The 144,179-nt window shown below is 39.3% G+C and overlaps 1 protein-coding gene across 4 annotated transcripts; it reads right to left on the bottom strand.

Moving 5' to 3' along the window:
• Positions 1–65,122: 65,122 nt before the first annotated feature.
• On the bottom strand, positions 65,123–129,208 carry PLPP4 (phospholipid phosphatase 4). Of its 4 annotated transcripts, XR_010375015.1 has the most exons (8): positions 128,654–129,208; positions 109,254–109,362; positions 104,770–104,860; positions 101,332–101,395; positions 99,730–99,854; positions 73,663–73,833; positions 71,300–71,463; positions 68,038–68,114 (listed from the first exon to the last, which is right to left on the bottom strand). XR_010375015.1 is itself a non-coding variant. In XM_064464286.1 (7 exons), exons 1-7 carry the CDS (start codon positions 128,707–128,709, stop codon positions 67,915–67,917), a joined length of 816 nt encoding a protein of 271 aa, XP_064320356.1. In that variant the 5' UTR covers positions 128,710–129,200; the 3' UTR covers positions 65,123–67,914. The 4 variants fall into 4 exon arrangements, 3 of the variants coding, with proteins under 3 accessions (XP_064320356.1, XP_064320357.1, XP_064320358.1); XM_064464286.1 differs by lacking the exon at positions 71,300–71,463 and having other exon boundaries at positions 65,123–68,114; positions 128,654–129,200; XM_064464287.1 differs by lacking the exons at positions 71,300–71,463; positions 73,663–73,833 and having other exon boundaries at positions 65,123–68,114; positions 128,654–129,205.
• Between the last annotated feature and the right edge of the window lie 14,971 nt (positions 129,209–144,179).

Below are 144,179 nucleotides of genomic sequence, written 5' to 3'. Positions count from 1 at the left end.
GTTAAGCTTTAAAATGTAGATTTAATTTTGAAAAAGAACAATATAAAAAAAAATCAACCCCACAGCCTTTATAAAGATAATGATTGCACCAGTGAGATGACCTGTCTCATCAACTCACTTACAAGGAAAGTGGGTTTTGTCAGTGTATTTTCATGCAATACTCCGCCATATTTACTGTAGCCTTTCCCAAAGGCAGTTGCACATACATTTGCATTTCCTATCCATCTCTGATTAAACAATTGAACCACTTGTAGCTTTTCTATTTTTACAGATTTTGATCCAGTTGGTCACTGTAGGGATTAGTTTTCAAAGCTGTTCAGAGTGTGCAAAGACTTCCGGAATTTTGATTGTACCACCTGGAGTCCTCAAAGGCAACAACATCTTCTAATTAACAAACAGCTCCAGGTATATTAAAAATGTGTCCCCAGAAGTTCATGGTTGAGAAAAAAGAGATTTAGAAATTAGCTTGACTTGTTTTTTGTTACATTTTATTGCTCTTGTGTCTTTATATAGTAAGTCTTTTCCAAAAGTCAAAGAATAGGGAAAAAAAGATGAGAAACAGGGTGCAAAGTAGAAACGGGAAGAAAAAGAACAGAGAAAGGATGGGAGAATGGGATTTCAGTCATATCTCGTAGTGATAAATCAAAGGTTTCCATAAACCCAGGTCAAATATGTCTATTGTTTTCCCCTGCTCTGTTTTACTGATATAGGCAGCAAGTGGCTGACTATTTTTCTGTGTAATCAGCATAAATCATTTGGGTAACAGTCCTGTTTTGTGGACTAGCCATCTGTTACTATTTCTTAATACTTTAGCATTAAGAAGTTTGGATATTAGAAATCTCTTCTTTTTGTTGAGTTTAAATATATATTCTGCAACACATCTTGCAAAATGTTCGTTTTGTATTAATGATTTTTAATTCATTTTCTGTGTTCCATAGATAACTTTTTTAGTAATGTCCCTTTTCACTTAGTCTTTGAAAGAGTTGCTTTTTTAAAGTGCAAGAAGCAGATTACCCAAATTTCTTCTGTTTCTAGCCAAATTTAAGGTCCATGAGGGGTGAGGGGATCTGCTTTGTCACACTCTCAAGCCATGGGACTCCATAGCCCTAAGGCTAAAGACTGGATGAAGTCACAAGTCAGAATGATGCAGACTCCAGAGTGTTCTGAATGCAAACTAGACGTCTCTTTTAGCACCTTGGAAGGGAGTTACCTTTGAAATAATGGAAAAGTAGCCAGGATAGCCTTCAGGGCACAAACTATTTTAGAAAGTCTCATTCTAATATTTCCCAAACCACTAATGGTAAAAGCTCTCCTCTGGATTAAAGTGCACTTTTGGTTAATTTTAACCAATTTCTCCATTTCACTACACTGAAAAATATAGCATTTAGATTAATACCCATCATTATCATAACTTTCCCAAAAAGGCAGAAATTGTGCCAGTAATTTCAAACTTCTGACACTTAACTTTATGTTTGAGATGAATATAAAAGGTTTAATAAAAAATTCTAGTCCAGCTGTAAAAGGAGGATGGAATCAGCATGAAGCATGACTTTATGTTCTTTTTGGCTTAGCATGATTTCATGTATTTACTGGGATGCATGAAGGACAATAACCAAAACATGACCTACTTGTTTCTAGTGGAATGTAATCAATGACCTAATGGTAGGTCTCTGGCAGTTCTCAGGTGACTCCATGGACTTCAGGGGCAGAGGAGCTCAAGATCCTGATCCATAGTGCAGCAAATATGCATTCATTTATTGACCCATCCATATATATATCCTGCTATTGCCTAATACAGGGACAGTATTTCCATAAAGAGCTTGTGAGAAGGAATTATTCAATGATACTGTGGGGATGACACACGCAACTAAACTCATCGAGAGTACAGAGCTATAACTGACAGGATTAAGCAAAGGACAGTCAATCTTTCAGATCATAGGCAGGTTACATAGTAACATATTGCACATTCCAGAGGTTTTCTGAGTAGTTTTGTTCTCTGTCAGTTTAGACTAATAAAACCTATATTTATTTAAGGAGAGTGAGGAAAATATATTACTTATAATACTATATTATGAAAAAAATACAGAACATACTTATTCTTACTGTCAGTAAAAGTAAGTGCCTTCATTCTACAGATCCCAAAGGGTGCAATAAATGACATTGTAGGAAGAAATTACTGTCTTCTCACCAAAATGATCAGGCAGAGGAAACAACCTGCAGCTCATTGTAACAGTTCCCTGCAATTTTTAAATTAATAGTACTGCTGTAATAATAATGTATACAAGTCTTTTCAGCCAGAGAGAATTTGATGAACTGATGCTTACATACTGTAAAATGTTGCTCCTCTACTGAAGTGAATGCAGCTGTACTGAGTCATATGTGAAGTATAAATTAGGTGATTGTTGAGAAAGTGGGAAATGGGAAACGGTGACGTTTTGGGCAGACAGAAATTGCTCAGATTTGAGGGTTGTAAAGTTTAACATTCCAGCATGTGCAAAAAGTGAAAACCAATCTTTCTTAACCACAGCCCCCCATGAACTTGACTGATGCCTCACACAAATGAAGACACTTGCTAGATCATGTTAAATCATTCCCTCAGAGCGGGAAGGAGAGGGAAGGGTGCTGCCCAAGACCTGACCCCAGTATTAATTACAGTATATTTCCCCAGAATTCACCCATCACATTTGCACTTCAGAAAGTGGCTGCAAATGCCTCACTGCCAGGCAAATAGCACTTTTGGGGTTGAGATGGTCTTTAAGTAGGAGTGTTTATAGCCTTCTCGGTTAGGGACCACTAGGCACTACTGAAAAGCTATCAGAAATAGAAGCTTAGGATATCTTTAAAAAGAGAGCTTTTTTGCCTAGAAAGCAAATCCCTCTCAAGGACTTTTGCTCAGTGAGACATCCTCTCTGCCTGCATCCTCTTCTCCTCTGCAGGCAGAGCTCATGGTGCTAATGAGGACTACAACAAACCCTCTAACCCCCTGTAGGTAAAAACCTGAATTTCCCACTGTTGTGAGACACAGCAGAAACTTGTACCATTCACCTCTTGACTGGAACAGAAGTAAATCTTCCTTTTGCTTTCCAAGTGTTCCCAAACTTCCTTATTTGCCTTAAAGAATCCCTCTGAAATGGCGGTCTGTACACTCACGCTTGTATTTGTCATTTCTTACACAGCTGCAGTGAGGATAGACAACAACTGGATCATATTTATATATACAGATATATATACTAATAGCTCTGTTTAGTTACAGATTAGTTCATTAAAACATCATTGCTTAGTGGCTCTCTTAAGGTGTACAAGTGTGTTCACCAGTGCAAACACTGCCATTATCTTCATTTATGTTGTACAAAATACTTTCACCACAGTGCTGAAAAATAACTCAACGAGTCTGTCTGGCATATGCAGCTGAAACATCCCAGTTTCCTTCCAAGAACCCAGTTCTCTCCTCAGATTGCTAAGGTGGGAATAAATTATAGAAAGCGCTAAGAACTGCCAACAGCCAGCAACAAACCTTGCAAGCCCTTTCTCTTACAGATGAAGATCTGAAACTCCTTCAAAACAATAACTAAAAACAGGATTCCCACTGCAGATTTTAATAATCTCAGAAAACTAAGTAATTTCTAGATTTTTGGAGATGTTTTGTGCGGCATTTGCATTTATTATTATTCCTGAGGAGTAATTGCTCCCCAGTTGCAATCCACCAATAAAAATCCACTCAGAAACACTGTTGGTAGAATACAGAATTTTGGTTAAGAAAATAAGTTGACCTAAAATCAAAATGCATTGCTATAGCACATTGAGTTTGTTTTAATATGCTAATAGAAATTCAGCTGGCGCACAATGTATTTTTGTTGTTGTGATTTTCAGACAAAATCAGGTGTAAACGTTATAACAACATATTAGTTCCTATCCCATGTAACTTGCTGAACTTAAAACTTGAGTGAAGAAACTATATTCAGAACTGCTGCTTTTCATTTCAACAAAGGCCCCTGTAAGACCTTTATCATTTTGTACAGCTCAGGACTGTCAGCCCTGACACTGATTACAGCATGAACAAACCTTGCAAGTGAGGATGACCATGTTCCCACTGACTGCTGTGCTGCTGCAGCACACACCCAGGTGATTTTTCTCCTGTTTTATCTTTTCCTCTGCCCTTTGCTACCAGCTGAAACAGCAGCTGTTCAGACTGTTTTGCTCAAATTAAGTGCTCAAATCCACACCTGATTCCTGAGTTCAAATGACCTGATTTTCCCACACATTAAAAGATACTGAGTTTGCTTAGTGCCTTTGGAAGACAGACCATCCTGATATGGTGTGTATTTATAGGTCTTCAGTACACAAGTCTGAAAAACGTTGGCTTCCTTCAGCTGAAAACTGGGTAATTATGAGAAGAATCTGCCAGTTGCAAGAGCATGAGTCTTGGCCATGTGGCAAGCATGTCATTAAAGACACAAAATCCAACCATTTAAATTAGGAAGAACATTAGGAAAAAGCTATTTAATTATAACAAGGCTTTCAAGAAAAATCCTGTCTTTTTCTTTCTGAGATTAACTACTGATAGTCTCAGAACATTATTTGCAAGACACAGAAGGTAATTCAGGTGAGCTGGCTGAGATTTCCTCTCTTTGCCACTACCAGACCACAGATTCCCAGGCAGTAGGTAGGATGAATGACCACCACTCTTGGCTGGCTGCCTCTGCAGTGTGCCTTCTGCCACTTCTGATGATGAAAGAAATCAGTGGCCTCACTCTCCAGAGCCCCACTCCTGCACCGAGGGCAGAAAATACAGAGACGGCAACAGCACAGGTAACAGCAACATACTACAGTTTCCCTTACTCAAGGTCTGTGCAAACAGGGAACATATGAGGAAGAGAAGATGCTGATAAATTATCTGTGAACAGTAACACACACTCCTCACAGGGGTGGGCATTTGAAGCCCCCGTCTCTGTTTTCTCTCCTACAAATTGATAGCACAATTCAGGGAACAACTTAAACTGACAACTCCAAAAACCTGGCATTTTGTTTTATAAGAGATGAAAAACAATGTACAAATAAACCTTTGAAGTTGTTTCAAAATGCTTCATAAACTTTCAGTGAAAGAACAGCAATACCTCCCCATGGAGCACAGGCTTCTTCATTAAATTGCTTGGTTGAAGTTTTTTAAAAAAAAAAAAATCAATCTATTCCTTCTGAAAGATACTGTGGTGACATTTTGGCCGATGACCTTGTGAGCTTCTCTGCTCTGTCCTGTCTCAGCTTTCTGCTGGAAGCACTGGTAGAGATGGGATAAACCTGATTAATCTCAGCAAGCTGAAAACAACACATATTCAGTGTGTATGGTGGTAGTTTTTTGCTAAACAATCATCAAGGATTCAGGTTTAAAATAGTGACTCAGAATATTTTACATATAAAGAGTATGAATTTAAAACCTGTAATTTCATTCCATGATGTCCAGCAGGTCTTAAAAGTTTCTCCAGGAAACTTATTTTCTGAAAACAATTGCAAATTCTTTTAAAAGGTAGAATGACCTATTTGTCATCCATAAACATGAATGCAAAATCATGAACGTCTATTTGCAGAAGGGACTACATCAGGAAAAAGATTAAATGGTGAAAATATCATTCAAAATATTGGCTAAAACCCATGGGCCACGTACAGATATCCTGAATTTGTATCCACTGTAATTTCATCTCAGTCTGAATATTCAAGAGAAGTCCATTTTGAAAAGCAAACAGCAGATTTAGATTTCTGAAACAATTCAGATTCAAACTGAGTTACAACTTTTTCTTGTTTAAGCATATTTTTATTCTACTAGCTAGACAGGAATTCAAGAGGTGGGCAGGAAAGCAGGGGTGACAAGGGGGTTTTACTACAGCTATTATTTCTTTATACAGTTGGCCTCAGGAGATTTCACGGTGCCTGGAATGGTAGCAGACATGTAGAAGTTGCAGCTCAGTACAATATTTTCTGGGCACACTGTAGCAGTGCCATACGGTGCTATTAGCAAGTAGAATAGATGTTATACAGTTCATTGGGATTACCCTTTCTTTAAATGAAGAAAGGAGCTCTTTTATATCTACTGAAGCAGTCCCAAGGAGCGAATACAGACAGCTCTGTTTAATTAATTCTTATCTTTTTCACTATGAGTCTTAGCCTCCCTGTAATAAAATGTAATAAGATTAAACTATGCCTTAATTCTTTTCTGAAAGATATAGTTTTGGTAGAAAGATGCTAAATCTGTATTTTGCAGAAGCGATTCAGCTGCTATTGAAATAAATTGCAGTCCCAAGAGTTTACAAAGTAAAAAAAATCCAGAAATATTAGCATCATAATTTTGCTAGAGAGCTATCATCATTTAGGTGCTTATTCCTTTTCTATCCATTTTGTTTCCTCCTTCTTAGTGACTTTTGTTAAACATACACCCTCCTGAAATGTGGAAGGAGGCTGGGGCAGGCACGAGCAGTGGAACTGCAACAGTAAACCATTTATGACAGAACAGTTCCTTGCTTCATGCTATGGGCAAAATTATGATTGGTGGGAAACAAACATCCGTATGGGTAAAATTAAAACTATTTTCCGCCACCAAAAAAATATATGCTGTTGGAGCACTGACAGACACTGGCAAAGCTTTGTTTCAGAGATTATTATTTTGGCAGTATTTTAATTGCATCCATTACCTGGAGGGGTGTGTAGCCTAACAAACCATATGCACTAGCTGCACGGATGTTTCCTGAAAGTCTTCGTTAATTGAAGACCTTAAGCTAATTATAAAATAATGGCCTGTGCAGGACTAATGTTTTTTTCTGTAATTTAATAACACAAGAATATTTTGGATCACTTCATTTCCTTTAAATAATTTCTAAAAAACTCATTTTTGCTAGATTATTTTCTTCTCTCAGAATGTCCAGTGAAAGCAAATAGCATGTTGCCTTTCCAATGTGCAATGTACTGTGCTTTGATAAATAGCTGGTTGTGATGACATTTATGGCAGTAAACCTCATCCATTTCTCAAAAGCCTGAGGCTTGAATGGGCCTTCCCACTCCCATTACATGTGGACTTTACAAGCTGCAGTAGAACTGGACCCTGTGAGATGCTGAGTGTCAGCAGTTTCCTGAGTGTTTAGAGACGCACCAGTGTGACACAAAGCTTTTACAGCATCCTGAGACCATGGGCAGGTATGGGAAAACCCTAGTATACTCCAGAAAGATGAGAAATCATAGTATCATAGAATAGAATCATAGAATCATTAAGGTTGGAGAAGACCTCCAGAATCATCAAGTCCAACCGTCAACCCAACAATACCGTGTCTCCTAAACCACACCCTGAAGTGCCACATCTATGTGTTTTTTTAACAACTACCTACAATTCACCCTGCCATAATATTTAGCTTTCCTCAGCCCTTCCAGAGGCTGCAGGTGCCCCACTGATGCTGAGCTTAAGTCTCCCCTGACTCCCTCTGAAGTGAAGGAGAGGCAAGAAGCAAAGTGACCTGAGCAGTGGAGACTGAGACAAGGCAACTTCCCCAAATCTCCACCAAGCCTGCAGGTGGGCAAGGAGTAACCATCCTCATCTTCAGCATCTGCAAGTCTCCCATTTATCAACCTCCTCATACTCTCTGCCAATGCTTCCTTTAAGCTTTTATCATCTTCCTAATCCAAGAATCCTCCATCTGTCTCTTCTTTATCAAAATAGACAAAATGTTAGCTAGACAGTGTCACTGTAACTCCCTCCCATCATTTTCTCATCCCACTAGCTACCCACCTAGCAGAACTGTCTGGCCCAGGCTGAACCTTTTCACACTGTTTCAGGGCAATTTTTATAGAAAATACTTCATTTACAGACTTAAGTAAAGCTCCCTGCCTTGGATGTCCTTACTGTGAGCTGTAGATAACAGTTAGTTAGAGCTAGATAGAATAAAACAAGTAAAATATTTTCCATGATTCAAGGCATATGCAACAATGAATTATTCATATACCCTTCACAAGGGTCACAGGACACTGAACATAGCAAATACTTAAGAACACTTGAAAATAGTAACTGCATTATTTCAGGTAGGCTGAGTACTTTGAATGCATTCGCTGTTTGAAGAGAGTCCTTAATTGTACAAACTAACTTATATATTAAAAAGTAATTGAGTAATCCAGATGTGAAAATTCTGTGGCAGTTCAAGGAAAGGATGAACATAAATATAAACATTTAAGACAGTCAAAGTTATTCATGCAATATAAGCCAATTTTAGCTTTTAGTCAGGTTTTACTGACTCAGTGTGTTCAGAGCGCCAAAGGATGCTCTCAGCTGCCATATGGCGAAGTTGTTAAACTCCACATTTCCAACAAAGAAGAAGAGGTTATTGCCACTGACTCCTGTGGGTAGTTTCTCTAATTATATGTCAGAGGAATATGCAATAATGACCTAGAATTTGGTAGCAGGTATTTCTCTTCCATAGCCTGTACAGAAACTAACTAAACTCAGCAGGAAGAAGAACTTCTGTAAAGTAATAGGCTCTATATTAGGATTTTCATATGCTCATTATCTAAATGTACTGTTTGGAAAAATGGTTTATGGCAGGTCAGCATTTGCAGCATGATTTGTTACTTCCATACTGAAGTGAGACATATCATCATGCAACTCTACTGATTTCTTACAGAAACATTACCTTGTCCCAGCAGACCCTGAATATATTGGAAAAGGAAGCTCATTCCCTATGCTTCACATCACAGGGGTGAATGAAGAACATGAACTACTTTACATTTTGTCTCAGGAGAGTTATAAATAATGAATCCTCTAACATGGGGTCACTGCTATTTCTGTTTTTCACTCTAGGATTATGGCAAAAAAAGGTTTTTCTTCCTACGTATTCTCTCTCTCACACCACCATCACAAATTCAGCTTTTGCCTAAATAACAGCAATCATCCTTCCTTATATATAATTCTTTTTTTCTCCACACAGAAGATTTTTCTCCACAGTTTGGTGGTGACTGACTGGATCTTTGGTTCCTAACTCTTTGTTAATCCCTAAAGGCATTCTCTGGTTTTCTTTCATCTGCTACCACCTCTTTGATCTTGGGGACTTTTTCGCTATCTGTCTTGAAGCTTATAAGCCAAAATTTTCAGAATTAAAGCTGAAACTGCAAAGGACAGCATGGAATGAAAGATGTATATTGTTAGCTCTGACTATGCTGGGATATAAAATAAAATAACAAAACAAAAATACACTGCAGAACAGGACAACAGAAAATAACCTAAGTAGCTGAAAACACCTATTACTCTAAACACTGGGTTTTCTCTGCTGTGAGCCATACTAAACAGGAGCCCTTGCTGCCTGGGTATTTTTTCCAGATAGCCCCTCTTTAATGGTATCCAGCTATGACAGGAAGCTGAGTCCTTAATTCTCTCAACAAAAATGCATCTTAAAGATGAATATCTCTGTAGTAAATAAAAGGTGCTAAGAACTTTCCTTGATGAGGAGTTTTTTTAAGTTAGTTGCAGTTTGTCATATGATTCAAAGTCTGCCCTGGGAGCTGGTGACTGGCATTGGAAATGTAAATGCTGTTGGAAGTGTGATCCAGTTAATGGAAAGTTTTATACCCCTTGTTATTGATCAGGAGACAATCAATTGCTGTTCGTCAATGGCCTTTTGCTCTTCATTTCTACAGATGACAGAGTCAAGAGAAGAGGTGTGGAGGAACGGAAGTATCACAAGTAAAGACATACAGAAGAGTTGCAGAAAGACTTGCATATGGAGGAGAACCCCCTGGAGCAACAGCAACTACAGGAGAAGAGTTGTAGGGCTGGTAAAGTGCCGAAGATTTACACATCTGTGATGTGTGGAGGCAATACTGTTTTTCCTTTTCCAGCCCAGAAATCCAGAACACAGATCTGTTCATTTACTCTTGTAAAGACTCAGGGCATGGCCTATACCCAGGCTCTCCAAATTGCTAATGACATTTCTGATTATCCAGCCTGAAGTCACTTAAAAAGCCTGATTTTCAGAGGATGCATTTTTTGCATCCTCAGGCCCCTCTAATGTCTGTCTCTGTGCAAAAAGCTGAGGCATCCAAACCAGCTGATATACTCTTGGCCAGTTGTCTTTCCTGTTGCTTGCAACAGGGGCAGGGACCTCTAAATAGGTGACAGGACAAATGGCAGGAAATCCAGCAACTGAGGAGAAGACAGACCTTATCAGAGCCCCAAGGAGATAAGGAAGGTGGAGCTCTGTCCCCGAGAAGCAGGGAGGCAGCTGGGCAAAGGTGCAGCTCTAAACCAGCCAAGCAGGCTGGTCTCAGAAAAGGGAGGGAAGTGGCGATATTAGGGAGCAGGGAGAGGTATCTGAAGAAGTGGGAAGAAGGTGGGCACTTTCCTGCAGTACAGTCCAAAAAGGAGAGATTAGCATGAAGTAAAATTGAGACAGCTTTTGGAAAAGAAGAAGCTAGCAAGCTTTGTTCACTATTTAGTGGAAAAACCATATGCATATCTATATGCTCTGTTAGTCTGTCCTCTCACCTTTTTCAGAAATACCAGGCTTGATGTCCTTTTTCCTTCCTCTGTTCAGAAGAAAAGTCATGCAGAGAGAAACACACAGCAGAACAACACGGTAAAGCTGAACCTGGTGTCTACACGACTGCCTGGGCACCTCTTGATGTGTGCCCTTTGCTCCCCAGTTTTTTGAATGCTTCCAAACCGGCTGCCTTTTTATACAATCTGAAAACCTGTATTTATAGTTACTCAGAAAAGTTGGTTGCTTCTTAGACTACATAATAAATTGCCTTAGTTAATAACGTTTTTCACAAGAATTATAGCCTCCAATTTAATAAAGTTATAAAAGCATACCTTGAACTGTTGATTTCATTGCAAAGCAGAGAGATTTAGAAAGATTTAATAATTGATAAGACTTTTTGGACTGTAATAAACAAGGGGTTTTTTAATCAACTTTTTATGCTTGGCAGATGAAAAAGTGTTCTTCAGATGCATATTTCTGAGTATGCATGGACTGCAAAACAGTAACGGAACGGAACAGTAACGGAAAAAAAAAAGTGATAAACTAGACAGAGACAGTGAAAATATAGGTTAATAATAACCATAGTATTACATTTTGTAGTAGGATGAACAACCTAAAATGAGACATTATAGCAAAATCAATGCTCACTGCTCGGTATGCAAGTGAGAAGTAAAACCTGTGAACATCCTAACTGGTTCTTAGCAATATCCATGTGACTCTGTCGTGGTTTAGCGGCAGCTCAGCCCCACACAGCCGCTCGCTCACTGCCCCACCGGTAGATGGGGGAGAGAATCAGAAGGGTAACGCTCGTGGGTTGGGATAAGAACAGTTTAATAATTAAAAGAAACAACAACAGAAATGCAATGTAAAGGAGAACAAAGGGAGGCGCAAAGCCCCAGGGGAGGGGGAAGGGAGGGGAGGGGAGAGGGGGAACGAACCGCCCGCGCCGCCGCCGCCGCCGCCGCCGCCGCCGCCGCCGCCGCCGCCGCCGCCGCCGCCGCCGCCGCCGCCGCCGCCGCCGCCGCCGCCGCCGCCGCCGCGCCACTCCCGACCCGCAAACTGCCCCCCCACCCCCCACCCCAATATACTGGTCATGGTGTCACGTGGTATGGAATGAACCTGCCATTGGCCAGTCGGGGTCAGCCGCCCCCACCATGGCCCTGCCCCTCCCAGCCCCCCCCTCGCCACGCGGCAGAGCGCGGGAAGCTGGAAAGGCAGCCGACCCCCACAGTGAGGAGAATTAACCCCTTCTCAGCCAAAACCAAAACAGAACAGCTACTACTAATGAAACCCATCCCATTTTTCCTCTGATACACCTCAGCTGTCATGTAGAAAGACTAAATAAAATGAGCAAGTAATTCTGCTCCCAGTCCTGGCTTCTCTGTGGCAGTTGCTCCAGAGTTCTGCTGGTTTATTTTATCTGTGTCTGTGCATGGGTGTAGTAATGAAGGGTTAGAAGCTATGCTTTGGTTAGCTAGCACAGCTCAAGCCCACAAAAGGTCTGCTTTAGTTTATCCATGTTACAGTGGTATCATTAACTTTGCTACATTGAACTTTGTGAAGGTAAGAAGTGGTCTGTGGCAGGTTTTGATGAAACAGTAAGCGATCTGTGCTTTCTCACCAGTGGCAGTTTGTGACGCTCCACAAACAAGCAGGAATCTGGAAGCTCACTGTCCCCTTTCAAAGCATTTTGCTCTGGACTAGATACCTCCATGCTCAGCACCAGTTTCTTTTTAAAGCTTGGAAGCCAAGGACAGCCTGCAGTGTGCTGGCCTTTCTGGCATGACAACCACACTGTGGCAAGAGACACCTTTGGGAAATGCTGCAGGAGAATGAAGATCAAGCAAGTGCAGGTCATGCAATGGACAAACCTACGAGTGAGGTAGGTGGATCTGCACAACTTCAATTTTACAGCAGGACAAAGCCTGCAGGGATAAAACCATGATACTGCAGCAGAACCATTTTTATGGTAGGACTAATGCTAACCACCGGCAGTCTATAGTCACCTGAGAAGATTATCTACCCACTTTTCTTCTACTCATTTATTTTTTCACATAGTTTTAGTTAAATTTTAAAAGTTACCCTGATGTGAGTTACAGCCGCAGCTGGTTAAAGAGAAAGAAGAGAACATCCATGACATGTTGGGATTTCTGGGCATTATTCCCAGGCCTGTCTGTTTGGACAAAATTTGAAAGTTAAATGTTCAGAATATTCTGAAATAATTTCATGTTCTGTTACCTAAGAACCTTGCTCACAGCCTTCCTTGGTCAGACTTTCTCCTCAAAGGCTTGCTTTATTTGCTGTCATTTTTACAAGGCTAGCGCCAGCACAATTCTCTGTATCAACACTGATTGCTTCCTCTCTCAGGCCAATTATTCAAATCATTAACTGTTAGTACTTAATGAAATTTCTTGCTTCCAACCACATTAGAAGTCAATATCATTTGTCAGCCAGGTCAACGTTCAATGCATTTTCTAATTAACAAAGCCCATGCCAATAATATCTTTGGTGGAATTCTGCTTAACAGAAATATTGAATACATATTCACTGCAGAGGTAAACCTGACCAAAACATTTCTTTTCCCACAGAGAGGGAAGAAATTCTGACACTTCCAAAATAATCAAACTTTAAAGACATAAAAAAGTTTGGTTTTTCAGGGTTGCTGCAGACAGCAAGGACTGAGCAAATGACATCTGAGAAGTGGCAGAAATTGAATATTGAATTACGTAGCAGAAAGGGAGAAAACATACATTTCTACCCTTCCTCAGACTAATGTAATGTCTATTAGCATAATGCTTAACTGAGACAATTAACCTTGTCCTTGCAGCTATACCTTTTCACAAAAGTGTTTTCATGTCTGCTGGGTTGTCAATGTCAATAACACTATACTCATGAGTGGGCTTAAAAGCACTCATAAAGCAGAGGGTGCTCTGCAGTTCATCTGCTTCCTGACTGCAGAGCTGAATTTTTTTTTTTTACACAGCTTTGACAGCACCAGTAGGTATGGTAGTGCCAAATATCTAAAAGCTTATTAAGTTGCTGATGTATGAACACTTGGGAGCCCATACTCTATGTGAGAGCAGCCGTCAGCTGTGCCTGGAGCCAGCCTTGCTGGCTGTATGGACAGCCTTGTGGGTGCCCTCCTCAGGCAATGCAAGTGTATAGCGTTGGACTTTCAAGTGTCACTTGAGAGGTAAGCAGTCAGTGTTTTAAATGAGGCTGATTTCCTGAACATGGCTTGCCGAGTAAGCCCCTCTAAGAATCAAATGCCCAAATGTATTAGACTTTCATTCCTGAAAGACACCAGCTGGGGACCCACCTCAAGTGAGTCTCACCTGATGCCTAATGAGCACTTCCATTCACTCTAGAGCACATTAGATCAGCTTGTAAATATATGTAAAAGAGCTGAGAAATCCTTATTTGGTAAACAGGAGAGAAATTAAAAATAAGCATATGCATCCAGAAATCAGGACCACAAAATAGAACGCTGGCTACAAGCATCCTTACTCCGCCAGTCTCAAGCCAGATCCAAACAGTGTGAGTGTTATAATATTTTAACATCTACAGCTCTTTTACATACAAGATTTATAATAAATACCACCGGTTATTCATGAATGATATATCTTTGTCATTTCCTCTAGGGAAATTTTATTATAACAATGTATTCTTTCAACCTTAAAACATTGTCTTGTTCTTTAGGCTGATGTATTACCTTGTAATTTCAGACTCACATGACCTTTACTGCTAGTTTCCTTTAATCCCTATTATTGTTATTATTTATGCAGTTCCCAATAGCTCGCAAAACATTTGTTAATATTCTGTGCTTAAGCTTCCTATTTCATTCTATCATTATGAAATCCAGTATTTTTGTAATACAATTCCCTGAATTACAGATTCACAGGGGATTAAGTGGCTCTAAAGCCGTTTCCAGATAGAATGGCTTTTTCAGGTCTCTTAAACCTCTTAAACTCTTAAACCTCCAGAACTACTGTGATGAGAACTTAAAGGTACCAACCCATCCACAACGTCAAAGCCCTGTACATGGTGCTGTTTTGGTCAGGATTGCAAAGCTATGGCCAATTCCCAGTGGCCAGCCGACCATCCTGGCAGCGGGGCTCAGAGACAGAAGAGGCCCAGTGGAGAGGTTTGTTGTAGTTTGCTGTGGAAGGGCAAGCAGATGGCCCCACCAGTTCTTCTCACCGAACTCCTGTAGATACATTGGTTTAGTTTTTCGAAGATACAGCCCAAAGGACAAATACTGATTTATAGAAGTGTCAAAATCATACCTGTAGGCTCCTCCATTTGTTTCTTCTGTGGATCAAAATATTTCTTGTGTTCCAACTTTAGTTAATGGCTTCACTGGAGAGTGTTTAGTAAGAGAGTGTCTGCAATCATTTAAATAGAAGCTTGAGGACTTTTTTGAGCCAAATACTACTTATTACCCACATTGCATATAGTAAGTACACAGGACAGACTGCTTGAGCCTTCAAGCTTATTAGAAGGGAAATGTTTGAGGTCTCTTGGGGCAGCTCCATACTCTTTCACACAACCTGGACAGTCCAGATGAAGAACAGGCATGAAACCTATTAGGCACAGCCTAATAGATATCCTGAGCTGACTTCTTAACACAGTGTGGAGACTTCAAGCCCAACCTATGACTGTTTTCAGCCACTATGCTGTACAGAAAAATGTGTTGCTCAGGAAATAGCTTCCGCTGGGAACTGCTCTTTACATCACTGTCTACGCAGCTCAAGAAGCTCTGTAAGACATTGGTCATGTTCAAGTTCAGATCAGACCAAACTAGGAAGCCTGAAGAACACCATTTACTTGTAAACTCCATATGTGATTCAGGTCGGGTGCTTTCTTATTGCACAGAGTCTGTAGTATCACAAAGCAGGAGACAATCAGCAGAGCAGAACATTTGGTCTGAAAGTCTGGTGTACTCACTCTACGTACTCCACCATGTGTTTTGGGCTGGGCTGGTCCAATGGACTGGACATCCATAGGAATACATCTTCTGATTTAGTTTCTTCAAAAAGGATTTGACTGTGAACTCCAAGACCACTCCACACAAACTTAAAAGTGGTGAGGGGTGATAAGTCTGAGTCACTCCAAAAGCTCACTCCTGAACTGAACTAATATGATAATGTTGACCTGCCTGTAGAAAAAGTGAGCAGCAACTATAGAGAGTTTGCCTTTTGCTGGTGCAGATTCTTCCACTGTTACTAATTTTCTGGACTATTTACCCTACAAACTCTCTGAATTGGGAAGTGTTGAAGTATTATGATCTGAGTTGGGGAGAATTGGTTTAACAGAAGGTCAGCCTCAAAGGGTAACTGCCAGCTTTCAGTGAGTGATACCATTAGTGGCCTTTCCCGTAGGGGCTGAATGGCAGGAGTGGTGCTGCAGATTTGTGATTTTAACAGGACTATAACTCCAGCTGGAGTGATTTTTTTCCCTTAAGATCTCTTAAGCACTTTCCCACCCCACCCCCCGTGCTCACTTTCTCCCTGACCTTGAAGAAATCAGCACTGACTCTATCTTTACTATCTCCTTTTTAAAAAGTGGTAATAATACTTATCTAACTACAGCCTTAGGTTTCTGCTAAAAGGCTTAACAAGCAGATATCATAGGGATATGAATATTAAAGAAGAATAACAAGGTAATATAAAAGTTACACATCCACTATTGACACAGAAGAGTAAGTATCAGAAGTGCTAAAACACTCGCTATGTAGCAAAGAATAATCAAAGAAGAAATCCCTGTTCAGAAGAGCTTCATAGACTGATTAGGATGGAGGACATTCAGATCCCAGTATATTTCATTTACAGAACCAGACGATTTTAAAAGTTTGTGCAAGGTAAATTCCAAAATTTTGTTTCTGAAGATGTTTTCAGTAATTTTCACTGAACTAGTAAAAAAAGCAGAAGACTTCATCTTAATGTTTACGTGATTATAAATGGACTTTTATGCAAAAAAAAAATACTCTCAATCCTCATTTCAGCCCCATGACATTCACTATGACACTGAACCTCCTATGGGGAAGTACAACTCTGCATTGTTCAGCTCTGACTGAAATCAGGAACATCGACTCCAACTATACAGTGATGAGAACTGCCATATTTACTCTCCTTGACAAATATCCTGGTTCTGTACAGTGCACAACAAACCAACGCGGATTGCCTGTCTACCAGCAGACAAGAATCCTTCCTTTACTGATAATTAAAGTAAAAAATGTGGGTATTGCCCTTCCTGTGTTAAAAAAGTTGGAGCTACTTCTGTTACACTACACCCCCAGTCTCAAATCTTTCGGAAAGGGGATACTTTCCACTTGGATGGTTATTCAGTAGGGAGCAGCATAGACAATTTACCATTCTTTTACTTTTGATCATGAAAATGTTCCTGAGGAACTTCAAATAGTTTCGGGGTTTTTATTTTATCATGAGAAGTCCCCACAGAAAATATAACCTGATGATGCTTGTGATAGTGTGGCTTAATTGGACCTTCCAGTGCAGAAGATGTAAAGATGTTCGAGACTAAAGATTGCCAGGCAAATAGCCACAAGCTTAGGATCTCATCAACCTCTGTATGTGTAAGATCTAGGTTCACCTGTGGGCTAAGCAGGGAATATCTGTGGCAGCTTGTCAAACACCCCAATCTGGCCACATCGGTAAAGACACGACCATGCCACATTCCAGATAACACAGTTAAGGATGAGCTGACTGATGCCCAAATTACATATATTAAAAAGAACAAGGTGAAATGGCTTTTCTAATCACATAGGTATATCCACATAAGGTAACTAAGGAACATCGATCACCGTAGACATCTCACAGCCTAAGGTGACATTTCTAAAGCAGATAGAGCAAACTAAATGAAGAATCTGATCACAACATTTTCAGACAAAAACCAATCAAACAAAAAACAAACCAGCATACACCACAAAACTGTTTAGTGTGATATGAGCCCTGGCATCTACTACATGCCGTGTACTCACATCACTGGCTCATGCCATATAACAAGGAACTAGTCCTGAAATGCTCCATCTTGGAAACTTGCTCAGAGACAGTTTTCCATTGTTTTCAGTAAAGCCATGATCAGAACTTTGGTCAGATGTTGATAATTGAATGAAAACCAAAATAATCACGTCATCACTTCTTAGAGATCAGACCACAACAGTTTCTTTGATTTTAGGGTATCAAGTCTGCATCTGGATCCTTAAGCTCCCTTTGTTACATGTCAAACCACCCTTATTCATCAGCCCCATTTTACAACAGCCAGGAGAAACCTGGATCTAGTGCCAAGACAGACACACTGTTCTTTTCACAATTCAGACCAACATATTGAATGCAACAGATTTCTTCTCCCAACACTCTGCAGCATTACACCTCAGGCTGCTAGCTAACCAGTCCTTACTGACTTACAGAAGACAAAAACAACTGTCATTTGTCTACAACTTCCGGTTTGGTTTTGCTTTTTTTCCTTCCCTCCAGGGTAATTTAGAGTCTCAAAATCCTTAATCTCACGAATGGCCTGAACTAGGTGCCACACAAGTTCCTCTCCATGATTGGCTCCGAGACAGAAATGAAGAGTGCTTTGGATTATAAGGACACCAAAGATCCTTTATCTAGTAAATAGTTGTCTTCCTTGTTGATCATAGCATAGGGCAGGGGGTAGAAAAAGGAGGTGGAATTCAAAATAATTTTTAGGTTATTGAATGCAGTTGCTATCCAAGATGACCATGAACATGGGAGTTGCCCGAGTGCAGTGAAAGGAGATAAATTAGATGTAGACAAAACAAAATTAAACACATGGCAGGGGAGAAAAGGACAGAAGGGAGATGCTAGAGTTTGGGGGTGAGAGAAGTGTAAGTTACACAGACAAAGGCACGCTTAGTAGAGTGCAGAGGGAGGGGTGCTCAACTGGAAGCCTAAAAATGACCATTAAAAGAAAAAGTCATTAAAGAAGGAAATACTTGAAAGGAAAAATAGCTGCTAAAAGGAGATTAAAATCACAAGAGGAATCATATGTACTTGAAAGATTGTGGAAACAGAAATAACAGAATGTACACAGGACCAAAAATAGCCTGAGGGAGAAATTAGAATGAAAAAGACAATTGGAAAGTAAAACAACAGGAAGTGTTCAAGCAGAGAGAAAAGATCAAAAACACAGACAAGGAGAAGAAGAGTGCTTTGTACTATATTTTATGAAAGGATGGAGCATACTTACCACTTGCAAGGTTTACCAATTCCTTAGTCTGTAAATATTTGAACTAAACTCGATATAAGCAGTTTCCCGGAGCCTGATCATGGGCTCCTGTTTTACAGGGATGTAATTCCTCCTACTTGTTTTTCTGTTTTCAGATGTTGCCACTTTCCATTACCTTAAAACCAGCTCGCAGTCCCAAAGCAGCTGACATCCTAACACCAGCTCCTGCTCACAGCATCTGTCTTTGTGGGCAACAGTGAAGACAAAATATGGCCCAAATAGTGGTGTTCGCAAAACATCCATTTCTTGCCTGACTCCCAGCACCACTTGATGCAAATTTCACTTTACTACCTTCAATTAGGTTTCTGCTTTTTAAGCACTAAAGTGTATGCACAATTTTATTTTCAAATTAATGTGTAGAGTCATTATAATTAAGCAATAAAGAAAATTAACACCCCATGCCAAGTTTCAGCCTTCACTGGGGCTAATAAGGATCAGGTGTAGCTGCAGTGGTGTTATTCCAATATAAGCTAGCAACTGAAAGCAAAAGTCACATGTAATTTGTTCTTGATTACCACACACAGTGCAAAGGACATATGACAATAATTTGCCTTCAGGTTTAGAAAGATGCTTTGTTTTTTAATAAATACCTTTGCTTATTTAAAATATTTTCTTTCGCTATTTACTTCTGTTCTTCAGGAAAATATAAAGAGCAGTCTGTTCTTTCACAGATCATCAGTGTGCAGAGATATTAAACCTGAAGTGATCAAACAGTAGAAGAGTCATAGAAATACCAAGACAGGGAGAAGCTGTGTTTTAATTAGCAATTATTGTTAAACTCATAATGACCAATTGTATTTCCTGAAATAGAGATTTTCAGCATATCTTGAATTCAACATGTTGAAGTCTGATAGAAGACAAAATTGACACAAGCAGGTATAGGAGTGCTCTGCTGAGGGATTTTATAATCTGGTATACATAGATCCAGGACTGTGAACATAATTAGTTAACACATTTACTTCTTAAAATTGATAGCAAAAGAATGCATGAGTTGCTTTATAGCTGCAACATGCACTGGATCCAATAAGTGATATAAACCAGAGCCATATTTTATGTTCAAGCTTGCATAACATCCTGCCTCAAAGAAGTTGTTTGCCATCATCACGGTCCTCAGGCATACCCACACACCTCTGCAAGGAGATATTTTGGACTACTAAATAAATGGAACCATTAGCAACACACACAAAAATAACCCATAGATGGTTGTAGGCTCATTATGAATAGTCTTTATGGTTTTTGTTTGTTTTACTTAGTTTAAGTCCTTTAAAGCCAATAAACTGATGGATGTGTCTAAAGCATTGTACATAGGAAATATGATTTACTTGATTCTTTATCAGGAAAAATAAGAGAGGAGCAGTGATAATAGGGTTTAATGATGGAGTTAAAGATTTTACTCTCCTGAATCTCCTGCAGGCATCCATTTAAAAAAAAACAAAGTATTTTAAGATCTGTGATTAGGGCTTTGGTTTATTTATTCTCTAGGTATCACAGATTTTCCTGTGATGGCTCATTTACCTTAGGAGAATTGTCTTCTGGACTTCAGAGATTCCAACCCAATGGTCACAGCACACAAGAAGGAGTTCAATGGTAAAGCATTTTTAGCAGTGCACTGTTCTGTAATCTTAACTACTTCTACAATTTAAAATGGGTAAGAAGCAACATTTCCTCTGTACTATAACCCCACACTTCCAGGAAGACAGGACAGATTAGTAAATACCCCCTCCCTGACTTTTGGCCATCAGTACCCCATGGAAATATTGGGGGTGAGAGTACAATGGTTGCCGTTGCTTCATTCATGAGAAGGATGCCATCACAGACATTTTTCAAAGTCCATGTAAAACTACTTTCTCCGATGTAGCTACCAGTGCCTTACTAGCCTGAAGTCTTCATTGCCCTCCTCTGCTTCAAACAGCCACAGTTCCCCTATTTAGATGCAACACAGCAAAGTTTAATCATATCCTGTCCCTGCTGTCCCCTAGTTATTTGGCTCTGTAAAACTATAAACTCACACTAAGTAACTGATATTTTAATTGCATTTGGAATATTTCCATTCCAATGTGCTCTGACTGTGGCAATGAAGCCATTCCAATGGCTCATTAATGCATTTACATATCCTTTGCAGTAGAAATATGCTTTTCAGAAAAGGCACGTTCATGTTGGATTACTGGGAATCACTGACAAAGAGCTTTTCCCTTTTTGAACAACACCAAACAAGCCAAATTCAGTGTTTCATACACCTGGGCGATTTTCAGAGCGTTGTTCAATTAGTCCTCATAAGAATATGTATTTCTGTGGTTCATTTATTCTGAGATAAAGCTTTTGCTTTAAACAAAGTGAGGGTTTCACTTTTTAGGTACCAAGGCAATTCATTACGACCTGCCTATAACAGCAAGCAAATGCTGAGGTTGTGCATGGATGAAATCCAACAGCACACACCTATCTACTACAAAAAGAAAAATGCTTCAAACAAAAAGCCTCATCTCATTGTATCAGCCTGTGTTTGTTTGAACAGCCATTCACATATCACTACCTGGGGCTCTTGTGTCATCATTTTGTAACCCTCTGACAAGGGCAGTTTGGATTTTTAATGTCTTCCCTATGGAAAGTAATTAAGTCAGATGAAGAACTTTGTGCTGCAGTGGTTTGGGTCTTTTCTTTTGCTACTAATTATTTTGATTGGAAAGGAAACCTTTCTTGCAGCTCTTGGTACAGTAAGCTGCTTTATAGCTTTTCCTCTACAGCTGCTCTGAACATTCACATTTGCTGGACTAAGTCCCACAGTTGACGATTGCCATTACACTGCAGGAGAAGCTCTTCAGCAGTGAAGGAAAGCTTCCCTGACATTCCCTTCTTTTTGTCTTGCCTGCCTATACCTCCTACCACAGCTCGTGGCTATCTTAGGCAACGTTACTGGAACCTTTTGGCAAGTTGGAGAGGTCAAAAAACAGAACAGATTTTTTTCAAATATTTCATTGCCCTTTTAACTCACGTGGTTGTCCTTAATATACTGATATTGGAATATTAAGTTTTCTAATCAGGGCCTTTCTGTACAGGTATCGGGCTCTAGTTTCCATCCAGCAGCCAGTTAGAAGTAGTTGTTTTATCTGACAAAAAAATAACATGCTTTCCAGAAGGTTCTGGAAGGAAACAATTAACAGATGAACTTCCATGACTGGTCTTGACAACAATATATATTTCATTATTGTTTGTCATCTCTTGTCTTCAGTACATAAGCAGACAAACATTTTCCCAGGGGTACGTCTATGTCAACATGCGGTGCTATACTGACAAGTTCAAATTAGTAGTTGACATGAATTACCATAAAAATTGGCATCTTTCCTCTTCATCACTGAAAATGAAATTTAACTGAGGAAAGCAACAGCATGTGGAATTAAAGCTTGCCCATTTAGGGCTCCAGTGATAAATACCAGAGGTTTAGAAAATTAATACTGAGTTTAGAAGTGAGCTGGTGTAGAAGAAGAAAATATAGGAACTGTAGTTGGAGAACAGAAGACTCCGCTGTTGTAGAGATGGATATGAGACAACAGCAGCCAAAGTGCTTTAGATGAAAGGTAGAGAAGAGTTTTTGGCATGGTGAAAAAGGATTGAAGAAAGATTTGACATGAAAATGGAGAAGAATGAGGAAGGGTAAAATGGTTTAGGCAAAAATAGCTGATGAAAAACATTGACCAACACTTGGCTGACAAAATAAAGGATATAAATAGTTTGGGTACAAACCATTCATTTTTATTTTGAGAGGGGAAGGATTTTCTACCCTGAAAGCAGGAACCAAAGTGCATGGAAATCTGTGCTCATTTCCCTCTCTGTCATGAATTTTTATGTGCCCTTGAGCCATTCACTTGTGCCAACATTTTCAAATGCAACTGTCCTAATTGGACCATGACTTTTAGATGGTCTATTGAGCATCCGCAACATCTACAGCAATAGAGACACTTGTAGCAATGGGAAAAAAACTCGTCAAACACAGAAAACCACTGAAGAAATCTACTTTTCTGAGCTATCTGTTAATTAAGAAGATTACATGTAAAGCTGTAAAAAACTCTGCATCTTTTTTTTAGGTTTGTTTCAGTTTGCATGGATGTTAAATCCCTGAAGTTTTCCTGAACTTATGCATGCGAACTGAAGAGTAAAACTTCAAAAGAAGTTCAAATAGGATTACCGAGGCTAAATCTCATTCTTTAATATTCAGCTTTTTCTTGATACATGTAGAACACTGTCTGTTCATAATGGCTGGGCAGATGGTCTGCAAACCCTTAGTCTCAAAAATATCATGTTAACACAGCTTCATTTAAGTGGCTAGAACTGTTTGGTCTGCATTTTCATACCCTAAAACTTAATCTCTTTAGCATGGGAAAAAAATAATATTTTCCCCTCTGCATTCAGAATACCTTTCTACAACAACACTGCCTAAAAGGTTTCCATAAGTCATGAAGAGCTGGGTTGGTTTTTTTCTCTCTCCTCCCTTCTTTCCGCCTTTCTATTTTCATATTCTACCAAGCACCTCTGCTACAGAGGTCCCAGGTTAAGCTAGGCAAATCATACATGCATTTTCACTGTCCACACTTCGGTTTTTTGTTTCTCAGCTTGAGTGATATTTGCAGAGATGCCATCACTTGCTCTGTACAAAGGTTCCTGGAGGATTTGTGGGAATCGAACATGAGTCACAGCTAGTGCTGCTTAATCTGCTCCACTGACAAGCAATATCTACTGCAAGAGGAATACATAACAGTAAAGCTTTTCTGTTTATTTCTTGTAGCGAAAATACAGTAAAATGCAGCAAATCTACTTATTGTCATGTGTACTTAATACTATCAATTAAACAAATATCCTCCTATTTTCACAGGAAGACTGAAACACTGTTGCCAAAGTCAGATATTTCTCCTTAATGTAAAACATAAGCCACTTTCTGCTTTTCCCTTATTTTTAATTTTGTGTTAAAAAGAGCAACCCAGGCCAATATTGATGAAGATATCAAAGTGCCACTTAGGTTCTCAGTTTATTCTGCTTACAACCTACATAGTGAAGTCCTTCACATCACTTGACTTTTAACCCATTTCAGTATTGTTACGGTGGCTCTGTTTTCAGTATCCAGCAGAAGAAGCAGTTGGTTAAGGTGCCAAGGCATTCCAGTGGCAGAGCAAGAATTCAGATCTGCAGTTCCTGTATTGTATTCCCAGGTCTCTCTGATGTGCCCTAAAGACACTGGCAGGACAGTCAGGTGACTCCATGCCATGTTACACAGACACACAGTCTTCCTGCTGTTTGGACCCAAGTGGCCTGTGGGTTCAACCATCATTGCATTAGATAATTCTCAACAGGAAAGGCACATAGATTGAAGTTCCCATGCAATGCAGCACAGGCATTGCAGCCACGCATTGTCCACAATAACTGAAGAAAGTCAAGTTGTGTAATGCCCTTGTATTTTACCCAAAATCTGCTTTTTAGGTATTAATGGCCTATATACTTGTCTCAGAGGTGACTAATGAGAATTAGATAGCTGCCAGTGGTGGCTGAGTTGATGAAATAGTTCACATCTGAGTCACTATACCATGAGATCAGTCGGCCTCAGGCTGACATTGCATGCCTCTTAAGTAGCCTGGTGGATTGCTGGATTATACAGTCAGCATGCACAATGAAGAAACTTTCCAATAAGCGAGAAAATGGAAATGTCTGGTAGGACAACACTGAAAATGGGCACAAGAAGGAAGCTGGTGGGAATGTCTGCTGAATCAGCAAGCAGGTTCAAAAGGAGACGGGGGAGCAGATCAATGGCAGCACAAAGTATTTTCCATCCTTCATTTCAGTTTTTACCTAAACCAGTCTACTTGCCATTACAAAGGTTTCAGATACTTTTGTTGATAAACCAGCTCTGTAAATCACAGTAAAAAGCTTGGTATAAGTCAGTGCCATTTTTATGCTTGTAAACTACCTTCTAAGAATTTACTTTTTTTGTGGGCAAACTAAAATGAGGACATCAGTGTGGTGAGTTTTATGCTTCCAAAAGGGAATGCATTGTGAAAAAAGGGTGGATCCTTTTTGTAGCCTACTTATGTCATTTTATTTTCCTATCCAGCCATTATCTGCTGCCTTTCAGGTAGGGGCTCCCCAGCCCTCCTGTGCCAGTGACTCTGGCCAGACCATTAGCAGCCAAACTCGTAGTGTGCTTCTCTAACTGATTCTAGGCCTTACACCAGAGGAATCCTTATGCCCAATCATGAGTAGCACACATAATATCAGAAAGCTTTAACTTACTTTCTTTCTAATGCATTAAGTCCAAAGATGGAAGCCAATTCTGTGTTTTCTTAGCCCACTATTTCCCTTTCATTTTTTTCATTTCATCTATCTGTGCTAATATTTTTATTAGCATCAAGACAACTATGTAATAGAAATAATTATTTGAGAAAATGTAATAATAGCTGACTGCCACAGCCAGGATTCAGGATTTTGGTGTCCAAGACACCATGAACTATGCTCAGATGGTATAATTTCTGTAGAAGCCCCTAAGCCTACAGTTTTATACAAGTTAAGAGACACTGAAGAGCTGGGAGAGGCCAACAGGGCGGGAAATCATAGGGTCAGTGTTGACGGTCCTAGAAGAAAACTCTAGAAAGCATGGAGGAAAGAGGAAGAAGAGAAAAAGCAAATTGAAGACATTAACCATGAGCCTCCTTCTGACCAGCCTGAGCTGGCTGACAGCTTTACAAGAGGTTGGGATCACTGCCTCTACCCCGCCACAACACTACTCACATATTGATTCTTTATATCCAAATCTACGGCAGCTATAAAATCATGCATTTCCACCAAGGTCAACACAGCAATCCTTTGGACTTGACCAGCTTCTCGGCTCCATTAATTTACCTGCACTCAAGGCAAATACACTCACTGCTACTATAATAGCATGTACAATAATGAAAAACAGGCCTTGGTTTGTTTTTTTTAATCAAATAAGGCTGGCCCAATTAAGCTAAATTGTTAGTATTTCAGTAAAATCCTTTCTTTTTACTTTAACATTTCTCCCAGTTAAGAAAATTTTACAGATTTAGTTTTCCATTTATTTTCAGTTCCTTAATATTTTCCCTTGCTTAGTGAACGGGAATTATCGCAGAAGCCTGTAATGTCTTAGGTTCTTCCAGCAACGCTCATTTACAGGGTACACAAACACTTCCACACATATATATTTTGAAATACGGAGTAATTACTTAATTATTCAAACAGGCATATCAAGAATAAAGCAAGAACAGGCTGGATTTCTTGGTGTACTGCCTGAAGATGCGCATTAAAAACAAATAGCCAGCCTTTTTTATTATTTTCCTCTTCAGGTGTCCTTGGAATACTAAAACAAAGCACAGGTTTTCTGAAAATGCAATAACTTATAACATCAACTGGTACATCCAAAGGAAACACACTCTCGGTCACATAACACTGAGCTTGGCAGCTGAAGACCAGGTAGGTATTTGCCTAGCTGAGGCTGATTGGCCTCTGTCAAGGGCAGCATGGATATCCTCAGATATGCTCCCAGGCACTGGTTCCCCTGCTAACAGAGAGGCATCCTACAGGGGACAGCAGTAGAGTCCTTCCACAAGGACATAGCATGTATTTCAGAAAGAATCTCTTCATAGGTACACGTACTAATATGACCAAAGATTTGGGATTGCCAGTGCTGTCTTTTCTAAGCACCTTTTTTTCTCCCCTCCATTTTATAATCAGAACAAGTGTTCTCCAATGAAGCCACACACCTCTCTGCTTATTTCTAGAAGATTGCCAAACCCATTTATAAAAAGGTGTGAAATGCAGCAAAATGTTTCCTGGTCATATTAAAAATCAGACAAATCTGCCACCAATCTGAGCTCACAAGCTTCTAATAGTCTCATCATACTTAGTGGAAGCTATGGCTTTAAGCACACATTAAATAGCAACAGTTACACAGATGGTATATGTCAAGAACTTTAAACAGCTACACACAGAACAGTTATGGTTAAATTTACACAAACCTTTGAAACATGAAGCACCTGCAACAACATACTAACTCTACTTCAAGGAAAAATATGCAGAGAAACAAAAATAACTTTCAAAAATGCTTAACTAAGGCTAGTTTTCAAGTAAAAAATTAATTTTTCTACTGCTTTCCATTCCTTAGGATTCTTAGAAGTGCTTCATTCATCATCGAGCAAGCTTGGGTTTTCACTTTAGCTTTTCCCCATTTTGCTCCACAGCTTCTGATCTTGTCAGTTGCAAGACTTAAATCATGTTCAGTAGCTGCTGACACCAGTATACATAATGAGAAAACCAAAAGTCAGACGACAAGTCAGAATTTCTTGATCTGAAGAAAATAGAAACTCAGTGGCTGTGGGAGATAGAAGCGGTGAGGTGAAGTGTGTGGAAAAGCAGCATAAGCTTATTTCTTCACAAGTCCATAGAATTTATATGTAGAAAAATAGAAAATATTTCCTTTTTTTCAGTTCTTACACAAGTCACAAGTGTATCATATAAAAATTAATCACCAGCTTATAAAATTTAATTCCCTTTGCCCCTGACAGAACCTTTCTTTCTTCCAGAAGATTCACAAGCGTCTGTAAAAGGAGTTGCAGAAAGGCTGTATTTTTTTAAGTTTGCATCAACATACGCAATAGCAAAATCACTAGGACTTTTTGTTTTTGATATAGAAAAAGAGTTAATTTTTTAACACAAGCAAGGCTCAGTAGAAAAACAAGTACATCCCTGTTGCTTTCAGATTATGTATATATGGAATTAAAATTAACTTACATTTTTCCTACAGCTGCATCAAAGTTGTGTTGTTAGACACAGTCATAAAGGAAGCAGGAGGATGTCGTACTGTGCTGGTTTCAACACAATCAAGAATAGTACTAAGGCTATTGAAAAGAACACATAAAACAAACACACAAACAAAAATAAAAACACAAAATAAAACCCAAACCACCAAACAAACCAATCCTAAAATGTTCTAATTAGTAGAAAAAATAGACATTCACAAAAAACAGAGACAAATAAACAGAGAACTTTCTCTGTGTGAACCATATCTTTGAAGAAACAGCAACACCTCCTAAAGAGCTCTCCATATACTCATTTGCATGCTCTTGGCACAGGTGGGTTCCTATTGACTTCAGCTGCCCGTTTTACAAGAGCTGTTTCCTGCTCTCTACACTGCAAGTGAGCCTCTGCTTTGGGGGTTTGAGATGTGTGGGATCGGCCATTGAGAGTGGTGTAAGGCTAAGGTGCCAGGGTCTGCAGTAAGGAAAAAGGGTAGGTGACAAAACACCATACAGAAACACTCAATGGCAAAGCATTAACAGTAAAACACTGAAGATGGGGTTTAAATCAGGCATTGACCTTAAGCATTGCACAGTCAGTGGTCTGCAGCTGAAACCCTGCTTTTGCTGCACCAAGAAGCAATTTCCTACTGATGTCCTCCTCAAAACAGTGGTATGAGGACCCCGCCAAAGACTGCAAAGAGACTGCTATTTCAGGATTAAGCACTGTAGTGCGAAAATGTTTGTTTATGGTAAATAGAGAGATATTTGTTAGAAATTAAGAGGGAAAAAAGAGTAAATCCTAAATGTAGATTTTTGTGCCCTTGCTACCCTGTGTATTCATGACACAAAATACAGAAAACTTTCAGCTTTCATAAATATGGATATAAGTTATCTGTGTGCTTTCTGCTTTTCTGAAGGAATGAGAAGCATTGAGTTTGGACGTGTTAGCAGACCAAGCAGCAATGTTACACTATTTAGAAAAGAAATCTGGCAAAGCTATATGCATTCAATGTAGATTAGCAGATTACCTGGAGCTCTCCAGAATGTGTCTGGGTCACAGGGCATTCACTTTTGTACTTAGATTAGATTTGGTTTAGTAAAAATTTGCTATTAAGGTTAATGAAAAGGTGTAGTGCTCTTACCACAATTTTTGTGTCTATTTATTTAATAACATGCCAAGATTGGCAGGTGTTTACTGATGGAAATATGTGGGTCAATGAACAAGTTTCTCTACAAAGTACCAACTCTGTGATTAACTAAAATTGATTTTGAAGCTAATTGCCCTGAGGACCTTCCACTGAACATGGTAAAATTTTCATCTCCATAAAAAAATCACTGCCTGTTGTCAACGTGTATGGCTTCTGTGCTCAACACAGGTATGACTACTCCTCCAGGGCACAGACAGCATCTCTAGAAGGCTTTTGTATTTAACGAATATCCCCTCTCAAACACTGCTATCATCTGATGCAATTTTCTTTTCACTGTCTGCCTCTGGGACTTTTTAATCTTCTAGGATGTGATTTTTGTCTTTCAGCACGCAACCACTCATCACAGAGAGCTGCAGTCTTACCTTTGTGTGCAACAAACCTTTTGGGCAGAAGAGGAAAAGCATACAGCTTCCTCTGTGACACTTCATCAGCTCTGCCAGATCTTTAAATTTCCAGATTATCTAGCTCATATTCATACAGTCCTTCCAGCTCATTAAGAGTCTGTGATTTCCTCCGAACCCAGCAGAAAGAATACGTTCTTTGAAAGATATACTTTCCTCAGTTCTCTGCTGGGTAAGAATAGTTTCCAGCAGCTTTCTCAGCTTCTCATGCAATTCCCCTGCCCTATTAGGTGAACTATTGCTGTGAGCTGTGGTTCCAGGCTAAAAGTCCTTCCTCTCACTTTCACCATAAACAGAGATGTTTTTACATCAGTGGTAGTTTGAAAAAGATTAAGGGGAGAAACGGCTTCTGAAAGGATTGTGCTTCCATTATATTTGTTTGCTTCCAGTCTCTTTTGTAGCCTGCCTGGAATGAAAGTCACATGCTGAAAGTACTATTTTGTTGTTAATGCATGTTTTGCTACTGGCTCTGTCAACACTTTTAGAATATTCTGTTTTTCTCCCGATGGAGGGCTCTGGTCCCCACTAGTGCAGACTGATCTCTATCAGCCAGCTCAATAGCGGACCTTAAGTCATGCTTGAAATTTTTTAATTGTTTGTTCCTGCTTATGCCCACAGCAGACACCTCCAAAGTTGTACTATTTTGTTTCATTTTTGTTAACTGATTTAGGACAAGAGGAAATGGCCTCAAGTGCACTAGGGAAGAGTAGGTTGACATTAGGAAAAACGTCTTCACTGAAAGGGCTGCCCTGGTGGGTGGTTGACTCTCCATCCCTGGAGGTATTTAAAAGAAGGGCAGCTGTGGTGCTTGAGGATATGGTTTAGTGGTATACTTGGCAGTGATAAGTTAGCAGTTGGACTTGACGATCTTAAGAGTCTTAATGATTCTGTGATTCTCCTAAGATCCGGTGATGTATTCAAGAAAAATGTGCCACATTTTCCTCTGAATTGCAGGAGGCAGGTGTTGCGGTTCAGCCCCAGTCAGCAACTAAAAACAATGCAGCCACTCACTCACTCCCCCCACCGCTGTGGGGTGGGGGCGAAGCGAAAGAGCACAAGCAAAAAAACTTGTGGGTTGACATAAGAACAGTGTAATAATTAAAAAAAATTCTAAAACTGATTATGATAATAAGAACAATAACGATAATGTAATAAAAAGGAAAAAACAAAACCACAAACAATACAAGCACTCACCACCCGCCAACCGACAATCTCTGTCCCCAACCAGCTCCTCCCAGTAAACATGCTGGGCATGATGTTACATGATATGGAATATCCCTTTGGCCAGTATGGATCAGCTGTCCTGGCTGTGCCCCCTCCCCTCTCGGCTTCTTGTGCACCCGCCCAGCAGAGCATGGGAAGCTGGAGAAGTCCTTGGCTAGTACAAGCGCTACCCAGCAACAACAAAACCATAGGTGTAGCAACATTGTTTTCACACAAAGGCCAACGCACAGCACTATGCCAGCTGAAGTGAAGAAAATTAACTCTATCCCAGCTAAAACCATGACAGCAGGGAATTAAACAACCTGCTCTCACCAGATTTCTGTATTCTTACAGCTGTAAAAACTTAATGCTGCTTGCTCCAGCGCAACTCCCTTTCGATCTTTCAGAGTTTGAAGGCGATGAATCCCCATTTCTTCTGAAATAAATATAGACGCATGGGGAATATACTCACGGCTATTGCCTTTGCTTTTTAGTAATGATAAAACTTTGGCAGATGTTCCCATGGGAGTCACGTTGCCACTGGCTGCACGGGGCTACCTAAGGTACAAGCTGGCTTCTGAGATGTCTCCAGCTACAACGGTTTGAACATCATGTCTTCTGTTTTGCTGCTTCAGACAGCTCCAGATTGCCATCAAGTATCTTTTTCACTGATACAGATGATGAATGATTTCTACTTGGAAAAGCAAACAGTGACAAATAGTTTTGGATTTTGTCACATTTTGCAGTAAATGAAAGCAAAAGGTAAAACCATCTGACATCAGAAAAGTCAATATTATTGATTCATGGTCAATCAGAATTTAACTGTTAACATACACAAAACCCTAATAAACAGGACCAAAGCACCTGCTTTGCTTTAAACCACAACTTTTTAAAGCATTATATGCTGTCGGAAACTGATGTAACAAGATTAGGTGCAAAAACCTATGAAAGTGAAGGTAATATTTAGTTTAATTCCAACTTTGTTACCACACTCCTTTTGTATGCATGTATTCACAAGCACCAAAAAGTGCGCATCAAAATTGTCTGCCCAGGGTCACTGGTATGTGATACAAGAGAGCAAGTTGTACCCATACTTACCAGTCTTTTAAACCCACTTTATGTTTCTTCTGGAGCTCTTGGACATGGACATTTCCATTCATAGTTTTATCCAGACCAATTTTAACATTCCTTATCTAAAGCTGCGCAATGCCATGGTTCTCTTTGTTAGTCAGGGTGAAATCATGACGAATGAGCGAGTCACCTCTTCCTTCCTGTAACTACTATAGAAAATTGAGAAACTCAACTTTTTCCTGATTTTAACGAAAGACCAAGTGTTCTGTGGCCATAAGTCATGGCCAGAATATCTTAGTCCTGCTTGTTTGCTTGGGATGAATTTTCCTAAACCTGAATGTATTTAAAAATTAATTTCTGTTTTTAAGGCACTGTTTTCTTCAGAGCAATTAAGAATATTTTCCCATTGTACAATTGTATTAATAATTTTTTACTTCTTGTAACACATACAGTATTGTGGCATTTTTCTGCCTAAATTGAAACGCAATGCAATGTAAGTTTAAGCAATTTTTCTCCCCTTCACAAAGTCCTCTGACCTCAGAGTAGGAACCAAAATCCTACCTTAAAAACCCTGAGGCACTCCAGTAAGTTTGGTATCAGGCGACCAACCTCCCACTTGCCATACTGTGTCAGCTGCATCACTAACTGCTCTGCCAGCTGCACCCAGTACTTGATCTCTCAGATGAAGAACAGAGCGTGTTCTCACATATCTTATGATTGCAACTATGTTGGGTGAGGAAAATAGCTGCCATGACCTCTCTTCTGACACTAGTCAGTACGTAGTTTGGTCGGTCAGGCCCTGTGTGATTACTTCATGCCTATTTTGACAAACACAAATTTGACGTGTCAATAGCCAACATTGAGCTCTGATACACTCTTGCAAACCACAGCTGGTTTTTTACAGAATGGGCCTTGATTGCTCCTTACTCGGTTATAACAAACTGACACCAATGAATTTTCTTTGTAATGTTTACTGTCAGGTGAGCAAAATTATGGTAATTTTGCACTACGTGTTCAACAGAAGATATTAAAAATAATGCAGCCTTTTGCAAAATCTCACAACCCATGATTCATTTTTGAGAAGACTAAAAACACTCCTCATGCAAGAAACATCTGCTCGTTTAATGAGCATGGAGGCAAAAGTAAAGTTTTAGGTATGAAAGAGGACAGAGAGGAAAAACCGAAACAAAAACCTACTTGCAAACTTCACCAGAGAGAACTAGTTAATATCACCCAATGCGAAATACAAATAGGCAATTTTGTCTTCCATTTTTAAGACCCGAATAAAGCTAAAGCTACACAACATCCCAAGAGCTCATAACTACACTCTGATGAATAAAAAATCCCCTAAACTCAAAGATGTAAAGACTGCATTTATTTTGAGGGATAAAAGTACAGAGAAAGTTAACAAAAGTAATATTTTTATAAGTTTATGGAATTGCTGATAAATAGCTGATTCTAGCCGGGAGTTCAGTGACTGTGTAGTGGTACACTCCACCTTTCTTCAGCAGGGCAAAAGCAACAGCAAGTAATCAACCCCACTGATTAGGTCGTATTGATATAGACCTGTGAAGACCTCCTTCATGACAGGCTGAAGGCCTAGTTTGTCTGTCTGTGACTTTCAGTCTTTTGGCACCTAATGCTAAGTCTAAAAGTGAGCGTGACTATTGTAATAGAAGCACGCAGCTCCTATGAACAGCAGTAAGGTAATTTCCAACCTGGTACGTCTGTGCCCTGACAGGCTATATGGGCTCTCTGTGACTTGAGAGGACATTGTATCAGGCTGTTAGTCAACAATCATCATCTGGAGATATCTTCTGCACAAACTGACCTGAAGCTGCTTTTCCAAGTCCTTGAGCCTGGCTGAACAGAGCTATAGTTTAGCCTAACATAGTGCTTTCCAAGTGAGTCCTACCTTAAAAATAAGTTAATTTTCAGATATAAGCATTTTGGCATAACACAGACAGAACGTAAAAGAGTCCTACTTGGGCTTCCTTAAAGAGTTATTTAGATGCTTTATTCACCTTGCGCATTAGAATATAGGAAACTGTTTCCAAAAAAAATCATTCTGCCTCCTTTTTAGGTTATTGATCGTACCTTTTAACACTACAGTGTATCAAACAGTGACATTTTGCACTTGCTCGGGTTTGACACTAGCATGAGAATGATGACAAAAACATTAAAAATATTCTGGACATTAAAACCCAAAAGAGCTCGCTCTCATTCGTGAAGACAGCGCAAAATCTACCCCGCGAGCAAAAGAAAAGTGATAATATTTTAGAGTTAGATTATTCTTCTGATGACCTTGGCTAGAGGAAGTTAGTACAGTTCAGCTGTCGTGAATAGGCTATGCCACTTCATTGTAATACCTTTAAATAAAAAGAACAAATTCAGATTCCTCATTTAATAACACAAATGAAAGTTTACAGTAAAATTTATTGTGTTCGGCTGAAACAGCTTGAATATGTACTCAAGTCGAAGCAGACAATAGGAGTTTCACCCTTATATAGCATTCCTCATAAATCCTTTCTGTGCTCATCGGTTTAAAGAGAAAAGCTCACAATGTCCACAGACAGCAGAGCCTTTATATCTAGAAGTAATAAAAGTGGATAACTTGACTTTTTTTAGACCTTTGACTGCTACAAGATATTTGGGAAATAAAATGCAAAACAAGTTCAAACTGCTTAGAATAGGTGGTTATCAGTGAAGCGAGATACAATTTTTCTTGCATGTTCGTTTTCTCCTTTATTTTGGTCTGCTATTTAGATACAGACATGCTAAAATAAGTTCTCATTACACAAGAGGTAAAAAAGAGTATTACCATATTCAATTTCCCAGAAATGTCTATTGTAGCAGTAAAAGCAGACGGCACCAGAAACAAATGAACATCAACTATTTTTGAAGAGAAGTCTGTCTAATTAGAGCAGGTTGGTTTTGATGAGGATAATGACTTTTGAAAAGTCATCAATTTTTATGCAGTAAAGAGAAATTGCAGGAAATATTTTCAATAGCCTGTACTACTTGCATCCAGGCAGAGAGTTAATTTAATTGGTCTGCCAAGGGTTGATCTTGCAAAGGTCTGAGCAATTTTTATTTTCTGCTGAACTGACGGAGAGATAAAGGCACTTGAAACTTTTTCAGGAGTTTGCTGACAATATACACACCCAACTGAACATAGCTCAATTTGTTCAAAGGGATGGCTGTAACACTGCAGTGCCAAATGCTTTTTTGACCTACTAACTGGGCATTTATTACGTATCATTCTGAAGGACGCATACCTACCCTGAATTATCGTCTGCCCTGGAACTACTATATTTATGCTGAAAATGTAATACAAGACTGCAGATGCTGTAGTCATGGATGCAAGTGATTTCCAGCAATTTGCATTTCAAATAACAATTTATATATCTCTTCTCACCTATATGCAGCCAAGACCTACAGAGTCCGTTACCACACAGTTCTGAAAGGGAAAGTGGTAGGTATAAAGCAGGACGCTAAAACATCACACGTGGACAGGCTGGAAGGGGTCCAGAGAAGGTCCACCAGGATGATAGAATGACAGGGACAGGCCATATGAGGATAGGCTGGGACAGATGAGTTTGTTCAGCCTTGAGAAAAGAAGGCTCGGGGGAGCTCATCACCATGTACCAGTACTTAATGAGCAGCTACAGAGAAGATGGAGACTTTCTTTTTACAAGGAGTCCCATGGAGAGGACAAGGGGGAATGGACACAGGTTGCTATAGGGGAGATGCCAAATGGACACGAGAGGAAAATTTTTCACTGTGAGGACAGTCACCACTGGAATAATCTCCCCAGGGAAAAGTAGTTAACTTGGCCACCTTCAAGAGTCGGCTGGACAGGTTGCTGGGCCATCTTGTCTACTCTGTGCTCTTCCTGGAAATGTTCGACTAAGTGATCCCTGAGGTCCTGTGATTCTGTGATTATTACACCTGCATTATGTATGGAATAGCTGTAAACAGTTTCTCCCCATCTGGTTAGAGCTCTTGTAGAGATTTCCAGAAGATAACTAATATAGACATTAATACTTTTTTAGATCCCAAAATCTATCCTATAAAATAGTAGGCTTTTTTCTTCTACAAACATTAAAAATCAGGCACCTGGAGAAAAGAGATAACATGAATATTCTGTGGAAGAGTCTCCTCCTCTGACTCACTTCTGAGAATATGCAGTTCACATCAAACCCAAGCAGTCTTGCAGAGCCCTCAAGTGTTATCATAGATGTTAAAGAGTAGGTGAATATGGACATTAGCGAGTAAGCTCAGGTTACTATGCCCACTCTTTTTCATTTAAAATTAAGAGAAAATCACACCACTCTCCCTCCAAAATGGGCCGATATCATTGACTTGACAAAGTTTAACATGATTTGGCAGGTAAGATGAAGAAACAAGCACTCGATAAATTGAAGAATGTGCAGCTCCACAGCTCTAAACTACTCATTACTTCTGATTACTACTGATTACTTCTGTTTATCCAATAAGTAAAATTTTGTAAATTAAATTCATTTGTTTCTAAGACAGCAGGAAAACCAAGTACAAATGTATTTAACTACAAATAAAATAGTAACTATTTTCATGTATGCCAAAAGCCTAAGAACTGTTTTGCAAGGGCTGGTCTCCATACCTCAGAAAAGTGTAAAAATGTTATTTACGAATGGAACATATTGATACAATTCGACATTTAGAACACTCGCAACCTGAGATCTTGGACTGAAACTGACAAAGATATATTTTCAAGGTGATTTTTTTAACTACACACTAATTACTATTCTTGACAAAGGGATAACTCAATGAAAGACAGGAATTTATTAAAAACCTATCTCTAACATAAGTTGACATTTGTTAGCTTTAGAGCTTTTATAATAATGAGCCCAGAATTTATCGTCAGGAATAGGGTTCTGTCAGTATGACTAGCAAAAGAAAGGAAACACGCCTGAAAACATGGCGTTACTAGAACATTGCCATGTAATACGAGTATATTAATGTACATCAATGAATTTTTGTCTAGGTGAAGCGTACTCTTTTCCATATCACTTACAGGAGATAATTACTTCACATTTTAGTTAACATTCAATGTTAATTACACAGGCTGACAGGAGAGACGTGGCTCAACATCTTTTGCCTCTCCTCTCACTTTTATTAAAGCACCTCTGGCCTCAGGACAGTAAAGGATTTTGCTACTTAATAACATCATTAGGTATACTAAGCATCATCTCATCAAAGGGACGCGAACTTTCAAATGGTTTTCTATGACGTTTCCTCAGTGTGCTCCCTATGTACTGTAAGTTATTTAATTAATACTTCACTGGAGAGAATAGTATCCATCAGGTTACATTCCAATATATTAGAAAGATTCAGCCAAAAAAGGTTCTTTGATTTTGGTCCCCAGCTTTGGTTTGGGGGAGGGTTATTCTTATTGAGTTGAGTTTTTTGGGGGTGTGTTTTTAGTTGCTTTTCTCTTACAAGAATTTATTAAGCCTTAAAATACGTCACTGATTCCCTAGGCTTACAAAAGTCTGGCTGTTTTGTAATTTCTGACAGCTGCAATTGGCAGCGCCTTTGGATTTAATTAACCTGAAAAAATATCTGCTGGTCCTCTCCCTCTAGAAGACATTTTGTTCACTGAAGAAGACCCAAATATTAGGAGAGGCCTGTGAATTGTGAAGGCTGAAGTTAACTGACAGAGCCATGTCCGTATCTACAAAAAATAAGATACCTGATTTGCCTAACTGAGAAGAGTAGGACCTAGACAGCTTAACCTCATGCGCAACATGGTTTATATAAGTATGGCAGCTAATCACACATCATCCTGCCTACTTTGGATTCTCTCTATTAAGCTAAGTAGTAACATGCTTCTCAGTAGCCTAGCAGGCATCACTGAAATATTATATGGTTGGTGGAGACTTTTCACTTTCAGAATACTTGACTAGGTCATAACGCTTCCGCAAAACTGTTTGGGAGCCTCTCAGGGACCCCTTGTGTGCTGCTGCTCCATTCACTTTTTCTCTGGATTTGCACAATTTCTTTCTCACTTTCTCACTGAAGCAATATGGGAGAGCTACTGTCATGTTTTAACCCCAGCAGACAACTAAGCACTGCACAGCCACTCACTCCTTCCTTCGTAGTGAGAAGGAGCAGAAAATTGGAAGGGTAAAAGTGAGAAAACTTGTGGGTTGAGATAAAGGCAGTGTAACAGGTAAAGCAAAGCTGTGCACACAAGCAAAGCAAAACAAGGCATTAATTCCCTCCTCCCCACAGGCAGGTGCAGAGCCATCTCCGGGAAAGTAAGGCTCCATCAGGCTTAATTGCTACTTTGGGAGACAAACACCGTCGCTCTGACCATTCCCTCTTTCCTCCTCCTTTCCCCAGCTTTATACACTGAGCATGACATCATATGGAATGGAATATCCCTTTTGTCAGGTGTACCAGCTGTGTCCCCTCCCAACCTCTTGTGCACTCCCAGCCCTCTCGCTGGTGGGGCGTAAGCGCTGCTTGGAAATAACTAAAGCATCCCTGTACTATCACCACTCTCTTCAGCAGAAATTGAGAACACAGCCCTATGCTAGCTACTATGAGGCAATTTAAATCTATCCTAGCCAAAACCGGGACAGCTACGTAGGCTTTCCCAAAATACATTGCTAAAAGGATATGTAAGTGCAGAAGCAGACATGACTTGCCACACAAGCATGGCCATAAAGGTAGCACAGCATCATAAAATCATAGAATAGTTTGGGTTGGAAGGGACCTTCGAAAGCCATCTAGTCCAAGCTGCCCTTCAAAAAGCAGGGACATCAACTACATCAGGTTCCTCATAGCCCCACTCTACCTGGCCTTGAACGTTTCCAGGGACGGGGCATCTCCGACCTACCTGGGCAATCGGTTCCAGCACTCCATCATCCTCATTGTAAAAATTCTCTCCGTTATATCTAGTATAAATCTTCCTTGTTTTGGTTTTAAATCATTACCTCTTGTCCTGTTGCATAAGGTTCTGCTAAAAGTACTGTCCCCACCTTTCTTATAAGCTCCCTTTAGCAAAAAGTTCTCCCCAGAGCCTTCTCTTCTCCAGTCTGAACACCAACTGTCTCAGCCGATCCTCACAGCAGAGAGGATCTAGCCCTTGGATCATTTTTGTGGCCTCCTCTGGACCCACTCCAACAGCTGCGTGTCTGTCCTGTGCTGAGTGCTCCAGAGCTGGATGCAGCACTGCGGTGGGTCTCACCAGAGTGGAGGAGACGGGCAGAATCACATCCCTGGACCTGCTGGCCATGCTGCTGGGGATGCAGCCTAGGATATGGTGGGCCTTCTGGGCTGCAAGCACCCATTGCCAGCTCCTGTCCAGCTTTTTGCCCTCCAATGCCCCCAGGTCTTCTGCAGGGCTCTCACTCCCTGCATCCGCCAGCCTATATTGACACCGGGGATTACCCCAAGCCCAGGTGCAGGACATGTCCTTTTTCAACCGCATGACGTTCATACAGGCCCACTTGTCAACCTTGTCCAGGTCCATCTGGATGACATCCTGTCCCTCAGGCATGTCAGATTCACCGCTCAGCTTGGTGTCATCTGCAAAGTTGCTGAGGGTGCACTGTCTCTGTCACTGATGAAGACTTGATAGATGATGAGGAATAGAGATGTTGTCTTGCTAAGTGTTATTTCTCCTCCAGTCCCTGTAATGATTACTTTGATCTCTGAAAGCACACTAACAGGAATAGGCATGTAACAGTAAATGGGATATGACAGCATCTTCCTTCTCACAACAGGATTCTCATGCTTATGATCGTTCTCATCCCTTCTTCTAGGCTCTTTTCTAACAAAGATCTGCAGCTGCAACGTTCAACGTTTTTATCCCCATAGCTTCAAATTGCAGCTCTCTGGAGCCATGGCTTTTAACTGAAAAACTCCTGTATGACAACCCAGATCTCTGCTCAAGATTAGAACTAGTGCCTCTCAGCAGCACAAGGTACGACATGACAGAGCTGCCAAATCCCATTCCTGGAGAAGCAGCTTCCACCACCAGCCGTCTCTGTGCCAGTGTCTCCTTTTAGCTGCACAAGTTATGGTCCCTACTGGAAAGGGTGCTTGAAAACATTCATAGCGTTGCAGTCCCTTAGCTTCAGGAATTCTTGTTAATGAGCTAGTCCCATGCCTTCTGTACTGTTGTCTTCCTACCTATGTGTGCTTAGAGTGCGGAGCTGGTTTCGCTCACAAAAATAGTTTTGTTATGCTCAAAAGTGAAAGCTCTTCTAAGCTTCCCCGTAAATCAAGCTTCTTAGTCCTGCTCTTATTCCAACTCACATTCATCTTCCTCGGCACATTTGTGTGCCAGCTAAGGCTTCACAACTGCCTGCCACAAGAATCTCCTCATTTCTGCACTTCATGTGCCTGGAAACATGCAGGTTTATTCGTGAGCTGAAAAAATCATGAAGTGCCCATTGCAATCTAGATCATGGACAGCTGCAGAAACGGGAAGAGGGAGTGCCACAGCCTTGTGTTTTTCCTTCGGCAATTGCAGAGCATGTCCTCTACCTCATAGGAGCCAGACCATTTGAAAGGTGGGGTTATAGTACTCTTCCAGTTATCCCCAGCTGCTACCATGCACTACGAAATCTAGTTTGAACTGAGAGCTGAGCTGGGAAAGAAAGTAGCTGTCGATGGTGGAGTACCTCTATTGAGACCGTGCATAGTGCCACAGAAAGACTGGGAGAATTGGAACGGATATAAAGTGATGATCTAGTTTCTTCCTTATGTAACCACTAGATCTTTGCCTTTTTATAACACATATATTTAAATATCTGTGGGAAACACAGAAAAGAAGCTGTTTGCGACCAGTAATAGAAGACAGTGCAGCTATAAATTTAAAAAGGAAATTTTTTATTATTTCCACTAGTTTTGATTTTTAACTGATTATTTCACAAGATTTTGAGAAGAGAGTTTTAAAAGCCCAAGTCATTCGCACTGCTCATAGAAGAGCAGGACATTAACCAAGAATTAAACTAATATAACAACACGTTCATTTATTACTATCATATCCCGTGAGCAAAGCTTTCCTTGCCAATGATCAATCATTTCCTGTCACAGGCAGCGCAACCAGCACCGACTTTACAAGCACAGCTGAATAAACTGACACCATATAGAGCAGCTGTCAAGATAATTTTCTTCTCTGAGCAGCAGCTGTTCTTTTCCTGATGTACATGTATGTGCTCCAGCCAGCAGCTAGGGTGATCTCTGTGCTGGCCACAATGCCACGGTCTCTCTGATGCTGATCACGCAATGTCACCGAGCAGGTCCTCCACACTTTAGGCTTTTCCATTTCTAGCTTCACAAGGTTCCTCAAAATAATTACGTGCTTGAAATGGATTAGAGAATTTCTATACTGGGACTGCCAGAAGTAAATGCAAAAAAATCTGTTGGCGCACCTACTTCACTTGCCCAAGAAATTAAAACACCAACTAGTCCTTGTCCTTTGTCTGAAAGATAAGGACATAACATTGTACGAAAGCTGAGGAAAAATATGTTGCTTTAGTTTAGAGAGACTCTCTAAACCCTCTTAATTTATTCTGTTATATTTCTTGATTTAAGATTAAAACATGTAATGGATATCTCCCTTTTCATATTTTGCTAAAGCTACTGTCTGCACTAGACCTGAATTTACGACAAATACCTGTCACAGAAATATCATATTTTCCAAAAATAATCTATGTAGTAAAGTTACTTTGCTGTGTCTGTTTTATTCCCTGGATATAAGCTGTCTCAGCTCTTTCTGCCCCGTTTCAAAGGACAACTGGGAAATGACTCTACAAGGACAGTAAGACCTAAACAGGTTCTCACAGCCCAACGAGAAATATATCACAATCCTGTGATATCAGTGTCATTTTATGTTACCGAATCTCCCCTCCAAACCTGGCTCTTTTCTGCAACATTATTGTATTTGGATTCATCACCCTCCTGGGCCAGCTGTATTGACTTGTGTGAGTCCAGGCTGTTCAAAGCTGGCACCTTCTAAGGCAAGCTATATTTACTATTCCTGAATTGGAAACAGATTAAAAATAAGGTGTTCAGTTCTGGAGCCTAATTAAAATCAGTCTTCCTCCAGTGGCTGAAATAAAGAAAGAATGGGAGTATTGATTTATCTGTAAAAAATGCTTTTGAATTCGTTTTTTAAAATTCTGTCCGCATTGTAGTTTCTTCCTTTGAATTCGATTGAGTGGAAAATGTAGGCTACTGAGCAAGAGATGCATACCTAGAAGACACGGTGAGCTTTTATCTGAATAAAATATCAAGAGCAAGTGCACTGCCAAAAAACACGTAAACAGCTAAGATTTTGAGAAAGAAAGATCAGAGAACGTGCTGATGGAGCCCTTCACAAGGAACGTTTTTAATTAGGTAAGCAGGTTGCGAAGACATATAATCACTCCAAATGTGACAATGTAAAATACCGCAGCTTGGTAGTGAAAACAAATATTGCACATGTAATGGAAACTCATCTATCAAAGAGACAAAAGGATTAGTGGCTCTCTAACTGAATAAATTCAGGGTTCACCAGTGAAGGTCAAATAAAATGCATATACAAGGGTGGATGGGGACTAAAGGAGGTCTGCCTATCACATCCCACTCATCTTCAACGCTAGAAGAAAAGGTAACATACAGAACGTAGTATAAATGATGGTACGAGGGGAAAAGACGGGGAAGTGATGAGCATGAGCTGACGGTACACTTTGGTCTGGAAAATGGTGTTCCATGACGTCCTTTAGCCGAGCACAGTAGAGCCTTGTTTAAACTAGGCATCCGATGATAACAGCACATATCCATAACAAAAAATAAGGGTGAATGCACAAAGTTCTTTGGAGCCTCTGTCTCCTCCTTACCCTCATTTAAACATTGAAAAGCACTCCTTGCCCGAAGAATTGCTTTGTTTAGGAAAACTATTAATATAGTGAGGAACTCTTCTATTTTAGCAATTTATACAGGGATTTCCTAACGTCAAAATGTACATTCCCATTTTCTGTTTGATTTTTATTTCTCATGTGAAATAAATCTTACTTGTTACAATTCTTGGACTTGACAGACATAGTTGGAAAATTCTTGTCTGCTGCTTAATTGCGAAATAAGCAAAAACCAATTATTTTTGTAGCTTACCTGTGGGAGGAACAATCCAGGACCTGCTTTTTTCTGGGGTGAAGAAGAGACGTTCCAGGTTCCTGGTAGCTGTTTCTTTTTGCTTGTCATAAGGTTAGAATCAGGATGAAGCATCTCTCCGTAGCCTTAACAACCCGGCTGAGCCACTGGCATTACAAAGGACGCAGTGAAGCAACTGTACAGGGCTGATACAAGAGAGATGTCAAAACACTGGGCCACAAAGATAACGGGAAGGACGGTGGTTGCAGATCAGTAGATGGTTTACTTTGTGTTAGGGCCATACAGTTCATGCAAACCTAGAGAAATAAGTCATGTCTTATACTGAGAAAAAAACAAAAGAGTCATTCTTAAAGAATTCAATTTGAGAGTAAGAAGGTTCTAAAAACCCAGGGAGTCTTTTGCTCCCAGGCCACACTTCCAATATCAAGGGTCAAATAAAACCTCAAAATCCTTTTCAAATACATCTTGTCCTAGAGAAGAAGCGTCCAACCCACCAGTAACCATCAGACATATGCAAGGCCTAAGCAGGAAGAAAAACATATAGGATGGAAGAATGCAGCAGCTCTGGCCACAACATTATTTTGGTGGTTGTATTACAGTACATTTGAATGTTAATTCTGTTGAATTAATTCAACCTCTGTGTCTAATTTATTTGTTAATAAACCAGAAACCTAGTTTCACATGGTGTTAAAAAACAGCCTCCAGACATCACTAATGAGAAGTAAACCTGAGAATTGCAGATATAATTCACCAAATAGGAAGAAAAGTCATGCTTACCTTTATAAATGCATGATTTTCAACAATTTTTTGAAATTTGTGGTTAATCAGTCATAGAGAATAACATTACGAAATGATCAATTAACAAGTAGCTTTGCGTAAGAAGAAATCAAGTGTTCATTTCCTTCCGAAGAGCATTCCCCATCAGGTTTTGGTAAAGCAGAGCTCTGAAACGGCAAGAGAAGCACCATGGCTGTGAAGATGATTATAACTTATAAAAGTTGCTGAAATTTCGAAAACATACATAATTGACAACACACAAAGATATTGGAAGTTATATTCTAATGACTAAGTATAAAAAGCAGATAAATTTTTTTATGCATATGTAATTTGGATTTCTTCAGGTTTTGATGCAAAGAACCCTTGCTGTTGCTTTTTATGTCTTTTTTCCTGATTCTCAGCTTTGCAGATAGTATCACGGATGGTGCTAACATTTTACGTATCATTAATGAAAGATTTTGTACTATGACCTTAGTTGTCACTTTTACGGACGCTATACAGGTCAGGAGAAAAGCAAGCCTCTCTTTGCATAAACGTTTAGGCTTTGCAAGGATAACGTACAACAGAAACTTCTACCCAATGATCTAAAGTATGCAGTTTCTTATGTGTTTCATAACGCTCTAAGTTGTGCGTTTGGATATTGTACTATTAATTTAAGAATGCAAATAAATTTCACCTTTGCGTATTATTACTTTACAATTCCAATTAGCCTTATTTGACCGATGTAGACAAGCTGTGTGATGGTTTCCCGTATACAAAAGGCTTGCAATTGTGATGTTATGTGATCTGAAAATAAAATCACCACCAAGAAGAAGGGCAAGTTCGCCAAGATAAATCACATACTGCGTGTGACTCTGCTGAAAAACGTGATATTGACATGAACTAATGAACAACTCTGCGTCAGCTTGGACCAGTGGTACTTTTTTGCTAAGTGAAACTTTGTGTAGTATTGCATTTGCTCAGAAAGTCTTCTCACCACTCCCTGCCTTCTTGTCTTGTAAATTATTGCTGCTATTAAGCGCTTCCGCTTAATGGCTTCAAGTTAGAAATTCAGACTGCATTCTGTCAACTCCACGATTAAGTAAACGCTGAACTGTCAAGCAAAGAGCTCAGGGAAACAGTAAAGGAATGGCGTGAGGGACCAGTGATTAATCAGAAACTATTTACCTACGCTGCCTATACTCACCCTGCACATCTCCTGAAAACACATATAAAGACTTATTTTTGAACAAAACTCATTGTAAGTGCAGTTATAAGCTGTTCTGCGCAATACGCCAAATCACAGACCATACTTGGAAGTTAGTTTGCTGCGCTTAAAGAATTAAGATCCAAACGCTTTTTTTACAAAAGCACTTTAACATATTTTAAAGGTTAAATGCTTTAAAGAGAAATAGGAGCAACAACTACATTTTAATGTATTTTGTGAAATTTAGTGTCTACCTGCCGGAAAGAACATTATCTCGTCCCTCAGATTTGTAAAGGGATCAGGGTGTGGTTTGGTCATTTCAGGGCCAGATTTTTTGTACAGCTGCTGAGTAAACTGCTGCTGTAATTTGCAATGCATGATGTGCAAGGCGATCGGCCCAAGGTGACCTTAAGGACCTTTCACGCTTCAGATCCCTGGCTGGCCAAAGGTGAGGCATAAAATGCGTTGCCAGGGATGGAGGGGAGTAGATGGGGGTGGTGTGTCTGGAAATAAAAAGGGCAAAATAAATGAAGGCAGGATCTCTAGTGTTGAAAGTGGCCAAAAGATGAATCAAGATCTCGTCAGGTAGTTTAGAGAGATGAATATAGGAAGATAAATTGGATCACGCCTTACGATCCCTTGTATCTCATTTTAAATGATGTGTCAAACAGCACACCAACCACGTTTCAAGGCACCGACCGAAGTCTCTGCTTCCCTCTCTGTGCTCCTCTTTGCACAGCTGTCACACTCACAGGTACAAAATTCCTGAGTATGTTGGTTAGAGGACTACTTCTTAAAGAGACTGGTGGCCTTTTCTCTCCATGGACATCATGAAATGTATTTTCATGAGGCGTGGTAGTTACTCTGCGTCAAGAAGGCAAAATCAACAACCCTCCTGAGAAAGCGGTAGCAGAGCTAAGAAGCATAATTCAGAGACGCTCAGATAATAGAAAATCAGGTTCACTATGATACTGCTTCTGTATTTTCCTAGCCAGGAGTGTTTCATAAAGCATCTGTTATTCTACTACTCAACTCTCTTGTAAACCATAAGTCTCTGCCGCTGATGCTGTTCAACGGTGTTTTTAAATAGTGATTATTGTCAGACGACTTTAACTACAATTCAAAAACATATCTAAGTTTTTGCCTAAAATTGCATAACGTTTGTCAATGATTTCAGGGTGACAGAGTATTAACAGAAGAGAATAAGTCTTCATGAGTTAGTAGCTCGGGAAAGTGTAAGGGTTTTTTCTGGTATATATGTATCTTGCCTGTTTTCCCAGATATTTACACTGTTCCTCATTCAGGAGTTTTCCATTTGGTATCATTATTTTGATGAAGCAGACTTGAAGGACCTGTTTAGACCCTCATTTCCTGTAATCTTAAAATTTAAAAGAAAATAATCTGGCACTACAAGCAGAGTTGGAAGTAATCCAAACAATGTTATGTAAAGGAAAAACCATTTTCTTACATTTCCCATTAAATCAAACTGGAAGAAGAAAAAGTCAGGATTTCGTGGCCTATAGCTGGTCATAATTTTTCAGTGTCAATGTAATGGTGTTCTAAATAGTACAGTGCCCTCATTTCTTCACTCTTTTAGTCACTTACATGTCACTTATTCTTTATTAATATGAAAATTGTTTAAAAAGCACTGACAAGGAACAAGAAAAATCAAGGATCATTAAACATAGAGTCTAATTATTTTTTATCATGGTAAATACCCGCTGAGTCACAGACTGCATCTTCTTATCTAGGTCTATCTACATGGGACTTGACAGACATTGAGGGGGCAGAAGGAGGCGTGGCGGTAGCAGTGCAGAAGCGCCCAAGGGCAAGGGGAGTATGGGGCCTTTGATCGTCATCTTCGTTGAGGGGAAGATGTGCTCATCCAGAGTGTCACCAGCCTACAGCTGCTTGCGGTTTAGCATCATTACCTCCTTTTTCCTGTTTTCCCAACTCCTCAGCCTCCCCTTTAAACCCTTTTGCTGATCTTTCTCTTAAGACAGCAAGTAAGTAGTCTTTACACACACCATCATACATTGCTACCAAATAGACCTTTGGTGACCTAAACTCTTTGACATCTGTTTGAAGATCTGCGTAAAATGAATCACTGCTCTTAGTGTCTAGTAAAAAGTCTGTCCTGCAAGTTTTGCTGAGATTATGCAAGAGCCAAGGCAGGGCTGTTGTTGGGATGGATCGGCGGAAGTACAGACAGCAAAGATGGATTCTTCCATTCACCTCCTACAATTGATGTTTTCTCTTTTGTCCTATTTAAATATAGTATTAGTTATCAAACTGGATCTAGAGGAGGAATAATCTTCTCTAGTTTATCTTTTCTCGCATTTACTTTGCCAAACAAAATGTTCCCCTGTCCCAGTTTTTTCGACAGATACAGTTGCATGGCAGTTTCCAATAGTGCTTAACACAGTGCACAGCTAAGATATATGGTGTTTGAGCTGTTTTCTATTTCCACACGATAATTATTTTTTACCTTTTAGTGTCTGTCAGATGTACATACGATTATTTTCAAAACTAACACAGAGATGATATAGTCCCATATTGCGATTATTACTTTGACCTTAGCTGGAGCGTTTTACATTGAAGTGTGTCAATAGACTTCTCAAGAAACTATCAAAACCTTTGGCTTCAATGGACACCATGGAAGAAGGAAAGGCCAAAGAAGTTTCGTCATAGCAATGTGTGATTGTGTCACAGCCAATAACAAATAACACCAAACTAGTGTGGCGAAGCAATGGATGAAAGGGCTCTGCTTGTTACCAAATATAAGCCCTACACGTCCTAGAGGTTTCGTCAAGTATTCTCTAGTTCACCTTTGTATCAGTACTAGGATTGAGATAACATGGCACTGTGCTTGTGAAACTAAAGGAGACGCTTTATATATATCAGAGAAAGCTTTCATTATTTCTAAACAGTATTTTAGATTTTTGAATATCAGATTTAGGATGTGCTTAAGTTTTCTGGAGAAAGTAATTCAAGAGCTCTATAAGAGCATTTGAACCTGGCATAATTGTCTATAAAGTCAGATATGTTCACGTTCTTCGTTATGGGCAATTCTCCTCTGAAGTCTCTGGTAACTTATTGCATCTTATGTTTTTACTTACTAGGTGTCAAACTGGAATAAGATTTTTATTTCAGAGGAGAGTGACGGTAAACATGATAGATTTTCATCTATAACATTATTGAAAGACGCTTTGATGTTCCATAAGCACCCTATAAGACAAGAAGGAATGACTTCAAATTGTGATGGTGAAGTTCAAGGAAGGATAAAAGGAAAAGACTGATAACATTGCTCTGTGGGAAGACCTTACCAGAGGTGAGTGTGTTGTTTTTGTCACAGGATTTTCCAAGGACATGGTGATCTGTCAGGTGGTCTGTTCTACCATGGGAGAGAAGATCTGAGCCGGTAGCTTTCAGTTGAACATGTGCTGTGACCGTACTAAATTCAATCTGCTTCCCATATTAAGGCTTGAAAAATAAAATACTTCAGAGGAGATTCAGTGATGCTATGTGGACCAGCACTGAAACCGCAGGTAGCGCAGTCATTGCTACAAGCATCAAAGAGATACTCACCCAGACCACCACTTCGATTCCCTGAATTCCATGGCACCACGCTTCTGTGCTCTGTCGTAATCGGGCATGGTCTTGTCCGGGGTGACTGACACACATGCTAGGACACGATGGCTGCAAAAATGCAGCCAATTGTATGAGGACATTAAATTATTGCTGAATGTAGCTATGGTTTCACCACATAGCAGCCCTAACCGGTAGAGTTTCACAGTTTATCTCATGCCGCAATCACTACTAGCTGGAAACAATTTCTAAACTAAAACTTAAACGACTGCTAATAATAAGGTCAGAATATCTCAAGAAGTAATAAGAAACTATAATCTTCCTATGGTTTTTCCAAAATGCTTGAAAAAGTGAATGGCAATTAATTCTACATTACACAATATTTCTTCATGCTTATTTGAAAACTGTCATGTCTGCACATAAAATTGTTTTTATTGAAATTTTTTTGTCATTAAAACGAAGACATATCTGACAGCTAAACAATCAAGAGACAATGATTTAATGGTCCATTTTAAGGAAATAAAACCGGTAGTAGTAAAAGTCCTGTCTTCTTATGTCATCTGGTAAAATTGATTAAACATAGACCTGCATTTGAAAATCATGCCTAGCTTTTTATCACTTTCATCACAGGATGGAGGGGTTTGGAAAGCATCTCTGGAGGTCACCACATCCAAACCCCCGCTTGAGCAGGCACACGCGGAGTAGGGGGCACAGGACCGCGTCCAGGCAGGGTATGAATGTCTCCAGGGAAGGAACCCCACCTCCTCTCTGAGCAGCCTATGCCCCTGCTCTGTCACCTGCACAAGGATGGAATTTTTCTCATATTCAGCTGGAACTGCCTGTGTTCCAACCTGTGTCCATTGCCCCTTGTCCCAGTATTGGGAACCAATGAAAATAGCCTAGTCCCATCATCCTGACACCCACCCTTTAGATATTGATAGGCATTGATAAGATCCCCTCAGACGTCTCTTCTCCAGGCTGAACAAACCCAGGTTTCTCTGTTTTTCTTCATAAGGGAGGTGCTCCAGACCCCTCATCATCTTCGTAGCTGTCTGCTGGACTCTCTCCAGCAGTTCTCTGTCTTTCTTGAACTGGGGAGCCCAGAACTGGAAGGAGAACTCGAGATGTGACGTCACTAGGGCAAAATAGAGGGGGAGGATAACTTCCCTCGGCCTGCTGGCCACACTCCTTTTAATGAACCCCAGGACACTGTAGGCCTTCTTGGCCACAAGGGCCCGGTGCTGGCTCAGGCACAGCCTTTCTTCCCACCAGCACCCCCAGGGCCTTCTCAGCAGAGCCCCTCTCCAGCAGGTCACCCCCAGCCTGTAGTGGTGCATGGGTTTGTTCCTCCCAGGAGCAGGACTTTGCACTTGCTCTTGTTGAATTTCACGACGTTCCCCTCAGCCCAGCTCTCCAGCCTGTCCAGGTCTGGCTGGATAGCAGCACTACCTTGTAGTGTATCAGCCACTCCTCCCAGCTCGGTGTTATTCGCACTTGCTCAGTATATACTGTGCTTTCATTCGAGTACATTATGAATATGTTGAACGGGACTGGACCCAGCACAGACCCCTGGGTACAACCGCTGGTTACACGCTTCCAGCAGATGGTGCCCCGCTGATTACAACCCTCTGAGCTCTGCCATTCAGCCAAGGCTCGATCCATCTCACTCGCCACTCATCTAAATTCTTGTCTTGCAATTATTAATAGCTCAATTCAGATTTAAGCATTTTGGAAGTAAACAAATTAAAAACATTCCCTATACTGAAAACTGATCATATCACTTACGTGGTCTTCATTTCTTCCTTGTAACAGTGTCTATGTGTTTGCTCGTACTACAGGCAAACATTCACAAAAGAGATGAGACGCAATTTATGTGCTAGTTCTAAAATAGGAATAATATTACGTATGTTGCTTTACCTGAGGCACAATTACCTAAATGTGCTTTCAGCTAAAGAGTACAGACAAACTTTTCCGGATAAGAATTTAGCCTGTTGATAACTAAAAATTATATTTAGGGCTACTCTGCGAAGATTCTGAAATTGTAGTTTATAGATTGGTAAGGAAGCAAAATGGTTTATAGCTACATCTATGTAGCAAGCTTTCTCCCAGAAATTTCAAAAATACATTAGAAAATTTGTCTATGTACAAGGATTTTATGTCAGGGCATAATGTATAACATTAACTACAGCTCTTAGTAAAATATAACCACCTGTGGTGCTGAATAAGTTGTCTATTTAACAAGATATATAACATCTTGCTGTATTTAGGATGGAATGGAGATGTCATTATCTGACCAGAACTCACAAACAGGATGAGTATGGACATGGATATTTTTGCAAAGGAATTACCATGATTCTAAAAGGTCTGCCTTTTTCCTGTTGTTTTTATCTTCTTTCAAAACAAGATCATCTCCAACTTATAGCCTCAAAATCAAAGGGATGAACTGTCAACAACCAAAGTTAAAAATCTCTACGACTTGCGGAGAGTATGTCGTATGTGTTCTCAAAAAAGAAAAGATTTAGTTAGTACGTTACGTAATACTCAGTCTTTCACTGTTTTTAGTGTCTCATGTTCACAAACTTAATTACAGACTATTACTCTTTAAATAGGGCCTGTCTTACAGTTCTTTCTACAGGGTACTCACCACTGGTTAGTACTATTATATTACAGGAACAGAGGTAAGCGCTATTCCCCCAATATTGATGGAGAGATCTAGGCTTTTCATACGTGTGTCTGGCTAAGCGCAGCAGCTGTGCCCATGTCAAAGTCCATATAATGCTGTAAATTTTACCTTTTTATCAGTTGCTGTCAATTATCACACATTCTAAGAGGAAATAATTATTTCTTCTTATTTTTAATGAAGATTAATTAACGAGGTAACTGTGCATTCTAGGGATGAAATTTTGTTACTTTTCCAACAGTGTGTTGTCCTGAAGGACTAAGTAAAACCTTACCTAAAATATCTCGTTATTTGTCTCCTGTGCAGTAGGCTGTATACCTGACCTCATTAATACGGTACGTTAGCCTTTCTTAGAATTTCGTTGCAGGTTTCTTCACATTACCCCTACAATCAAGTTCATTATGTTAAACAGCTTCTTAATGGAGAACTGAGATAAAGGATAAATCTACGTGATTTATTCTGTGAATTATATGAATGATATGGCCCACCTGCACCCAAAGCCTACTAAATCCAGTATGAGTTAACGACGCACTAAGGCCAGAGGTAGTATTACTAAAGCAGAAACAGAGCTTTGTGTAACAGCTTTGTCAAGTCTGCTGATGGCACAGGTAGATCAAAGATCACGTTTACTTGCACTCACTTCACTTCTCACTTACTCAACACTTCAAACCCTGAACTCTCAAGAGGCATAAAAGCTTCATATTATCAAGTACCGGAAATCCTAGTTTTTAGTACCCGCTAGTGAGCAATCGGTTGGATTAGATACTTTGACCTGGAAAAATTTACCTGCAGAGGCAACACGTTGAGCATGGATTTGTCTAAGTCAAGCAATCTGATGTCTAAACTGCTCTTGAAATGGTAAACTCCAGCTGTGAGGCGTACCCCTCTTACTAGGGAATAGTACGAGTAGAGAGCACTATGAGACCTCGCCTCTTCCCCCAGTGCCCCACAAACAATACCTTAAAACTGTGATGTAGCTGTGTGGTTATACTTTTGTCTGATCAGAGAACAGTCACTTGTAGCCATACACCTTGGATCAGCTGCATTATATGTCTATAATAAACATACACTGTTACAAGAATGGCTTTCCAAAGCCTGAGGTCAAAAATGCTAAACAATCGTCCTCAGGTCCATCAATATTAGATTACCTTTCTCAAGGTTGTCCCAAGAATGACGCTTTAGCCAGAGTTATGGGCGCACACGTTGCACGTTCTCTCCTAAGCATGTTATACTTTAAAATAACTTTTTGAACCTATGTTACCATATTTCTGCCTCCTGATTTACACACAAGGAGAATCAGGAACCTACAGAATGACTGGGGTAATGGCTTACAAATCACAAAGGGACACCTCTGTCCTTGTTTTCCGCCTCCAGTTCATTTTTGGTCCTGAGGCAGAGTAGATTCGCTTTACTGAGTCATTCCTTCCCCTTGCCAACAGCTGCAATGAAGGAGAAGCAAATTACATCTCTCCTCAGATGACAGTGAAAGGAAGAGGAAAACTGTTCCCTGATTTTCCCTGACACATTATGGACTGGAAATCTGAAATTCTCTCCTAGAGCACCACTAGAAAAGGGTTTAGTCCTAAAAAACTCCTCTCTTCTGTAGTTTACACTAGTTCTGACATCTTGGCTAGGGATCTTTGGATTAAGGCCTAATACTGAAAGCCCATATTTTCACGTAGTCTACTGCTTTAGTGTTCTTTTCTGTGGCAGCTAGAGACTTACTGGCACTGAAAACATCAGCAACACTTGCTTTAAAGGAACCATCCAAGTACTGGAGCAATCAGAGTAGCCCCTCTTAAACACAGCACACCTTCCACTAGGGGTTGTACTCTTGGTCTTGTTCAGCTATGCGTAGACTTAGAGCCAAAATTGTCATATATCAAGCTCAATGCAGCCTCAGGGTTTGGGGTTGAGTGATGTCAAATGTTGGCTCATGTCTGCTTTGGCTGAGGAGTTTCTTCACGCTTCCTCTTTATAGTCAAGGTCATTTCTCTGCCATAAGAGACACTGTTACTCCTCCAAAAAGCACACCACAAATTGTGGAGGGAGCCTGGTACACAGGTAACTTTGTAGTTTAAAAGCCAGTAGGCTTGGTTTACAGTCCTAGCTAAGTTTTATCACTATGAATTTATCACTATAAATCCCACGTGGTTGCTATCTTACGTAGTATTTTGTATTTTAATAAGATAAAACCATACATGCACAACCTTCACAACTGACTATTAGGCTAACAATATCAGGGCACCTTTTGGATGCAGACTCTTAAACCAAAATAACTCTGGGGTGAATGCTTTACTCATTTATCATTCATCATCTGCATCAGAAACGCATTACTGTGACAGAGCAGCGAGTGGCAGCACGTCCCCTTTGCTCAACACTGGCTGGCAATGAGAATGGGAATTTGCATGAAGGCTGCGCTGCCAGACTGGAGGGTGTTTTCTACAGCTCAGTGTTGTGTAATTCCTTGTCTTTGAGTTGATGCTTCCGCAACCACAGACACTAAGACATTTTTTGAGCGCTTGTAGATAATTACATTAATGAGTTGACTCTTCTCAAACACACTCTTTGCAGTAAGCCTTTCTGTTCACTGCTTTATCGACTGACAGAGTAATTATATCTATTAAATTTCACTCAACCATCAAGTAAACCAAGCATACTCTTGCAGTTGGATACAGTCAGAAAGGCGAGGAGCACTATCACAGTAGTACATATATTTTCTGAGAAAATTAGGTATCTGAGGTTGGTATTAATCAGGAAGAAATAGTATTCTAATAAAGGACAATATTACTCTTGCTGGAGTAGAGTTCTCTGAGGTATGATGTCCACGTTAAGATTGTTTTGTAGGGATTCATCTGATCCCTTTTCTTGCTATTGGTAATGAGATAAGTCACTTGCTCTTCAGGGTAAAAATAAAGTTTGCTCCAAAGGACAACCGTGAGAGGCGAGAGAAATGGCAACTGCATTTGCAAAGCACCTTGTTCACGTCATCCCAGACCAGAAGTTGGAATTCAGGTTTTTAGTATGGAAACTGCATCAGTGTCCTTTGGTAAATCCTGAATAACAGCTAGCAGAAGGAAAGCAAATTAACAAATCCACCTTGAGTCGAAGATAATACAAATAATAGCAGGATGGTAGTTAAGGCCTCAGAAGACTGGAAGGAAAGAGGCTGTTAATAGCAGAAATTATAAGTACCGGGCACCTATGAACAACAGATACTAACAAATGTAGTCAGAAGACAACTTGTTTCTGACAATACCTGTTTCTGAGGCACTTGCTATATTACCTGTATTCAGCTAATTCAGGAAGATGAGTTTAAATAACGCAATTCTGTTCTAGGAGCCATACACTCACAAGAAGCCTATTAAATATAGGTTTTAAAGGGAGCTGAAAATCATTGATATTTTCACCAATAAGACTGGATGGAAAGTTTACAACTTCGGCTAAGCAAGTCCTTCTTGGACCAGTCATATCATGGCTGGTTTGAGAAACGAGACAAGCCGCACAGCAATACAATTGGCCCAGAAATAGCCCCTGACAAGGCAATTAGCACCTGCAAGGCAAAGGGACAAAGTCAGTCTCAGCAGACAGGAGACTATAAATGCAACAGAAAAATCAAAATTGCTCAGTGACGAGGTCTAAGCTGAAGAAGCACACGGGGAGAGTTCATTAAAAAAGCAAAAGGAAAAACAAAAAAGCAGCAATTGAGAGCACTAGAAGAGCAGAATCCTAAAACCTGACAAGAGAGTGAGGCAAAGCACTAATTCCCAGAACAGAAAAACTGCTGCACAGCTGGCTATCAAAAGGTTTAGTGAAAATACTGACCTCTTCCACCAGCTTTTGCAAAGCTGCAAGGCAAAAAGCATCTGCTATAGTATGCTGTAAAGTAGCAGACAGCTCAATAGTTGGTTAAACTGCAAAAATTGAGATTGGGGTTAAGGGCCTTTTTTCAGTGGGAATCAATAAAGCAGTGATGCTGCTCCATAATAAATGTGATATTTTTGGTGAAACGGCAGTATGATATTCATACAAGTTATTATTAGGTGGGTTATTGCAAGTATTCTGTTTGTGCTATGGTGTTGGACGCTAGTGCTTGTGCCAGGCTGGTGTCAGAAGCCCCAGGCAATAGAAGGCAAACAGCCGAACAGAAAGCAAGCTCTCACTAAAAGAGGGGACGTAAATAACATGAAGGGATGTTTAGCAAAATATGTTGGCTGCATAGCGGTGAAAAGGATGAGTTCATTAGAGAGGTAGGGGAATAAAATATCCCATACAGATTCCTACAGCAGGCAGCGATCAGAGCTAAAAGGATCTGTGTTATCCTTGAGCCATACACCCCTCAGCTCTCCTGCTGTGTTTTGTTATGTGGTCATAAAGAAAAAGGACATAATGCTTTACTTACTTAAACACCCAGCAGTTCCTGGTAAGCAGGTGTAGAGGAAACCACCCTGTTGCCTACAGAGGCAAAACTTCTGAGTGAGAATTAAAATATTTAAGTGCTACACATCACTGGGGGTTTAGATGGTACCATTAAATAATTTTCCAAAAATATCAAATTTCTTGCAGCTATTTGAGCTATGCTTGGTACACAAGGAAGAAGCATGAGAAGTAGGGTAGTGTACGGAGGAAACAAATATGCCGTTAATGTAAGATTGGAAAGAGCAGCTTTGGAAAAGGCCTGAGCTGTTAAAATAAAGCAGCAATTGAAACTTCCTTAAGAGTTGTCAAAGTGCTCTTAAAACAGTACCGCATCATCTTATCATAGTTGACACCAGCCTCAATGCTTTGGTGATAAGCTGTTTTGTGAATAGCTTGCTTTTCCTGACATAAATATGCAAAAATAGCAAGAGTAGATTCAACTGTAACATACATCTAAATTCAACCAGCTATCTGGGGCGATCCCTAGGCAGCAGAGCTCTCCCAGCTGTTCTTCAGGTGCTGGCTGGGTAAGTTCCTGGGCGCTCTAAGGACAATTACAAACCTGATACTGGGAGCAGCGAGAGCTGCTGGAGGAAGCACAAAAAGCATAGCTTCGCTTGAGGGTCACAACTCTTCTGCTGAAACACAGGATGCACCAAAAATAGGCAACTGGCAGTAAGATAAGCTATCCAAAGTCGTCTGATGGCTAAATGAAGTTTCACCTGCTATACTATACATATGTTTGGAGAAATCACCTGCAGTCCCCAAGGTGAGTCTAAAAGATGCTAAGCTGAGAAACACAAAATTCAGGAAGCAGGGACAGCTGCACTGCAGTCATAACTACTGGAGTTTCTTACCCAGCTACAGTGTTGCTAACACAAATATGACAGATCAGTACAAAACAAGGAGATATTATCGAATAGTTATAGACACCAATTTTCTGTATTTCATGAGTGTTAGGTTTTATGGAGGTTATTGATGAATTTTGCCTGAAAAGTAAGATAAAGGTCGGATTGAAGGGCCAAAGCCAGTTGTATGGGGTTCCACAAGGCCAAGTGCCAGGTCGTGCCCTTGCGTCACAAGAACCCCAAGCAATGCCACAGTCTTGGGTCAAAGTGGCTGGAATGTGCCCAGCAGAGAAGGCCCTGGGGGTGCTGGCTGACAGCCGGCTGGGCATGAGCCAGCAGTGACCAGGTGGCCAAGAAGGCCACCAGCACCCGGGCTTGTGTCAACACTGGTGTGGCCAGCAGGAGCAGGGCAGGGATGGGGCCCCTGTGCTCGGCACTGGTGAGGCCCCACCTCGAATGCTGGGCTCAGGTTTGGGCCCCTCAGGACAAGAAGGCCCTTGAGGTGCTGGAGCGTGTCCAGCGAAGGGCAGAGGAGCTGGGGAAGTGTCTGGAGAACGTGTGCTGCAGATTGGCTGAGGGAGCTTAGGGACAAGGTTTAGTGGTGAACTTGGCAGTGTTAGATTAACGGTTGGCCCTGATGATCTTAAGATCCCAACCTAAACAATTTTGATTCTATAAAGGTCTACTGTACCTTCTTAAAGAGTTGTGCCCAAAGACATATGAAGGATAGCTGACATCTAGAAGGATTCTTGATGGGAAACTGATCAGTGACAACTTGCACACTGCATTTAACAAGTGATTTTTAATCAGCTTCAGAGCTACCCGAAACTTTAGAAGGTCTTCAGTGACAGGGAACTGACAGGAAAACAACATATTGGAAATGTTTTTCTTGCCCTAGAAAACATAGCTGAACTGTACCTCTGTGAAAGAAAGCTTCCTCCAGCTTTCCCAGTTATAGTTTAAACTGATCTTTTAAATATATTATTTACCCATAGTATTAAGACTTGTGATATCCCTAAGAGTATACTCTCACAAAGAAAACTGTGCAGGATAATGCTCTGTATGGTATTGCCCTTGTAACCAGGCTGAAGTTCTAACCCTAAGTTTACCTATGCACATCATTGCTAGCCATCACGTTCTTCTATTCATGTGGAGAAATGGTTGAAATATGATTGAAAGTATGAGTATAAATATACAGCAGAATGCGCAAGTCTTAAGGTATTTGTTATGTGATGCCTTCTGCAAAAGTATCCATAGCAGCACAGTAATTTCTGATAACTACTATCTGCTGTGGGAGATATAGCATCCTTTCCAAGAACAAGTCACCTGACAGGACAGTGCATAACAGAGTACCTTATCTAGCTGCAATCCAGCAAGAGTCTAGGATACACGAATAGCCTTACCAAAAGAGACACATCACTACTGTAAATCCCTGCTTTTTGGGGCATTACAAATTTACAGTCTTAGTTTAATCACAAAGTTGTAATGAGAACCTTAATGATGCCAGGTGGTGAGGTATTTTTGTTTGTATCAAGTCTAAATGAATGTAAATGTAACGATTTCGTTCATTCTTGCTCTATAATTTGGAGATAAGCTCGGAGATAAGTTGTGGAGAAAATTACCACTGAGGATGTTAAGTCTTCAGCGCAGTGGGTACCTCTCCATCAAGAGCTTGTGAACCGAGAGCCAAATCTCACTTAATCGCCTTCTGCTGGGAAAATGGCTACATAAAATATATTTCCCTGTGTGCATTACCACGTTAACACTGCCAGATTATGACGTGAAAATACCCCAAAAAACATTATGCTGTAGCTGATAAAAATATGTAGGAGAACTACAACAAAAATTCTTACCAATAGCTTTGGCAATACATGTTGGAAAATTAAACATGTATTTGTCAGTCAAAAAAACTGTGAGGGAAGGGGTGAAAAAGTTTAAAGCTGCTAAAATAAGTATATGATATATATTTAGCATACTTGCTCTTCCAGTAAGTCTTAAAGACCTGACCTAACTTCCGTTGCAAACTGATAAAAAGGAAATAATTCCAACCGAAAGAACTTCTCTGAAATTTTTACTTTTTACCTGTCACAGTCAGAGTGCAAATTCTAAAGCCAGAGATTGTTTCCTGATTGCAAGTTTAATCATCCACTTATATAAATCAATGGATTTTTAAATGAGAAAAAATGATTGTTTTTAGCCTGACTTCCTAGTAATGTGACATTTAATCAGAGCATATCTTTCAGAAAGACACACAGACCTGATGATGTATGGTCTTCAAATAGGGCTATTTCTACTACTTATAATTAACAATCAGAGAGGAGAAGGAATATATCTCCTCACTTCAAAGAGCGGTATGTTATTTCCAGTTTGATTATTTCTGTCTCAGACATTCTGCCACGAGGTCTTGTTTCAAGCTTTCATTTTTACTTTAGAGATCCTGCCTTCAGCATAATAACTGGTGGTAGTTCCGTCAGCCAAGCGTTAAATATTGACCTCATGAGGATTTTTTAAGCCCGTAGCCATGAGGAACTGCATATAACCATAAAGTGCCTATGACAAATAACAAGCAAAGTATTGTCACTGAGCTTTAGAAGGAAAACAAGTCCTCCCACATTAGTGTCATGAGTCACAAGAATTGGAGTGCAAAAGAGAGTTGAGGCAAACCATTTCTACTTACATTCCTAGCTGTAGCCAGAGTAAATTTTCTATGCCCCATGAGGTTGAATGTTATTACTCTCCATCTGCTTCAGTGAGAAGCTGCTGGAGTGTGCCCTTGCACAAGGGCTAAAATAGCCCTTCATTGAGGAAGCCTCTGGGGTTCACCTCAGCCATTCCCCAGCTCAAACATTCAAAAAGATAAAACCTTTGCCTTGAAAGATTCAGGCAATCTCCTTTTTCTGCTTAGCAATGAAGATAAGGCAGTCAAAGTGAAGGCAGGTACTGCTTTCTGCCTGCACAAAAGGAAAATGCTCAGCTCAAAGCATCTCAAGTTGGCCGCTGACTTTGTTCCTCTAGCTCAATCCTCTGTTTTGATCCCATTTCAATAAAAGAAGTGACCCTGAAGCCAGGCACACTTAGGGAACAGTAGGGTCACAGCACACAGTCATCTAAGAATGAAAAGTCCTCAGTTGTCCAATAAAACAATATGAAAAGGGGAAAAAACTAGAGCCCATAAAAAAACAACCACCAAACGAAGCAGTGGGTAACCCTATGTTTCTTGCCCAAATTCTAATCAGGATTTTCACTTAGCACAAAATCTAAGGAAGCAAAAAGCATAATATTATGTGTGATCAATACTTAACCAACTTAAGTACATTAAATAAATGTTTAGTTAATACCTAGCACTTAATAAAAATTTGGAATATTCTACATAGAACTAGGCATTAATTGGTAATGATGTATTATATTCCAGACTTCTTAAATATAGGCCTCTTACAAGCCTCACAGCTTCTGAAGGCTGCGGTGTAATTTTGATTGTTGTGGTTGTCTTAGAATGTCTAAGCTTACTCTTCACATTTGTTTGCCTATTCAAGCAGTTACAAGTTTGCTACCAGGAAAGATGCACTGAAACCCATTCTGGGGAAGTCCTAGAAGGGGCACTTCAACCACATACCCCGTACTAGAGGCAAGATTGAGCTTGGAGGGCAGCTACACTTAAAAATTGGGTTTGGCTTTAGGTTTTGGTTTTTTTGGAGTTAATAGGTGGCAGTACCAGCAGGATTAAATCCATGCTGAAGCTTCAGTAAAAGTGTAGCAGAAGTACATAGTCTTCAAACAGATGATCATATAGCAAGTGTTATATTCAACACATGGGGAGGGATATGCATGGCAGTGAATAGGCCTCCAGCAAGAAACACTGGCCATCAAAGTGGTCATCTCAGCCCAGGATAGAATTTATGGTCAAATTAGGAAGGAATAAATTGCCCACTTGAGAATAACCCTGTTACTATGTGCATTTGCTTGACATGAATGGGTTTGAGTCTTGAAAGAGCAAGGGTGGAAATCATTCTCTCCGTACACTGGCATAGGGTTTTATCCACTGGGTTGTATGAAGACATCATAAGCTCTTTCTATTAAAATAGTCTTAAATTCTGAGTTTTATTAGCATTTGGACTTAAAAGTGTTTTCTAACCCGTCGCATGCTGGTGAAATGGAATTTCTGTTTCCCAAACAAGCCTTGGAAATGTGATTTCCAGACCTTTGTTTCATGAAATTTGTTTGAAGACGGCAGCTGCGGTCTTTTTCATGCTCACTGATACAGAGGATATTTTAAGTTGGTTTATCTTTGTTGGACAACGCTGGAGGTATGAATTCCAGCACATTGACTCCATAGACACGCTTACACCTCTTAGATTAGAATGACACTGTGACATTGCACTAATGTTCTTTTCCCCTCCTTTTTTACAGTGTTATATTGTTTTCAGAGTAAGACCTTGCAACTGAGTCTCCTATTGTGGCTTCAATCCATTGGACTGGAAATGAAGCTGAAATGCAGTTTTGTTTACACAAATGCTCTGTTATGCTGATAAGAAACGATGTGCACATAATACAGACTAATAGGATTGTATATTCAGCCTGGCTGGTAACGGAGATAGCTAGTTATTCAATAGTCTGTTGAATAACAACGAATCATTTGTAAACATTGCCCTAAATAAAGTGGGGTCTCGTTTCTCCTAGTGACCCTGATACAAAGAATTTTGACAATATGACTCCTGGGAGCCTTCAGAGAGAGGCACCTACTCTTCGTGTCCAGCAATGGGCAATGGGCAAGGCTGTTGGGACTAATAAATCACACATTTCCTTGTTTAGATCTCTTCCGGGAATTATCTAATGGGCATGCATTTTAATTCGCAGCTCTTCACTCATAATCATCCGCCTGGTGTCAGAAAGAGAGAGCGATGTGAACTAGAACAGTGGCCAAATTGGCCTTAGCTATGGTTCTCATACCATTGGTCCCATGACAGCAGATTAGCGTTGTCTTTATTTCACAGATTGTTTCTATTCTGCTGCAGTCAAAACACATCAGAAAGTTGGAGGATAGAAATAGGCTTCTCACAATAGTGTCAGAGTGCTGGAAATGCGGAATGAGAATTGGACCAAATTGTTTGTATTTCACAGAATAATGCTGACACCATTTCATTAGGCAGTGGGCTGTAGAGCAGCTTTATTAGGTATGCTTTGTCTTCTCTTGAAGTAGCCACATTAGGATTCACAGTGCGATACACTGATACCTGTGCTGGGCTGAGGGTGTTTGATGACAGGATAGACTAAGCTTTTGTACTTCAGAAGGTTCTTAAAAGTCAAACATGAGCGGGCTGTGAGTGTAACTGTGTTGGTAGGCTGCCTTCTGAGGGTGTCACAGAGGAAGTGAGAATCTTCCTGAATCACTGTCTCCAAACCACACTCATAAAAGTGCACTCACCTGTCATTCATAGAACCTCACATATCAGATGTACATTTGCTCGACCTATACTGTCAAAAATGTGAAGAGCAGGAATCTGTTTCTGCTCCAGCTGTGGACGGGGATAGGAATGCCTTTGAATTTTAGAGCAACAGTGCATTTGGATATTTCTCTTTACTTATCACCCTTTCTCACTGCAATACTGAGGATTGTATAAGCCACTTCTTGAAAGTGCCTGGTGGCTTAAGAGGGGTTTGTGTTTCGGACAATAGCAACCTGAGTCCTCCTGTTGGAGCTTGTTTTGATTCAGTTGGGCAACTCTGTAACTCCAGTCCCTTAAGAGTTGTATTCTCTATTGTGGGTATAAATTGTTTAATATAGAGGTGCATCAATTAGACTTGGAAGATTATAGATATTGTTGCTTCTGTTAACCCCAAATACAAACACCCCCACTCTGGGGTAAGTGTGTGTAGGGAAATAAGCTGGGACAGGGTTTAGATATGTATTTAATTCTTAATCTTCGAAGCTATTTTATTTCAGTAGCTTGCCATTATTAATTTACGTTTAGCCCCAGTATGACTATTGCTACTCAGAGGCCTCAGTTTCTCCATTTGTTATTCATATGAAGTGCAAGCATTCCAGATTTTTCCACTGCTGAAATTTTTCAGTGTGCAGAGATAAACATAGTGTTTCCTCATAGGGGCTTGCCTAGGGCAGTGGCAGCAGGGGCTGCTGAGGGAGAGAGACTTTGTTTTCCCACTCACAGAGCAGGTTTGGAACAGGTTTCATGCAGCTTGGGCAGTATTTCCATTCTGCATTCTGGGTGCCTGGAGAACAGCACCACATTGCTTAGCCCAGGAGGGGCAGGGAAGTGCAGGGCAGGCTCAAGTTGCAGTTTGTGACCCTTTGAGCTATCTCACTGGCGTCGATCTGCATGTGCGTATCCCCTAGTGTCAGCCTATTTATTTCATTTATGACAAAGAGTGAAAGTTAACCCAAAGTAACTGCTGGCTGCTTTCCCTGAGTGTGGAAATAACTGAGGTGCAAATGTTAGGCCAAACCATTCCAGTCTGTGAATTAAATCAGTGCTCTCAAGGAGGGGTGTCTGTTGTGCATCTCAAGCTGACTGAAACTGTGACATCAGAAGAAAGCAGGTTTCAAACAGGAACAAGAGAATATACAGCAAAACAACAGAGATAACCACTTTAAAATCCTCTAATTAATGTAGAAGGGATGGAAGAGGGAGAGGAGGGAGACGGACACCATCCAGGGAAAGGTATCTGTAGATGTCAGCAAACATGGCTCTTCCCATTCCCTTCATCGGTAGAGTGGCTGCTCTGGAGATGAAAAGAACAAGGGACCTGAAGGATCTCAGAGAACATGGCAGGTAATTAAAAAGCACAGTCCTACCTGTAAACAAGAGGCTAAATAAAAGCAAACCACATATAAACATTGGAATAAAAAAACAGAGCCTCCTTGTGCCCAGCCCCATCTACTCCTGGAAATAAACTTGTTTCACCATATGAATTGAGCCTTCATATCAAGTATTAAATTCTAGTAGGTCAACAGAATAACAGATGACAGCTGTAAAGCTTCCATTGAAATTACGAGCTTTTTTGGCAAACAGAGAAACTCTGTCCAAAGGTTTCAGGTTTGCGGAGCCGGTTGAATTGCAGTTCATGCTTGACATTCTCCAATACCCATGAACTGGTCAAATGTGTTTCTGCGTTGGTTTTATTAAGTCAAAGCACTGAGTGAGAATTTTCTGATTTATGCCCATTCATACCTTGCTGCACAGACTGTGGTATGTGGGCTACCCACAAAGGGCTCTTAGTTTTTCCCTTAAAGTTTTCCCAGAAGCTGGCAGCAAAATAATAACAGGAAGGCCTTTCCTTCTGTAACTTCAGCATACATCTCTTAGAGCTCAGATGCCTTTAGTATAGCCATCTGAGTTCAAACAAGATCCAAATGTGACCTGAATGGTCTGAATGATGATTTCTTGGCTATCTTCGCAAGTTTAAGCAAAAATCTCCTAGCACTCAGCCAACGTGCTAGGCTTCCGTAAAAGGAATCTCAGTTGAATTCAGCGTATCAGGAATTATCCACGCCGTCTTGTTGTTTCCATTGTATGTGTTCTATACACATTAAGCAAATTTTAACTTAATGGCAAAATGATGTTTTCTTGCTGTTCTGCGCATGTTCATGAGCAGGGAATGATTTGCACACCTGTAGAACAGTGAGTTCTCTGTATAATAAACCATGAAACAAAGTGTATCCTACGGGAAACTTTTATTTTAGTTTTAGCCTCTTAGGAGAAAAATGTATAAATTCTCTGGAAAGGAACTACAGGCTCTCCTTTCCATGTTTATGCTGATGAGAGTTTACTGGAAGCAAGATCCAGCCTACAGTGACAGAAGACCAAAACCTCAAATTTTGCTTTGATAAAAAGAGTATTATTGTGAAGTAACTCCTTGCGATACAGCAGTGTTTACATTGGCATAAAGAAGAGCAGAATTTGTTTTCTTTCCATGAATTCATATAAACATAGCATAACTCATCAATACCAGCCCCATACTGTACTTGTCCCAGACAGCACAGCACAACTGTAAGCAGCGACACTGGTGAGCTGGTAACACAGACATTTTATAATCACTGTTACCTACTGCCTGTGGCAATTCTGAACACATTCTGAACATCAAAAGCAACAGAAACGTGCCGAACCTTTTCACTCCCATTGTCCTGATGCTGCTGCGGTCAAGACTTTTCCCCTTCCATTAGGTCAGAGGAACCCAACAGTTTTCCAACTCGGGAGAGATATACGTTATCACAAGAAAACATAATTGCAGGCAGATTAGTTGCAGTATTTTGTTAATTACACACCCAGAAATGTAAGCATGTGAGCAAAAACTCTGTGAAGGCTTTATTCTACCTGCTGGATGTGATGTACTTAGTGATCCAGAGCAGCTCCACTGAAGTCAATAGAATTTTAGTACCATAAACCAAAAAATAAGGCTTTTTTTTAAATTAACTTTTTTTAAGTCCATAATGCAGTACATTTTATAATGGAAAGAAAGAAGGAAAATGGGGTTCTTTTCTTCACATTAAATAGAAGGAACTTGCTGTATGCACAGGGAGAGAATAGAGGCCAAATCACACTAAACTGCACACAACAAAACCCGAGAATGGATCAGCTTAAACGCTCCAGCTCTATTCCTAACACTTCACCCAAGATACGCATTCACTCCAGGGACATTTTGCTGGCTAGTTTGCAATCTTATGCTTCTCTTGGTTTCAGGAGATTTCTGCTATGTTCCATTAGGTTTTTTTCTTTCATTTATTCTTTTCTAGTCCAATCGCATTGTTATTGTGGCACTCCTAGTAATATTTGAGATTAACAGATGAAAGGGACCAGTTACAGTTTAGCTAGTTGAATATTTCAAAGTTTCAACCTTGCAGACTTACACTGTACATTTGCTCAGATGAAAGTTGGATAGCATATTTTGGTTAGAGGAGGAAGGCTGTTCCATTTTAGTTGTATCAGTAATGGCGTTTGGGACTGTTGTTGTTGATCAGTAATGCAGTCACATTAAGGCTTGGTTTTTTGTAATACTCCATGTGGTTTATTAATGAAATTAACTTGATAACTTTTATTCTTCTCAAAACAATGACGACACACAGATGTACAAACCCACATTGTTGTGTTGTTTTATTGGTGCGTTACAACATTACATTTCCTTCACACTGAGAAAGCATGAGATTAAAATACACTGATCCACAAAAATGCCTTCCCTACACTGACTCTGCACTGGTAATTAACATTGCCTACAGATCCCTCCACTTCATTAAGTCTTTCATAATTTTAATTACATTTTAATAAAAGCTTTTACATTGTCTATTTTATGACTTTAAATTTAATTGTTCCCATTAAAATGTTATTCTTTACTGCTTTGCGAAGTTCACCAACTACTACTCTTGCAATATATTTAGGCTGCATTACACTTCATGTTCCAACCTTTTAACAGCCACTACTCATTTGAGAGCTGTATAAGCTTTCCTCATCCCAAAGAAAATAGCTTGTTCGTATCAAAAGCCATTAAAATACTGGGAATGTGTACAGCACAGTTAGGAGGATGCACTCATTTTTAAGAATAAGCCAGATCTATATAAAAAACATGCAAAATGCTCTATGCATCAGTATTGAAGTTCTAATTTTAAGTTTGTTTGTTTTTTTTTTAACATTTGCATATAACCTGCAAGACCAGGGTTCCTGCTGAAAGAAAAAGCTAATGGCTAAGCCCTGTACAATGTAAAGACATGATACCCTTACTCTAGGGCTTTCATTCATTAATCCTCCCACATGAAGCAATAGAAAATTATATCCCTGTTACTCAATTCTGTAGGATGGTTTAAAAAACTTTATAGAAAGATTATACCTCCACTAAACTGTGTGGATTTCTAGAATAAGACCTCAGTTACACTGGAGAAGTGTTCTGTCAAATCCAGTGCAAATGCAATGCCAGAATAATTTTGCTTTGCTGATGCTTTGTGAACTAGCATATATACACCAGCAAAAACACTGTTATGTTTGGGTAACCATCTCTATTCTAGAGCTCAGAATAATGTAACTGTGAGTAAAAAATCCTGTCTCCAACTGACATGGACAAATTGATATCAGTTTTACAAGTAGATCAGGCCTAATTCCTACAGAACCCTCCTGGGTTCATGCCTATTACATTCTAATTTACTTGCTCTCTGTAAAAATTCAAGTGTTGCCAATCAGGAAGTAGCTTTTCCCAAAAAATCTACAAAGCTTACCTTTGAGAAAAGTAAATGACAAGCATTACATAAAGACATTGAGCTGTTTGAATCACAAAATGCCTACAAGGCCAATACATATTCCAACAGGAACACATAAATTATAGTTATGGCAGCAGTCTCCTCCAGTCTAAAGCACCATAATAATGGTCATTGATCAGTGCTATCTTGATTGCTTTAACCAGCAGCCTTGGCTAATAAATGTTCAACTGCCAAGATGTGGTCTGGAACATTTGCCTGCATTTTCACAGGATATCAAAGGAAAAAAAATTCTGGAATCTGACATTCTGCCATCCAAAGGTACATCGTTTCACAGGAATGTGATGTTTACTGCATAGTGCATACATAACAAAACAGGATCCTACCAATAATAGATTAAAGTCATACACCTAATCTTTTCCATTCCAACAGTGTTTTCATTCAGGTGAGTTTCAGTTAGGCACCAAGCCAACCTTCGCCAACACCATGCTCAGGAACACGATGAGCTGAAAATGTGAAATGGATCTGGTGGAAAACTATCTCCAGCATTCTCCTGGATATGTTACAGTGCTGGAGACCACCACAAATGTTCATGGTTGTGCACCCAAAGTCACAAATGAAAATCTGCATTTCTTTAGATCACCAATGCTGCAGTGAGTCACTACACAAGAATGAACATGGCACACTGAGATTCACAGAAACCACGTTTCTTTACCCTCACAGTTTTAGGGTTTTTTTTAAAATTTGTTTTAAAGACTTCAGCTTGTTGAATGTCATGGGTGTTTGTTGGGTTTTTGTGGGTTTTTTTTGTTTTTTTTTTTTTATGGTAATTACTGCAAGAGGTCTCAAAAAATTGCTAATGATGTAATACCAAGTTTCTAATCCATCCTATGAACATAAAATTATCAGCTTGCAATAACATATAACAGTGTGGAATATCTTGAACAACAGCATCATCCTGTGGAACTACTAGTACACAGGGCTTGGCTCTTACAAACACTTAACCATTCATACCTTTCGGTTGCTTCATCATCAGTAGCTCAGAATGACTCTGTCAAAATGTGACAATTAATGCAAAGTTCTACCAGCACGTGGAGATTTTTATGTTAGAAGGCAACATGACGTAACGATGATGCCCAGTTTATCAAATTATATTAAGAAATGGCTGGCCACAACAGATGCTGAACATCTGATGAAAAGGGCTGTGTGTACTCATCACCCTTGAAAATCAATGAGTGCTGAAGATGACCAGAACTTTCTAGGAGTCACTCAGTACTTCAGAAAATCTGTTTCCAGATCTACTATATCCTCAACCACATCTTAAAATTACTTTCTCGACCATTCTCCACATGGGATTGCTTTTAACATTTTTTTCCCCTTCCCCCAAGTAGTCTATCTATCTGCAGTAGACTGAAAACAGATAATTCAGTAAGTCACTATGAACTGAAAATTTAACTTTAAAAGTATGATGATATTATGGCATAAACCCCAAAATATTTCATTTTTCTTTATAAAAAGGAACGAAACAAAGGAAAAAAACACATACAGTAGGAAACACCGTGTTAAGAGACCAGTTTGGAGGAAATGTGAGATGGCTAAAAGTTCTTTTTGCACATTTCTGAAAGTCATACAGGACCTTCAGTTATTCCCTCTAGAGGCAGGCCAGTAGCATTATCTGCTGTAGGTCTCTCTTCTTTCTTCACAGAGTTCTGATCTAGCAGGCTGACGTAAGATTTATGGCAAGCTGTATTACCCAAAGGAGGATAATGTTGTCTGTAGCAAATATAAGCAAAAATAAGGCCAATGATCCCTCCAACGAAAGCATCTAGATAAGAAAAGCAACAAAACCAGAAGTGTGTTACCATGGAGAGGACAGCCAGTAGTGACAACTGTAAATAAATCTTTTGTTGCCTGGAAGTGTTTAATACAGAAAATGTGAACCTCAAATTTTCATAAAGAATTTGGAGCCAAATACCACAATCACATAGAACACATAAAATCAGTATATATCTACCCAAAATATAGATGGCTAATGTTTCAGGAGATGAACGAGGGAAATAGAATGGCTTCCACGGGGCATTAAACACTCATGATGTTCCAGCTCACCACTGACCACCCTTTAAGGGTAGGCAGAAGGGTAGATGGGAAGAAGGTAGGCTAGAAGACATGGAAGAATGTCGTCTTTCAGTTTGCCATGATTTACAATGACCACGACCAGGCTTTCTGTTTATGAACAATACAGTTGAACTATGCTGTTTAGAGCATCCAGAGCTCTCCTGCTGACAGGTACACCTCAAACTATTGCACTGACTACAGTCTGCTCCTTGTCTGGCTAAGTACCCCCAGGAAAGATGGCAGCTAAAATGCCAGATCTACTTTTGACTGGCTTGTATTCCAGAAGGCATACTCCAATGCAGACAGGGAGCAGGTAGGATGTAGGATGGAAAATTATCTTCCTTCAGGAAGTGGGGCCACTGTAGCTACAACAATTCATTTCACCTGCAGCTCCTGAAAGGGCCCTGAGAAAGACAGCCATCAAGAACAATTTCAGGCTGTGTGAATTCTTCCCCAAAGCACCTGAAAGCTCAAAGACTAAGCATGCCTGTTAACAGACTTAACACCTTTTGAATGTCTGTCTTTGATGCTATTTACTATCTTATACTCCTACCAGAAAATAAAATAAGATAAAATGAAATAAGGCCATTGAAAGAGATATTTGCAGCTCTCATGCACAGGCAATTTTAAATTTTCCATGGGAACCACATATCACCTGAAAGGTAAGATGATTTGTTCTCTTTGCTTCTTGCTAACATACTCGCCTGATCTTGCGTTTCATTTTCAAACAACCAGAGAATAATTTCACTGAAAATACACACTGACTTTGAAAGCCTCAGATTTGAACACAAACAATAATGAAAGCGAGCAAAAGGCACTGGCTGGAATATGACTTGACACCATGTTTAATTTTAACATGGCTTACTAAGAACCTTATCTGTGTATACCTGTGTTACTGTATTTTACTTTCAGTTACAAAGAAAGCACTGTGTAATAAAAATAGGGACTCATTGAGTTTAATGACAAAGAAAGGTTAATCAATACAAATTATTTTTGTCTAAAATAGTTAAACATGGATTAAATGCCCTAGTCTGTCAGTCCAGTATATATTAGGACAAAGGGCACGTCGTTCAATTTTCAGTGGGTAATGTCTTGTAATCATCACAGGAGTGAGACTCTGGAAAGCCTTTTAACAGGAGTAGCTAGGGCAAGAAAACCTGAGAAATTTAAGATTGAGATGGTTAAATTTAAGAAATGTGATTATAAGGCACAGTTGCCTGTTGAGGAAGTGTACTAGACTGAATAACCTAGGAGACCGCTTCTAATTTTATGTTCTCTTCCTACACGCAAAAGGACATAACAATTCTACCAAAACCAGATGTGACAGGGACTCAGGTACGATTTTAAAAGGTGATTGTGTGTACACAGTATTTGCAAGCAGACAAGCTTATGCTACCCGTGCTGGTAGCTGACTGATTTTGTACCGTTCAGACTGTCCCTGTCAAACTGTTGTGGTACAAAAGGTACCAAGGGCAAGAATTTACACTACAGTATACTATTACAGTATTAAGACAGCTATTTAGTTATTGTAACGTGATTACTTTTCTAGAAACCTGTGTTGGTTGCAATTCTCAGATTCCCCTCCTTTAATTGTGATTGGCTGAATCTTGTTCCAGCTGCTTTTTTAATTTGCGTAACAATGAGGTCAGGCCTATGATTAATTATGGAGAAACACCAGATTTCTGCCAGTTCTCTGTAAGTTTGCTGGTATTTCAAGACTTGCTGAAAACTTACCTAGATAATTTCTTTCAAAACACTTACATGCAAATTATGCAAGTCAGGGCCTCAGTTCGGGCACCATAGTAATACAGATTCACTACATGACTTATGCCAAAGATTTCTAGCTTATTGAGCTTGACTCAGAGTACTGAACAAACACACAGGCAGCTATTTTGACTCCTGGTTTTGAAGACAACAATTCTGTATTTTGTTTGAGCTCATGGCTTCCTTTTTTTTCCCCTTCGCCCATAAAGGAAGAAGAATATTCTTTCAGTCTCAATATTTACCTTTACATTTTTAAATAAAAATTTTCCACTTATTTAATGAGTAAATTAACATTTTCAGAGTTATAAGCCTATACAGAGATCGAGGGACTTAGAAGAAGTCAATATTTTCATGATTAATGATGAAATTTCCTAATATTCACCAATACCAATACTGAAGTCTTTAATACTACATTTTCCAGCCAAACTGAAGGGAGCTTATAAAGTACTCATCATATTAACATACTGAGGCCACTCAATGGCTTTTTAATGTAAGGATATTCCACTCTCTATCTTTCACCTACAGTATGCTAAGTCTTGGACTTTGATGGTCCTTGTTCATTCCTCACAGTTTAGTTCATACTCTATCACAAAGCTACCATGAGTCATTTAACACAGCCCATTGACTCTGCTGAGCGTAAAAGATGAGGCCTGAGCTTCTATGCTGTATATTAGGGAGTGAACTAGCCTCTCCCTTAGGAATGAAGTTCTTTCAGGTAAACGCATAGGCCACCTGCAGGATAATGTCTGCCAGCCCTATTCTTAGCTTGGGAAGAGCTGAGTTTTCAGCTCCATCCCCTTAAACTTCAAAGACAAAAATATGAGCAGCTGTAATGGGCACAGTCACAAGCTCTTGGGTGTAATTTTCTTCTATTATATATATGAAATACACCATAATAATCTGCCTCATAACACGTTTCAGTACCTAAATAATTCTTACTCTTGGCAAGAGATAGTACAACTGCAAACGTGTTCAAAAGTTAGGAGTAAACCTGTACACTCCCACTGACATTCATTCACACCCCTCCCTCTGTCTTTAACAGAGAGTTCAAACCAGCCAGGTGTCACACACTGAGCATGAGGTTCATAACTCTGCCATCTGTCCCACCTGCCAGCCTGGCGAGGCACGTACCTCATGTTACCAGCTTTGTGCTGGAGGCTCTCTCCGACTCCGAGTGTCGGTGAGCAAAGAGAGCCCTGTAACAAGACAAGTGCTCTGTAGGAAACCAGGAGACTCCTTAAAGAACATGTCAAGGCTAATGGTTGGTGATTAAGCAGCTTTGGGAGAACAGGATGCTGCACGAACACAAAAAACAGTGAGAAAAAACATGGATGAGTCTTGCTCTGGTATGCTGACTGCAGTATGAGATAAGAAATGCTCTGTGGGATAGAGGTATGCTGTACTTAATTGAAACTATGCAAAGGCACCAGGAGAATATTTCTTAGAAAACAGGTAAACAATATGTAACCAGCATGAAGCAGATAATTGAAAGTAGCACTCAGGACCTTGAGGGGAGTATAATTTGCAAGGCCAGCAGTACCATACCAGCAATAAAACCAAGATGACCTATATAACAGTATTAGAAATACTAAGTGTGGGATTTCCAATACCAGGTCTGGTATTTCTGATAGGAATATAGGGATAAATAAGGAAAAGTCATTACAGGCTGGATTATTTAGGAGGAGGCATGAGCGGAGAAAGGCAGGTACAAAGGCACTGAAAAAGAGGGTCAAGAAATGGTAAAAGGATTAATAGATGGTAGGATTTTCTGACAGTGAAAGTGTAGATGCTGACAGTAGCAAACTGACCCATGGATGCTGGAGGGAAGCCATGTGGACAACCTGCCAGACTCTCTCACAGGTCTATGTCTGAAAGACTCAGTGTGGGAGAGCATGGCGTGGTATAATTCTGCCTTAACAGAATGAACTCATAGAATTGTAACTTAGTAGTGTAAGTGTGTAACTAATAAATAGCATAGCCTTCTATATCAGTAATGTCTCACACCTGAATTTTAAAGGACTCTGAGACAACAGTCTTCCTGTGACAGATGCACTGGTCTGACTGGTGTTGCACCCCAGAAGTGCCTACCATGAAGGAAGAGAGGATGCTGCGGCATAGCCCTGAAACTATGAAGGTCAGTGCTAATTAATTCAACCTCACTAAGAAACATCCTGAAAGGTATCTGCTCTAATTAGATTGTATAATATGAAGATCCAAAGTTTCCACTAGAAACAATAAGTAAATGAAAAAGAGATTAGGATTAAGCATCCTTCAGACTGACAATGCTTCACTTAAGAATAGCCCATTGTTCATTATGTGTAGACCTTTAAGGATGCAGGCCCATCCAAAAGCAGACATTTTATACAACTCACCCACATAAACGCTGCTGTCTTACGAGCCATCTCCCATTCTGTCAGTAACTGTCATTCCCTCACAAAGGTAAGGTTTAAGATTGTGTGGTGGGTTTTCTTTAGCTTTGTGGATGAACTTTGCAATCAAGAGACACTGCATGCTGCTTCAGTGACCCACTCATCCCTACTGAATACATTCAGCACTTATTTGCAGTTACAGATTAATGAATATGCATTGGTACCACACGTATGGTACCACACTGAATCCATCACACTAACACCCAGTCAGTATAACAAAATATCAGCCTTGAAATATCTGCAGCCCAAAGCTATGGAAAATAATTTTTAATAGGATGTAACAAGATGAAATGTTTCTCTTCCTTAAATGGGACTTGGCTTTGGAAAGTGTGGAACTGACACTGTGGGAGCAATTACAACCTTGGCCAAAAAAGTTAAGAGTACAGAAAAACTTTGCAGAAAGTTTTTCAGTGTGGGCAGAATCTGCTACAACCTGTGCTATGTAGCTTGGTTTGCAATGTTTCTGTACTTCTCAAGGAGAGGCCATGAACTCACCTCATATACCCAATATGCTTTGATGTGAATGAAAAAGACAGTATTACATCACATGCATCAAATGTCCAGAACACAGACAAATGGCTGAGTGCACCTTTGCAATGACCAGCTACACACAGATTCTTCAGTCTGTTCTAATGGACATGGAACCACATATTAGCAATCACTCACATACCCAACAGGCACCCAGCAGGCACTGGAAAAACAGTAGGCAAGGACTAGGCCACAAGACAGAGCTACTCTGATGGGCCAGATCCAGCCAACAGCTGGATCTGCCCAAGACAGCTATGACACTGATGTACATTTGTAAAAAAATGATGCAAAACCACCTTGATGTAGATTTGTATATAATTATGATTATGTACATTGTGTATCTAAAAATCCAGAATGGTAAAGGGCACCTGCAGTGTTTTCAGACACTGAAACCCTCAGCATCAATCCAGGACCAAGGAAAATCTATAGCATACTATTGTGTTGTAACTCATGTGATTTAATGGGAAAAAAAATATCAAAGAAATACAAGGCTAATAAAAAAAGATAAAGTAGAAAAAAGGTATCGCCATGGCTCACCTTGCCAGTGATGTTTGTAATCACACATACGTGACAGGGCAATCATCATGGCACAGTAGAGTGGGAGAATTGCTGCACAAAGTCGCCAGCTCTTCCCTCGGCCATTTTCCGTGAAGCAGTGTAACTTTCCAGCTAAGTAAAAGGTGGTAAAGCCAAGGCCTGAAAATGCAACTGATAAAGAAAAACACAGAATTACAGTATTTTGACATTAACACTGTATGCTACTATCCCATAAGATCTGACAGCAAGATCCTCGTACTGCAGAGAAGTCTTGGACTTTCTAAGGTGATATTACGAGCCAAGGTAAGTTGAGAGACCCATCTGCAAAAAATTGAGGGAGTTTCATAATTTGAATGGCGATTCCTACGTAACCATATAAATGATGCTGTTGTAACTTAGTATTTTAAAGGGGTGCATCCAATTGCCCGAGTAGCACCTTTTTTTAATTATTATTAATTTTTTTTTTATAAAGCAATCATGACCTTACAAACTTTAAAAAAACCACAGTACTTTGGGGGCTGAATGGGAGAAGGTACTCTCCCACAGATCCATGACATAGGTATGTTCTCCACAGCAGTGGTGTTATCTATGTAGCATTGCAAGCAATCAGACAAGTAAACACTGCAAAGCCAATCGACTTCTCATAGATACTCAGCTTTCACATGATCTGACACGTCTGCAGATACTGCGGTACCTCTAGACATTCATCTGTCCAATAGCAATTGAATTTTTTTTCCTTTAGCAATTTACCTTTCTCCTCTGGGGGAAACATCGGCTGTGGAAAGAATCCCTGATTTTATTTGCATATTAAATGAAACGTTTCGGCAAATTTTTAACTTGAGTCACAAGAGCACTTTCATGCTTAATCTTCAGCATGGCTTTCCTAACTTTAGACCTATTCTAAAAAGTTAAGGTTCAAAGCAGTGAAGGATTCAGTCAGTCTGTACTGCAATTGAATTACATTTAAGTGAGATTTTCAGGTTCCATTAATGTTTCTATAGCACATGCTTGACCAGCAGTGGCGACAGAACTCAGGTACCAGGTTTCTGTACTGAACTTCTTTCCTCTTGCAGTTCACCTTCCAGAGAGATGCTGGTTGGATTGGTTTTTTTTAAAGTATGGATTTTTAATTTTTTTGAAAAAACTTTTAAATGTTTGGTGTATTTTTTTTTTCTGTAGGGAAACTAGTGCTGTGGCTCAACAGGTAGATCTGTGAAACGTTATCTTCTGTTTCCTGCACAAACATCATACTCAATTTTGCTCCTGACTGCAGAGAACAAAACAGAATATAAATATGTAAAGCATAGACAGCAAAACTATAAATATTTATCCAAACATTTTAAATCCTTTTTCTGATTATCTTAATACTTTGTGATATTTAAGCACCCGTAGAAGAAGTAATAGGTCACATTCATAATACAAAATTCTATTCTAGTTCTGCTATCAGTGAATTTAATGGTAAAATCACCATCAGTGCTGGGTCAGACAAGCATTTTTTTTCTAATCTCCTGCTAGGGCTTTTTAAATGCCTTCCCCGTCATGTTCCCAAACACTAGATGTGGCAAAGCAATTATTTTGTGTTCTGCTGATAAATCTGTGGGCTGGTCAGTTTTAGCTGACAGTACAATGGAGTGGTTTTGTAAGTTTACACTACCCAGCTTTTTGTCTGCAGTTACTGAAGATTTGCATTTCATCTTCAAACATACAAATAAATCACTTCTTAAGACTGGATGTGGCAGAGCAAGACAGAATGCTGATTAGTCATCAAACCAGTATGTCAAATACATTGTGTCCTAGAACCTTTTTCAACCAGTGCCGATTCCACACTTGTCAGAAGACAGTGGGAGGCAAACTTTAAAATATGACAAACAATCCTGAATAAATAAAAGATTTCTTGCAGACTGGGTTACCTTCTTGTGAACAGAGTTTTGAGAGTCATGTAAACTTGCTTTGCCTTTCAGACTATCAGACAAGAAAAAATAATTTATTCTGACTTTTCTTTTCTCAAAATGAATTTATTTTCCTAAGAGTAGCATGTCGTACACAGAAACAGGCTGTGAGATGCATAGTCAGAGCACTGGGCTATAGTCAGTATTAGGGGTGGGCAGGAATCAATCTGTGATCCTACAATATATCTCAGAAAACTGGGATACCTCCCCCGCCCCTTTCAAACATCCTCTCCAACTCTTACGAACCTGTGTAGACTGGCACATTGGAAAAAAAAACCAAAACAGTTGTTCTTTGCAGTGTCGATTCTCTCTTGCGCCTCTCATGTTTGCCAGATTAGCCACTGGAATATGACAAAAGACAACACTGATCTCTTGCATTTTTATCGCACTAGGTAATTTTGGTGGCATTGTCTTTTGTATCAAAGATCTGGAGCGCTCTATAGGTTTTGGGTTGTTGGTTTTTTTGATGGCTAACACCACACATTCACATCTGTGTCAGCAGATGCAGGGTTGTCCATTCTGCAGACCTTTGGAACTAGAAACATGTATAAACTTCCTGAGACCGCAAGGACAGGACCCGTCTGCATCATTCCATTTCCAGTTGAGTAACTGGGTGAGAAAAACTAAATCTGTCTTTGATATCCAACATCAAGTGCAATCCTGGAATGAATACTTACAAATACTTCCTCCCAAAAATTAGTTTTCTCTTCATATAGTCATTTTCCATCCCAGGTTATTAATTTCTAGATCTTTAGAAGACAAACCAAAATCTGAAGACAGTATTTCCAGGCAGAAGCATCAAGCACTTTGTGGTTTCATTTTCGGGCCATCTACAGTGTCTAGCCATTTAGATATCTTAAAGAATATAGTGTAGATGTTCAGTTCACAGACTTGTATTCAGGATTACTAGCATTTATCAGGCAATTCAAATGTGAGGTGGACAGCAGCAGCAGATTTAGGTAAATGGGCTTTAGAGCAAACCTCATGATATTTTAAAATTATTTTTTCCAGAATTTGTTTTTTTTCAGGATCTGCCACACTTCCAGAAGGAGGTGCTCATGAATGAATACGAAGTTCAGCAGGATCTATGCACTAGACACAATGGCAGATTTTGCCTTAGATGGTTGATGTGTTTCCTCTAAACTGAAGGTCAGGAAGGAGAGAGACTCACAAACGCTCCTGCAGGGGAACTTAATCCTAACATAACATGGAAAAGTAATAGGGTGATGCGCTAGCTTGTGGCTATGAAACTAATGGTCTGCAGAGCAGCTTTACATTGAATATTGTATGACTGACTTCCCTTACCCTGAAGCACACAGATCTAGAAAGAGCTGCTTGACCCAATAGTTCCAGTGTGTGCAGAGTCAGCAGCAAAGAACATGGAATTAACTCTGGGATGTGGGATTATCCATTATAAAGGTAACTATATATTCCAAGACAACTCGATTGCTGTTCATTCCAGGTAGGCAACGTCTTTGCTTGATGGCTCTATTTTCAAGATCTTGTCAGTCAATAGTATTAAGAAAAACAATTCACTCCTCAAGAAACCTGGGACTATAGGTGATATTTCACACAGAGTAATTGGTCCATCAGTAGACCGTATCTGAGCAACTTTTATTCTGCACCAGCTAGAGTCAATACCTCACTGTATCACAGAGAACATGCAAACACACACATCACACACCCTATTATGTACTGCCTAACGTCGTAATAAAAGTTATCATTCTACATAAGACAACAGGTTCCAAAGACTCAGCAATGTTCCTCATCTACACAAATACTCCTGCTAATTTGACTCCTTCCCAGACCATAAGAAATTAATACTTTGTTTATATAAAGAAGGCAAGAGCAATATAAAATACCAACCAGCCCTCTTTGGAGACATTGGCAAAAATGAAAATAAGAAAATCAGTCTGTTAAGTTTAAAACAATGTTAATTCAAGACAGATATTGGTACAAATTCCAGACAGAAATATTTAATTGTTTTTAAGTGTTGGAAGAGGAGAAAGTAATGAATCAAACACACAGCATAAAGAAATGAGATATTTTAAACAATTGGTGTAGCTAACTCAAATCAAAGTCCTGACACTACAAATTGCTAAACACAGGAAAACCTCTCCTAAGAAAACCCATGTGTTCTGTTTCAATACACATGAATGTATTGAAAGACAGAAAATTGAATATTTGCACTGTAACAGCTCTGAGAGGTCTCAGCTGAGACAAGTTACCATTATTGTAAGTGCTATGCAAACACAGAGAGGTCACTGTCCCACAAAAGTTAGCAACTAAAAATACAAAGGCAAAGGAGGCAAGGTGAAAGGCAGAGAGGGGAAGGGATTTTCTCAGTCAAGGATGAAACATGGTTCCTGGAGAGCCAAGGCCTGTGCCCTATCTAGAGGCTTGTGCTGCCTCCCTGGTCTCCCTCTGCCTTCTAAAATTTGTTATTGAACTGTTCTCTCTAAATAACGCAGCTATGGCTTCATAAGAAGAAATTAACAGACATGAAAGGAATTTTGGAATGAAAAGGGAAGAATTGAGTCTTACAGGAATAGGTGCTATGAGTTAAATTAAAGGGGACAAAAAGTCTTGAAATGAGAAGAAAAACAGATTAGGCAATATTTGATTTGGAAGTATTGTTTACTTCCATTACTTCAATTTCCTAAATCTGCTGATAGCATCAAATAAATTGTTTCGGGCCAATAGGTCTATACTGACACCAGTAAAGATCCTGTATTTGCAAATCTTTGTATCTTTCTGAACAAATGCTGAAGGGAGTTGAGATTTGTAGTGCATGTTACACATGTTTTGGGTTTCTTTAAAGGAATCACTGGAATTCACATGTGTTATGGTTTTGCTGTATTTTTAGGGTTTTATTCAAAACTATTATCTGCAAAGAATCTTTAATAATGCACATGCACTCTCCAGATAATATTAACGGTACCTATATAGTCTCTCAGTCATGAATAAACATTACTTTGTGAAATATTAAATGAATTTCCATTTCTTTTAATACCTGTTCTAGCTGGTTTGCTTTTTCTTAGTGTAGACCTACTGGTTACGTAGACTGCCAGTCAAAGGTGTCAAATATTTGCAACATGGCTATAAACCAGTCAGAGACCATACTGCGAGTTCTGTCATACAAGCCAAGCCAGAAGGGCGGTAGAGAGCAGGCACATTCACTCTCTGCTCATCAAAATGAATTCCTTGTTCCTATTCTCAGAATGAGACTTTTGAATACCAGATATACAGGGGATTGATCAACTTGAACTCACCACTTTAAATCAGTCCAGTGCAAAGTGCACAGTGGTTTTCCCTCTGCAGGTAATGCTGCTTCTTTTGTTTGCTGAATGAGGACTGTTCAAAAGTTCAGAGCTGGAATCCAGAAGGGAGCAGCTGATCTTTTCATGTGACCTCCTGTATATCACACCTTTAAGTATGACGCAGTTAGCACCAGAATGTGAGTTTGGGTAAAGTATAATTTTCAGAGGAATAATCTGAAGATGGAGGAGAATTATCTCAGATGCAAGAGGACCTGTAATGCCAACCACTTGGTGAACTTTTTACTGACAAAACCCATGATCAAATTGTAACCCACCATCATCATGGGCCATCTTCATGAGGACCTGATTCAGTAAAACTCTCAAAATAGGAAGAGAAATACAAACACTGTTATGTAGGCAAAAAATCAGTAAGGCTCTCCAATATACTTCCTAGAAGTGCTGCTCCCACTTCACCATAATCAAGTACACGCAGAATTGATGCAAACACTTTGTTACAAGCACCTATTGAGGTATAAGTGAAAGGAAGCATCCAAGCCTTGCAGATCTGATGAATGAGCAGCCAGAGGGTAGAATATGGAAGAGTCAAAAAACCCAACTGAACAGGTTTTTAGAACTAACTGGATAACTTCTGTGCAAAGACAAGAAAGTGGTGTTTTGACCCTTACGTCCTAATGGTTTAGGCATTACCCAACTTAAGACAGTGTCTTTCACCTTGTTTTGTGCTGGTGGGGTATCTGGAACTGCTATGGGAAGGCACGTTTTAAAACTGTACCATAATAGTATTTGAAGCATGTCAAGTAACAGCTTCCTTTTGGGCATTATCATTATTGGAATAAATAAAAGTACATTAGATTTAATCTTTCCATTTGTGTCTATAACCTTCTTTAAAAACAAACAAACAAACACAGAACACTACCAACAACACACACACACATTCATGGAAGAAATCAAGATGATGATAGCATCTAGAGACACAGCAAACCCCATCCTGACATCTGGTTCTCTCCAGGCAGCAGATCTAGGTGAGTTTAAAAACCTATCTGTACAGACCAAACTGATTACCAAGCTGAAATGCATAGTGAGAAACTGTGAACAAGAACCTGATCTGAAATACCCCAAATAAATTATTCATTAAAAATGTAATTGCTTTTGTGGGTGTTTTCTGGAAATTAAACTACCCCATGAGGATCTTCAGCTTCCCAAGTTTTAATGGATGCTTTGCTAAGCACGCAATACATGCCTTTACACTAAGCAGTTTTTGAGCTGAAGAAAAAAATCATCAACTTAAATAAGTGATAACAGATTATGAAACTGCAAAACAACCATTCAAATGGCCTGTGTAACAATCAGAAAATGATCCATGTCTTTGTCTGTAATGCTTTATACTTGCAGTGATTACTGTATATTTTCCAAATGCAAGCACATACTATTTATCACTGAAATTGCACAGCAGCCTACTGCAATTTTAGCTAGGGTTACTGGTGAATGTTTTCAGTTTCAATGTTCAAAGACTGAAATATTTATCTTTCCTGAAGGAAAAAGCATGATACCAAATGGCTGCATAAATTTTAATGTTGAAATTCAATCTAGGGAGGATTTTATAGAAGTGCAATTCCCAGAGAACGTTTTGAACTTATTATCACAGGCAAAATATTTTTATTTTTCTTCCAAGTGGGACAGTCAATCACGTTCCCTTTGGCTTAGCTTTATTAATTTCTTTTCACACAGACAGACAGTTCAGCAGAAGCAACATGAAAAGCGCATCACAAAATACAAATGCATGCAGGGACTTGGGAAACAAAAAGGAGATATTGGAGACAGAGACATGTTAGAACAAAAATGAGCATATATTATCTGAAAAGCAAGTAACCAGAGTTTTAGTCATTAGGCTGTTTTTGCAGGACTGTCACAATGAATTCTTGTGAACTTTTTTTTTTCTGGCATTTTTTATTTTCATGCACCTTTCAAGATACCCCACTACACCTGAAATATCTAAAGTGGTCTCAGGGTGTATCTCACTGCTACCAAAAAGTGAGAACAAAGTTCTGAGTTGGTCAGTTAATGATGCCATTTACAAAAAGTCCTAAAAGCAAACCTGTTCCATAGCCTGCTTTGCCATTTCTGTTGACAGAAACCTTGAACATATCCCCTTCCTTTGAGAATAAAGACAAGCCTTTATTCAAGCTCAGATTCTGGAATTACTTTGAAGAGAAGGGTCAGCACTCATGCACTAATCAAAGCAGCCTTAACATTAAAATAAGCTACAAGAGACTCTCTTGTAAACTCAGCCCTAATCATACAACGGTATCAGACTAGAAAGAGATCTTTCTCTGCAAGGTATGGTTTTTATTCTTTACTCACTGCCAGGATCTCCACGCTTCTCAATCGCACTTGGTGAAGTTACATCCAACTAATGAACTTGTATCAGATTTAAACCTAGGACAGAATGACATGAGGATGCAACCAGCCCTTGAACACACCCATTATGGTGCTGCACTAGTGTGGTCCTGCCTAATACACTCTTCTCCTTACAGGCATCAGGAGTACCAAGTGTTGACTGAATTTTTTTGTTAGATCAGATGTTCATCCCTTTATGAAATAAAGTCCTAATACTATATCTCTAGTTTTCTTGAGAAAAAAAAAAACCTGTTAAAACTGAGATAAGAGTTGCCAGGTTAATTCAAACAGGTCAGTACTAATCAATAATCAGAGAATTAATTTCTCTTTCTGCTAGACCTTAGCATAAATACAGTATGTAGCCACAAGCTTTAGATCATCAGCTCTTCAACTCTAATATAAACTATTTCACTGGGGGATTTATGAGGTATCTGACTACAAATAATCCGTGGCAAGAACAATCTTTTCTTTCCATTTCAACACTGGAATATACCAAGTCCCACACATTGGATCAGCATAACTTCTTGCTTCCTGCTTTGCCATACATATGACATCAGTAGTATCCTTGATAACGGATCATATCCTACTCAACTACTTGTCCTCCCATTCACCATGGCAAGTATTTGTATCAATCTTTCAGGATGTGCATTTAATTTAAAATTTGTTTGGAGCGAATTGGTACAAGCACCCAGATTAGCATGTAAAATACAGTTAAAAGACATTTTGAAGAGTACCTTGATGGACAGAAACTTTTTACAGCAGAGGATCAGAATGCTTCTGTCAAACACAAGATGCAGCATGGTTGGCAGCATCAAGGATTTTGCTAGATTATACCACTGTTAGTACTGCCTGCAAATAATCCTGCTAAATACCTCTAAAAGAAGCTACGGGAAACTAGGGAAAACCCAAGACTATGCACAGCTAAAGCAGTAAGGTTATGTAGAAGACCTCTGCTTCTCTTTTCATGCTGTGACACCCAGCAGGAACAGGAAAATGTTATTTATTCCAGCTACGCTGCAAAGTGCAAAGTGATGAAGCCTGGTCTATCCTCCGTTTGCAAGAGGAACTTATCATTGGGGGCGGGGGTTATGTAAAAAAAGAGTTTGGGGGATTAAAAAGGCAAGAAATGTGAAAACTTCTTCAACCACACTTTAAGTAGCAAAGTGAATCAGGACAGCAAGAGGAGAGTGGCTGCGCAGCTACATGATACTATCACTGAATTCAGTGCTGGGCTCCCAACTTTGAAATAACTCTTTTGAGAGAAACAGGGACTCTAAAGTAGGTATCTTCATTTCCAACTAAGTCTAGATCTTCTGAAGATAGCAAAAATAAAATTGCTTTTATTCTGAGTATGCTGTAGAACTGGGATTAATCTCCTTAATCATGCATAGAAAAGGAGAAAATATATTACCATATACTACCATTACAAAGTTACTCTGTTATTTGCTACAGTGTAAAAGACAAGGCATAGAACATGTCTGTTAGGTACGATAAATACCAACGAGGAATCCTTGTTTTACACTGATATGATATCATGTATTAAAAACCCACATGTTTTTTTAAATTCAGGAAAAACAAAGTCTTTTAGCGGTGTGCTTGAGTCATACATAATCTGAACCTCAAACTGACTAACAAGATTTGTTTTATGAGAGCTGGAAATCTAAACTTTAAGGACTTCATCTCACAAGTCCCTCATGAATTTAAACAGACTTTGTTATTGAGTACTGAGACATAAATATGTCAGAGAAGAGGTAAAAGCATTAAACAACCGTTCCTGAGTATACTTGCAGTTTGAATTAAGAAGTAATAAACCCCACAGGAGATTTTTCTTTTCCTTGCATATTTAAGAAATCCATTCCTTATTTCCCTGGATTCTTCTTTAGGAGGATGAAACATTTCAGAGAGACTCTGCCATACAGCTGTTAATTAAGAGATTTATCTTGAAAATAGGGGTGTAGCAGCAATTACTGCCAAAAACCTGTGGCTTGTAGCTCATCTGTTACTTAAAACATTCACTTTCAACTGAAGGAAATATGATTATCCTCCACAAAATTGCTAGCTAAAGATAATTAACAGTTCAAATTTAGATACCCAAGTATAATTACTTGTACTGCAGTAATATTTTATATAAATTATCACAGGATAGCAAACAATTCTACTGAAATTCAATAATTTTCTCACTCTGAAGCACATAAATAACTTCAATTTTTCAAACAAATGAATGGCTTTTAAAATGTAAAAATCTTTTCCTTTTTACAACTGACTAATTTCAATTATTTGGTGAAAAAAGGGAGGAGAAGCTAGCTGTCCTTTCACTCTAAAGACATAATACTTTCCAGTCTCCTTTTTTCTTTTTAGAGACACACCAAGACACACCATAAATACTACATTCATTTCATTAGTGCTTTATCAAGTAAATCTGGTGCAAGCGTGAACTGCATAATCAGCTTTGATATCAGAGAAGGCAACTCCTTGGAGATAATACAATGCTAATGCACTATACAGTGACAAACAACACTGAGCGGAACAGTTAACTGTGGAGATCAATTAAAAAATAAAATATTAACCAATCAGCCAGTCAACAGCAAAGGTGCTGTCTAAGAACTGCTGTAGTAATCCTCAGCTGTCTAAAACGACAACTCACACCAAGGAGACTCCTAGTCTGTCTGTCAGAGACTTTATAACTGTGACAAAGAAGGAAAAAAACCCCAAAAGATTTCTCTCTCCTTCCCCCAAAGCTACAGAGTGGACTGGACAGAAAACTAATCTTGAGAGCACTTTCTGCCCAAATAAGTAGAGTTTAGCTAAGAGGAATAGGACAAATCCAAACAAATGTAGACACTGGTATGGGAATGGTACAGTTATCAATAATATAATTGCTACAGATATATAGGCATTTCCAAAGTATGCCATATAACATTTTTTGGTAAAAGAATCAAGGCCAGACCCATGAATAGGCACATCCAAATTATACTCCTGCTCTTCCTATTTAGCTCCTACCCATTACCTACCTAACTGCAAGAGATATTCTCTGAATACAGTGAAACACTCTTTTTCATTCAGACTCTAGGCTCCTTGCTATACTAAACAATACTAAAATGTGATATACTATTCTATTGCTTGATAGCATAAATATCTTTTAACCCTTGCCTTTAGACTTTTTTATCATTTACAGCAACTAGGAATTCCATTTTTCTAGACAGGATCTTGCTGTGTTCACCCACACAAACTTACTGATTTAAAGGAAGTAATGAAGGAAGACAACCAGAGCAGAGAAGACTGAGAACAGAACAGAATAGAACAGGAAAGGAATATTTTCAGCAGGAAAGGACATACAGTGATCATCTAGTCCAACTGCCTGACCACTTCAGTGCTACCGAAAGTTAAAGAAAATTATTAAGGGCACTGTCCAAATGCCTCTTAAACACTGACAGGCTTAGGGCATCAACCACCTCTCTAGGAAGCCTATTCCAGTGTTTAACCACCCTCTCGGTAAAGAGATGCTTCCTAGAGTCCAGTCTTGGTCTCCCCAGAGCAGCTTTAAACCATTCCCACATGGCCTATCACTGGATGCCAGTGAGAAGAGATCAGCAAAGAAGACAGGCTAATCAATTAAGAGTGAAATGGCTCATCATATGATAGAAAACTTCTTGCATCACTGAGCACCCCTCACGAGTTCAAATAATATTTAGCCCTGGGTGTCTGTGAAAATGCTATGATATCAAAAACATCTGGTCAACCATTCTGATTTCTATTCACTGATTAATTCCCTCAGTAAAAGCATCCAAAAATTTTTTCCTTCCTCCCTCCTTCCCCGCCAGAGATTTTTTTCTAAAAAAGACCTCCTTTGCTATTATCCACTGGCAATTTCACACACCCACACACGCACCCACCCACCCACACACCCACCCACCCACACACCATTTTCAAGAGACCTAGATTAACTTTTTCAGAAATCTTTAAGACTGAGATTTCTGCAATTTGGCAAATAAGTCAGCCACCTCTAAAGAAAAGGTGCGTAGTATTTTAACTTTCTAATGCAATTTCAAGGTTTTTAATGATTTTTCTTTTGCTTACAGCAGAATTGTAGTGGATACTCTTGTTTTTACTGAAATAATTCTGATTGACTCAGGGTTATTTGTATTACAAGAACCTGTACTTATGTGAGTCAGCTCTATCACTCTTACTGCTCAAAGGCGTTTTGAGTCAACCAGTAGTGTTTGGAGACTGATCACAACTAGCTCTTGCAGAGTGGAAAACACACACCCCAACTCAGGAAGGTGACCACCCTGTAGACTTAAATGTAGATTTAAAGTCCCCACGGAAACAGAAAGGTTTGTTTTACTTCCAAGTAGCTCTAGTCTAAGTAAAATGTTCTCTTACATAATCTATTTTATTCTTATGGTGGACTCCAAGACTACACAATGATGTGAAACACGGTGCTAGAAGGAACTATCGTAACACTGTTTTCAACCCCATATGCCTGATCAGAATTAAAATGCTGCCACAGAAAGGAATTTCAAGGAACCTCAGTAGTCCCCAGCGCTGTAATGAGACTTCTTCCTTAAAGATGGTCAGAAATTGATGTGCCAACCTCCTCTGTCTGAGTTGAGTTGATAGCTATCCATTTTCAAATTAGTCTTGAGCTTTCTGACCCATTTGACTCCAGAGAAGAACTGTCACTGCAGTTCACAGATGAAAATTTATCTTTAGATCTCTGGTGTAACTAAACACCAGTTTTTTCAACACCAGTTTAAAAAAAGTTAAACCTTTTAACTGAAAAGGTCAGTAAGAAGAACAATGGTCTTAGCTTCACATAAAGCTAAAGCCTACAATATCACAAAGTCTTCTACAGGCTGTAGAATCAAGCATATACTTAGCTTATTAATTTTACCTGAAAAGTTCAAGTTAGGCAAACAAAAAGGGAGAATTAGACTGAAATGTAATTAAGTTTCTTCCCTACACAGATGAAAGCAAACTAAAGAGCTATATTAAGCAAAAAATAGCAGTGGCTGCTGGGAAAACTGGTTTATCATAGAATGTCCTGAGTTGGAAGGGACCCACAAGGATCATCGAGTCCAACTCCTGTCCCTGCACAGGACACACCAAATTCACCCCATGTCTGTGAGGGCCTTGTCCAAGTGCTGCTTGAATATCGCCAGGCTGGTGCTGTGATGCCTCCCTGGGGAGCCTGTTCCAGGGCTCCACCACCCTCTGGGGGAAGGGACTTTTCCTAAAACCCAACCTAACCCTCCTCTGGCACATCTCCCTGCCATTCCCTCAGGTCCTGGCGTTGGTCACCAGAGAGAAGAGATCAGCACCTGCCCCTCCTCCTCCCCTTGGGAGGAAGCTGTAGAGCACCATGAGGGCTGCCCTCAGCCTCCTCTTCTTCAGGCTTAGCTCAGAGATTTACTCATACTTCCAGCTCACTTTTTAACTTCAGCTTTCCACCATTTGAGGAAGAACACTGTTGAATCACAGAGTCATTCATTTTATTCCTCACTGATGACCAGGGATTCAAGATGATTCCATGTTTTTGCTTACTCTCCTCTGAAGTCTCACTCTACTCATGTTCCCTGCATGATCTGGTCTCTAGATCAGGACAAGCAGAAACAACAAAAAGCATCCCCACACACCTCTTTGGTATTCTATGTGAATCACAAATTACAGTGGACTGCAAGTCAGGAAATCACAGCCCTGAGATCAAGAAAGCAATGGGCTCATCTGGTACAATTTCTGATTTTTCATGCAGTCCTTGGTATTGCTAAATAACATGCTACCATGAAGAATCACATCACACTTTCAGGTTTTCTTCACAAGTTCTGCTAAATTTTGCTACATGAGAGATATAACACCTCATGCTTCAGTTCTTTTAGTCATTTTAATCAAAGGCTGGGAGCTGGCGAGAAGCAAAGAGCTCTTACATAGCTTGGAAGGAAGCCTACTGTTTGCAGGGAAACTGATGGAAAGGTAAGGACATGTCCCTTCACTTTAAGACTTGGCGTATACACAGACAGATAAGTGGTAAGCACTGAAAAAGATGAATAGCATACCTGCGTGGCTGTATCTTTTCATAAAGAAAATAGGCAGGTAAAGAGCCATCTTGTTTATCCCAGTAATATGCATTGGAGGTGCTTGATAAACTGGCACCTGAGCCACTTTATACTCAAACTCTTGATAGCTTGTGGAAAGTAACTGTTGATTCTTCCTAGAAAAAGCAGGAAGCACAGACCTTCAGCACTCACCTGCTCTATTCTGGATAAGGGAACTGTCTCCTGAGTTGCTGCCTCTAAAGTTGTGTATACTGCCATTCCCAGACAAGATGGGCTGCTCTGTAAGGCATGAGGTTGGTGAAGCACATGGTTATTTCCCCTACTGCCGCCTGCATTCAATGGCAATCATCAAATGCATATTTTATTAGTTTTCCAGTATAGTACCTTTCATTCTGTTCCTTAGGAGTCCTACTAATGTCTCAAGAAGCTAATGCAAGAACTCTACTTCTGGGAAATATGTCAGTGCTGGAGGGAAAGGTATGCATATTCCTAATATCTGTAGGATGTGGGGGCTGACCCTGCTCACAAAGGAAGAAATAATTATGCAGTGAAAAAAGTCTGCTGGGATTCCTCTCTCCTTTTTCAAAGATAGGGCTGGGGGACCTCTACAGAAGAATATTTCTTATATATTCTTAAGCTTGTTACAAGAGATTGAGCAATTACTGCTGTCATTCATAGAGGAATCTGGCTACTTAAAGTAGGAAATTACTATTCAGGACTGGTCTGAAGAGGTAACCTCATTTATTATGCCATCAGAAAAAGGTAACCAATTACTTTTGTCCTTTTGTTGTTTGTACTTCCTCCCACCATATTCTTTCTCCAAACAAATAAGCAGAGATGACCTCATATCCAGTACTTTTATAATGTGCATGTCCTAATTTTAATATAAACAGAATCTACAGTGTGTAACATGCTCTACCGGCAATATTTTCTTCAAGCTGTATTGAAGTGTATGGTAGGTATTAAGATCCTAATTCCTTGGTCACTGCTCCCATTAACCCTGTTTGCTGATTAATTCTTCAATGTAGTAATGATGACTATTAATAGATTAGAATTCTCCAGGCTATTCAGTTCTCACATTGATTTTGATCAGAGCAAGATTATGCCCTCCACTGGAAATGGATGTTTACCTTGATTTGCAATGAGTTCATATCTGCAGAGGATTACCATAAATAATGAAACTGAAAAATTATCCTTCATGATGTTACAACAGGTTACAACCTTGACAATCTGGTCACTGCTAATGTTAGTTACATTAATGGCATATGACTACCTAGGTCTTATTTGTATAAAGTGCAAATTATTAAATATAGACACTGAAAGGAATTGTTTGGAGTCAACCAATACATAAAAGTTGAGTGTTTACATATAATTCGCCATTTTGTCTATGAAAACTATGAGATAAGTGTATATTATAGCTTGAAAGGCAAAGAAAATGGTTTTCTTCTTCACTTCTAAAAACATTTCAAGACCCCTTCATTCATCAAGGTAATTAAAACACATATGACATAACAAGTAGCTGGTTTTGTCCCTACAACCAAATACCCTGATTACATGCTTCATTTCAGATTTCTGATTAAATCCTCTGATGTCAGTAATTGTTACAACTCTCAGCCAATATAATACAAAGAGAAAAAAAAAGACAAAAGAAACACAAACCACACACACGAAATAAGAGCTCTTGAACAGCACTGTTAACATTCACTCTGGAAGCTGTGCAAATCAAATTGACATGTTACCACAAAGTAATTTCTTCAAACCTTAATTTTTTTCCTTGCAAAAAGGAAGCCCTGGAATCAATAAAGGTTTCTATTAAGAAAAAAAAAAAAACACAAACAAAAAAACCAGAATCGATGACACAATTTAGCCAAAAGTCACCTTTTCAAACTAATTTAAGTAACTAAATTGCAGCTATAAAAATAAAATCACATATTTTATTTTCTACTACTAGTACAGCACTTCTATACAGAAAATGTTATTTTTTATTGATTCCTATTCCCAAGAATCTAACCAACCCAACATGAAATTGTAAGTTTAATTATCTCTGCGGCCACTGTGTTATTCAACTGATTTTAATGTTTATCAAGTTTGTCTTTCAGTCAGTTGATGCAAAGTCCACTAGCATCAATTTGGACCTTTCTATCTGAGATCAATGGAAGTAAAGCCAGACTCTTCACAGCAATACCCAGTAAAAGGAGAAGAGACAATGGGCACAAACTGAAGTACAGGAAATTGAATTTAAGCATAAGAAAAACATTCCCACTGTGACAGAAAAAACCCACAGGTTTCTCTATGAGAAAAGCTGTGGAATCTGCATATTCAGAGACATGCAAAACTCAGTGGGACACAGTGCTGAAGAGCCTACTCTCACTGACCCTGCAACCTAACAATTCTGTGAATCAAACTATGAGCTGAGACAAACCCGACTAGCAAGTGGTTATGAATTTATTTGTGGTGTACACATCAACTTCAAGGTGCATATATGGGTATTCATGACGATCATGGGCTCGATCTGCCACTAACTACCAATCCTAAGCAGTATAGGCTCCAAGGAGGTTAACAAGGAGGTTTAATTACCCTCTTCCCAAGCCATTCTTTTTTTCTTCAGCACAAAGGTATCAAAACCAGTTTCACGCAATATCCTTAAATCTATGACAGCAATCCCTCAGCTGAAAAACACAGCTTAAATAGTTCTGACCCATTTAGAATTAACACATTTTAAAATAGTCACTAAATAAAACTGGGACCAAAGCTCTGGGAATTGCAGTTTGCTTGCAAATGTTTTGAGTAGAATAAGAGCCTAAATGGAGTTATAGCACGATGAATTAATCACTTCCTCTAAGAAAGCAAACAGGGTCAAGAACCCGGCATTTCATTCACACAGGATTTTTTGGTGTTTCTAAATAAAATGTATTGTGTTACTGTTATTTACCCATACTTGTTGTACGAGGACTTCATTACTACAATCATGTCAGCATATTAGATATGAGACTGCTTAGGAATTTTTTTTTTTTTACCTAAACAACTTATTTTACTGAACATTTGAAGGAAGTCTGTATTGCAGAGGTGCTACTTTTTTTCTAAGAAGCTCAGGAGATAATCCATTCATAAATCATTTACCTGGAAAGCAGATCAGAATACAATACTATGGGTTTCGCTGCTGTTGCAAAGCTGTATTTACATCAGAATGGTCTATTGCTTGTTGAGCTTAGATATGAAATAGGTCTCTGGGCACACCCTTTCTCTGTACACCATATGGCTTTGGACATTCCTTTGGCAGTTTAATAATAATAAAATTTTTTGACTACCCAATAAAAAGTCAACAAATATGAAAGAGAAGGCAGGTTATGACAGTAAAGGCCCCACACTCTGAAACCACTATGCTGTGCTCCCCTCAGCCCTCCCTGCCATCACAGTTCACAGCATTCATAACCAGACACAGGAACACAAGACTGTTCTACAGCGATATTTCTGACTGCCAGATGAGTGGTGTCTAGTTCCTTTACTTTGTCTACTTACTGCTCTGGTAACTAACATATGAACATAAGCAAACATTTAAGGTCAGATCTAATCAAGAAGTTGACCCAGTTTTGGCAACAGGTCAAGACTCACTCATTAAACTATATTAACATAAACACATAATATTTTTGCAGCACCACTACTGCTTGCTGTTAGCAGCCTATCCTCATTTATACAGATAAATAGTTAAAATGCCATGGCTCAGGTCTTTCTCCGACTTAGAGTTCTGCGCCCAAAACTAAGTTATCACCAACAACCTGGGAAGATGATCTGGATTCATATTTTAAGCCAAAATCTTCAGAGCTAAAAGCTTAGGGAAATTAATTTCAGACAGCAATTGGATTAGATTTCTATAAGTTTCTATAGATTTCTATAAATTTGTGCTTCTAAAACATGCTTTCCTTGAGATCTGTTTTTCCTGTCTTTTGCAGTATCCCTCAGTTTCCACCTCTTCATTTTCTAAAATGCCCACTAGTCATCCTTCATCATACACATGAAGTATGCTTAACTCCTTCTCCACCTGCAGAAATCTACCTGCAGTCCTGGTAAATTGTGCTTTAAATCAATCAGCACATAAATAAATCAGTCAGCACAAAAATAGTCTAACAATATCCAGTAAAGTAGATAGGTGTTCGTTCTTGGTCAAAGACCCCGTCTGTTCACTGCAGAACTGCAGCTTTCTCCATAAAGAACCTTCAAAGGGTCCTACATAAAATTATTTTTTGGCAGTAGTAATAAAACTATTTGTAACTGACAGGTTCTTTTGTTAAATAAATCAGAAGAAGTAAAACTCTACCAGACACTAAGGCCAGCCTTTCAAATGTTTCAGATCTAAGGAACAAATATCTGTTCCAGTTCATTTGCTCCACTTCTAAAATTGCTAGATTAAAAATTGCTGAAATTAATTTTCTTTGCTTTGCATTATCAAATGCCTTATGGGATTTTCAGAAGACTAGAACATATATTGTTATAACTTCTATTTTACAAGGCATCTATTTGTCTTCAAACACTTGTTCTTTACAGTGTATTCCACCAGTGATACTATCTTACAGGAATCCCACCTCTAAGATTACCCCTGCATAGGCAGCTTATGGCATGTACAATTACAACATGCACTGATAATCACTCTATAGAACTTGCCAAGAAGCATATAAACAGGCTTTAAAAGACAGTACCAGTGATACTCTCACAGCTCCTAAAGCATCATCTTGGTCCTTGCATTAGCTGGCAGTCAGGTCTCTTTGCACCAGTCCTCACAAACAGTGTAAGAACCAAGGGAGACCGTAACTTCTCACCTACTGCTGCTCATTCTAGCACACCATGCATCCCTCCCTCCTCTTCATATCTGGTTCTATCACGTAATTCTTTCAGACATGATCAGATATTTTCCAATGTTTTCAATACCTGGAGAGTCCCAGAGTGCAGTAGCCCAAAGAAGTATCTCCTAAACTTCTTACTAGCACATTTGGTGAGAAAACCAAGTAAATGTGCTACCAGTTATATACTTAAGTACATAAAATGAAGTTAACAACAGAAAAAACCCAAAATGATGCAGGAAATTATTGGAGCACATAGTAAACTGTAATATTAACCTGTAGCTTAATAGAGGAGAATCACACTGCCATGATGAATTCAGAGCAATTTGAAATGAGGCACCATGATCAGATAAGAAATGTTCAATTAGGTGGCTCAAGATTAGATCAGAGAGAGGTATTTATCCTTGAGTGAACTCACAAACCACATAATAACCAGCCTAATTTTAAGCTGCAGGAAAATCCTACTATGTAAGACGCTTAAAATGAATGTAAGAAAAGGATTTTTTAAAATTCATCAGGAATTAGCTGTATATAGCAATGAACTGATGTACCAGAAATGATACAAGGCTTTTTCATCATAAGTGTCTATGAACTTGTGTGGACCTGAAAGACAGGGTCTGTTTCCAGACTGAATTCTGTATGATTTCAGCATACATGGCTTCCAGGCCAAACCTTCCAAAAATAGAGAGAGGACAGCAGACACTCCCAAACTCCGTATGTAAACTCAACGTTTTTTGCATATTAAGGGTTCAAGAGTTTAACTGAGGTCTACTGTTGAAAAAGGGGGGGCGGGGGGAAAACAAACCCAAACCTGCAATATTTGATAGAACTAGTTTATATTTGTGACATTACCAGCACTATGAAGTGAAAAGAGAATTTGCCCCATTAGTTCTCCTCCTACTTACAGCCACATGACGGGTGGTATAGCAACATCACAGCTACCTTACTGGTCATATTCTTTTCTTCACCTCTGCCTCTCTGTCACAACCACCACTTCCTCTAGCAGCATGATAGTAGTCTATCAGCTACAGATCTCCTGCAGTTCATTCGTTCTGCTTGTAAAAGTGCTGGATTTGAATATGCATCTTTTGCTGCTTCAGTTAATGGAGTAAGAAGACAGCAGGGTTTAAAACCGAAGTCAGCATCAGCTGATAAAGCACTAGTGTGGTTCAAACAAGCCAGCGTTCTTTGTGAATGGAAGTTCTAACCAACTGTGACAGGCAGCTGGCCGTGCATCTTCCATCCACCCTAGCACCCTTGTGATAAACACCTGCCAGGGGCCTGGAAGGCAGTTTACCGTCTAACCAGAGACAGGCAACAAATAAACTTGCCTTTTTATATCTCCCACTCCTGGAAAATAAAGGTTTAATCTCCCATATAATGCAGGAATGGGCATGTTAATGACTTCATGTATTTTAAAACATTTCCCTGTGCTTAGGAAAATAACTGAATTTTGACTGGAATCTGGACTTGTCAGCACCTCCTAAAGTTATAATGGATGACACTGATTTAGAGAGAGCAGCTACACCTGTTGTCACTGTGTGCACCTCTCCCAGAAGCCTTCAAGGGTTCCCAAGCCATTCTTCTCCCTTCGCAACAAATGTAAGCTGCAACTCATGAACTTTACTTCTGTGTTTTACAGAAACCTGAGCTCTCATATCAAACACATGCTCAGTTTTTGTCACCTTAATTGAACATGTACTTGACATATAGTCTATTCTCAAGTCAAACCAGTTTTCCTAGAGTATGAAAAAACCCCAATGATTAGATAGTTTTCTTCTCCTTGTTTTAGTCTTAAATTACCATTGCTATAATCAGGCAAAAATATATTTGTTTAGAGAATCTGATTTTCTTCCTCAGGATCCCATAGTAATCATAAAAATTCCAAATTTTGTCACCAAAGTAAACTCAGACCTCTCTCCACATAAATACTGGGCAATCAAATACTCACTGCTTGTATAAAAAATGGCAAACTGTGAAAATTTCCTTGAACTAGTAAATGCATAAAGCTACTTAAAGTAACAAACAATTAATACTGAAAAGAACCCTTCTGGTTTCTTTCCCGTTTTTAATCACTGGATATCTGGCCTACCTGGAATTGCTCCACTGGATCTAAACCTGGTACTATAAGCATTTATTTCCCCACACACATAACATATTGGCAACTTGTTAAGTTTAATTACTACCTATCATGCACAAGCTTCTTATCAACCACAATGAGTAAGAGCTAGATATTATTGATTTTTTAATAAATAACACTACAGGACGCTAGGTTCATATTTTGTTCATGGAAAGATCTTGTCAGCCTGATGCAAATGTCAAAATGACATCAGTCATGAGATAAAAAGGAAGAAATCAATTACAAAAAGCTTTCTGTGCACCCCATTAGTGCAATGTATGCCTGCAAGTTCAGTGATCTTTTTGACTACCAGCTACGCGTGTGGCTTATCCAATTAACTGTTCTGTGTTTATTCACCATATTTTTCCTCTCAATCAGTTTTCATTTGTTGCATTAAATTAAATACACTTTATTCATGCACTGCATTCTTCACCAATTGGTATGTTGGGTACTCATTACACTTATTAATTCCAGACAACAAAAGGTTTTATATTGATTTTGGCATAATTTCTTTTGTTTCTTTAAATACACCAGATCATTCTGCCTGTATGCCCATCCAGTTTGTTGTTCATGTTTCATTTTCTATCTGTTGCTTGCTGCTGCAGTTTGCAGCAAGGTTCAAAGAAAGAAAACTGGTGAAGGGTCTTGTTGCAGTCCATCAATAGGATTATGTACTTTCTAGCACTGCAAGGAGTGACCTGAGGAAACAGCATATTCTCATTGTGCTGCACATCAGGGGGTTAAACTGGGGAAACACTATGCCAAAAAAAAAAAAAATACAGCAAAGGGCAATTCCCATCATACTTCAACAAACACAAGAAAAAGTTTCTTCAGAAGCTCACCACAGGGATGGCCGACTTCCTCCACTCCTTGCTATGGTTAGTGCTTACAAATGGTATAACTGTCTTTCAGACAGTCAGTAACTCCCACCACTCTCAAGGCCATGTTTGAGATAGACTTGCTTATTATTTGGATAACAAGCTTGCTAAGTACAGCCAGAACAAACCCTGAAGAGTATGTGTGCTTAATCCACGTATCTTGAGAGGTTAGGATGCCATGAGGTATCCCCAAAGGCAGGCTGCCTAAAGGCTCTCTGCAAGATAACTCTGTAGAAGACACACAGGCAGGAGGAAGAAATGCTGCATTTGTGATCTTAAACACAATTTTTTCAGTGAAGTATGGACATAGAGAAGCTACATTCACAGGTAGTAGCTTTAAATAGCATAAAATAGTCAATGGATTATAAAGCCATGGAAATACTAAATATGGGAAAGAGACCTACATTTTGGAAGTTTTTTGGTCAGAGTAGCTACATATAAACCTGGGTCTTGGGAACACCTCTCTGCTACTGGATCCAGGCAGGAATCTTGACTTCCTATTCCCAAACAGTGGTTGCCTCAAACAAGATACACCAGCAGTTCAACTGGAAAAGAGGCAAAGTATGCTCCAAACAGTCCAGAATGTCCAGAGACTTCTTTGATCCAGTAGAACATGAACTACTGGGTGAATTTCAATGGAGTCATTGAGTGTTGGGTTGTGCTTGTGTAGATTCTAAACTCAAGTTGCTGTTACAAAAAGTTATCAAGATCAGGAGTTGCCTAACTTCAGCAGTCTTTCCAGAAAAGGACAGCAAGAGACAGAGCTGGGAGATAACAGCCTTGAATGAGGTACGCCAACTCGAAGTACGTTTTCAGCAGCCTCTGCAAGCAGATTTCTGCTCCTCGTTCAGAGAAGGTAGTAACACCACCACTGTCTTCACGTGGGTCAACTTGCTTTTCTGGTTTGGTACAAAATGCCTCAATTGCTTCAGGCAACTATAGTTTGCATCTATCTGCAAGGCACACTCTAGCTTTACAAAACGGTTTGTGCTCCATACGTTTTTCTTATTTGTAGTACCCGTCTCATCTCCCTGTGCCAAGAGGTACATGTTAATTCAAGCCAAGAAAATAATCTGTGCTCTAATAAGGAGAACGCACACTCCTTCAGGGCACAAGTTGACTCTCACAGTGGAAGACCGGTAGTTCATAGCGTTTTTACTGAGTACACAAGGTCAGTTCAGGCCCACAGGAAGCGGGAGGTAGAGGAGGTATAGTTCATACACTACATAAAACAAAATACTGAAAATGTAGAATTATAGCAAAATTTCCAGACATGAGTTATACCCTCAACATCATCATTGCTTCGTATGTCCAGGAAGGTAGTATAATGTTGTGTTTCCCATGATATTTTTAATTTTTGCTCCTCAGTCTAGAGAAGGGATGAAGTAGCAAAAAGAAACTAAATATATTACCACAACTATTCTTGATAAAACAAAACTGACAATCCTGGTTATCTAAATAATTTTGCTACACAGAAGGAACAGATTTCAGCTGTAAAATTATCAAATGAAAATGGTTTCCTTCTTCATTATGAGGCTAAATATGTATGGACTTTAAGGCTTCAAAACACACGGTCTTGTCAGACACTTAAATATTATAACACCAGGCTTCAAAAACATAAGTATTTCAAGCAGATGCAGAATTGCCTCACTCTAGTGTACACTTACCAACATATAAAAATTACTCCATACATATCTTTTCATTCTTATCACATTGTAATAAAAGGCTTTGTAGTGGGGAAATACAGTCAGCTTATCCACATGATAATATTGTATGTTCAGTGAAGGAGAAAGCTATTATTGTAATTTTGGTCTAAATATACTAGGCCATCACTCTGCTCCAACTGAATTTTGTGTGAGCTGCAGTAACGTAACTCAGTGCTTATAAAACCAATACCAGTCAAAAGTAAAACCCCAGTACACATTCTATGGCTGCCCCACTGGCCCAGGGACAAAGCACTTCACTGCGTGACAAGCAGTCTTGGTAAGAGAACTAGGATGTGTGCCAGAGCTAAGCAGAGCATGCTACACATACAGCGTTTCTAGTTTGTGCAAAAACAAAAGCACATTGGGTGTCTTCTGCAACTCACACTCTGAAGCCCCAGAGTACACTGTTGATCACTTTCCTTTACTAACATGTAACTAAAACACTTGCTGAGGGCTAATCTGTAAATTCTAGTATGTAAGTGTATAGATGCACTTGTTTTAAGCCTTTGTTATTTATTGATGAAATAATTAACCAAGAAGACTGCAATTAAGCGTGACAGCCAGATCTGAAGACAGACTACAAATAACAATAAATACCTTTTGTTCTAAATGGCATACAGTATATTCTGCTATTGTCTCTTTAATGTAGTCACAGCTTATAAACAAAATTTGAGACACCTAAGGTGGCTTACTTTTTATAAATGTAAAGCTTATAACAAATCCACAAACATCCACTACTCCATTATCTGTTTTTGGGACTCAAACAAGAAAAAGGGAGCAAGATCAGCTCAGAATTTCATGCATCTCATTACCCAACTTGTTTGCAATATATAATTCTGCACAAGTAGACACTTTGAAGTTATTAATTTAAAAGAATATCAGAAAAATAAATTCCAGAGATATGACTTACTGGCACTTAATTGGCAGTTCTCAGAAACAGAACTGCAGAAGGCAACAAACAATACCGGGGAAAAAAAAGCTCAGAATAATCAAGTTATTCTACAGATGAAAAGAAGTTTTATTAGACACTTGACATAAAACACTCTAGAAGGCAGCTCCTCAAGACAGAGAAAGGAACCTTCGTAAACATCTGAGTTAATACAACTAATTAAATCAGACATATGAGTTTTCATAAAGCCACCTAAATGTTTGTCAGGATACAGCATGAGCTAGGAGTAGCTGATCAAACCATCAGACCTAGATTGAGGACCACCTCAAAGCCAAATGGAATGACAAGTGACTCTGCTGTCCTAGGAGCAGAGAAGACACCACAGAAACTCCAAGCTGTGCCCAACTTACCTCGGTTTCCTGCCCACCTGCTCCTCTAAATAAGATCCTATTAATACACCTGCTCCCCCATTACATGGTACCTCTGTGCTGTCATGCTGACAGAATTCTACCTATTCCCCTCTGCTTGCTTGAGCTGGGAACAGAGCTCCCATTTACTCCTACCTGTGCCCAGGCAAAGCAGTCCAGTGGCAGTAGACATCTGAACATGGAAGTATAAGATCCCCTTCAAGGGATTCATTGGCAAGAATCAAGGGCCACACAGACAAGGATCCCTTCTTTAGCCACCCCTAGCAGTGGATACTGTCAAGAGGAGGAGAACAGGGAATGAAAGAATAATCCTTCTACTGGCATATTACAATAGCTTCTAGTGGTATAGGGACTTCTTGAACTACACTTTGTACCCAGTTCATTAGGATGAACAGCACCAAAATGATGCAACATCATCTCTGTGCATTCCTTCCTACCCCTTCCACCTCCAAGCATACAACCTCCCATGAAGAAACCTTAATGACAAAAGCAGTTGAACTGCCTTTGTGACTTGAACTTTGGTTAAATAGATCTAGTACTTGAAAGATATTAACAAGATGTTGTCAAAACTACGCAGGTCAAACATGCCTTGCCACATTTCATACTTCAATGGAATATAACAAAATAAATATTTACTATATAGACAAAGACTGTATACAGAGGCCTGCATTAGGGAACAGATACCCCCTCAGAACTACATGTCCTTCTTTAATCTTGAATTGTGCTTCAGTCTACTGACAGTCCTGCTGTGGTTCTCAGTGAAATCAGGTGATTCTCAAGATAAGGAAGGGTCACAGACTCACAACTTTATTTCCAGAAGGAAGTTTCTGGCAGTGGTGACCTAAGACAGGTGCAGGACCCTCCAGCAAAAACCAGCTGTCATGGTTTTAGCTGGGATAGAGTGAATTTTCTTCACTGCAGCTGGTCTAGTGCTGTGCTTTGGACTTAGTATGAAAACAATGTTGCTACACCGATGGTTTGGTTGTTGCTGTACTAGTCAAGGACTTTTCCAGCTTCCCATGCTCTGCTGGGTGCACAAGAAGTCAGGAGGGGAAGGGGCACAGCCAGGACAGCTGATCCAAACTGGCCAAAGGGATATTCCATATCATGTAACATCATGCCCAGTATGTTAACTGGGAGGAGCTGGCTGGGGGAGGGAGGCATCAATCATGGCTCAGGGACCAGCAGCGTCAGTCGGCAGGTGGTGAGCGGTTGTATTGTTTGTGTTTCTGTTTTTTTCCCTTTTTCCCTTTTCCTTTTTATTATATTACCATTATTATTAAATGATAATGATATTAATTATTATAATCTAATTATTAAACTGTTCTTAACTCACAAGTTTTTCTTTTTTGGCTTGTGTTCTTCCGATTCTCTCCCCCATCCCACAGGGCTGGGAGGAGGGAGTGAGCGGCTGCATGGTGTTTAGTTGCTGACTGGGGCTGAACCACGACACGAGGTTCATGATCTAACAAAATAAGAACACAGGTAAGACAGCTTTTTACAGAACAGGCACTGCATTTAAATGAACTTACAGGAAGAGTGGATACTCGGAAAGCTTTTTCTGCCTTCAGACACCAGATCTGGATCACCTGTGCAGTGCATTTCAGAGTTCATTACTCCATCTGGAAAGCAGCGGTAAAAGAAATCGGGACGCGGTCTACAAAAAACACCATGGATATTAAAAATACAAATGCTGTAGTAACAAATAAACCTCAAAATTGTTATTACATTTACTGCTTACTACAGAGTTCGTTCCCACCTGCCTTAACACAGCAACAGAAATGCTTCATTTTCCTTGAATAATCAATTCAATGTCACTTTTTTGACAAGCAGGCCCTCTCAGGGAAGCTTCCAGTACAGCATAGAAGCGGGAGCTGTCTCTGAAAACGAACACGCAGGGCTACTCTTGCCTACAGCAGCCAATCTAGCACAGCGCTTTCCGTGACAGAGCGAAGTTGCATAACAACCCCACAGAGTTGCACAAGTCTTGCCAACATATCTAGCTGAGAACAGGACTACAACTTAGGCTACAAGATTGGCACCAAAAAGCCATCATGTTCTAATGCCAGCCTTGATGCTGACCCTCTAACTGCATTGAACAAGCCTCCCAGTTTCTTCTGACCCTGCTCTGAGCTCAGTGATAGCACACAGGTTTGACTGGTGTCATACTGACCTAATACTGAGCTAATAAACCACGTAGAGAAGCCAGGCAAATGACCACAGATTCAGACACAAGCTGACAGACCAACCAGTTGGCTTGGAGTGCAGGCAAAATGAGCTCATGTCTGCCTGGAGTAGATGGTGCAGACATTCTTAGTTATATTTCAAAAGCACTCTTAAAATAAAAGTGCCAAGTACCATTACTGTCAGGGCATCAATACTGTTGCAGAGAGGGTTCATCAGAAACCAAGCACAAATATTGCTTCCTCAGTGCTGCAAAACAGGTGAAGTTGAACAACAAACACAGCATTGGAATCTATTAAATAGTGTATGAATTGAAGTCAAATATATATTTTTTCAGCTGAAATTATTAAAAATGTTGATAGAGCCAAAAAATACCTTAAAAAATTGTTTTCCAGAGAGTTTTGTTTGCTAGTATTTTTCTGACCCCTTCGTTCACATTTATGCTTCCCTAAAAAATGGCCTACCTAGGAGAGCACTTACTGCTGAGTTCCAAGGTTTGTTCTGCCATGGATCTTGATGTTACCTGGAAATACCATTCAGTAATATGCTTCACACAAAATGCAGGCACTGGGTTATATAGAGACTCAGTTGATTACTATTCAATCAGACTAGTGGCACTGGCATCTGAAGTCCCACATGCTGTGACTCTTCCCGTCTGTGTTTCCAATTTAACGAACCGATTTCAACCCGTACCTTTCCTTTCAAGCGCCTCGTTTGTCTGGATCTGCCAACCAGTCAAGCAAATAAAAAACCACAAGGACATAGATTCCTACCACAGTTGGATGTCACACAGTGAAGTTATACAACACCTGCACCAGGGAAAGGACACCTTCAGAGGGGACTGTTCTAATTCAACATGCTTTGGAGCAGCACTTATACCTCTGTTTGTCAACTCTGTCTTTATTTCTCTTAATAGTTAAAGCCATCATTTATAACATGACAAGACTTACCTTCCTACTATTAATTTAATAGTATTTGTGCAGACGCCATTCAGAGCTAGAGCCAAGGAAACAGCTACAAAACAGAATGAACAAACAGAACAACAATAAAAAATACCAGGCTATAAATTGCAGCATTAAAGCATTTGGCTTACAGACTAAAACTGTACCTGGACTGAAAACTGAGTGATCTTTGCAGCCCACTGTTTTTTCTTATTAGCCAGACTAAGGGCAGACCCCAGAGCATGATAATAATCACAACTGACATTGTTCAGCTTTTACTCTTGAGAAATCTAATTTCCTTATGCAAAGACAGTTTTCATATCATGCCATTTGCACAGGCATAAATCATCAGATGGAAGCAATTATTGGAGAATCCAGTACTGTGATTATCAGTTTTGTAATTTACTAGATGAAAATCTTACCTTCTTTTGGTTAAGGAGAATGCCGGTATAAACCTATACATAAGATATATATACATATGTGTCTGCGCATTTATGTAGGTGTATATATATGGATATGTATGACCCAATTAAACAGTCCACTTTCAGCCTAAAGAATTGCCTTTTGGCTAAAATTAGAATTGGACGACTTTTTATTTTTCTTTCAAAAGGATGTGGGTGTTTTCACTAAAAATCCTGACTTTTCCCCTTATATTTACTCCCAGGATTAACCAATTTTCCTAATAAAATAGGAGTAATAAACAGGAACTGTCATACTAGGTATGACAGGATTATCATCTTTATTTCTACTTGTATGCTGAGTCCCCAGACTTCCCAAAGAACCTCGTCTAAAGCCTGTGGAGATATCTGCCTTGATTTCAGTGGCACTTGGATCCAGCACATACACTCCTTTTAGATTAAAATTGATTTAATGTAGCAGTCCACACCACAGATACCTGTTACAACACAAGAGCCACTGAATTTTGTTTCCCACCAGCAGAAAAACTACCAGGCAAATCTCTGATTTCCAGCAGAACAGTTACAGTAATATAACTTATGATTATGACAGCTACACGAGCTGTTTTCTCACTGGACTGCTGCCCCAGATGCTGTACTTCAGCAGCGCTCATCCTGTCTCCCTAAAATCTCTGCCTGAGGATATTACAGATGATAAAAATGTGTGTGTGTTACAGGATCTATTTTTCTTTAAGTTAAAAAAAAAATCCTCCATCAAAGCAAAAACAAGGGTTTTCTCAGACTACAATGATAGCTGGCAGCAAAAATAAAGGAATAAGTCAATCCTAGAGACACTGATATTGTTCCAAAAAGTCTTCCACTTTCAAAACCTATGCTCACAGTGATCACTCAGTCCCATGCTCTCTTCTTCCTCTCATTTGTTTTCTCTTAGTTATTTATAGTGATTGCACAGGGAACTGAAATCTTCCACAAAATCAAATGCATATGACCAGTAGTGTCACAGTGCTACATTCTCCTTTTTAAAAAAAAATGAGAGACGTAGAGATACTGCTTTCTAAGACATGCAGTAAAGTTTACCCTTTTCATTGAGCCTTGTCTTGATTGCTCATTGCATACCTGACTGAACCATGCTTTCACTGACGCATAATCCTTACAATGGCAATCCAAATATCAAATGACAGTGTGAATGTAAGCTGATAAAAAAATTGCATTTGCTCTCATTTTGTTCCCTGTAGGAAAGGCTCACACCGTCCACCAAAAGGCATATAATCTAGTCAGTAGAGAGGTAGGCACTTTCAGGGGCAGGATTAAGGGGGCCTACATTAGGAAGCTAACTACTCCTTACCCTAGATGCACTGAACCATCATCTTTATATTAATGGCTATATGAGGGGCAAAACAGTTTCACATCCTTTTAACCATTGGTCTTTTCTACATACAATGTCTAAAGAAACTGACCTTTTGGGGGACTTCCTGATCATTCATTACAAACATCACGTGCCAGATCTCAGCAAATCAGTGAAGCTCCACCACAGGTGGTGAATCTTCACATCAGCTTCACATCACCAGACACATTAACATACTGAATCATATTAACATACAGTACACTCAAACATAATTAAGCCACAAGGAGTTCCATACTTATGGCACATACTGAACAACCTTGCAGAACAGAACATCAAGACTGGGGTTTCTTTAAAGTCTGGGTAGCAAGGAGAATGCTGGGGAAGGTGGCAAGTTTTCTCCTGTACATTATAGATGGAATCAAAACAGAAGGCAAGAACAGCAGAAAAAAAATGAATGTCTTTTTAGAACAAAAAGGTGAGAATAAGTGAAGGAGAAATTAATCCAAAGCTCCTTTCCTTCCTAAGCAACAGAAAGTGGAACTCAGCACTGTGACTGTACACTTTTTATGAATCAGAATTATTTCTACTGAATGGACTTGTCAGTAAAATGTCACTGTAAGTCATTTCAGAACTTACTACAACTGACTGGCAGCAGCCAAAACAAAACCAGCATCTCTTCACACTTTTATTAGAGCAACTGGAGAAAGAACAAGCTATGGGAACACAGCCACGTAAAAAAAAAGATTTTCAAAGGCAGATACATAGTGCCATTTACACCCTATCTAGTTAAGGCAAGGCTGAGTATCAGTTTGACCTTACAATTTAAGGGCCAATAAATTAAAGTGTAAATTAGTCAGTAAAACAGAATTACGCATATTTCAAACATACTGCCAACAAAAATATTTGCATTTCTTAATGCTTCAAAGTATCCTCTGCCAGTGAAAGTGCTTTAGTCAGTTTTGGTCTCTGGCAATATCTATGTAAGAAGGATCTGGGCATATATTACCAAAAGATTTCAAAAGATAGGTGCAGACAGAATTAGCTGGAAGAGTTTAAAATTCACCACCCCCATACTCTACATGCCTCTCTGCTCAAAGTTGCTGTCCACACCCATAATTAGACTTCACCCGTAACACAGCCATAGCAGGTGACAGTCCAGGATTAAGAGCACATCCAACTTCACTCACAGTTTAAGATGAAACATCAGCTTGTGAATAAAAAGGCTGGGCCACGAGCATAGATTTTGCAGTGGGCAAGAGTAAAGTCCAGGAGAAGGTCAGAGAAAACAATAAGAGGAATAATTTCCTACACTAAGCAGCTGAATCTCACAGGACTTTCCAGTCAAATCCTTAATTTAGAATAGCTGCAAGTGTACATAAGAGGTAAGTAATAGATTGGCTGTGACAGAAGATATATGTCTGAACAGTCTCTCAGATGGTCTTGACTTTGCTGATCGAATTCTGGCCCTTGCTAGCTAGATTGTGGAATTAAGGCACAGAATTTGTACATTTAGAAACATATATAAAAACAAAGGCTTTTGTGAGATGGCTTGCAACTATAACTGCGCTGAAAACTACTGTAATGAACGGTAATGGAGACAGGTTTTCTTCAAGGCTTAGACTACAATTGGAATCAATCTTTCAGAGCTATCACACATTTTCCATCTCGAAGTATGACATACGTTACCTAAGAAAGCCTCTTTAATTTCAGTCTTGTCTGTTCGCCGGATTATTTTCACCACAAAAATGACCGCTAGTGGTGTAAGGAATGAAATTGCCTGTAAGAGATAACAAATACAATGTGTGAGAGCATCAATTCCTTTTTCAGGCCAACTGATTAATAATTAGTTCCAGTTAGCTCCATTTAAACTGGAAGGCTGAATGATCTTTATCAAACTCCTGAACTTAGGCAAAGTCGGATGATTTGTCTTTGCAACTACAGGGTAACGAATACATTAAAATTGTTATATAACTGAGGGTTATAATTGATTTGTAATTGCTTGGAGCTGCACTTAAAATGTCAGCTGCATAAATGAAAAATCAACAGTCTATGAAGTCCACAAAATTCATTCATTGATCCACACAGATCTTGTATATTTTTTCCACACTAAGCATTGCTCCAGAAGGCAGCCAATCCAGGCTGTGCTCTCCGTAAGACCCTATCCAACATAACAGACTCCAGCACCAACTTTCTGACATTTAAAAATGCTCTCTATTTTACTTTTTGTTTTCTTTTTAACCATCATTCTTGAATGCATTGAGAAGACCATGTCTTTATGATTCTTCTGTTTACAAGCATTTGGATGTGGAGCCAATGGCTTGATTTTGTTCAAAACCAGAAAAGCAACACCTGGACACCTACGAGTATACTCATTGGTTAAGCAGAACTATATTCTTTTATTGTCAGTGCTGTAGGACAGGATTCCTCCCACAAGGAACCTGAAATGGCATCTGCACATCAATGCACACACTTGATTCCCACAAACAGCATCTTCATTATCATGGAGCAATTTGGACTGTGGTCGATGATTCACTGTAAACGTGCCAGTTATCCATAAAGCAGCCTACTTTGTGCAGAGTCTGTATACTGCAGTCTGTTCTCCCAGAGCAGGTATATATCATCTTTCTCCAGAGATACCTATCAGTTTCTCCCAAGCACAGTACCAGGGAGTTTTTCATTACTAGTTTGTCATGGAAACTATGATTTTGTTCCCAACTGGTCCTTCCATCATCCCTTCTGTCTCAGACCTTCATTTGCAGAGGTAAAAGGCAACTTGTAGGCAAGGTAGTCCATTTATGCTTCTTGCTGGTTCCAATCTGAATTAACAAATTCCTTTCTGGAATCTACAAAGCTCTTCACAATCCCATTTGTTCATAAATAAATCAAGCACTTTCAAAAGCATTTATTCTCTTGAAGAAAAGTGGGAGTGACTAGTTTTTTTAAACAAGGCAAAAATTAAACTGTATATGGCACAAGGGGCACCAGGTCTTAAATAAGATTATACTATCTTTACTGAGGTTGAACAGTGCCTCCTTAAACAGCACCACCGAAATAAGAAACAGGGACACTGATTCAGGACAGAAGTGTTATAACAAAAGACATGTGACTCTTCTTTTTATAATACAGATTAATCTCAGTCCTCACTTTATGCTTTTAGAATATCTGAGTAGGGAACAAAATGAAAATGCACTGTATTTATTATTTTTGTAGTGCATCTTGGACCAGATTCCCCTCACTTGCATCTGCAAAATATTATCTCAGTGACCCACGCAGATTAAAACACAGTCTGGACTCTGCTCCTCTTTTTTTTACATTTAGAAAGGCACTGCCTAAGATGCACCATTTCCACTTGAATCTCACACACACTGTAGACAGAAGGGATAGATTAGGATGGGATTGGTATTAGATTAGGCATTAGGATGCCAGTGCCGTTTTACTGCTCCAGAAACATTCACTTCTCTCTATCCTCAGCAATAGTTTAAATTCTGCTTTCAAAGACAAAGAGTGAAATAAAAATAGTTAAAGCAAAACCTAGAATTATTAGTTTCACTCTAAAAATTAAGGAATGCCACCAGGAAAGAAAAGAAGAAAGATATCTGCATTCCATTGTTGAAGAACACATAGAAATATAGCCAGGCTGACAAGCCTATAGTAGTGGTTTAATGAAGTTAGAAATATTTTGAACAAGCAGGAGCAGCAGAAAATATCAACAAAGAATAGAATTCAAGTGGCAGCTTGTTCCAAACCACTTCACAATCAATCTTCAGAAATCTGGTAAAACTGCGGATTTCCTCATATTTCACAGGCATATGGATTTCTGAGAATGATGAGGAACTATTCATGTTTGCAGTACATTGCTGTTCCTTACACAAAAGCATTAGCTGGAAGGTGGTTTTTATCCTGCAGCAAAATGCACATGTAAAGAAAGTTTGGCTTGCTAATGACTCCTTTTTCTTTATTTTGCAAAAACATTCTGTATGGCTCATATCCATAACAGATTTAGCAACAGTCTAATGACCAATACTCTCCTTAGATGCACCTCAGTAATGTTTTCTTTTTCAGCAGTAAAATGTTCTAACGTTGCTTTGCTTTTGTGAAACATGGACAAAATCTCTCTCATTCATTATTCATCCTGGCATGCCAGAAATATGCTAAAGTTACAGAGATTCCCACATACTTCCATGCATTCAAGAGAAGTTGATAGTACCTTACACTTTCCAAGACAAGGAATATCCACCGATAGAGACACAGAACAAGGCTCAGGTCTTTTCAGTCCTTAGTGGCTTGCTTGCTACCCATGCAGAGGTCAGCTCTGTGTAGTTTGGATCTGGATTTGGAGTACTCACAACCTTCTCCTGAATTCAAGGCTCTCAGCATATAAAAACAAGCCAGCGTTTCATAAACTCTTAGAGATTGCTTTCTGGTAATCCATATCCATATATTTCAACATCAGAGTACAACACTAGTAGCAAGAAATTCTTCACGTAATGAAATCTTGTGATCAATGCTAGAGACAGATTTTTCTTCTTTTTAATTAAAGAGATAATTTCTAAATGGTTTTTCTTATTTAAGTTTCTTAATTTAAGAAGCTGTTCACTGAGTTACTGAGATGTCATGGTCTGAGCCAGAAACAGAACGTGGGGTATACAAACATTTCTGACTCAGAGCTGCCTCAGAGTTCCACCTGCCATAAAGTGTACCAAAAGCTGGCTCTGTGGGAAGCGGTTAACAGGGAAATGTACTACGCTTATATCCTAGAGTTGTGCTTCGCAGTGGCTACTGCCTAGAGAACAGAGGAAGGACTAACAATTATCCCAACTGCTTTCAAAAATAGTTTCACCACTGCAGCAAACCCCCATGCAATGATTCACCATTGGTCCTTGAATTCTTCAGTTTGTCAGATCAGACAAACCCTGCAGCAAGGTAATGCTCAGCATAAGGAAAGACTCAGTCTTTCCTAGCATAACAATGTAACTCTTGGTTCGGTTTTCTTTTTTTTTGTTTTTACACAGCCGCCTTCCATTCCAGAAAAACACTCACAGTTTCACCCATCCACGCTGAAAAATTCCTTTAGAGCTTCTTCTTAATGCAATATAAACAATATGCTGATGAATTTAAAAACCACGTCTTCAGCCTCTGTCTTAGAAGGCTGGGCTATATTGTCACCTCATAAATAGGAAGTACCCTCAATTTTTTCCTTACTCAGTCAAAAAGTTTTCCTAACTGAAGGCCTGAGCCTTTGAAAAAAGATACTGAAGACAAATTACATAGTTGATTTGCACTTATTCTGAATTCAAGCTCTTAATCTGAAAAGTAAAACCCTGGCTTCAGTGAAGACACAGGAAAAGATGCTTTGACATAAGGGTACTGCGATTTGACCTCATCTGCCATGCCCAGTCCTGCAAAATCTCCACTCCGACTGATGAAGGTTTTGCAAAGACTGACCTACTTATGTTAATAGCCTAAACTATACCCGTAATTCCTTAGCATTTCTGTAGTGGTCTGTCTTACTGTACTTACTTAGGATTGTTAATCATTGCTAGCGAAGGTTATCAAAACAATGGATTTTTATAACCAAACCATCAGAAACAGGCATCCAGTCTGTATGTCAACATGAGCTGTGCTGGGGAGAGCCAGAAGAATGGTGACAGCTGAGCAGCTCTATGAGATATAAAGTATTCTCCCAATGACCTCAGGATTGTTGGCAGAAGCTGAAACAAAGGTTTTATCTACATAAAAAAAACCCAAAAAACCACCAAAAAGTATTGGGAGGCAAATCTTTCGGTGCCTAACACACCTAAAACAAATCAGATTTTAAAATTTAAGCACTTAACCTAATAAGAGCATGGCAAGGTTTTGTCAAGTCACCCAACTAGCTAATTCAAAAAGCTTCTCTAATCATTTCTCTAGCATCTCTCTACCTTAACACTAGCTTAAATCTTAAACTGTAAAATCAACATTCCTGAATTCAGTCACCTGGTAATGCTGCTTTTTAGGAAACCCCCACGGTTTCCTACATATTGCTATTTTGGATATCCTTGGTTTAGAAAACAACTGTCATTAGAATAAAAGGTACATCCTACACTTCTGAAAGGTTCCCTCACTGCTTATCAAATGAAAGTGTACTTAGGTTACAGCCATCAAGCGACCAATAAACCTTTAGTACTTACAAACATAAGACGCGTAGGTATGTTGTCTGATTGCACCAAAGGATTTTTATATAGCCAGATCTCTTCCGGCTGGATAACCCGCTGGAATGGATCCAAAAATTCTGTAAAACTGAAAGTAGCAATTAAAGACATTTTTTTTTCCACAATTTGAATTGATGACCAAAAATCCCAGGAGAGTCCTGCTGATTTAAAGCTTCCCCCCAAGTTAATTATGGTATAGCATGCATGATTTATCCTTATAATATATTGCTATCCTACCTCACTGCTTTTCAGTAATGCAACCTTCATAAATAGACACTTAGGAAAATTATTTTTTAAAGTCTATGTTCTACAACTTTATAAAAGTTCCATAAACTTTACTGTGGAGAATAAATTGCCATTTTATTTTTTGTGGGAAAAGTGTGCAAAGAATATTGTGGGAATAGAAAAACCACATGTAGCAGATGTTTTACACTGAAGAAATTATATTCCAGATACTAAATACAAAACATGTCTTTCATACATCAAGATCCAGACTTTGAAGTACGACAGTTGTATCTGTAGGATCTCAAAGCAGGGAGAAAGAAGCACCCCAGACAATTCCTTCTTCTGAACAGGTAACTTTAGAAAATATCTCCAAAAGAAACATACTTCTAAAACAGGACGGCCTCGTAGAAACACTTTTTTTCTTTTTTCAGATTCCCAATACTTCGATTCGGCTGTCAAGCTTAAGAATCTAGCTCTACCAGAAATGTCTCATTTTGCCAAAACTGACATTCTCTTGTCATTTCGTTCTCTTAAAAAAAAAAACCACACCCACCCAACCAAAAATAACCCCCACAGTTTTGTAATTACATTATTTTGAAATGAAGAGCATCAAAATAAATAGTTGAGGTTACATTGTTATATAGAAAGTAAATTATTTGTGTGGCTATCTTTTGTCTAGTACTGAAAGAGGACGAAGGAATTGCGGTCTTTGACTGTAGCCAGAAATTTCAAAAGCTTTTCAGGACTACATAAATTGCCTCTCTTCATTTAAATCACACTCCTTTTTCCACAAAGTCCTTCACTGTTATTTAGGTTTTCTTAGCTTTGAAGTCATATCAGACTCCTGGGAAGTTTTGCCTTTACATTACTCATTGCAGGGCTAGTTTGTCAGGACTGAAAGATTGGCTGCTAAGCAAAGTCACAGGGACCAGTTTTATGCAGATTAGTCTTACCCAATAAGCCCATGGAGCCAGAACACAGAGGTGTAGTGGCCCAAAGCATTTTTTACTGTGAATTTCCCAAAGCCAAGGGCTTTAAAAGCCTCCAAAACCAGGTTTTATACAAGTAACAGCTACAACAATTGACTTTGTAAATAGAAAAAGCTCAAAGCAATTTGTAAAGCAGAATAAAATTAAACCATAAATATGAGACTCCCCCCTATGAAGACGACTCCTCAAATCTAGCCAGATCAGCAATTTCCTAAACAACAGCAAGACTTGTCCAGTCTTAGGAAATCCTTCTTTTTATCTCTTCTGAGGATTGACCAGCTGTTCTTTGTTTCCTCACTGTAGCCTACGATCTCTGCATTAGCCAGTCACCCCCAGCACAGACTGCTACTGACCCCCTTTACCCCAGCACACTCAGTCTCCCACTCCCACGAGACAGATGGTACCAAACTAGATGGTACCAAACTCTGTCTGCTCCAAAGAGCCCAACCAACCTCTTCTTCCTACAGGAAAACAACAAAATCTATTTACAGGTTACAGTTACGAAGTCTAGCCACTTGAACCGATAGTTATGCTTCCCTAACTGACCTACCTGGGCAAGGAGTCTGGTATTGGAAGGAGAAGATTTACTGTTATACTCAGCTTCTTCAAAACCAGACTCTGACCCTGTTCTCCAAAGAAGCTGCGAAGTGAAAAAAACACTTTATTTCAGTGTTTTCAAAATGAAAACTTAAATCTTCTTCAAGGTTAAAAAACAATGGCTTGTACAAGACATGAAAGAGGGAAACATTTCTAAAGATGACCATTTCCAAGGAATAAAACACCTCATATATGAAAGATTCATTTTCCAATTTTTCTTTTCAACTAGAAAAATAAAGATTGATTTCTAGACAATGCAAGCAACTTTGTTTCCAAATTTCAATTGAGAGTTGTAAAGCGTATTATTTTTACTTTCAGTCTTTAAAGATATTGACAACAGCTAGAAGCAAGTAACTGCTGGTGGAAAGGGTTCTGTTGCCGAGTAAGTCACAGGCCTGGGTATGACATCCAACACGTGCCACCTGGGAAACCTGAATAGCAAAGTTCACAGCTAGACTATCCAGGGCTTATATTTGTTATGAAGATATAATATAGGATCCATGGCCAGGAGGTACTTCACCGCCATCATCTAAACATAAATAGGTAAGCACATGCATGTCCGGCCATACAAGAAATTAAAGAAGCCAGCTGAGTTTCAATGACTACATCTTTCAGTCAGTCACATCTTTTCTGACATACTCGCTCAGGTATCTGCTGGTCTGATGAGTGTTTTGAGGCAGCTCTCAAAGCACTGGGACTGATGGATATGCCAAGGAATGCCTTGAAGCAGAGACACAACCTTCGACATATCCAGGCCTTGAAGCATTTCTACTAACTGCAAAAAACAACCAATACACGAACATTCATACTTCAAGGTCACCACAGTATATCCACACACCAGTGCACTTTTGGAAAATGTGTCATATCAGACCAGAGATTTAATTAATTTGACATTAAGACATTTGATATTATGAGCAAATGCCAGAGTTAAAGGTTTGAGGCTTTTCTTGTTCTTTTGTCTCCTGTCTCCTTGTCATGTAAGAAAAATAGGATGAAGTATAGTTTTTTAAATCTGGAATATTAAACAAAAATCAAATTCATGGTTCTCAAAGGAATCCTACTATGACACTGCAAATACGTGCTAAGACTTAATTCCTTGAGGAATAAAATAATACATGTGCTAAAGAGATTAAAGTGTAATAAATAACATAAATAGTAACTGATTCCAACTAATGACGGATTTTCTGATTAATATATATTCACTATCTTTGAACTCTTCTAAAGAAAGATTCATTTCAATACATCAATGGCAGCAATCACTATTATAATTATTTTATTTAGTAACAGCAGTTTTATATCCACTCTATATTAAATCTGATTATGTATCCATTTCTTCCTGACTTGTGTTCTGAATGTCTTCCAAGAACAGTGCTCAAATATGCTGAAACATAATGCAAAATCCAAAAAATTGCTGAAACCAGGTATAATAATTTCAAAATCACTGCCGAAGGAAGAAAAAAATAGATGTGAAAGGCAGCAGATCTTGTCTGTGTCAAAAATAAAGAAATACAAAGTAAACAGTTGAAGGAAAGTAACTGTATGAAAAGAAATCACTTTTTATCTTCAGAAGAAGCTAGGCTGCTAATTAAATTTTTATGCCAAGACTCGTAAGAGAATAATTCTCTTCTTTTTTTTAAGGATCACCAATGGCCAAATGGATATGAGATTTCACTAGCTTGAAGGCAATTCCCTTTGTACTCTATTAAACAATCATGAGGACATACTGGTTTCTAAGCTGCCTGACACTCGGTGATTTATGTTCCTTCATCCTAACCAAATGTACAGTCCATTATTATTCATAAGCCAGCACAAGCTTGTTTAAATGACTAGATGTTATTAGAAACAAATGTAGTCCTTGGATAAAGAATACTGGTTTCTAGACATTTTTTATTATGGCTGAAAATACAAGTTCAATCATATAACGTCCCCTGGTAGCAGGTGGGCAGCTTAGAAAGCTTAGTTCTTATTAGTACATGAAATGTTATTAATAGCTTTTTGGCCTTACGCTTTCTGCATGTTTACATATTCACCCAACGTTTTTCACAGTTTAACAAGCAAGATTTTGAACACTTCAGCCTGATAACATATATTTAAGGCATAAAAGGACTTCCATTAACTTCAAAAGCCTTTAACTTTGTTTTCAAAGCAACCTAAGGGAAACTAATTCCATTAAAAACATCAGTGAGAAATAGGTGCCCAAGTGCCTGAGGTTGCTTTGGACATCCCAACATTACCATCTACAACACCGCACTGAATAAAATGTTCTTTTCTAAGGAGACAATCACTTCCAGGTTACATTAACTTTATTACTATTTAACAGCATGTTAAATAGTAGATAGATAGATAATGTCTATGAGAGCACCACATCACAGACTCATCAAATACCCAGTACTCTTTGTGATAATATGGACTAATAATGTTTTTTTAAGGAGCCATTCACTGGGAGTGAATGAATGAAACGCTGCATAAATAGCCTCAGAGTCTTTGACCTGTGCTTCCACCACAGTCTTCCTCTTCCATAATTAACAGCAGGATATTGCTTAGCACCTCACCTATTGTTTCAAGCGCTGCTTGCAGTCGTTACCATTCCCTGGCATTCAGCAGCATGAAATCAAGAAGCAATGACATTTGGAAGTTGCTAAAATCAGATGAAAGGCAATAAGCAGCGCTGAATTGGCAAAGTTGATAACGTAAAAAAGTACGTTCCCATCTAGGTGCAGGAACAGGACAGAAATAGGACAGATGGGCCCAACATTAGGGTTGTATTATTGTGTCCTGTTAGCATATGACAAGCTACCAGCAATGAAATAATGAGTAGCATTCGCTGTAGAAGCATCTACTAGTGTTCCAAGGACTGGCGATCCATTTTCAGAGAGTAACAATGAAATCACACAGGAGGAGACACAGGGGCTTTCACCCTGGCAATCGTGGGGGCCTAGGTGTCTGCTCCATGAGGAGCACTCATGGCACACTGGAGGGTTAGAGGTTGCTTCCTGGTTTGGAGCATCGACTAAAGTACATACAAGGGGGGTTTGGTTTTGTTTGGTTTGTTGGGAGGGTTGGGGTTTTTTACCGTCTGCTTTGTCTCTGAAGAATTTCTCTCCTTCATAGTTGCAGGTAAGGGCTGTCCTAAGTAACAAGTGACAATAAGTAAGAAAGGAGAGGACAAAGAAGTGCATATGGCATGACAAAGAACCAGCAGAGAATGCACATGAACTTACGATTGTGATGCTTAGTCTTTCACACCAGATGACTGGTGTGAAAGACTAATGACTAACCCTCCTCTTTTCTAAGCATCATCTGTCTGTTGATACGCAGATCTGATTCTAAAATGGCTTTGTATGCAATTCCTCATTCGAGCAAGTAATGAAGAGATCCCAGGAAAGCCACAGGTGATCATGAACCTCTCTTTTAAATCGCTTCTCAGGGCATGTAAAAAAAGAGTTTTACTCTTACCACCATTCCCTTATTGCAGAACTCTGCGTGAGCAAACTCACCACTGCCTCTCCCACAGAAACAGATTAGCTGTGACTGCTACTAGAACTCCATCCTGCACTGTCTTACATGGATATTTCTTTGAGTATTTCCAAAACCAGGTCTCAAATCTACTAGTAAAAGCTTTCATAGTGTACCTGCCATGTCAGATTTTGCAATCAGTTGCCCTGACACTAAAACTGCACAGTCAGGAGCAGCATCAGTGAAGCTGAAGTTGGCAGGGCTCTGTGTAGGTTGGCCTAATTACAGGGAATATACACTATATATATATATATATCAGTGAGAGATTCTCACACAACAGATTCATAGCCCCAACATTTTGAATGAAGAGCCATAAAGTAGAACACATCATAGGGCACCACAGCTGTGGAGTAAGAAAATTAAATTCTGAAAGGCAGAATTTTCTTTAGGGGTTTCCAACAAGTGACCTAGGCTACACAGAAAGAGTTCAGTGTTTACACTAGCTAAGTACATTGCATTGAACACTGCTTATTCACATCTTCGTTGCTCACCTTTGAAGCAAAGACTTCAACTTATCCATTCTGAAACATACTAATAGTGGGAAAAGCATTCATGTCATATTATTTGATATTCCTGGAGAGAACAACTTCTTGTCAATGCCATGACAAAACCTAGTATGGTCTATTCCTTATAGGTAACATTAAGGAAAAAATATAACTTTTTAATGGTTATTTTAGAAACTCCTGCAAAGACAGACAAAATAGGAAAACCTTGAAATGGTCTGTGGCTGGAATGCAAAATTAACAGAACTGAAGCAGACAGGACAGCTCTGAGGTAAGATAAAAACCACAGGCGTTGTTTCATCACTGTCATTCTGCTCACCACATGAATGTTTGGGGAAACTTGCAGTTTCTGAAATGCTGCTGACTATGTGTATTATCGTGATGAGATAGCTTTGTGTTACCTCAGAGGTTAGCATAAGGAAAGATATCTGAGCCATTTAATTTCTATAGTAATTTGGGAAATCCACAGTTCTTCACTCATCAGGAAGGGAATTATGTATTGGGCTACAAAAAATACGACCAAGGCCCAGTTATTAGTGATGAACTGCAACTTCACCAAGGAAGAAGCTGACATGAATTAAAAATACCTTCAATAATATAAACTCTAGTTTTGATAGAAGGAGAAAATTTCCCTATAGTTAAGGCACAACACTGCTTACCAAGAGATTTGATGTTCTCTGCCACTGTTTTACAATGCAAGGTTGGGCAACTCATTCCAGCAATAAGTGTCAATATTAGTATCAAAGCAAGGCTCCTAATGCTGTGGTTTGGTCATTATTGCACTGGTATTCACATGTGCCAAGTATGCACTGCTGACAAGCATTCAAGTGGGAAAGCAACAGCCTCAATTTCCCCACAGAAATCAAAAGTAAAGAGTTAAATTCTAAAATACATTAGAATTTATATTGCAGTAGATATCCATTGCATAAGAAGCATGTACATGAGAACAGAAATTAGTGCTTTATTGGTTCTTCACAGGCTTTGACGGCAATGTGTTATTTTAACCATCATCTTGTAACTGCACTAAAACAAATTCATTAAATAATTTGCATTCACACTAAGAGATACAGAAACAGCTGTATCAATAAATTATCTCTCCCTTTTTAACAGCTAAAACCTTTTATTTCCCAATACAATGCCATGTGGTATATACACCTACCACTTCTGATTAACAATCTATAATCCTAATATGAAGCTTTATTGGGTTTGAGTGTCCTGCAGGATACAGTGTTGTTAATATTCACCAAGAACACTCTACAAAGATAATTCAGAAGCTCTTTTTATTGCTACAGAAATTAGAAGATCTGATGCCTCTCTTCGTTTGCTGTAACATTCTGTTTGTAGGCAAGTATTTACTAAGACTGAGAGGAGTACTGGCAGAAAGTAAATGGTAAGAAAAATGTTGCAAGAGGCTTCTTTCTTTCAGCCCCTAATTCAGTGCTCAATATAGCTCTGGGAATAGTGCAAGTTGATAGCATTTTTTTAAATGTCTATTTTTGACGCTCTAGAAACACCTCCTGTTAACATTCAACATTCTAATCTGAATGCATACAGCTTTCACCACTTCTAATTCTGTGGGTGCACTTTTATGTAGGGAGGAGCTAAAAGACAATGGAATTAAATACTGGGACTGATAAGGGCAAAGGACTTGGGCAATCTTTTGGGGTTCTTTTATTTATGTCACTGGCAAGTTGAGAAATGGTTCTCAAGGGTAGGTTTGGCTTCATATGAGTCAGTATCACTTGATATAAAATATTCAGTAATTTTTTATATCATGTAGCAATTGCAGTGTTACATTTAATTAGCACATATGCCCGCATTAGCCCTTCAGATATATGAGAAACCATTTTGATTAAGAAGGGATTGAATATAAATTCTGATGCAGTTTTAAAAATACACATATTACCATGGCTGTCATATTTCCCAGATGTGCTGAAAGAGGAGAGTTTCCAGTATTTTCCTTCAGTCTTACTAGCAAGTTTCCTAGACTTGCTTCATATACCCACTGACTTAACAGGCATATATCTAGGTGTGACTTCTTCCAAAGATGAACGGCCACCCTCTTTACTCTTCTCCTTGCAGCTAGCATTGCACCGTAGACAGGGTGAGCTGTAGTCACTGGGCCAACAAAGACAACAAATACTGGGCCAAAGCAGCCAACCATGGCTTCAACCTTCACATCCTTCAACCAGAATGTATCTAACTAGACAATGGAGTCCGTGCCCATCAGCGTCTCTGATTACTGAGCCACTGGAGCCTTCTCTGATATAGCATCTGTGGCTCTATTTATAAAGGCTTCATCAGCTATGCCTGAGATTAGGCTCAAGACTGCTATAGCACGTGACTTGAGCCACAGGTACCTATACTGAACATACAGGCAGAAACAGGTTAAAACCAGACCCAACCCCTCTGCTCAAAATTTTTTTTCTTTCTTGCTTGGTCCAAATTCAAAAAGCTCAAATCTTGAGCTAACAACAATGTAGAGTCACAACAGGAATCCTGCAGCTTATGAAATAATATAACTGATATGTTAATGTTCTTAGAATACCTAAGAAGAAATAGTGAACCCAAAAACTTTTCACAATGGTAAAAAAAAAAAAAAAAAAGAGAAGAGTAGCCTGGAGTGTTGGAACCTAATGTTAATTTCCTTAGTACCTAAATTATACCTCTACTCCTTTCTCAATCCCTGGCATTTGAACTCTCTCTGGGTAAACAGTTTCCTTCCTGTGATATTATTTCAGTCTACTAAACCTAAGAGGAAAAGGAAAGGTTTATCTGAGCATGTATGAACAGCACAAGAACAAGCAATTAACATCGCCAGCCACTTCTCCTTGTGTGCCTGAAAGAACCCAAGAACTTCCAATCCATACATTCTCCTTTGAACAAAAGTAGCACTAAATATTGCCGAGTATCATTATTGCCAGTACGAAGTGACTGAATCTAGAGAACTCCATTCAACGAGAGTAAAAATGGGTATCTAGGAATTAAACTATTTAACAAGCTTAAATGCAACCTTTCACCATCATGTCTTCCTTACAGAAGTGGAATATTTAGAAATGAGCAAAGTGAAACGAAGAAAGAGGGAAAAGTCATGCTGCGCTGCATTGCAGCTTTGAACAGAAGTACAGCAGACAAGCATGGCTCTACTGAAAGAGCACTCCAAAATGAGTCAAATAGACATATTTTGGTAGATTTTATATTTTTAAAACTTTCTTTGACCTAATACTGAAAGTGATCTTTGCGATCAGCAGAATATAAACTGCTCTGAAACACAGATCTATTTGTTCTGGCAATTAGCCGCTCCCCAGGTGAAACAGCAGTTCAGTTCTTGTGATCCCTGCCCACGTGGAGCAGTGGTACTCTTCAAGCACAAGGCAAGCTGGTCAGAGCTGCTACTTATGATGTCAACGTACAATACCTAAGGCAATCAGTACAGTTGCATTACTGTAACAGAGATAATCATCACAAAAATAACAGACACCAACAAACTGAACGCTCTTGGCTACTGTTTTCATTGCATTATCTCTCATCTTAGTTAATAAACATGATTTATGGTATTCACTGTGGCCTCTGTGCTCTGTTTTTATTAAACATACCCTACGATGTAAGATGTTTCACAAAAGCCATTTCAGTGTGGGTGTGTTTGGGAGGAGGGAGAGAAAGGAAATGATCAGTATATGAACATTGATATAGCCATTAGAAGTTTCAAAGCTGGCAGCTGTACATTATTCTAAAGTGAAAAAAACAGAATTCATATTACAGGCTTAAGTCACCTAAGCACATACCTGAATAATGAACCAAAACACACTACAGACAAAATTTTGCTTTTGATGTTTTTTAATGCTTGTTTTTATTATATCTCGAACTGTTTTCAGCCAAACAACTCAATAATTCCTTGAACAACTATCCTAGCTTGATAGCAACTTGATAGAGCTGACCGGTCTGATAAAGTTCCTTCTGTTTTCTTACCTGTGTACCACACTCCTATTGACTATTGGTTTGGACATGAAATGAAAGTCAGGTGTTAAACTCAAAGATGCTGGATTTCTCTTAGTGACCAAAGCTTTCCCTCTCAGTTATTTCTGTCCCTCCCTCACTCCTCCTCCAAAATTCCCTTTGCAATTCACTGTTATTTCAATGCCTCTCACTCCTGTCCCTCCTGCGACAGCTATTTAAGATCTTGCTTGGAACAAGGTTTAATCAGTTGGAAGTGACAGCTTGGCCCTAGCATCTTATTCAGGAACAATCTCTGAAAGACACTAAGACATTCCCCACCCAATCTCTTCAAATATCAAAAACCTATAACTTTGACACAAGAAATTCTTTCTCACTCACCCAACTTTTCACCAGAACATAAATTTCACTATTATGAACACGACTTCATAATTTGCTGCCAAATTATTTTTAGTCTAGAATGTTTATTATATCAATGTTTACGATCTGTATCCCATTTGCTACACACCACTGTTCCCTTTAAACATGAGATGGATATAGAGGCATGACTTTGAAAGAGAACATGTATGGCAGTGAAGTCTATGCCCACATAATGGTACCTGAGGGGTACAGGCTGAATAAAAGTGAGGATTAAGTAATATCAAGCACATTTCCCACAACTAGAACTGTGTGCCAAAACACATTCTCAGACCATTTTTTCATACCAGAGACTCAGGAGTTGGTAAGGAAACAAGAGGGGAAAAATATCAGGGACCAATCTAGAAGGCTCAGTCAAGACTTTCTTTGCATTAAATTAAAACATTAATTTTTGGTCAAGCAGGAAAATATCATTTTAACCCAAACTGAAATGAAATATTTTGTTTGGGGCATGTATTAAACTCATTTTAATCTTAATTTTAAAATGCTTTTAAAAATTCAAATTTTAAAATAAAATTCTCTTTTGGTCAAGTTATTCACTAAATATAATATAAGTTTACAAGGTATTTTGTTCCAGTTTTTACTTCACAGTTGCTGTATGCAATTACTTCATTATTCTCTAGGAGAGAGAGACACCTGCCTAATGATATCCACAATCAAATCCAACTATATTAAAATCACTCAATCCAGACACACTTGTGTGAATAAATACATGTTCCAGAGCATTAATAATGATTAAAAAAATAAAAGGATACAGTAATGGGGAATAGGAGCATCACTGTTAGCATTTTGTAGCACTCACTAAAGTCCAACAGCAATACACTCCTGTAAAGCACCTTGGACACTAGATGAATTAAATTATTAATGGCTTGTCTGCGGGCTATGAGAGAACAGTCAGGCCATTAGATCTGTTCTCCCATTAGTGAAAACTGGCAGCTAATGAAAATATAACACTTTATATCAAATGATACTTTCCTCTGTTGTTTTCGATTCGCAAGGCTTCACAACACTTGGCAGGGTGCCACAAATCCTTCGAAGCTGGAATATCTCTGAGCTGACATTTATACCTCCATAATAAATTCTAAGGAAGTAGTAAAACTTTTCCCTCAAAATAAAAATGAGCAGCAAGATTGCAGAGTGAAACATTTCACCTAATCTAGGATTTCATTTTCCCCACAGCTCATCAATGCAGAATATTTAGAATATGATATCTGGGATGGCAATGCCCTCCAGCCAGAAGGGATCGGCAGCTTCTGCTCAGCCTTTGGTAAAGTATTCTCCAAGTAACTTCAAACTGGTAACACTGTTTCCTTTTCTGCCCATTAACATGCACCAAAAATCTCTCACAAGGGATTTTGTTTTAATGTTGTTCAACTTTTCCCCCCACACTGGGACACCCTCAGGTGGTATAAACCTCAGTCCACTAAGTTGATTCGTGCCAGCTTACAAGGCCACCCAGTCTGTATCCTCAAAGCCATGAAGCGAAGCAGAATTTTATGTAAAATATTCCCAAGATTCTTTAGCGTAACTTCCTTTTTAAAATTTCCATTGGCAGAGATTCTACATATACCTCAGGCAATCACAGTGCTCAGAAGTCCTTACAATTAGGTTATATTTCCCCACACTCAGCCTAAGGTTCCTTTGCTACAAGTTTAAAAATCTTTCCCTTCTGTACAATTCCCAAAAGACATGAAAAGCAGTTTGCCTTCTTCATACATCTTTAAGGCAGCTACTTGCATGTCAAGATTATTGTCATGTCTCCTCAGATTTCTAGATTAAACAGCTCAATTATTTCTATCTTTTCTTAGAAAAGGTGTTTTCTATACCCCTCATCTTTCTCAAGCCTCTTCAATTCTCTGAAATTCACCTTCATAAGTAATCTTAATCAGTCACTTACTATGAGAACATCAGCTGTAAACCTTGTTACTCTAGCCTACAGTAAAATAAGTCATACTTACTGCATTTTATCTATATGCAATTTTAATTAAAATTCAGTGGTATGTTAACAAGGAAAATATTTAGCCATTTGGATAGCAAAAGCTAAAAATGTTTTGTAATGCATAGAAACAAATACAATACAGTCACTGTAGCAATCTGATTTACAACAAAGGAATATTCCTAATTTAGTTTTCTGGAGAATCATATAGGTCAGTCACAGTTTCTTGCGTAGCAATGACTTGTGGTCCAACGATCACAAATTTACCATTTACAAGGCAAGGGAAAAACAGGGAAAGAAAACACCTTAAAATCCATGCAGTTATGATAAAGCTTATTTCAAGCACCACACCTGATGACAACTTTATCTCTTCTACAAAGACAACCTAATTGGATCATCTGTAAAGCAGTTATTCTGATTCAGAAACCAGTGAAGCTTTCCTTAATCATTCAAATGTGAGCCCCTGATGTTCATTAGTGGATCACAACCAATACCTCAACAAGGGACATATGGATTGGCTTTAGCTTTCTCTCTCTGTCCACCAATCCTTGCCGATATGGATGCAGCACTCAGATGTCCCCTGTTCACTATCAGTACAGTGCTCACTACAGAAAAAAGTTACCAGACACACTAAATGTAATCCTTAATCACTTACAGTGTCAATAACTCTGCTAAATATTTCCAAGTACTCACTTTTCAAATTCACCCGCAGATTGCAAGACTATAAAGACCTTGGTTTACTGTGCCAGGTATGAGTACACTCTCAGCAATAAGACTGTACTTTTCTTTAAAGTCTTTGCCATAAGAAACACAGTTGTGCAACAGCTTGACTGTGCTTAGATCAAAGTATAAAAATATAAAAATCTATTTTTTTAAAATAAAAATTTCCCTTACAGAAACCCTGTCAGTCTTAGTAACATTCTCACTATAAAACCTCCTCAATCAGGACTGGGAGCAAATAAATACAAAGTGCCAAAGTGAGTGAGTAAATACCATTCAATAAAAAGAGACACAAAGTCACCATTTACTCCTCAAAAATCTGGAATAGATGCTTTGGCTTTCACAATGACATCCTTTTTTAGCATGTATTCAGCTGCGAGTTCAGCCATGCACATCAACTGTAAATCTTGTCCCATTAACAGGACAATTAGAATTCCTGCCATTAAATTCCCTTCTTTTTCCCCTCTGGGTCTCACGGAAGACAAATTAAATAAACTTCGTTCTAAACATATTGATACAACAGTCTATAAAATAATCTATCCCTTGCACAGACCAAAGTCTGCACAAAACAGACAGGTACACTTTCTCCTGAACAGCTGTTACCAGAGTCAGTAAAATCCAACCCTCATTTCAATAAATAAAATAAGAAAACAATGGAAACAGAAGCTTCAGTTCAGTGGAATGCTAAGTACCAAGTGCCTCTGTTAGCTTGGTGATATTTCATAGATATAAGGACAGGCACACAGTCATTTCATTGCGTGCTTCATATTACACTAGGTATAATAGGCATTTATGGACTTTTGTTTTTACAGTAACCTCTCAAGGACGCTGAGCTGAACAAAGTTAAAATTCAGGTTACTTTGTGATATATCAGCTGCATTCAGTGAGTTATAGAAGCTCCATGGCGTTCTAATTCTTCCATCACTTCAAAGGTATAACTGACTCTGCTGAGCACTGGAAAAAGTCTGGTGCTTGCTGCTGGAGCCCAATATGCAACCTTTGATATATGTTCTCAGATCCTGAACACCAGAGAGGCCAAGGTCTTGTTCATAACAGGCCTTCCCTTAACTGTTCATTAACCCTACTCAGTGAACCACACTTCAATCCAGGCCACAAACTAAATCTTTCCCTCATTTTAATATCACCTAAATTATGGCTTACAAGACAGTACCTATTTTTAAACAGGTTAGTAATCAAACATGTTGATATTCTCACTTCCTACTATCATTACTATTTGTGAAACTAACACTGAAAATGTTCCAAGCATATTCCATGCTCAATGGGCTTGGCCACTGTCCACATGCCTCACAACAAAGAATTTATCAACTAAATAAACAAAAGGTGAAAAAAAAGGATTACTCCCCTTTTCTTGATGAGAAATCAGGGTACAGTGAAATGACATCCAAGACTTAAGATTATAAGCCAAAAATCAGGTTCCAAACAAAATCAGAATTATGGGATACTCAAACTGAGAATGTAGGACACAAAAAGACTAAGAAGCTCACATGGCCAAATACTTACTTCACTTTGAAACATTCAGCTATAAAGCTTAGACTTAAAAGTTGCTTTGAAATCCTAGTAAAACTGATTTGTAATTTGGCAGCATTTGTGTCAGCATAAGCATAATGTCTCAGACGGGTGATTTCTTCCCAGTACTGTTTTGCTTATATGACCTACAGATCTCCAGCTGCTCATGATTCTCAGCTCAGTCTACCCTCCAAAAACCCAGGACATATGACAGAGAAAAGGCAAGCACAAACTGTGAAAAAAGAGTAAAGCAGAACTGCAGCATTGTGGAATTGCCTTAGCTAATTGATTTGCAGTCTGTGTTAACAAGACAATACATGGAATCATTTATGAAGGCAACATATGCAGAATATCCAGAAGACCACCACCTATGACAAAGCAAGCTACTTGATTTAGGCTGAAAAGTTTTTTCATTTCATGCATATTTGTAACAATTAAAATCTTAATATTGTAATCTTATAAGAAACCCAACATGCACAGAATCAGCTTTTATTTACTTAAACCAGTCTGAGCATGGCACACACACACAAAAGATGTCAGCATTAGTCAATACTGTACACTCATGTGTATGGAATATATACATATGTTAGCCTGCAAATAAGCATTTATTCCCAAGGCAGGCTGCTAATGAGACTATGCTCTATGCTGTAGGGAAGATATCCAATTACTCTGAATGACATGTATATTTTAATCACATCACTCTTACTGAAGAGCTCGAGGTTTAATGAAGCAATCCTTGAAACACTGTCTTTTTAATCAATTAGACAGCTCTAGAAACATCAGCAATATCCTGCTGACAAGTCATTGGGCTAAATATACTACAACACACACAAAATTCTTCTATCTTCCTACCAAAACAATGATGTGGTCTTCTAAAACTTCTGAAACAGGTGAAAACATTTTTCTTGCAGGAGACAGCAAAATAGTTGTTCTGTTTTAGGTAAGAAACTAAGACATCCCTACTGGCAATTACAGGCTCACTCCGAGCTACCACTCGGTGAATTCTTTTTAGGACAGATGAAGAACACTGTTTTAAGAGCATCACTCTGGTGTAAAAATAGCAGACTTGCTCACAAATCTTTTTACAATTGCCTGAATTGAAAAAAACCAAGTCAGTCACAACAATTTGTTTTTATCAAGCATTCAGTAAAGGACTAACACCACCGCCCACACGGAGTATGAGAGACTGGCCACATTTAACGTGTTTTAGCATTAATCAGGCTCCTTAAGATGTTCCAGGTCATAGGAATAAGTACAAAATGAAGAAAACAGATGTAAAAGCCTAATTCAATCATTCTTCAAATTAGTGTTTTCACAGTTGTTACATTAAAAAAATAGATCATTTCTACTTCTGAGACCTTCATGAAAAATTTTGCTTTAAAAAAAAATCCAGTTCTGTACTCAGATATTTCTTAATAAAAAAACTAAAACAAAAATATGAAGTGAGACTTTATTCAAGTCAAGGTTTAATTGAATTTTAATTGAATTTTCTTTGCTTAGTTAAGTAGCAAACCTTCTACACTCATTAGGATCAGTTCAGCTCAGTCAGAAGGTCTAAGGCTGAAAACTAAAAATGAATGTGTTAATGTTAAGGAACTGGGGAAAAACTGTAGAGCTGAACAGAAATATCACTATTCTACTTAGAGTTTGTAACTTGTGGCTTGAGAACTATTTTGCTGAATGTACTCAAAGAACATCTATTTAACCTTCCCAGTAAAGCGTGCATCAAGCATATTCTTGACTGCATACAGTTGTGTTTGGGTTTTTCTGTTTGTTAGTTTAACTCCTGCTTCTGAATTTCAGGCAATTCTAGTTGTTCTAATAAATCTCTCCTAACTAATCCTTCCTTCAAGAGTAGTAAATCCTGAGGGCTAAAATGCCCTTCAGCACAGATATTTGTAAACACACAGAAGTCTGAATTGCTCAATTTCAATACCTAAACCCATCTTTAATTGCTAAGTGAATACTTAGCTAAGTGAACACTTAGCAATTGCTAAGAACACAACATCTAGAACTTAGTGAGTTGTTATCAACTCACTGATTATCTGGTGAATTCATCCAAACCAATATACAACCATCAAAAATGTGTATTACTTGGAATGGTGTACATTCAAGTGACAGAGAACTTAACAAGTATAGATTTTTGCCTTTGGTGGAGTGACTGAAGTTGATAATTACGGCAAGTGGGGGAAAAAAGGTTGCCAGTCTTAAGTATAGAAAATAGGGCTGTTGTTGCTGTAAAATACATTCAAATTGGCAATACATTCAATTTCAGCAATCATCAACATAAGTTTTCACACCTCCATTTTTATGAAATGACATTTATTCCAAGCAAAACTACAACATGGAACATGCACCTTTTTCTCTTGCATTTTATGGTACAAAATATGCCAGTATATTACTCTGAGTTATATTAATCAGTGGGTTGAAGGTAAAAAGACATCTGGGAAGCACAGATGGTTCATGACTGGCAAATAACTAAAGAACCATTATCTCCAAGGTCAGATTTCTAACACTACAAAGGTTGGTAGTGACCCAAAGTCATCAACACCTTTTAAGAATGGACCAACTCTCTTCAGTCCAGTTCCTGGTGGACAAATATCTATGTTGCAGCTGGCATTCACAACAGAGATAATTTCAGACCTAGCCTCAACTCACTGATGTTAATGGCATTCCTTTCCACAAGAGGTGGAAACTGCACAGCCTTTTCATTCCTAGAAATAGCTTCTGCAGTAGAACTTACATTGCTGCTGCCTGGATTGCAGTCCCAGGGCTTCCAAATTCACCAGTAATTGTTCGTGCTTGAAAAGACACTTTAATGAACTCAACACGCCATTAAAAATACTTGCTTTGGCTGTCTATAAAACCACAGAAAACACAGTATTTAAACCATTGAAAATACACAAGCTCCAAAATATGAGTAACTCTCTCTTTGGAAAAACTGAGAGAAATACTGAATAGCAAAAGATTACTTTGGTGTTACAATTATCTGAATATAAAAGCCATTCTTCTGGTCTAGCTAGAGATTGTGTTTTTGCAGCCATTACAAATGAAGTACAGTTCTTCATAAAACTAAACAACAACCTGGATGTGAATTTAGAATACTACCTGTTCAGTAATTCTAGATGTCAGTGAATACTCCAGATGACCTCTTATAATGTCACAATTATTCCCCAGTATTCCAAGAAAGAAGAGCCCAAGCTATGTGAAAACATGAAGAGTGCTTGTGTGGTCATTTGGCATTAAGGTGGCTCTACCAAAAGCATGTCCTTTAGCCACCCCTCAGCTAAGTTTAGAACCACAGGAGAAAGAATAGTGAAAATTACAGAATGTTTTAGAGAGGAAATGAGGACAGAAGACAAGCATAACCTAGAGATTCTTACTTATAATAGGGCGTGATTTACATACCATGGTAATAAGCTATATGAAAGGTCTTTTACTGGATGGTGTAAGTGATGAATTACACATGCAATCATAAAGAAGGGAAAGGTTCTGATATAGCATCAGTTTCTGAGGCCTTGCTCACCCTGTAATTCTATATATTCCAGGAAAGAGTTCCGTTGAAAGGGATAGGTCTACTTTCAAAGTAAGATCCAACCGAACTGAAAGATATCAAAGGTACCTCACAGGTTTTTGAAGGTATCAAAGCTCATCCTAAACTGAAGGGGATGACACTTACCAAACATGTTGCAAATCAAAAGGTTTGCATCAATATTAAAGAGGAATGAGCACTGAGGAAAAACTCAAACAACAGTAAATCAGGCAAGATATTCATTAACCATGACAGGTTCAGAAAGGAATCACATCAAAGCATTCCAGTACCACCAGCTGTAAGTCTGTATCACGGCTTACTAGATGCCCTATACTATTACTGCCTGCACCTGCCACCCACAGGACCCATTGTTAAGCAGACAAACAGCAGCAGAATCTGATCTAGTTTCTGTGGTACTTTAGAGGGATCACAAAGATTGAGAATACATATCTTCAAACATTTAGCAACTGAAATGCAAACTTAAGACTGTAACTTTTCATTGTTCAAATGCACGGATTTACAGACACATGTAACTTTCCAATGTTTCAAATACAAACTGCCAGAAAGAAGAAACAGGTACAGCCCTGAGAGGGAAGGGGGAAGCCTGCCTGAAGTGTACAGAGCAAAATGATACATAACTGCTTTCTCTTTAAAAAAGGCAAAAATAGAGTGTTCCTCAGTGACAGCTGCACATCTTCCAGCAACCAGATCTTCATGACTTTCCTTCCTACACACCAGCGAGCGGATATACATCTCCAACCCAGCTACGACAGACCTCACGGTCAGCCCGAGATCCTTCCTCAGCTCCGAGCAGCAGCGCTGTGGCCCTCCCGCTCAGGGACCCTGTCCCGCACCCCACCCGCTGCGAGCCAGCGCATTTACAGCCTCGGCAGACGAGACCTTACACCAAAAACCATAATCGCCCAAGCGAAAACAGAAGCTTTTTTTTTTTTTTTTTTGGTTGGTCTTTGCACACTTCTCTCACAAACTAGTTTCGCCGACAAAAATTTCCCGCAAAAAATCCTAGGGCAGAGCGGGCTCCCTGCTGCTCCCGCAGCGACCCGTACCCTCGGGAAAAATCCCTCCGGGCACAGCGGGTCCCCGCCCGCACCCCGGACGGCGGCAGCTCCCCCTCGCTCAGGGCTACCGGGAGAGCGGCCGGCAGCTTGGGGCTCCTCCGCGGCGGACCCCACCGGCGGGAAGGTCTCCCTCAGGGTCTGCGGGGCTGTTTCGGGACCCGCCAGAGCCCACCAGCAGAATGCTGTCCCTCAGGGGCTGCGGGGCGGCTAACCGCCACCAGTCCGCGCTGAGGGGCGCCCAGCGCCGCACTCCCCCGGCCCCGCCATCCGACACCGCGCTCGGGTGCGAGGAAGGGCGCGGGCGACGGAGGGAAGTTGGGGCAGTCCCGGAGGTACCGGCCGGTGCCGCCCCCCCCCCACCCCCGCTGCCCGGCGGGTACTCACACGAAGACCCCGAAGAGCAGGACCCGTATGCCGATCTCGATCGCCAGCTCCCGCATGGTGGGTCCCAACAGGCTCCGGCAGCCCCACGGCGCCGCCTCTCATTCCCCGCTCGGGGCGGGAGCGGCGGGAGCACCCGGGGCGACTCGGGCCGCCTCACGCAGCCCGCCGGCAGCCCACCTCGCCGCCCCGAGGGAGGGCGGCCGCGGCGCAGAGCCCCGCGGGGTGCAGCGCGGGCCCCTCCATCCCCCCCTCAGCCTCCGCGCCTCACGGAGGCGCCGCGTCCCGTCGGCGGCGCGGCCGGCCTGTGCGAGGAGCGGCGCTGCCGTGGCGAAGCCGAGCGCCGGCACAGGGGAGGGGTCCCGCTGACTAACGCGGAGCCTTCCCGCGCGGAGGCCGGGGGATCCAGGGGATTTCCCTCCCCTCCCCGCCTCCGCGGCGCTGCCAAGCCGTCCCGGGCCAGCCCTGGGCTTTCGCCCCCGCCTAACGCCGGGGAGGGGGTCCCTAGAGCCCTTTGCTGCCGCACGGGCGAGAAGGGGCGTAGAGAGCGCATCTCCTGTCTCATTTAATGCAACACCCCACCCATCCTTAGCTGGAAGGAAATTAACCCGTTGCCCGCCAGCGCGAAGGGCTGGCGTCGCGTCCCGGGTCTGCCTCACGGCACGGCCTGCAGCGAGGAGTGCGGCTACCGTTTGCGCGCCCACCTCTGATCCGTAAGGAACGACTTGGCTCCCGAAAAGAGAGAGGGAGAAAAAAATAATAATCGGGGGGCGGGGGAGGGCCGCAAGGCACAGAAAACAGCAGCTGTTCATAAAGACTTAACCTGGTGGTCGTTCGTGCAACGGGCAATCGCGTCCCAGACCACCGGTGCTGACGCTGAGCTTGGCACATTGACGTAATCTTTGCATAAAGGATCAACAGCATCTGAATACTTTCTGCAGGATGTATAGAACATTTAGACGTTTCCACCATTTAGACATTTTCACCATTTAGACATTTTCCATTTAGACTTTCTGCCCATTTAGATATTCATGCCATTTTAAACCCTCCTTCTTATTGTTAATGCAAATAACCCAGCATGTCACTCCTGCTTCACTTGGCCACATTCTGCCCAGTACGTGATATTACAGCCTAAGTGTGTGTTCAGTTCAGTGTTGGTTCTTTCCCAGAGCAGGGTCCAGCTCAGCAAACAGGCATAGGTATTTATGTGGGACTGCAGATTGCTAGGGTGGGAGAAAGGCAGCAACATAACCATGGCCTTGTTTGCCTCCTGTGATTCCTCCAATCCATCCTCCTTTCCTCCCAATGGCAAGCTCTGAGCCACCCTAATCCTTGTATTGCCTTAGCTTGGTTTTGTTCAGTTCATTTAACTTCCTCTCTGCATGGAGGGATTTAATCCTGAATTTGTTTATTGTAGGAGAAGTTCAGCCTTAAACCACAAGATGCAGCAGACTAATTCATATTTAAATGTATTTAATTATCTGTTTTATTGTGGTCTTTAAAGGCATGTCCTTCAGGAAAGTGTTCATAGCTCTTAATACTGTGCATAGTCACAAAGCAACTGTCAGTACTGCAGTAGGGATCCCATTCACTTTATTACATGATTATTGCTACCGAATTAATGCCAGAGAGGCTTTATCAAACCTATCTGCTTAATATACCCACTATGCACCAGATGGAAGCTCTGAACTATGAATTAACTACCATGTAGTAAAACATTTATTGACCATGTTTGTGGAAGAGCAGAGGCATCAGCTTCCATACTAACAACATCTACAGATAGCTACACCAGTGCTAGATTTGACTCAAGGAGGGTGACTGAAGCCCAGAGAACACACGTGACTGGCACTGGAGAGAGCCCTTAAAATGTTAGTGTTACTTAAATGAGATCTGCCTCCCTTGTATGCCTTATTTCAGTAATTTTCAAGACAGAACTTGGTTAACTATTTAAATTCTGGATTTAAAAAAAAAGTTATTTTGTTTCAGAAAACAAACCTAAGTTGTGAAATCTCCATATTAAGCTGCTGTTGTTGGTAGAGGACATGTCCCTTTCCTTTGAGGACACTCAATTGCTTTGTCTTTTATTGTCATATATTTGTACTTCCTCTAGTTTGTGCCCCCAGTGGCTGAACGTGTGTGTCTGTTGTTGCTAGGTGTGCACAAGAAAAACATTTGTTTTCATGAATAGTCCTTTCTTACAGAAATAGCCTCATAACTTGCATGAATCAAGCCAGTCACGAAACGAGGAGCTGCAGGGACTATCAGATAATGCTGGCAACTGTACTGCAGTTACTGGTTCCACACAAACTGTGGAAGAGGCAGGTAACAAAGTGGGTAAGCAGCGTGCCCTGCTTGAGCATCTAGACACTATGTATATATTGCTTAAAGGGGACACAGCCACACATTTGTTTTCCCCTTCCCATTTTTGTCCTGGAGTTGTATATATCTGTTCAATTGTGTTGCCTTAGCCTGTAGATCCTTCAGCCCCTTTGACTTTGCTACAGTACCTTTGCTACTGTCCTGCTACAGAAGAGGGGATTTTCTTCACAGATCTGTATTAGTGTTCGGAATCATTCAATTGTTATCAGCAGAGCTAATAAACAATACTAGTTCTAAATTGTAAATTAAACGTTTGTCCTGCTGCAGCTATCTGCTTGCAGTGTTCTGATTCTCCGATATGTATCAGCTGATGGTGATTTATGAAGCATAAATACCTCAGATTGATTTTTGTTCAAAACTAGACCAAGCTTGCAGCTGGCTGCCGATCAAAACTTAGTTTGACTTTTAAACCAAATATGAGTTGTAGGGATAATTGGCAAGGAACATATTTCTGCCTACATTGTGGCTTTAAGCTGCAACCCTGCAAGAGGAGCAGTGCAGAGTCATTGCGCTGCAGCAGATTCTCAAAGCAAACCACAATGACCCTGGGAGCACCCCAGTTCCTTGTTCATCCCATCCCTACAACAGGCACAGCCAGGTGCTCTCAATGCCATTCATTTTCTTAGGTGTGACTGCAAAGGAGAGAGAACTGATCCCACTCTGATGGAGCTAGCTATCAAGCCTTGTAGGTGGCTAGCTAGGCTTCTCAGTATTTTTCTCTTACAAGGATTATTATCAATTTGTACTGACTCCAGTTGGGGAGCAGAAAGGAGAAAACTACTTGAATCCTTTCCTCAACTTAGAGGGAAGGCTGAGCCACCTGCAGCCTCCTTTTAGTACACAAAGAGATGTTCACAGGCAGAAACAGCAGCTCATACAGCTTCCCTGGAGGTTCTAGCTCTTTGCCAAAGCAGCTGGATGTGTGTGTGCTTCTTACCTGCCTTGGGGCAAAATTTTGCAGCTCGTGGTAAATGAAGCTTAAAGACTGATTTTTCCAGGAAAGCAGATAGATTTTATTCTACCAAAAAGCTGTGGAAAATAACCAACTTGCAGCAAAAGGGACATGACAAAAACCTAAGTGGTAGTAAGAATGAAAACTGCAGAAGCTGTTTTTTTTTGACTGTTTCCTAAGAGCTTGTAACTCCTCTGGGATCTTAAGGATGAGAAAAGCTCACTAGAAATAATGTTGTCTGGCCCATTCTTTGGTCTTGTAGTTGTGGAAACTCTTAAGTCCATGGAGTTTCATGGCCTGATGATGGCTTTTTTCCCCTATAAAGGATTCTTAAAACAGTTACACGAAAACCTGACTTTTTTAGTCTTATGCGGCTATGGGCACCAGTTAGTCAAAGAAAAATCACAGGTCCAGCCCAAAATATTTGTTAGATGACTCAATCATCTCCATCTATGTATTTTTTTATGTATCAGAGACAACAATTACCTATAAAAATTGATAAATCAAGCATTCCCAAGCTGCACAGGTGAAGAAAAAAAAAAAACTGTGAAGATTCACCAGTAGTGTTTCAAAAGTTGAAGAAAACCAATTCGGTCCTAAGAAATGCATCATGAGTTGGAGAATTCATAGGTTTCAGGAAGGGAAGTGATAGCAGGATTAATTTGAAAAAAAAAGAGTATTGTTCAGTTATTTCCAAATTCAGATTAATACTTTTAAACAACATCTGTTTTCATATCACTGCAAAAATGCAGAAGATGATTGAAAGTCATATTTAAACCCCATTGGAGTTGATAGGGATCTTTCTACTGGTTCAGGATGTTGAAATCTGTTCTATATCTCCAAAACGAAACACAGCAAAATTATCCTGAAAAATTCCTATCATTGTGCTCACTCAAGAAGTTTCACTTAAAACTGAATTTCACAAAAGAACTTATTATTATCATTGATAGAAAACAAAGGATGTTTACTATTAGGACTTTATGTTTGTTTGTTCTTGAATCATTTGAAGTAATGATTATGTTCACCCTATTTTTAAACTTTTTGGGGCAAAGTACATTTTTCTTTTTTTGTTCTTGCAATGCTTGGTATTAGTGTCTAATCTATGACTATAAGTACAAATACTTTTGTGTATTTTTTTACCAAATCACATAAATTAAATTATAATGTCAGAAATTAAAATAAATTTCAAATGGAAGAGCCATTTAGGTCCCCAAAGTGTGCCTGTTGATAGAAAATATATCAACATGGAATAACTGCTCTATTTTAAATTGTGTAGCATTCTTTTTTTATTTTCTCCTCAAAAGAAGAATTTTGTGGATCTAGGGACTTTTCAGAAGTCCAAGTTTTCATTGTAAGGGTCACATATGTAAGGGTCAGCACTTGCAAGCTTGGGGCCCACCTGCCCAGTAAAACGAGCTCATTTCCTAAATAAAGGTTTCCTCAGGCTTCCCAGCTCAGTCTGCGTTAGCAGAATGCTGTGGAAGTTGATTGAACTGCACTCTGAGCAAAACTTACTCATGGGTTTAGGTGGCATATGGGTTAAGCCAGCTCTTTTACCTGAATGAGGTAGCAAATAGGCAATGACAGTATCAACGTCCTTGTGCTGCTCAGCCAATGTACCAAAAGTGCTGTCCCTGTGAGTAAGAGGGCTGTCAGAGTCCTGCTGAGGCAGTGAGACCGAAGGCAGCGTGCAACCTGATGACACAAGCACAGCTTGAGGACTTCATCCTGTACAGGCAGGCCCTTCTGTGTGCCTGAACACCTGATGAAAGCCAGAGGGTTTTGTACAGATTTAGGTATCTGCCCAAGTCAGTCTCATTGATTCTGTGGTGGCATTGCGAACTGTGTGAAACTCTTCAGTTAAGTTGCACTGGAGTGACCAGCTCACATAAGTCAGTGAACAAGAGCCACAGTTTTTTCTTTTTCTTCCCTGAACTTTTCTCGAAATGTTGTAGTTCCATGGCCCTTTTCTGTCTGTCATTCACTATTTTAGGTTACTTAACCTAAACTGAAATGATGAGGAATGAAGAGAATAAGAAACTTGGAACACATGTAAGTGCGTAATTAATTTCTGAGAAAATCTCTATGTATATGTATGAGTACCTCATGGGATGCTCTTAAATCTGCATAAGTAATTTCTTAATTACTAGACCTTATTCCAGAAACAACTAGCCTATATTTTTTGTTGTTAATTTCTATGGTACAAAGCACATCTATAGAACGCTTTAGCTGATTGCCCAGAGAAAGATTGTGTCAGGTTTGTACTACATTAGTTGGGTCAGATCTACATAAATACTTCAGAACCATGTTACTTAACAGTGAAAAATGGCCATTATTTTGCGTTATTACCAAAGTACAGTTATTACCATTAATTACTGTTATTACTAATGAAATTATGGTTCTTTGAGATCTAAAAGATTCCCCAGAAAAGAAAGCCAAACCTAGAATTTTAAGGTACCATACAGAGAAATTTGTCTAGAATATCTGAAACAATCATGCTCTCTGTGGACCGAACACCCTCTCTCTTACCCTTTATAACTTTACTGAGGCTTTTTACTGAGTAAATGCCTCAGTGTTGAAGCCAAGAAATCCCTGGGTTTTATTACCTTATGTATAAAGGGAAGCATCTGAGAGCTGAAAACTATAGTTTATATTTTCTCACGATGACACTGCTGTTGTTGAAGTCAGCAGGAAGCGTACTTTCAGGAAAAGCCTTTCCTTTCAGAAAGCAAGAATTATGCCTCCAGCATATAATAATATCTTATACAGATATTAGATAGGACTTACTACATAGCTCAAGTTTAGTGCTACCTGTAAATTATAAAGGTTTTTCACAGGACAAAGGAGGCAGAGCATTGATTCTCTGTAAACCTGTATAAAGAGTTTGAAATGAGCCCTGAAACCAGTCAAGGGTCTCACGCCAACATATATATGTGAAATAATTTCATATGTGTTAAGAATTATTCAAGTGATGTTGACTAAAGTTTGACAATTTTGTCAACTGTTCATAGTTGTGATGCAAAATCAGGTACAGCTTGGCAGCCACTTTCACTCTGGAGTTATTTACACTCAGATTTGTCACATTACATAAAACTGACACATCTTCAAAACCATTCAGATCGTTCACTAAGACTTGTCTGGATGAACGAAATTTCCAGGTTCCCATTGCATAAGCCTGTAGACAACCAGATGGTTAAGCAAAAACAGCTGGCCAAACAATCACCAAAATCGAGCCTGTCATGACAGATGAGTGCCTTTTTATTCTTCAGCAATTACATTCTATTAAAAAAAAATCTACTTATTCTTTCACAAGATATAAATGAAAGGCTATTTTAGCTCTTTTTTTATACTGTCTTTATTTCTGTCAGTATTTTTTTTCTTTTACCTTGTACTGCTTCTCTTATTCGTCTTCATGTCTGCTTGACTAATTAAATCTAGGTCACCATTGGGGAAAAGCCCTCATTTTCTCTTCCTCTTCTGCATACCACATATCCAGATTCCCTACACATACTCACAGTTACCCTGATGTAACTGCTTTGTGCTGCTTGACATCTGGAGAAATCAAGACTGAAGTACAGGCAGAGCTCTCTTTTAGGGGAGTAGCAGGCAAGAGCTTGAACTTTAAGCTGTCTTTTGCCAGTTTATCTCAGTCAAGAATTTTAGCTTTCTGAACTTGTTAGACTTATTGGAGTAGTGGAACCCTGCCAGCACAAAATAGTTGAAATAGTTTAATTCAGGAGATTTTGTCTATCACATGTTAGCTTCCTAATTTTGGTAAGTTAATTTTGTATGAGATAAAAAATTTACTTTTCACCAACAAAACCTGTTTCTGGGGCTTAGCAGCAATCTTTGCCTAGTATAGGACAAATGTCTTCAGGTGCCAAGGGTTCAGAAATCAGTATATGTCAGTGAAAAGACAGTCTGTTCTGATTTTAACCTTCAACAACTTCATAAGAATTGTCTAGGGGAAGAAGTGTCCTGGTCATTAGAGAAACCTAAGTAGCACTTACTGGAGAGTTTGATCTACACTGCACACCCAGATGCCGCGCACAGCCCTTGGGGGTTAATCTAGCACTAGAGTAATGCTAAAGTCATGGAGGGTTTTGTTAAGGAAAAGAGAATCAAGTCTGTAAAACATTTTACTTATTCTGTGCAGGTCTACAGAGATGCATATGACAGCTGGGAAGTTCCCATCATCAGTGGACTTGTTGGCTATGCCGTATACTGCTGATGATTTCTTTCCTAAGTAACTTTCCTAAGGTACTTTGATGGACAAAAGAAACTTCAGAGAACAAAGCTCAGAGGAATTACAAACCTCAATCAGCATGATGTAACCATGCACATCTTAATTGCCCTACATACCATATTTAAACATTTATAAAAGTGAATTGTTAATGTTTCTTTTTAGTTACTATACAAGTGCCTGCAATTGGCTCATGATTTTGCCTAATTAAATGGTTCTTCTAAACATTAATGTCTCGGCATATTTCAGTAGTTGCCATTTAATGAAATTGTGTCTAATATATAGTCTGAAAATTTATTAGGCTTGCATGTATGTGCTTGGAGCCATCTTGTGGCCCAGAATTACACTGCAATAAATGTGCTACTGCCCATACCGGGGCATGGGCAACCCTGGCCCATACCCCCGGCACCCCAGGCATCCCACCCTACCAAGGCAGCAAGGCCTGCAGACTCCGCTTTAGCTGCTTTCAGTGGGATTCGTCTGCTGCACCCTGGCATGGGTGTTCCAAAATGTGTCATTTATAACTCTGCTTGATCATGATGGACAGGGACATATTTTCAGTTGGCTCACTACTGCACCTCATAATCAGCATCTCGGTGAAATTTGAGAAGTCTAAATAATTAGATTCATGTATATATGAAATTGATATATATTCTTTATGAGCCAATTGACATTTACAGCACTGTAGCTTTAGTACTCAATAAGCTGTGTGTATTGTTGTGGGGTTACAGTTGTAAAGGTATTAATGCTCCCATAATAAACTTGTGCTAAGTTCAAGTCTTTAACATCTACGATATTTAGTATTCTTGTGCAGTATTTAATAGGAGACTGTGACTTAAAGCAGACATCTGCTATCTTTAATCCTAAGTAACACTTCATGCCAAGAATGGCCTTATTGACTTCAATGAAAAGGTTGTGTAATTATTTTTTCTTTTTTTTTTCTTGTAAATGTAGTAGAAACTTGCCAAAAGTTGCCCGTGTCATTTCAAATTACTCTTGACCCAAAAAGGAACGTAATGAAGCAAGGCAATTAAGTATAAAAGGTAAATGGAAGAACAAGTATAAACACCATGAGAGGTGCAAAACAAAATAAAATGGCCACTTGGATTAAACAGAAGTTGCAAAACAAACACTCCGGAGTTTGAATATGGCCTGATGGTTTAGTACTCAGTAACAATAAAGGACCACTTGTTCACGTTTCCCTTGTATTTTTTGAAACCATTTCATCTGGATAATAAAGAAGCTAGAATATTGATGCTACTCAGAGCAGGATTTTGTTCTAACTCAATTCTATTGGCAATAGCCCTGGGAACAGCAAAATGGGATGAGACAGTGTATTAATATAGCTCCAGACTGCCTTTCCCTTTAAGCATGCCATTTGTTGCATAGCCTTAGGAATCAGACTGTGTAACGGCACATTTGAGTGCACAGGGATCTGCATTCCCAGCGCTGGAAGAACACTGCGTTCTGGTGACTGTGCTCACTGCAGCAGTATCTGAGAGCTTCAAAAACAGTGTGTCAGGGGTTTCCCAGCAGGTATCATGTTTTATTGCTGTTCTGTGGGCTTCCTCAGCCACTGATCATGTCAGCGATATGTAGGAGGAGAAAGGATTTTCTGCTAGATGATAACGACACCAGTTTCTAAGCTGTAGCTGTGAGCTACTGCAACAGCAATTTCTAAACCTGGGACTAGGAAACAACACCAGGGACTTCATTCCTCTTCGAACTCTGTGATGTTGTGAGACTGGGTGCATTCACCCACGATGCAGCAAAAGGAGCAATTTACTTTATCATCACATCAGTGTCTTACCTTATTGAATACTGAACTGTCTGGCCATCGACTGCAGTAGTAGAAGCAGCGCTCTTAATTCCGTGGCTAATCGGGATATATAAACGATGTTTTGTCAGAAATACAACACAGGTCAGAGGAGGGCAGAAACATCCTGATTTAGTACCAGTTTCCATGAATGCCACTGAAGGCAAACTGAAATTAGATTGGAACACTTTATGCTGCTTGTGACTGAGGTGGCAATACGTTGTTCTCCAGCTTGAACTCTGGAATTCATGCTTCATAGCACTTACTTAGTCGTAACTTATGTGCTTGTTTGCATACAGAAGTCACTGCTGTTGGGCCCAGCTAGCATGACGTAGATTTCTGTCAAATGAAGATACGTGGCTTCATTCATATAATTTCCAATATATAGTAAAGGATATATTTTACCTGTAGTCAAGGAGAGGAAGGACAGGGCAGGTGTCAAGGAGTATTACATTTTAGATGCATAGAAAACGTATTCATAATTTCATTACTTCTGGCAAGGTAGGCTGGGAAAGCCTGAGAGAGCTCAGTGCTTATTTTTACCTGAGCTGCACTGTGACAGCCTCAGTACTTTCATTCATTTTGTTTGCCTTCTGTATTATCTATATTTAAAAAATCAGCAGCTCTGCAACTTGAGTAGGCTAAGGAGCTGATTGGGTATGTATGCATGTGTTACTGCTAATTTTGCCCATCTTGCTGTAGTTCCTCAAAGTGAAGACTACTAATTAATTAAACACAGTGCCTGAATCCCAGCTTACAATATAAAGCAGTCTGTGTTCCAAGCCAGTTTGATGAGCAGCCATTAGTGTTGCCCAGCAGGGAAAGTATACACCATTTATGTTATAATCCTATAGTTCTAGGCATCAGCAGCTCTGTGAGTTGGCAAATCTAAATGCATTTCTCTAGGTAAGGCAGAGATTGACTGCCATATGTAAGTGGAAAAAGGTAACAGTTGTTGATAACAATGAAGTAAAATGATAGGCAGCTGATTTAAACTAGCTCCACTGAGCTTGGTACATCCCAGGCTACAGCAACATGGATGCTGGCCACTCCAGGCACCTAGTCAAGATTTAGGTTTCATTTTATGAGGCAACTGTGTCTTCTCTTAGAAGTAGAAAGAAGCAGTTCTGTTGCTGGGCAATTTTCCCTGGGAAAGCCTAAGGCAAATATTAAATATTTATTTGGCTTTTAAAACATATTATGACATTTTATGTATTGATTTGTAAATAATCATAATTGAGCAAACTAGAGCAAAATCAGTTCATACATATTTTACTTTCTACCACTGAATACAGATTTTAATCAACTAGTATTAAAGAATAAGCTTTTATACTGTTTGATGGTAGAAAGCAAGCTGTTTAACATTATGCTATACCAATACTGCTGTGTGTAAATATTGAACTGTAGAACTATTTTTGCCAAAAAAGATCTCTTTCTGCTGTGCAAATACCCACAAAAGGATCCTGTTGTGGATTCAACCATAAATTACATGGTTTTGAAAAGGATGTTGATTCAAACTAAATGAAATTGTGGGATTCTTACAGAATTCCATATTCATTGAAATGAGTTATGTGTATTTAGCATAACCAGTGTGGTATCACAGAAATAATAAAAAGATTAGCTACTTATAGTTGGGTTTTAGGAAAGGCCCTAATATTCGTCTGAATGTTTAGTCTCCGTGAACAAAAAAGAACAGAGCACCTCTGTTAGCAATTCAACCCACAGATATAACAGGCTTTCTGTTAAAGTTTCCAAGGCTTTTAGCAGAAGACTTGACACATTCTGTGCTCTAATTTGCTCTAGAGGGAATATTTAACTCAACTTCATCAGAAGTGGGGTACAAGAAAGCAGTAGGTACTTACCAGACTTAAGTTAGAGGCTCTTTCACTGGGCTGGCACTATGAAATTACAAAGATGTACATTAGCTAAAATTCTTTAAAATCTTTAGGAATGTATTTAATTAAGCACACTGGAAAATTCCTGTGTGCTTTTTTATTTTTAATTCCATTAGGTTGACTTCACTGGTTGTTCTGACAGATTTTTTTTCCCTTTCCTATGGAATATTTAAATTAAGAGAGTAGTGCGAATAAAAGAGAATTGCTACTTTTAGAGGAAGAAATTAAAAAGCAATGTCTTCAAGTGTCTATTTATACAATTTTTACTTGAATAATTAATCCCTCTTTGGTCTTCAGTGTTGTTAATGGTAATGTATGAATGTGTAAGTAATCAGTTATGCTAGATTTGTGTTGAATATGGCAGAGCACATCAGACTGCTTTCTAATGATAAAAATTCTTAAAAGAATTTAGCTTTCTCAGAATCCTCAATCTTCTCATTTTGTCTTCCAATCTTGTAATTTTCTTACTAGTTGATGATTAGAACTCATATAATCTTCTCTTGTTTTCTGTTAGTAAAAAATATTGAGTATTTCTCTAAACAGTGGACATGAAATATTCATTATTTGTATATACCAAAATAGAAGGCTAACTTTAGTAACAGTAATGAGAAACGCACGTTATTTTTTTTAGGTGGATCCCCATTTTGCCCAACATTCCTGACATGTGAACTTAGTTTTTTGGATACTGGCATTCCATGCAAAAGTCCTCAGTGATTTTCTGATTTTCTTTTTCCATATATCTTCCAATTCTTTCCTTTTCTTCTTCTTCCCCAATCTTTTTCATTTCTTTTCCTCCTTTGGAGAATTATACCTTTTCCCAGCCCCATTTTCTTGCTCCAGATAATCAAAACATATTTACTGGACTGCAGTATAGATCTTGATGGAGAAAGGGGATAAACTACCAGCTGATATTTTAATGCTGGTATTAACATAATTAATAGGAGTGATCTTTTACATGCTCAAGAACTCGAATTGAGAGTTTAGACTTATAGTGGTACAAAAATATCACAGCATTCTCCCATCAATATATTCCAAAAACCTCAATTTCTCATTATTTCCGAAGTGACCACGACTTCTTCTTTGTAATCTTCTGCAAGAGTAAAGAGCAGTTGAAAGGCTGTCTCTAATTCCTGCTAGAGGTGGTGAAAAAAGAAGTTCTTTAGACTTACAGTAGCAAACAAAGGGTTTAGCAGTGTAGTGGAAGAGGCGACTTCTGAGCAAGAGAATCAGGTTGAGATTTGTTTCGGTGCTGATTTCAGTCCACAGATTTGGGCTGAAAATTCTCATCACTTCTTTCAGGACTAGGTCCTTTAGATTCTAGCCTAGAAAACATTGCTTGGTTTACTATTTCCTTGTTTTTGAAGGAGGCATCTGGATATACCACGAAGTTAATATTTCATGGTATGTTTGTTGTGGGTTAAGGGTACAGATATCTATTTTTAATGAGAAGACATTAGCTGTAGTTTGACAAGGTATTCTTTGGCATACAAGTGAATCTTCAGTGGTCTCTGAAGTATTGGAAATATTCCCACTTATTTATTGTGGTTTTATGACACAACAATTGTGTTATTTAATTATTGTGATAATCTGAGTAGTGACTTTTCGAGAAGGGCATTAAAGTTTATGTTTACCTCATTTAAATTTATATGATGAGCAATAAAAAAGCATAATCTCAATTTCCTATAAACTGGGAAAAGATAGTAACGGAAAGGTGTAGCAAATATCACAGAACAAACATTTTATATGTATGAAAGGTGCACTTTTTCATCTGCAAGTACTCACAGGTCATGAGTACCGGATATCAGCTCACAATTTTACTCTCAGGGAATGAGGACACCATAGTTTTCTGCAACTGTATGAGCTTCATAGACCTGCCAGAAAGGGAAATTTGTAACTTTGGTTTACCAGGGATAACCTGAGGGGAAAGTGCTATGCTGGAGCACTTCATCTTTGAAAAACTGAGACTGTGCTACCTGCTGTCTAGGTAGATGCTGTAGTAACAGTAATCCAAGTTAGCCCAGTTTCAGTTTATTTCCAAACCACCTTCAAAAAGTCACGCAGAGCAGGGTTTTTGAAAGAAAATAAGAGTTGACTGGTTTCCAGCTCTGAAGGTATCAGTGGGGCATCTAAGTCCTCCAACAGTAGGTCACAAGACAGGCATACATCTCTGCATCAGACCAATGATGGAAAACAGTCCACAGCACAAGTATCTGCAAGGTTGAAATCCGTGTTTCTTAACTGTGGCACAGAGCCACAGCTTCTTTTAAATTCTGCATGTCTTTCAAGCTCTCAGCAGAATCAGAGCAATGCTAAACTGTTGCCAAGAGAATAGAAAAGTGAGGCTAAAGCTTTGTGAGTTTTACTTCTAGCCAATAAACCTATTACAGCAACTTCTTTTGTAACTAGAGGCAGAAAATAAGGCTCAGAAAACACATGAGCAGTCAGTCTGGGTGTTTAAAGTGCTTGATTCACTCTCTGAAATGTAGAGTGGCTTGAATAAAGAAATAAAAAAAAATACAGGCATCAAAAATCAGGTATTTCTTTAAAAAATTGCAGCTCTGTATTAATGATAATGATACATGGAGATAAAAATGAAAGAGTGAAAGATAAAAAGGCTTAAGTTCAGCTCCTGAGATGTAATTGTATATTGCCATTATGCTTTACAATTTTAATTGAGTTACCCAGCTCTCTTTTATAAAGCATCTTCTACAACAGTCTGAAACTTTTGATGTTCAAGACATCAGACATAAATGAAAACAAAGTCCTGTGTACAGCGGGCACCTATTTTACACTGACACCATGCAGTATTTATATTAACATTTTAAAATTTAGAACACTGTCTCTACTCAAAATTGAATTTGTTTCAAAACAGGTCCAAGCTGAAAGAGACAAAAATCCCCCAAATATTTAAAGCTCGTTTTTCTTTGAAGAGAGTATCAATTTCAAAGGCACACAAAGCCATCACAGTCTAAACTGAGATGTAGCTACCAATTCCTAACCGAAGCACCATAGCCTGTGGAGTCCTTAGCCACATTAGAATTACTTGTAATCCTTAAAAGAATTGCATAAATATTAAATAACATACTTGATATTACAACCTGTATCATACACTACATTGCATATGTACTTACTATGAAAGTAATAGCTGAAATTGTTGAATGACTCAAACCTTGCAATGCCATATGGGAAAGCTATCTATCATTTCATTTACTGTTATTTAGTGCATAATTTTAAATATATTTCCTGCAACGTATCTGTAGCAAAATAGCTTTTGTCATATAGGCTGCCATAGTAAACACTGAAATACCTATACTTAAAAGCTTGTATTTTGTATTGCCATCATTAGGACAAAGGCAACAATGACATTCAGTGTTATTTTAACTTATGATTAAAAACCTGGGTGCTTAATTATCTTCCATAACTCCCAAAGATCTGGGTTCTCTTCCCAGTAACTTGCGTGTCTTCAGGCAAGTCGACTACCTTTAGCAGGAGCTGAGAAACTCCAAGGTGGTGCTGAATTCTGGGTGACCATCTTCAGCCAGAAGTTTGAACCATGAAACAGGAACAAAAATATCCCCACATTTCCAAGGTATTTACGTGTGCTAAGCAACATAGACCTTGCAAGTGGAAATCATCTCTAATAAAAAATAGGACAATAGGGTAAATTTAATAGATCTGTAAAACTGTAAAACAAAATTAAGTTGTTGTTTATAGGTGTTCAAAATATTGCAGTAAGCATTAATATTTTGTTTTAAAATTCCTTTATGTTTCAAAAAAATGGTTGAAATGAGCAGGTTGAAAAGTCTCAATCAAAATTGGAAAATGCAGGTTTTAGAGTAAATGAATTTCTTAATTGGAAGGATCTAATTTCTGGGAAATCTATTTTTATTTTTCCTGCAAGGCCAAACAGTATAGAAATATTTTGCTTCTCTGGGGGGGTGGGGAGGAAGGTGGGGAAGAAAAAACCCATAATTTTCCACAGAAACGTGCAGTGTCTGATCAGCTTTATGGCGACAGTGATTTCTCTATGAATTACCAGCTTCTTCCCAGGTTGGCAGACCTTGGCATCCATGTGGAGAATAGGCACAGTTTCACTGCTTGCTCAGCAAATGACCTCGCATCTAATGAAAGGGGCGTTACAGTGAAACATTTATCTTTCCTTTCCTTTTTCAACATCGCCCACCCTTGCTTCTGTAGTACATTGACTTTGCGTGTCAATAGCAAAGCAGATGGGAAGCTGCCTC

This window comes from Phalacrocorax carbo, chromosome 12, assembly GCF_963921805.1.
Source record: "Phalacrocorax carbo chromosome 12, bPhaCar2.1, whole genome shotgun sequence".
NCBI lineage: Eukaryota > Metazoa > Chordata > Aves > Suliformes > Phalacrocoracidae > Phalacrocorax > Phalacrocorax carbo.
The sequence above is the reverse complement of the archived record's forward strand: the minus strand, read 5'-3'. Positions and strand labels throughout refer to the sequence as shown.

Excerpts from the sequence above, each read along its gene's own strand:
- PLPP4 (XM_064464286.1), bottom strand. The coding sequence starts at position 128,709 with ATGCGGGAGCTGGCGATCGAGATCGGCATACGGGTCCTGCTCTTCGGG. Across the intron at positions 104,861-109,253 it reads TACCTACGCGTCTTATGTTT|GCAATTTCATTCCTTACACC; the intron begins GTAAGTACTAAA and ends TATCTCTTACAG. Across the intron at positions 68,115-73,662 it reads TTACAAACATCACTGGCAAG|ATGCTTTCGTTGGAGGGATC; the intron begins GTGAGCCATGGC and ends TTTCTTATCTAG.